Below are 113,793 nucleotides of genomic sequence, written 5' to 3'. Positions count from 1 at the left end.
CACATCCTGCACTAACCATCACCATCACACATCCTGCACTCACCATCACCATCACTCATCCTGCACTCACCATCACCATCACACATCACGCACTCACCATCACCATCACACATCCTGCACTAACCATCACCATCACACATCCTGCACTCACCATCACCATCACACATCCTGCACTCACCATCACCATCACACATCCTGCACTCACCATCACACATCCTGCACTCACCATCACCATCACACAACCTGCACTCACCATCACCATCACACATGCTGCACTCACCATCACACATCCTGCACTCACCATCACCATCACACATGCTGCACTCACCATCACCATCACACATCCTGCACTCACCATCACCATCACTCATCCTGCACTCACCATCACACATCCTGCACTCACCATCACCATCACACATCCTGCACTCACCATCACCATCACACCTCCTGCACTCACCATCACCATCACACATCCTGCTGTCACCATCACCATCACAATCCTGCTGTCACCATCACCATCACACATCCTGCACGCACCATCACCATCACACATCCTCACGTGCTCGCCCGGGTCACTGTGTAGCTGGCGCACACGTCGTGTGAATCAGTGGCTCATCCATGTTTATTTTATTGATATTTACCAGATAAAGTACCGGAATTGATTGATTTTTTTGCCATCAATGTAGGGCCCTATTTAGCATGCTTTAAAATTCGGGACCCCCCCCCAATGGAAGTGTCTGGATCCGCCTCTGTAGCGCAAGGGTTTGGCTCGATGGTACCGTGTCGTGATGGGTATGCGGCGTGTCGTGGTGAGTGCGGGGCAGTGCTGTGTCTGCTGTGGTTTTAGTGTGCGGTGAGTTGTGGTGCATTGTGGGCGCGCACGTGTGTTGCTTGATTGTGACGCAATGTTGTGTGGTAGTTTGGCAGGGAGTAGCACGTGTAGTGTGGTGTGGTGTCGTGTGATGTGAAGGCTGTGGTGTGGTGTAGTGGGATGCAGCGGGGAATAGTACCGTGTGCTGGTATGTGGTTTGGTATAGTGTTACGTCGTGGAGTGTTGAGGTATGGTGTGGTGTATTGAGTTGTGGAGTATTGGAGGTGTGGGGTAGTGTGGTGGTGGTGGTGTGGGGTGAGGTTCGATGCGGTGGTGTGCGTTGCGGTGGTGTGCAGTGTGGTGATGTGCGTTTCAGTGTGGTGTGCCGATGTGTGAGGCGGTGCGTGGTGCGTGATGTGGTGTGGTGGAGTGTGGTTCGGTGTGTAGTGTGGTGGTGTGCGGTGTGTAGTGTGGTGGTGTGTGGTGTGTAGTGTGGTGCGGTGTAGTGGTGTGTAGTATGGCGGTGTGGTGGTGTGTGGTTCGGTGTGTGGTGTGGTGCGTGGTGTGGTGGTGTGTGGTGTATAGTGTGGTGTATAGTGTAGTGGTGTGTGGTGTGATGGTGTGTAGTGTGGTGGTGTGTGATGGTGTGTGGTGAGTGTGTAGTGTGGTGTTTGGTGCGGTGGTGTGGGGCGTGGTGTGGTGATGTGTGGAGCGGTGTGTAGTATGGTGGTGTGTGGTGTGGTGGTGTGTGGTGTGTAGTGTGGTGGTGTGGTGTGTGGTGTGGTGTGGTGGTGAGTGGTGTGGTGGTGCGTGGTGCGGTGTGTAGTGTGGTGGTGTGTGGCGTGGTGGTGTAGTGTGGTGGTGTGTAGTGTGGTACGTGGTGTGTGGGGTGTGATGCGTGACGTGGTGGTGTGTGGTGCGGTGTGTAGTGTGGTGGTGTGTAGTGTGGTGGTGTGTGGTGCGTGATGTGGTGGTGTGGTGGTGCGTGATGTGGTGGGGTGGTGGGGAGTGGTTGCGCTTGCAGGGAAGGGGCTGCATGTTCTTTGAGTCTCGAGGCAGGAAGAGGGAGCGCGACACAGGACGTGGGGTTAATTTGGTCGCGCCTAAAACAGCCGCCCGTAGAGTAACAAAAATACCGTGAGAGGAGAGCGTTCATTTCATCAAGATTTAAAAATAATGCAATGTGCAGAGATTAAACATGTCTATTGCTGGGCTATAGTTTCTAACCTCAGCGATCATCAGCAATACATTGGATAATTTTGCAATTAATTAGATGATGCATTTTCACTTAAAAACTTTCGTGACTGCAGGAATTCATATTCTTTGGTTGCTTCCGTAAAGTCACGTAGATAGAAAAAATAATTTAACAAAAACTTTTATGAACAGTTTGCCTTTAGAGGCTAACCCCTTTTCCTGATGACGACCGCTTGTGTTGCGGTCGAAACGTCGTTATAGTTTTATTCACTTTACTTTTCTATCTACATGACTTTACCGAAAGAACCAAAGAATATAGATGACGAATTCACAATCTCAGAAATGTAATCCATGTTTGATGATGATGATGATAATGGTGATGATGATGCTGGTGAAGATGATGATGATGGATTCACAATCTCACAACTGCAAGCCCTGCTCGATGCTGATGGAGCTCATGCAGCTGCTGTTGATTGTTATGATGGTGACGAGAATCGCGACGGACTGTGATGATTCATTCACAATCGAAGGAACTAATGATGATCGTGATGATAGCTGATCATGATGATTTTACAATCTCGCAAATCGAAGCCCTGTTGTACGCTTTTGCGGCTGCTGATGATGATGATGACGCCAATCATTATGGCGATGATAATGAATTCACAACCGGGCACACCGCTTCATGATGATGGTGATGACGGTTACGATGATGATGACTTCCCAAATCTCACAATCGCAGGCCCTGCTGCTGCAGTGGCCGAGCCGTCCCCCCCAGGGTGAGCCTGAGACTTGTACAAAGGAAGGAAAAGCTTCTGCACATGTATAATGGGCCCGATTCTGGAGCTAACAAAGCGGCAGGATATTTATTTAACAAACGTAACTCGGGGCACTGCTCGGGAGATTAAATCCACAGATTATCTTTTCAACATCGCCGCAAATTTCTTATTTTCACAGCGGTACCTGCAGACAAGAATTGCCAGCAGCAGAAAAAACCTAAGAATATGAATCCTTGCAGTCACGAAAGCTTCAAATCTAGAAGCAGCACGGATCCCAAGCAGGCAACGCCCAGTCTTGGGTGGGCCTGAGATGTGTCGTGGTCAGCGTCTGGGGCTGTGGCACAGTCAGCCTGAGTTAGATTCCTGCCGACGTCAATTAATAGGTAGAGGTACAACCCCTGCAATTATTGGGTTACATTACTGCTGACAGAAAAGTACCCGCAAGAGAGATTCCTCTGCAGAGAATGTTGGCCTACTCTTCCATGCCGGCGAAAACGCTTGGAAGAAGTGGGAGTACCCACGCTTTACCCTACCAGCTGATCGCCCAACTGTTTTCAATTCATATTTCGACGTTTTTTTTATACGTCCGTATACATGTCTTTTAAAAAAAAATAACTAAAGACCCACAACGCTGGTTAATATGTGTGCAGTGTCTCGTGATGATTCCAGTGGAGTTGAACTTATTTATGACCCTTGGGCTACACCCATTTCAAACCTTTTAAAACAGTCTGCCTCAGCAGCAGACCATGCTTTCACACCTGATGACGGACGCTTGTGTTGCGCCCGAAACGCCGTGATTTATTTGATTTTATACCTACGTGACTTTACCGAAAGAACCAAAGAGTATGGATTCCTACAGTCACGAAAGCTTCAAATCCAGATTGAACTTGACACTTCAAGTAAGGGACGGTGGGACTGCATTGGCAGTTGTGAATCAGCACAATGTAAAACAAAAACACAAAACTCACTGCACTGAAAGGGTTTGTTTGTGACTCAACATCTGTCCGTGGAAATCCTCTTCATACATCATCAATTCAAAGCCTGTGATCAAATCACAAAGAATGCACTCGATCTCAGCAAATCTCAGAAGCTCAGAAGGGCTGAATCCTGGATAACGACCGCAGCCGTACACAACTGATTGTTACAGTCTGCGGGGCTCCAAAGCTGGCAACAGGAGGCAGTGTTGTAAATTAGATGCAAGCACCGTACTTCTATGCTCCCACGTCTATTGCTCAATGCCTTTACCAGCCCGCACTGATCAACGTGAAGAAGTTAGGAGGCCCTCATCCAGCAGTGGAATTGACAATTCAAAAGCATCATGGGACTTCCTTAGCAAGTACCAAAATATGAGAATAGGTTTTCCCCTTTTTTTTTAATGCAGACATGATTCCTTGTAAAAGGTTTCAGTTTGGTGTTTTAACATCTTAACACCTGTTTTGTTGCCAGAAAAAAGGAAAAAACCCATTCTCAATTCAAAAGCAGTTCACGTTTTCGCGGCATCACGGTGAAAAGTGCCACCTAGAATTATGTCAGTAGACCTTAATGCTCTCTCTTTCTCTCTGCACCCTAAAGAAAGGGCACTATCCACAAACACACGAGCCTGGTATATTTTATGTATACATTGTAGTTATATAAGACAGTATCAATTACATTAAAATGACACGCAAGACACATTCACCTAATGGGAATCTTTAGGCAGTAAGACATTCACTTAAACTAATGGGTATTCTGCACGAGCCCAGCAGGTCACCTCGAGCAAATAAATAGACAAAGACCATCACACGAAGAGGCGTCTAATTAGACAAAAGTGAATCAGCCACCGGCGTGCGAGCAACGTAAATCCACACTTTGAGAAATTGTCCGTAAACCCCCCACCGGCTTCAGCTCAACAAAAACAATTTAATTGTCACGGGAATTTGAATTCACGTCCCACCGTAGACCAAAACCAGGATATATTTCTTCGGCAGCGCTGGCGTCCGTTATCAAAACTGTGCGGTCGACTGGGATAAAGTTCAACACAATGCCTGGAGCGAGATCTCGATACAAACCAGAAACCCTGCCACAGATGCCAGCTCCAGGACTTGTCCCGGGTTTAATGCGAACGGGTGGCTACCCTCATCCCAAGGGGAGCTCTAAACCCGACAGGGTACCGACGACTCAGTGGGGCTTTACCTAGAGGGAAACTCTTGCATACTCGACTGAGATTTACCGTGAAACTAACATTACTCCCATACTGAGGTTTACCGTGATTATAATTCGTACTGCGATATTAAGGTACATCGTGATTACCAAGATTTGCTGATGTACATTTTTCCCAAGTTATATTGCGCTATTGTGAAAAGCCACATCATCATCGTCGTCGTCATCATCATCAGCAGCAGCCATGATCAAGCCACTGCTGGATGGAAAACCTCCCCAATCCCGTGGCCATCGCTCACGGTTCTGCCGTGAGCGATGTTCCGCCCAGCACGTGCTCACAAGCTGGAGCTCATCGCTCCATCTCCAGGGTGGATGTTCCACTCCTGTGGCAGCACTTTCAGCCGTGATTATCGCCCAAGCCGTCCAGCAACCTGTCCTGAACAATCCCGCTTTTACTTTTCTTCAAAGTCCACGCGATGTCTTCAACATGCGTGTTCTCGAATCCACGTGCTCCCCTCTCAGTCCCTCAATTTAATTCCAACCACGAATAAAGTTTATTTTGTGCCATTGTTCAGCTTTCATTCCATGTTTTTTCTGTTGTCGATGTCCATTTCCCTGATCCGTACGTCACAGCGGGCAGTACACAATGACGAAAGGCGTTCCTCTGCAGACATTTTGCTCTATGTTGATTTTCGTTATCGACACAGCATAACAAGTACACCTCGGGCAACCTCCTGAAGGTGGACCGAGATCAAAAGGGTGAAATCAAGAGGAGGATGAGAGCAGGCCGGAGCGCTTTTGCCAATGCCATATCTAGTGAAAATGTACACACACAAGTGCCAATGTGCACGGCGAACTCATCGCACTGTATATTCAGTAATCGGCTTGTGGCCCCAGGATACATCGCTCTCGCTGTCTCTCTAAATTTAACTCTGCCGTTTAATTTCGCCGTGGCTCGCTGCCTATTCTTCGTGGTAAATGGAACGAGGGCCTCTGTTCTCGGAGACTGGAGAGCAGCCAGGACGCTTCCCGTGTCACGCACATGACCCCGTGTGAAACCCCCCCCCTCCACCTCCCGTTCTCCCTCCCCCATACCCCCCCCCCTCCTCTCGCCAGCCCCCAGTTGAGTCTGCACCGCCTTTTGCTCTCCCTGCTGCCCGCACGGTTGACCCGACCCTGCTCCACACGACCCCTGACCTCTCTGTAAAGCAGCAGTGGGGGGATCGTATGGCCTGTATGTACTGTACGTTGAACTTCGTGCACACCGTACGTAGCCAACCGTGCTCATCAGAGGTGCGGGGTGAGTTTGTCTATCGAGATTTGAACGTGCACAGCTCCAGTGCCTTCGCAATATCGGTGTGAAGAGCGTTCCAGACGGCCGCAGAAGCGCATCTGAAAGCGCGGAATGCAGTGGCCGTCTTTGTTCGATGGCTAGCCAACAGCCGCAGCGTGGATGACAGGAGTTTACCTTTCAGGTAAACAAAAAACCCAGGATAGGTTCTGATAAGACGAATATCTCACACTTCCAGAAGAAGAGAGAGCACGCACATGCATTGTTTGGAGTAGTGCACTAAGGTTGTAGTATTATTATTACGCAACTAGCAAAACCTGGGAGGTTTTAATATTCCGGGAAGAATTACAGATTTCCCAGTTGAGTTACCTCAAACATAGGACGATCTTGAGGTAAGCAAGACAGGTGGCAACCCCTACTTAATTTAACACAGCCCGCAGCCACACGAGGCCTACCAACTTTTAAATGGCCCGCAAAAAAACACAATTTACCCGTCACTACAAGCATCTTAGCCGCATTAATCGGGTACTCGAGTGGAATGTGTTCAACCAGGCAACAATGCGTTTCTAATTTTAGCGCGGCTCAGTCAGTCTTGTCACTGCAAGGGCCTCTTGCAGGGACATAAGTGACCGAGTGTGTGGTTGTCCGCTAAAGGTATTTGAAAGTCCTGTTCGGCCATGAATAATGAAAATGTTTCCCAGCTTTGCTTAAAAGCCACTGTTGAGGCCTCGTTGGTACCGGTCACACAATTTACACAAGACCACGATTTTAAATGTTTCAACTTTTTTCGAGTATAACTGCGTGTGTGACTTCATCACCAGTCGTTCCTTAAGTCGTCCACGATCCACCCGGTCTCCGTAGACCATAAAGGCAAACGGCGAATTACACTGGTCAACAACAACAAAAAACAGCTGGTCAACAACAACAAAAACATTTTTTTTCTGGCCTGGACTTTTGCGGCTGTTTTAGACTAATTTCAGGGTGCTGATTCCAAATCTGATCTCAGATTTGCTATATCACATCTCATTTTTATGCTATCGGCATACCCCATTTTCATTTATTTTACCCGAAATTAACTCTGTCACTTATGATTGCAAGTTGTTGCGAGTCAGTGACTGCTTTATTGTTAAAATATGGCGCTGTATTTTTAGGATAGTGTGTTTATAATATCATTTTATGTAGATATCCACATTTATTTAATATTTTTCTTCTGCAGTTTTTATTGAAATGCAATATTTGATATCTCAAAAACCTGATGTGATGGACAAAAACCGATGCCAGTGTTGACCAGTGTTATGAGTGGGACTTTTGCTGTACAGTATATGGTAATTTAATGCAATTTGAAGTTTCAAATGTTTTCTATATTTAAATGTTGGTGATAAGTGCCTGGTCAACCTAACGTTTGCTGTAACCATTGTATTGGAGGGCCAAGTGGGGCATGTGATTGTTTTCGCCGTTCCAAATGATCCAGGTCAGAGCCTCTATTTTCCCTGCGGAAGAGGCTCTTGATCAGCGAGTCACGATCGTGGAGCACTACAGCGGCGTGCACTGGTGACATTCACCATCGTGTTACATGCCCACTCCCAAGTCGTTGGTTGCCGTTGTGGTCTGCGAGAATCGGTGGAAGGGAGGCTGACTCGAGCAGCAACTGCGCGACCAAGTCGCACACGTCGCCACAGCCGAATAAAAGATGAACAATCAATTTTAATCAAGACATAGCGGCATCAACCCCGTTGGTCATGGTGACCTCTTAACTTCTTGACCCAGGGTCTCATGAAACATTCCGACAGGCACGGGCTCGCTTGTTGCTTCCCGACCAAACTATGGTTTTCATCTTTCTTGACATGCAAAAGGACGCTTTACACGAAAAATACACAGCTTTTGACATTTTATTGCATTTATTTTTCTGACAGTTCTAAGTCTGTGCCTGGTGGATGTTTTATTTCATCAAGCTCTGCCTTGACCCGCGTTGAGTCGGTGACATCTGAGCGAGAGTGGCGTAGTGGACTGATCCCCCAATCCCAGTGCTGCCCCCTCCCTCCCTCCCCCAAACACATCTTGGCCACTTTCACGGAGCGGAAAGGGCGAGGCTCACGGAAGCCCCCGGCCCCGAGCCACGCGGCTCCGCGTAGACACCTCCACACTGCCGCACCAGCCAGCGAGCAGTGGATGGGAGGTTTAACAAAAATATGAATGTAGTTTTTAAAATATAAATATATGATTCAGGAATGTATCACGGAGTCTAAAGGCATTTTTTTCTGGAGGGTCCTTCGTCATTGATGTGTCTGGGAAAATGTGTTTCCGTGTTTGGTTTTGTGTGAAGGGGCATTGTGATAGTGGGTTGACACTTGAAGCTCAGATGCACAGACTCAATGCAAAAATTATAATTTAATAATCAGAATTTATAATGCGCATTCCATCCTAGGATCCAGACAGACCCAATCCAGTGAACCATGTGTGGACTGAACCCATTGCGGTAGTGTCTACTGGTCAACATCCGGCGTGTACTGGTGGGCCATCCATCCAAGTACTGACCCAGGAATTCATTTTTCGTCTTTGCCATCGAAGGCGACCCAGCGTTGGTTTGGTCAGATGGCCAAAGACTGCCCCCTACCGCTGTGCACAGCGACTCGATGCAACTCCAGTCGCAGGGCCCAAACGTGCGATACGTAGCGATGATGTGCTTCTCCATGCCAGACGTACGCGGCTCGTCTTTATTATAATTTACTGCAATGTAAATCCCTTAATCAATCCACTCCTTTGTTAATCTTCCATCTAAATCACGGTTTCTGCCAAGTTGTAGATTCCCTACAATATATATACTCGCGCAATAATCACCATCAATTGTTGTCATCACTATGTAGATTATGTATAACGGTCTATCAGGAAAAACGATATAGTATTACTTCTTATCAGACCCAATGGTATATAAAGTGCTGCCTGCAACCTCTATCCACCATCTGGCCTGCGCTTTCAATATGGGCCATTGCCAGCAGTCGCCAAATGTTATACTTTTTATTTTTCAGGCTCGTGTTAGTGTTGTTATTCTGTGCTTGTGCATCACTGCCAATGCAGTATCACAATTTAATGTCAACACCTATTTTGGGGTTTCTGCAACCTAAATTTACTTTATTAGAAATCATTTCTTAAAGTAATACGTCAGTTAACTTTTGTGACTGGACATTTATTTTAGACTTCCTGTGCTCAGTCTCGATTGCTTTTGCCACGTGGTTGCTTTCGCGCGGATTTCTAGTCGCTCCACGGTTGTACTTTTAAAAAAAAATTGTACTTTTTGGCATTTTTGTAAGCCACGTCACGCTTGCAAACGAGACTCGTCTCAAGTTCTCACACTGTTAAACAAAATAAACTTAAAAATACTTGTGCTTTCAAGCCACCCTCTGCGGTGTAAATAATAATTACCACCCTTGTGTCGCGGCTTTTCATTAAGTAAAATCTCAAATTTCTGTACAGGCACAGTAGCAGCACTCGGTATATAAGTAATTACATTATACATAACATTTTAATAATCCATTGACTAAATGAACTAAAAATATAATAAGCGGAAGCGTATAAGTAGGTTCTAGATTTGAAGTTTTCGTGACTGCAAGGATCCATACTCTTTGGTTCTTTCGGTAAAGTCACGTAGGTGAAAATAATAAAAATTAAATCACGACGTTTCGGGCGCAACACAAGCGTCCGTCATCAGGTGGGACAACCACAGCAGTATTACTGAAATCCCTGTCTCCCTGCACATGCTTACTTCTCGATTACCTACATTATTCTATGTAGAACGCAGCGAGTAAAATGTACCCAATTCGTGCATTCAATTTCATTGGATTGCTTATGAACATTGCTGCTGCAGTATTAACTGAAATAATTATGAACATGGTTTGAGTTTGTCAACAAAAAAAGGTTCACATATACAATTCATATGCGTACAAATGAACACAAAAACACTTGAAGTTTTCGATTTTAATTCACTAAATGTACACATACCGTTTCAGTAATGCATCCACGTCTATTCACATCTCCGTATAACTTTGGTCTGCTGAACAATGAGCCTTAAAGCAAGAGACGTATTTTGTACTGCAATGCATGACTTACAAACACAACGCTACGGTAAACTAACGAGAAGATAAAACGTAAAAATAAAGTAAATAACACGATTAATTTTACAATACTTAGGTTCCGACTGAATTAGGTCAAACAAATCTACTTCAAAACATTGTATACAAATTGCAAACATATAAAATAGCTTCATATAGAGTTCAGTGTTGCTATGTACAGTATTTGATGGGCATACGGAAGGTCACGGAGGAAGACTTGGAATCCACAGTTCTGTTCATTGGGCTCCACTCTTCCGAGATTATTTTTCTTACCTCAATGATCATTCTCATCAGCATCAACAAGGTATACATTTACACAAGTCCCCCCCTCCCATCCCCTCGCCAAAAAAGTAAAAATGACTGTGCAAAAATGGTGGAATGTGGATATGGTGATGAGTCTATGAAGAACGCGCATGACAAAACGCACCCGCAATTTTTTCGATTACATTTGCTTTTGTTCATGCTTGCAAAATGACAGCACGCGGTGGTAAATGTGACAAAATGGACATGATCAAATCTACAGAATGCGGCACGATTTTTTTTTTTTACTCTAAATGGAAGACCCGATTTCTCACGCTAACAAAACAAAACGAATCGCTCAGCGAGCTTATTAAATTAATTAGCAGCAACGAACATGAAACACTGGCTGAATGAGGAAAAATTTACCGAGTAACTTGAAAAAAAATCACAAAATAACGATTTTTTTTTCTTTGCTTCAACTTAAACCGTGGCTTCGTCACTTATAAAACCAGACGATCGACCCAAATCGGCCACTCCCCTCCACGGTGATGTTTCAGAGGCGGAGCATTTTACGCACAACACGCGAATGCCACATAACCGCATTGCTCATGGGCTATTTTTACACCCGGGGTTGAGCCTTAACAGCCGCAGTTAAATGAAATAGCTTGGAGCCGTAGCTGCTTCCTCCCTTGCCGATGATACACGCACCCTTTCAACTTTGCGCATCTGCCAATTCCATCCATTTACCTGCAAAATTCAGGACTCATTCATATTTTGAATGGCGAGGGAAAAAACGATTTCCACACATTATTAGTGAAAACGGCAGAGGCTGTTATCATGCTGCTTCAGTGATTTTTTTGTTTCCCTGCCACGAATAAACAGAAACATAAATGTGATCTCAACCTGTCAACTGATTCGGCAAATTCGATAAATGTGCATTGCACCCACTGTCTGGTAAATGTTCTGACGCGCCAAGCAGAGCTGTGGATGAGGAACTGGAAGGGAGGTGTGCGAGCCATTGCTACCCATCCCCACTTTGTTGTATATAAAAACTAAAATAAAAACGAAAACGCACACACGAACTCTCCGTGAAGACGAACACCGGCTGTCGTCGTCGAGTAAACCTGCCCATAACTTATCTGTTTCTCCTCACGCGAGCTATCTTCACCGAAACACAGCGCGGACCCACTAGCAATAGTGTAACTGCGTGTAGTGACTCCACATTTAACAATGTAATACATTACATCTGTCATCAGGTACCATGAGATAAGAACGAAATAATAAGCTTGCATAGGAACAACATTCAAACACTGCAATTTAACAGTCTACCAGCCAACGGTCAACTGAATGAACTGCATAGACATTGAGCACATGACTACACAGCTGATCCGACTTCCTGTCTGCGACTACCTTGTTTAAGAAAAACATTCGCCCCGGAACCTGAATTCTGCTGACCGGACGCACGCTGAAAAATACTTCACGTTACACAATTTGTCCCTTGCAACTGCCGGTTTAGTTCAATGTCGACGGGAAAACTGACGCCAGCGACCCGACTTAAGGCTCCACACCGATGAATTTGTGGCTTGCTTCACTCACTGGGCAGCATTTCAATTCATCTGCCGCTTGTGGTAGATGGCCGCATGAAACACAGCTTGGCTTTTGAATGTGCAAGCCGCACGTGGCGCTCATCTCACACCCGCTCAACTCCTCGAATACAGCTTCTGTGGGACGTTTTCACAGACTCTGAAAATGTCTCCTCACGCAGATACAGTTCTGCAAAAGCTGTTGCAGATTACTATAAAATATTAATGGGCAAAATAGTACAGAAATAAAAAAAAGATTACGTATAGCGTTAAACATTCAGCCGAGTTTCTCAAACAGAAACGCAAAGGCACTGCAAGTTTGTCTTGTGGAAGTTCACCAACCAGGACAGTTTTATAATCACAGTACTCTGACTTTTGAACAGAATGCATTACTCCAGACGGCTAAGAACTTCATTTGTGGAACACTGAATGGGCCAGTTTTGCCAGCCAATGCTATGCATACGAGTTGCAAAAGGACGAGAGAGGCACTGTGTAACTGGGGGGAGGGAACAGCAGACAGATGAGGCGACTCCGAAACGGTTTCTCTCCGCAGGGAGAGGGGGGGAAAGAAAAAAAAGCATTCTTTCACCAACCCCGTCTCCCCTGTGGCGTCGTCATGTTCCCTGAATATTCAGAATGATCGTCTGGAAAGCTGTGCAGAATCCCAGCGCTCCTGAACCCGACAGGGCCCAAGATTTAGGTCTTGGGCAACGGTGGTGCGGCGAGACGCGGGTCGGTCTACACGTCCAGTATTCGGTCGTCGGTGCCGCTGGTGCCACCCACACGCAGCAACTGCCAGGCTTCGAGATCGGTTCCAGTGACTCGCGCGTGATGGGTTGCGCTGCCCAGAGGGGGCTTGGAAAGAGAGGGCAAGAAGGCGCCCATCGCCAGTTTCACCCCCTGTGTCATCGACTCATCCTCTGCTCCACTGCTACGTAGTAAAATTATTAACAAAAGTATATGCGCATAAAACACGAATATTGAAGTAGATTATTTATATAACTCAACGGGAATACTTAATGAAATTCAAACCATGTAGAATTTCCTGTAGGGTGCCACGACGGTTAAAATGTACGAAGAAAGATGCATGATATTTTTTATATTGTACAAAAATTGTTTTCACCCATTGGTAGTGGTCGATAGCTACCAATATAGAAAGGTTAACAACTTCCCACGCCACAATGATGGATTTGTGCAAGTGAGCAACCCTTGTTTAATCATGTTCGACCAGTCTACTCGTCACTCTAAAGTTGTCACCTTTGTGCCACTTAAAGCCCCTAACACGTGACCACTTTCTGTTTCTCCCTGCGCATGCTGCCAGACCATATAAACATGTACCTCATAAGTAAGCATTAATCCAATTATCGTTAATGTAGCAAGCTGAGACTGAATTAAGCAACTATTTTTTGCTAAAGGCAGAGGTGATAATACAAGGGGAGGCTACTATTAATTTCACCTATTGTGGATAAACTTTCACATTTGGGATATAGGCTATATATAACTGGTATAAAATCGGCTACCCTCAGGGTTGCCACTGGGTCTATGAAATGCACTTTACAGCAGGCTGATTAGTTTATAATTTGATGACACATTGATGAGGAAATAGCAGGTGGCTGCGTGATCTGGACCGCTGCGTTGATTTATACACGAGCAGCATGTAAATGAGTCTCTGCTGCAGCAGATACAAACCCAGGACATTAGCGCGCACAGGAAATAAAAAAAAATCTTGGGCCTAACACTGAGAACAGGTGGCAATCGGAGACCAAAGTTGTATTAAAACATGATAAAGTGATGATAACAAAAAAACATGTCCATATTGCTATCTTGAGTCTTCTCCAATACGTTGCAGCACGGCGATTTTTGCAGTTCCGAATGTTTTAAATATCATTCATGTCGATTTACAGTGTCTTCAAATGAGTTACAAAAGCCATCGGGTACAAAAACTAAGACGCTCTTGCCGATGCAATACAGGCTGCTTATACTCCAAACAGGAGAAACGTAATCCCCCCCCCCCAGTTAATAAGGCAAGAAAATGCACATCTGTGAGCTCCCCATCAGTGGCATACGGTAAACCCACAGGTGTAGTGTGAACCAGCAAAATAGACCGGCTAAAGTAATAAAAACTGCTTTGAGTGTTAAGGCATCAAAGTGTCGACTTCAAATTCTGAACGCACGACCAGATTGGGCATGTCTCGTGCCATGTGGCGAGGTCGCAAGGAACCAGCAGGTTGAAGCGGCTTGCGCTAGAACGGGATGGTGGGGCTCGCAGGTTTGGTTTTGCGACCAAACGTCTGTTTGCTCGACTGCACTGCTGAGAACGGCGATGGCAGCACGTGCTCCAGGTCTTCCAGCCCGTACCCAGAGGTCTCGTCTCCCTTCTTATCGCCACTCGGCTCAAGGAACTCGTGCGCGAGGGTGGTGAGGTCGCGCGCCGACTCGGCGAACGTGAACCCCTGCCCTACGCCCATGCCGTACGGCTGCAGCTTGGCGGCGGGCACCGTGTGATAGGACGGTTCGCCCGATAGCGTGGAGCCAAAGTTGTGGTGGTGGTGGTGATGATGGACGTGGTGCGACATGAAGGGCTCATGCGGCGCACTGAAGTACACCGGGGTGGCACTCACGTCCCCGTGTGCGTGCCGCCCCGTCGACACGAGCTGCCCAAACGGGATGCCCACGCCGACCCCAACCCCGACGCCGGAACTCAACGCGGTGGCCGTCGTTGCCGCCTGATGGTCGCTCTTACTGCTGCGGTCCAGAGCCTGCTGCAGGTACTTGTAATACTCCTGCAGCATCGCGGCCTTGTCCGGTGACGCCGACTGCGACGTGACGTCGGCCGCGTCGCGGTGCGCCGACTCGTGGAGACCGTCGCCCATGCCGAAGTCATCCTTGGCCGAGTAGTGGTCGAGGATTGTCTGCAGCACCTCGTCTGGGATACCCGAGCCGACCTTGTCCGGGTCCGCCTTGATGTCCAAGATCAGGCTGGGTACCTCCATCGAGGCCACCTGCAAGTGGCCGTCGTCCATCATGGACTGGTTCGACACCACCATGATGGGCTCGGGGGCGACGCGCGGGGAAGTGCTGATGCTAACGACGCTCACTGCCGCTCGCGCCGCCACCGCAGTTTCCGTTGCTCGCCGCCTGCAGGTAACGCCGCTTCTTGAGGAATTGCATCGCGTCGCCATAGGTGTTTCCGCTCGTCTCGTGCTGCTGCTGTTGCTGAGCATGTGCTTGCAGCTTGTTCGCCGGCTCGGACGACGACTTGTCACCATCGGCATCGGTGGCGACAATGGCACCGGGGTCTCCGAGCAGCTTATCCTCAGTCGTGCAGCGCGCCCTTGTGCTGCTCGTGGTGCATCACCGCGAGCGCGTCAATGGGCACGGTGCGGCTGAGCTCAGGAGAGGCCCGGCGCCGGCGCCCGCGATTCGCCTTCTTCGGCGCCAGCTTTGGCGTCAGCGCATCCTCGCTAATGTCGACGAGGTTCAGCGAGCCATCCTCCAGCTGTCCGCCCATCTCGATGATGCACTCCACGTTCACGAGCCGCTTCTCGCCCGTGTACCTACCGCCGGGAAGACCCGCGGTGTTCTTCTTCTTCTTGCTGCCACGGCCCGAAGCCGGTGGCCCGGCGGAACCATCCGCCGCGACGGTGCCCGACGCCCTCTTCTTCCAGCGCCGGGGGCCCTGGGTGGTCCCCTGCAATGCGTCCATGCCGCCGTTGATGCCGGCAGTGAAGTCTCCCGCATTCATGTCATGCTTGCCAGCGAGTGGCCCCTCGTGGCACATGCGCTTGTGCTTGGCGAGCTGGTCTGTGCGAGAGTAATACTGCGCAAGAGCAGTGACAGAAAAACGACAGCCATCATGATCGTCTCCATCTGATACCTATGTAATCATAATGTAGTTAACTTGATTTTTTTTAAATCTGGTGTGAGACAGTGCAGGGTGATAACACAATTAAATACCAGCCAATGTAGGTCCTGATCTGAAATTTTGAAGATCTTTGGTCCCTCACCAATTCAGATAGTCCCCTTAATTATCTGTAACATATCACCCAATTCTCAGCTTTCTGCATCGATTCATTTGGCCTATTCCTGAATAAATTTTTTAACCTATTTGTTAATCAATTGCTGAATGAAGGCCTCCCCACATCTTTCTGTCGGGGGTTGTAATTTCAACATTTTGCTATGCTGGTCAGTGAGGACTGGTGCCAGGGCGGACAGGTGAAGAGTGGTTCAGACACAACTCGCCACGGATGCTAGCGATGGCTAGAAATCCAACTCAGGCCAGTGACTCGGCAACGGAGCCTAGCGGCAGCGGATTCCCCTCTTGTTGCGGAGGTTAACGATTTGAATCCAGCGTGCCGTCCTAATTAACACTGCGGGTGTATTAACAATGAAAATACAAGTCGTCTGCTTTACGGTGGCCTGTAAATGTTCTGCAACGTCACTCACAATGGTAACCCATTGTTTGCCGGTGTCACGGTCCAAATTTGAAAATTACCTGCAAATTGACTCAATTGGAATATGCAATCATCTCCAACTATTGCGAAATATTGGTAGGATTCTCCTGAAAAAGAGTCACGAAACTCAGTGGAGTTCTCCCGGGTAAATAGGCATAATAGGTAACCAGGTTTTTATTGCAATGTCACCGCTTCACCCTGGCCAATTCCTTTGTATTCTGACGTACGAAAGGAAACTGGAAAAAATGCAAACAGATAAACATTTAAATGTCCCGTACGAACAGGTAAGCAACGTACCTATCCACTACCAACCCATCTCCTCTGCCCCATACCACCCCACGAGTGTTTTTTGCGTACCTGGTGGCAGTAGTCGCACTCGTAGGGCTTCTCTCCGCTGTGCGTCCGCTTGTGCCTCTCCAGGTGGTACTTCTGGATGAAGCGCATCCCGCACTGCTCGCACGTGAACGGCTTCTCTCCTGCACGCGACGGACGGGGGCCAAAACTAAGGGACCCATCTCCTTCGTGCTACATTCACTTGCATTGAATTTCCGCTTCAGTTTAGCCGTTGCTTTGTTTTGGTGCACTCGACTCTAGGGTTTAAGTTAGATAATAAATAAACAAACAGCCCTTTGATCAATCCCGCAAGTTGAAGGCGTTGCCACACAAGAGTTGGTCAATGGAGGTTGTTTGACCATACTTCACCATGCTGGTCGGCGTGGGTTGGAAGGCACGGGGCCAGGACCAATTCAGATATCATTTGTGACTGATGTAAGCCATGAGCGGTAATCAAACTCGGCTCCTTGAGTTCACAGTGCAATGCGCCAATCACTGCATAAATGCTCCAATCAGTTTAAAATGTCTTAAAATTGAACTATAACCTCACAAAATATACTGAGGCAGGGTTATCGAATGTACAGACCTTCAGTGACCTTTATGGATGCTCATGGGATGGTGCTGCCCAATGCCTAACATTTAAAGCTACGACGACACAGGCATGCACTGCAAAAAAATGTTGTACCCACATGCAATCTCCCTTCTTCCCGCTCAAGTCTGTCACCACCCCCTGGTTGTTTGGCTTCAAAGAGCAATAGGGTCGTAAACTCATTCCACTACCTCCGTATTTACGACACCGCTACTATAACACCGAGTTGTAGGTGCGGCTCCTCTCTGGGTTTGCAGAGCTGGCCGAAGCGGCTCGGAGGCCAGGATGTTTTTTGATGCCGCAACACAAAGGGCACGGGCTAAAGGCAAATGCTCGGAGTAACAATGGGGGTACGTGTTGCAGGGCTTACCACTGTGAATCTTCTCGTGTCTCTGCAGAAGGTACTTTTGAATGAAGCGCATGGTGCACTGGCTGCACTGGTACGCTTTTTCACCTGGACATGTGCAACAGGAGACGGATGGTGTTTAACAAAAGAAAGTGAATGAAAGTCGAACGAGTTGTCCGCGAGGAGTTTAAAAAGAACGCCGAGAGATGCGGTAAACATACCATAAACAAAGATACGTTCTATACGCACGTTTGGCAAGAAATAATACATTTATTTAAATTAATTGTTACAACACCACATTGAAATGTGCGTTTGTCATTCATTAAATCTATATGCAACTGATATGCTGTTACATGTAGGCGAATGGCACGAACTAACCGTACACAAGGTACAGAAATTTTGAACCATAAACATGATTGTAAAAAGAGACAAACAAGGACCGATTCTTCAAACAAATCCCGACTCTGAATCGTGACAATTCACTGGAAGGTGACAATTCATCGCCTCCAACTCCCTCCCACATGGCCCGACACTCGCTAACGATGCGTCAAGAGTAGCGGCGTCATTTGTGAGCACTGGGCCACATGAAGAGAAAACTGGAGGCACACTGTAGGGACGTAGGGAGTGAAGGCGGAGATGGGTACAACACAGGAAATGCGTGGAGTATTGGAAAGAGAAATCACATGAAATGTATGCAGTAAGAGAAAGCAGACGCACAGAGACATATGGAGTGAAATGGATAAGAGAAAGATATGGCACAGAAATGTATGAAGAGAAGCAGAGAGAGATATGGCACAAAGACATATGGAGTGATTTGGGATTTGAAGTTTTCGTGACTGCAGGGATCCATACTCTTTGGTTCTTTCGGAAAAAGTAACGTAGGTAGAAAATAAATAAATTACGACGTTTCGGGAGCAACACAAGCATCCATCATCAGGTGAGACAACCACATCAATTGAAAGAACCAAAAAGTACAGCAAGAAACAATTGCTGAATTGTTTCTGTGGTTATCCCACCTGATGAAGGATGCTTGTGTCGCGCCCGAAACGTTTATACCTACGTGACTTTACCAAAAGAATCAAAGAGTACATATGGATTGACAAGCTGACACTGCAATGGAGGTATGGAGTGAGGAGAGAAGCTTTGAAGAGAGAATTATGGGAGAGCCAATGAGTGAGAAAAAGAAGCAGAGCCAGACAAAATGACAGCATGGATTTTATGGCAGGAAATGGCATTCCTGGACTCAAATGTTTTTTTTCCAGTGCCCTGAATGTTAGATCAAGGTTGCACAGTAATTCATCACATCGCTCTGTGGGGAGGCATTAATCTTTGCATACATAATGTACATCACGTGACAATAAAAACAAAGTCAAATGTAAATGCAATTAGAAATGAGGATAATTATTACGACAGCAAAATGTATTATGTACCACTCGTACCTAAAAGCAGCACCAATCAAGACCCGAGTGAAGCACTTAGCAGAGTACAGCCGCATCGTCTGCAGCACCGAGTCACTTGGGTCATGTCCAAATATGGTATTGTTTACATACGAGCATTAAAAATACTTCACTCCTAGGGGCGGCATATTTGATACCACACCGCAAACTTGTTACATTTAGAATCATGTATTTTATTTATCCAAAAAATCTTGAGCGTGAAGATTTTTTTCAGGATGTTTAAAAAAATATATATGATCAATTCCATTTAAGGAGTGTTTTGTTTTGTTTTACATAGGAAAACAGAGCGCCCAAATTACCACTCAAGGCGAGTGTGCATCCAAAAACGACCAGTGTGGGGTATAATGGTATTCTTGTAAAAAGTTTTCTTTGCAGAGGGCCCAAGAATGAATTCAAATGCTTATTGCAGGCCACACATGAACACACACCTCAGTTACTTTCCCCACTGCCAGAGGCTCTTGCAGTGACAGTGGTGACTGATTGAGCACACCAACACTGAAACAATGTTGTTGCCAAGTACAAAGGATATTCCCCTCTAGTATTCGATTAATGTAGCTAAGTTGCTTGCAGCGATGCTTTTATAAATATTGTTTTTGGGGCGTTTCAAAGTTGAAGGACAGAATGTGTCCCCCCAAGCTGTATGAAATAAAGCTACAGACCTGGTTTCATCAAGACTGCACGTTTGCAAGCTCCCAAACCCCGAGATAGGGTGTCCAGGTCAGCCTGAAAGTTTTATTTGAGTCCGATAGCTTACCCGTGTGAATGAGAACATGACGCTGCAGGTGGTAGTTGGTGCGAAAGGCGGCACAACAGCGCTCACACACAAACTTCTTGGTGCCCTTTGGGACTCCAATCTCATCCTCCCCTCCTTCTCCGGCCAAACCCTGAAAACAAAGAGTTGTTGACCATCAATTACCGTGAGCGCAAAAAAAACACATGGACCAATAATGATGGGAGTGGTGAGATCTTCAAAAATGTGTTCCCTGTGATTCACGGTCAAAATCCATAACTATGTTATCCAGGTAAGCCTCAGCAAGTCAATGAACTGAATCATTCGGAAATGTTAAATTTGTACAAAGTAGTTCTTACAACCCTTTTCAATCCAGTATCGGATGGATCTTTCATGCACCACGCCAGTCGTGACTGTATTTTTGACCATACATCAATCACACTGGTTATCGCAGGATGGTGTGGGAAATGGGGCCCAGGACTTGTTTAGAGATCACTCATTCACCAAGGTTGGCCATGCCTGGCAATCAAACTCAGGTCGTCGGGTTCGTAACACGGTGTGCTATCCACTCCGCTACCACCGCGCTCCAATGAAACAGTAAATATTTAATTTAAAACAAGCACCTTCGGCGCTCGTGGCTTCCGTTTGGCCTTCTTCTTGGGAACCTGCCTTTTCCTCTCCTCCTTCACCCTTGTGTCGCTGTACATGTTCAAGTCACCTATGGAGTGCTGTGCCTAGACACAAATGGGATTATAAGAAAACTTCAGTTTTACATCCATAATCGTTTTACTCATCACATGTAAACTACTCAAGAATGCCTCACATATCAGAAAAAAATATATTTTTCTAACCTTCTGCTAATTTCTGCTTTGAATACTTCTGTGCGAGATAAAAGTATAGTGCTGAGAAAATATATACAAGAAAATAATCTAAATCCACACAAGTTGGAAACTATATGGGGTCATGATAACCATTATCTAAGCAAGCCTCATTGAGTCTTTAAACCATTCTCCAGTTGAGTACTGTATGAGATATTACATAAATTCTCGTCATGTGAATTGGAATAAACGATGAAAAACTGCAGTAGCCAATTTAAAGAAAAAAACCCCAAAAAGGTAAAAACACTCCAAGGTGTACACAAATGGGTTCAGCAACCGAAATACTGTTTTGCCATCTTCTGCCTAACTTGTAGAATAGTGGGTTGGGAATTTCACCAATATGCATGATCTACCAACCCTTGCATCAATCACCATGTTATGCTGAAATCTACTTCCTGTGCCCTCTCCTACAGGCAACACCTTGTTGCTCTGCAGGTGGACGTGTCATTCAATGTATCCACCTCTACATGATCCACCACCACCATTAATAAGGCTACCAGAAGACCCTGTAGGCCCCATGCCCCACTTCGCACCATGTCATCTGGAACCATGAGCTCGTGCTGTAGAATGAGGCATCCCTCTGTTAGGTCCTCTGTCGGATTATGGTCATCCTCCTCGGTGCCATCAAATGCAAAGGGTCCGCCACCACCAATCCGGCCGAACCTGCAAGTCAAAGAAAATCGCAAGCATTGTGGGTGGTGAAAACCCTACATCACAGTTCAAACGTATACCTTGCAGCACACAAGCCTACAACTCCTCCTATTACCAGTCACTATCTCATCAAAGTACTTACTTAAAGATCTGACCATTCAGAGAAATGTGGTCATCCGGTAATCTTTGACTCTGCTAATCCCACTAAGCTTCTGATATTCAAACAGATCAAGCACATATAGGGTGATCCATTTATATTCAGTCGTATTGAATGTCAACTCGTTCATATTTTTCAAGGACCATGATTTAACTTACGGTCACTCCAGACGGTTCAGCACTCACCTGTGACGAGGGGTGAGCGACATGTGCATGCGCTCCCCACCCGGAACCTGCATCCCAGGTCCTGCACAGGCATCCGCACCGCCCAGACCATGCATGTGCATGTGCGCCGCTGTAGTCGCACCACCACTGCCATCGCCCGCCTTGTACAGCACGTGCACGTAGCGATCTTGGCCTGGACTGCTCATCATCATGCTTGCTGGCGGCCCGGTCTCGTAACGCGGGAAGAAAAGAGGTAGGTATGTAGTAGGTAGGTAGCGGAGGGCGCAGGTTCATTCAGCTTTGCGTAGGACTGGCGGCGGTGGTTGCAACGGCGGTGGTGAGGGCGGCCATCATCGGTGTCGCCTGCAAGAGCACAGGTTCGTTAGTCACGTTTGTCGTCTGCCATGGCTGGGGAGATAAGTGTGGAGGAATACAGGTAGTCCGAGTGACGATGGTCCGACTTAGGATATTTCGATCTTACGATGGCGATACGACAAAATTGCCATCAACAACCTAACATCGTTCAAGTATGCAGACGGACAGATTCTTGGTGCGTACAGTACAATATGATACGTTACGATACTTTCAATGCATGTATGATACGTTATTTTAAGGTTACCACAATACGATACGTTCAATGCATTTTAAAAGTTAATTTTTTTATAGCAGATAGGATTGTTTCCTGAAAAAACTTTCTATTAAATTGCAGTTCATATAGGTAGGCTAAGAATTGACCTTGGTTTTTTTTCTTTACATTTCACTGTGCAATACAGTATTGTAATTAATAAATACATACAGTATATAGTTTATACAGTACGGTATTGTAAATTGCTCTGTTTTGCTAAATTATCACCATTCTTTAAGACTCCTGGGTAGGCTAGGCCATCTTCGACTTACGATATTTCCTACTTACGATGGGGTCGTCGTAAGGCATCTCCATTGTAAGTAGAAGACTACCTGTATAGCGATGTAAGTACTTAACCCTTTTCCGTTCAGAGACGTCTGCAAGTTGCAGGGTGGGTCCGTTCATCATTGCTGAATCTCGGAATGTGCAAGCGGTTTGAGTTAATTTTATTTAGAGGCATAGCGCCGTTGTTTTTAAAGACATTGTCCTCACCGCAGAGAACTGTAGCGACACGACCGTACTTTATGCGAGCTGGCGCCAATCTGTGCCACACTTCCTCCCGCATTGGCCTTGTGGAAGCCTCACTACCGAAAAAAGTTATTAATTTTAGTTTACCTCTGGTTTTCTTCTGGTTCTGTGTAGATCATCGGAACGGGAAAAGATTTCGAAGCCACGTATTTGTTTGGATAAGTACTATTTGATTGCAAATGGTTTGGAAATTTTATAGAGTGCATAAACATTGTTCTAAAAACCTTTCTTATTTATTAATTGGATACAAATATATGCGTTCTTTATATTTTCACAAATAAATTAATTTAATATGCAGTGACTAGGTTCAAGTGACACGGTGGATTCCGTACGATTATGTTTATAAAAAAGCTACCTAAATAAAAAATAATCAGCTACGACACGTAAAGAGATCAATACCATTTTGGAAATCAATGTTACCCACTTTAAACGAAATCAACGGATACATATAACCATGTTGCATCTACTGCCCAATGGATGTTGCAGAAAGTGTACACGACTGCGCGAGTCTGCGTTTTAAACATCCTATTTACTTATAACGAACGCAACCACACAAATAGTAGCTACATCACACACACAACACGCTCAAGTTGCACATCACTACCACGAACTACCATCAAACAGCACAAATGAATAACTTTAGCGGTGTCCTTGCAAGAATATTACTAAAACAATGGTAAGGTTTTAATAAAAAAAAACACAATTAATGTAATTGTAAATACTACATACAAAGGACTTATTCTATCACGAGCATCGATCCACGCTAGGTCGCCATTGTTACCGCATCTCCAATTAAGCGACATCGCTCAACGTGCTCGCCACTGGGACGGACTCGTGGGAGACCAAAGCCAGGTTCAGGGACGAGAACTTGGGGAAAGGCAACTTTGGGGCGAACCGTATCGTGGCAGTGCGCGAATCAATCGAATAAATCTTTATTTAGAGTGGAGAAAGGACGAGAAACACCGCTGCCAGCGATTGTGCGGGAGGGGAGGTGGTAAACAAACGCGAGCACACAACGCACCACGCGTGTTGATGTACAGTACAAATAGCGTGGTCGATAGTAGTGTGTGTGGTGGATAGTAAGTAGCGTGGTTGATAGTAAGTAGTGGAGTTGATAGTAAGTAGTGGAGTTGATAGTAAGTAGTATAGTTGATAGTAAGTACACGAGGTCGTCTCAGTCGACGGCTTGAAAGTTCGGCGAGTTTTAACGCAAATTGTAAATATCACTGCGAAGTTTTAGTGTTTTTTAAAATAGGTACGTATAATAAGGTATACACATTTCTGTGATCTGTAACAATCAGCTGAATTATAATTGTTCAATCAACACAAAATTTCCTCGACTTTCATATCGATTGTACACAGAATATCATAGACCGTGTTTTCCTATATTAGACGTTAAAACCCTTACGCTTGCTCAGGCCCTGGGTTTTTGCACGGTAAACAATACGGAGACCATCGTTACTACAGTCCCACACATTTCTCCTGCTCCCACTCGAACAAATACCCCAAGAAGCAGGACCCTTCGTGGCCAACAACCCCTAACGATTCATCCAGGACTTTGCATGCATCACACCACGATGTACCACAATTAGCCATTGTTCCTCTACTGCTGGATGGTGGCTTGCCCACGCCATTGCGATTAATCCGCTCTCACTTAACACGAATCATTTGCAGATGTCCCTTCGTGTTCAACAACAATTTAGGTTAAACTAAATTTATGCCGTACTGTGTTGTTTTATATACTGGGGTGTTTTTTTTGTGTTGTACTGCGGTATTGAAGCGTGGTAATACGGCGTTAATATGTTCGGGTTTAGTAACGTGATATTTTCGATTGATAGTTCTTGCTTTGTGATGTAGTCTTGCACTGTGGCATCATCCCATTGCGATGTTATTGTGCCGTGGTGCTGGTTTCCAACTGGAGCATGTTCGACTAATGCTACATTATTCTATTGCGGTACAACACCGTGGTATTGCAGTGTACTGTTTGACCACGCATTGTGTGCAGCGGTGGTACCGTCTGCTGCTAATTAAGGGAAGGCGCACGCTTCAACAGCGCTCTATTGTGCCTCATCTCCCACGTCCAAGGCTCCTTCCACACGCTCCACCTCCACCCGAGGCAGTCTGCCCATCTCCCCCAGCGCTTACCGAGGCCGCACAGAGCTCGCAAGCGGCACGCACACGCCGCACGGCCTCAAATCTGCCGCGGGGCGAACATCGTTCGAGGAACCTTGACGCGGCCTAGTCAGACCACGGCCTCGGCTAGTTCCCCCTGCCGGACGAGAGGCCACGAGCCCCGGGCCAGGACGAAGCCCTCAAAGCCCCCCCCCCCACCACCACCCCCTCCTCCCCCCCCCCTACAACTACGATGGGATTCGGCCAATCGACCCCCAACTGAATCGGCGCGCGTCTGCCGCTATTCTGGGAGGTTGAAGGTTGACGAGAGGCGAGAGAAGATACCACGCGGCGGAGTCGTCTTTTTTTTGTTACCTTTTTTTTTACCTTTCCCGCGACATGGAGAGCGACGATCGCAGCAGCAGGAGGAGGAGGCGGTGGTGGTTGGTGGTGGTGGTTGTTGGTGGTGGGGGGGGGTTGGTGGGGGTGTTGGAGGGGGGGGCGGTGGTGGCAATGGCGGAGCGGCCGCGCGCGCCGCTTCAACAACTTCCCCACAGCGGACGCGAAAGCGCCGGCGGCCGCCGATTGGTCAAGTCCGGGGAGGGCGCCCGCCAATCAGGAGGGAGGAGCCTCCCCCCCCGCCCCGCAGGCGTCGCGCGGACTCCGCCTTCCGCAGCGGCGGCTGCGCCTCCGGGCCTCCCCCCCCCCCTGCGCCCCCCTCCCCCTCGGCGTGGGCCAATAGGAGCGCGCGGCGCCGCCTCCGGCCCCGGCGTGGGCCAATGGGAGCGCGCGGCGCCGCCTCCGGCCCCGGCGTGGGCCAATGGGAGCGCGCGGCGCCGCTGATGCGCAGTGGGAAGTGCGGGCGCGTGGTGGTGGTGGTGCTGCTTGCTGCTGCCCGCCCGTCTGTCCGCGTGTTGTTGTTGTTGTTTGCTTGTCCCGTTATGAACGCACTTCGTTATTTATTTTTTGAGCAGAGGGTTATTTTGTTTTTGGTTTAACACGTAAGGATGCTTTCGCGACCAATATCCATGATACAGGCTTTTTTGTGGTTAAATCGCGTAAATGTGTCGTTAAACCCGCCACCACCCGACACAGCCAATTAGTAAAGTTTGTCACGTAAACAGAACGTGAACATTCGTTACAAGTACAGCACACCAGTGTGTATTTTATTGAATACCTCGCTGGACTTTGCCTGCGAAGGAAGAGGGTGGTTTTAGTTTCATTGGTATCTTTTTTTTGGGGGGGGTGATTTGGTTTTATTTCCCGTACTTTGCACTCTCCCCTATCGTGTTTTTGTTTCGTTGTTACCTTCCTAAATCACAACTACTGGACCATCTGTGAAAATTACCGTTACATCTCATCAGATTCCTCCAGGAGAAATCAATATTGTGATTTTATTAATTTATATATTGCCATTTTGAGTTTGTTAATATATTGAATTGTAACCCGTTTTGATGGCTTTTGTGGTGGGGGGGGGGTCCCACGGGATGAGTGAAGCTCGCTGATTTTGGCAATCGACGCCACACGGAGCCAGGGGCGGGCACCTCGCAATCAAAGCGAGGAGGAAGGTTGCGAGATTCATATCCTGATTCGGGGGTTGACTCAGCACATCATCCCGACGGGGTCGACTAAATAAGTACCACTTTGCGGAGGAGTCAACAGTGGGTGTCCTATCGATGTATTCGCCCCCGCCATCGGAATGCGGAATTTACCCAACTGGCTCAGCGCTGTAAAGATGAGATTATCACCGCCTCGATTCTTGTTTGAACGGGAAATCACTCTTTTTGTTTGGGGCAATAAACCTTATGTATGCTCTGAACACGAGACGTCTGCGATAAAGAGGGGTCGTTGCCCTAAACGTCAAGAGCTTACACTTAAAATAAACGCATTGCTCATTTTCATTGGTCATAAATAGATCATAAATTAATTTTAGATCATAGATCATAAATTATTTTTTTCTTTTAATTTCATTTTTTACCTACGTGACTTAACCGAAAAAACTAAGAGTATGAAACCTTGCAGTCACAAAAGCTTCAAATCTAGAATAAATAGATCAGTTTCTCCGCATAAAAAATGAAATACATGAACCGAAAAGTTGCATTGCTGAAATAGATGCACACTTTTTAAAAATTGTATTCTTATGCATTTAAACGACACATTACTGTAATCAAAATTAAGCATTTATTAAAATGTCAGCATGGCAACACAAATAAATTATTGATAAAACTATTGCCAACCAATGGAATTACCGTAACGTTACACTCCTATCTTGGTAAACGTTTGGGGAACACTTTTGAGTACATCAACCTGTGCAGAGCAAAATATATCAATAGTTTTTGGGTCGCTGATAGACGAGTAGACACATGAGTAGTAGCATTAGCCTTCGATTATAAAAGCCCGGCATTCCGTTTGTTCGTCAACTAAATTATAAGAGCCTTTCAGAATCAAAAAGTTATAGAAAGTGGCCCCCCCAGATGTCGGGGTAAAACATTTATCCAACAGGTTTCTAAAAACTTTCGGCCCCCCCAAAATGTTTTCACCCCCCCCCCCAAAAAGACATTTATTTTGTAAGCATATATGCCTTACACGCCCTACATGCAATAGTCAGTAGTATCTGCACACATGGGGGGCAGAGGGGGAAGAAGAGAACATCAGTGGGGGCAAAGCACGGAGAAGCCCTCCGCAGGACGGCCGCACGCCGCCGAAATTCTAGTCGTATACTAAATGTGGTGTGCCGAGTGCGAAAATTAACCTTGTAGCGGTTTTGGACACGCAGCTGAAAAGCCTTGGACATGCGTAATCTGGAACACGTAGCAGGATTTTCTTCAGCGAACTTGTCAGTCAGGCCTGTTAGATGCATATCTTTTACCCCAGGATTTTCAATAGACAATGCACAGTACTATTATATTTTCAAGATGACTGTAAAACAAATCAAATTAAACTTTATAGCTTTGAAACTCCAACTGAATGCCAACATTCAAAATCGTGACTTTTATAATCCCAACTCTGCTACAGCTCCAAGCCATTGCACTTTGTCTATGACCTCTCCGCTGCTCAACATTTGAAAATGTTTCCCCATTGAAATTTGTAATAAAAAATAAGAATGAAGTTGGGAACTTTGTTTTGAAATAAATCCTGTTCTCATCTGTATGGACAGATATGATAGCTCCAACCTTTACGCTTATCCGAGACTATACTGACAACCTCAAAAACTAATTTGGATTCATTAAATATTATCTTACATTCCACCAGGTGCTTTATCTTCCAAACTATTCCATTCATCACTAATCTTTACTTCAATACGGTTTATTACCCTCTCAACTATGCGGGAGACTCACGAGGCCAAGTTTATCTTACATGCATACACATAACTCAGTCCATTACCCATTCAAAGTGTTCATTTAGGACCAAAACTTTCGATATTTTAGATTCCCTACAATATTTTAGTGCATTGCACATCGGACACATACAATCGCATTCCATTGCTTCAAACATCTTGGTTACTCCTCCGCAGCTACGCTGTAAATTCTGTATGACAACTTCACTTGTTATTTAATTTGATATATCCCTGTCTGTTTCCGTACTAGTGCAATAATAATCGTAAATACATGTTGATGTCTGTATAACGTAATTCTAATATGAATGGTTTTTGAAATAATTTATCTGAGCCAACTTTTGTTAGACGTCGCTTATTTGGTTGAATATTTATTTGTGCACTTTTCGACATTTGATCTCATTTCTATTTTGTTGTTGATGTACTGTGCTTGCTTTTACGTTATTGCTTTGGTCGTTTTGGTGACCCAGGTCACTGGGTGATGATGATTGCTTGTGTTGCAGTCGAAACGTCGTGAGAATTTTTATTGTTTTATATTTTTATTTTTGTATTACTTCCCTTCTACGTGACTTTACCGAAAGAACCAAGTATATGAATCCCTGCAGTCACGAAAGCTTTAAATAAGAAAATAATTACGTTGCTATGTTACCAAATGTTAGAAGTAGGAGTACTACAGGTATGCTGAAGGACTCATTAATCACAAAAGTATAGTATTGTTAAATTAAATGCACCTTAAAAGCAAATGGTCACCATTCAAATGTTACACTTGAGCTCATGGGGCAAGTGAAACAGAATAAATGAGAATACAAACACGAGTAATAACACAAAAAGTGCGGATTCTTCTATCGAAGTTATCCAACATAGACAATTCATCAACTCGTTACATACCTGTGCTACACGTAGGAGTGAAATGGTAAAGCACGCACCGTGTAGGCTTCATACAATTGGAGTCTGTCCGTGATTGATTCGTCCCCCGGAGAGATGGAGCGATGAGATGAGCTCACAGGCAGGCGCGGTGTGGATCGGCCACACCACGAAGCTTTTTTTTATATCATGAATGTGTCCTATGAAGAATAAAAATCGCTCGAAACGGCGCCTATTACTGTATACATTATCCTTTGGAGGCAGCATTTATTGAGGAATGTGTTTAGTTTGTTTTTATTGTGCTCCTGTACCACTGCCAACGCAGCAGCAGCACCAAATAATGCATGCTGGTGATCATTGTATGCGGGCTTAAATGTTTCGTGGTATAGCCATCCTAGTGGAAGTAGTGATGGTGCTGCTAGTGGAGGTCTATATGCTTAATTGGTGATAGTGGATGCAATGGTCGTGGTGGAGGTGGTGGTGATGGTAATGTTGGTAGTTGTGATGGTAATTCTGGTAGTAGGGTGATCACGGTGACGAGATGTGAACTCCCTCGTATGGTATGCAGGAGAGATCGATTCCGACGCCTGTATAGTTGGAGTTTGCATGTTCTCCCCGTGGTCGCGTGTCTTCCGGTTTTCCCCTTAACATTTATCAACATGCACTTAGAGTATTTAGCTGCTATACATTTCCACATGATAAGCCGCTTAGTTGAGCTATCATTTGTGGCCAGATCGCTTCTGAAAAAAAACAGCTATTATAGCTCAGTTGGCCTTACCTCGTAAAATAAAACATTGTTTAGTTGTATAGTTTAGTCCCTCCATTCTCCTCCCCTCCACCACCCCTACAACAGGGAGGAAGGCAGGGTTGGGTGTTTTCCGGAGCTCAACTCCGGCCAGCTGCTGCTGCTGCAACGAATCTTTGATTGTAACCACCGCATCAAGCAGCAGCACGTGCTCGCACTGCCGCGCAGGCGTCACGTGACCCTCGCCGATGCCCCCCCCCCCCACCATCTCCCCCACCATCTCCCCCCCCCCTCTTGCACCCACCCCGCCCACGCCATCCCGCCACCTTGAACTCTCGCAAGACTTCTCCGCGAGCTCTCGCGAGACTTGCCGGTGGAGCGGAACCGGAAGAGGAGGAGCCTCGCCCGCCATGCCAGTGGCCGTGATGGCTGAGAGCAACTCGGGCGGCTTCCACAAACTCCTGGAGCAGTGCGAGAGCCAGGAGCTCGAGGTGAGCGATGCACTCCTCCTCGCCGCCGTCGTCGTCGTCGAAGGGCAGCGGCGGACGGAGCCTGACGCTCGGCGCCGACCCGGGCTTGGTGGAGTTGACGGCTAGGCCCGATGAGGCCTCAGGCGGCGAGGTTGCCGGTCTCGCCTAGTCGACTGGCCGGGGTGGAGTGGCGCCGGAACTCCGCCGGGGGATCTAGCCGAGGGGCCCGGGTCTGAGCCGCGACCCCGGGCGTTGCCTTTGCAGCACGCGGATTGTTCTGCGAGCATCGCGGGCAGACGTCGATAGTTTCTTAGCGGATGGAGGAGAGACGGGGGTTGATGTGTTGGCGTGACGTGCGGTCGAACGCGCCGCGGGTGATTGAATGGGAGAAGGGGCATGGGGAGGAGCAAGTCATTCTCACGGGCTCGCTCGCGGCGTGTCGGGTGGAGTGTGGCGGTGAGTGTGCAATGCGTGTTGGTATGTCGACGGTGGGGGAGGGGTGGGGGTGTCGTGGATTGCACGACCAAACTGGCCGTCCAAGTTCGATTCCCGCACACGACCAACATCAAAGACGGACCCGGGCCTCTCCCCATGTGTCTAGCGTGTGCTGAAATGAGTTAACTGGTGTGGTGTATAAACATACGCCCCCCCCCCCTCGTGCGCCGTGTCGGCCTTAATATGTGCAAGCTTCAGTGTCAACGTTGCATGATAGATGCGGCGATAATACACCAAGCCCACCGGTGCTACTATTTTCACCAAACTCAAACCGTGGACCACAGTACATCACCGCCTGCTTAAATCATTCGCCGGCAACATTTCATGAATTCACCAGACTACTCTTGCATCCGTCCACGGGCTCCCTAACATCGACACGAACATGTATAATTAACCCCAACTCCAACATACAAAAGAAGACGTGTGTGTGTTTGTGTGAACCTGCGTGTGTGTTTGTACCAGATATTCAGTTAAGACTGACTCGGCAAAAGGGAGGCACATGACGAATTCTGATATCACTCATCACGGATGTTAGCAGCGGTTTAGCGTGGTTGTTGGTGGTTCTTTGGCGCCGTTCAGATCTTAATGTCCTCACTCTTCCGAAAGTCTGTTGTTAAAGGTTATCGGGAGCATATTTGCTCCCCGTGTGTATTTATGGACATGCAAACCATTCGTGGAAAGTTATATTTACACTTGCCAAGGCGTCCTCCATAGGTTGACTCGGACGTAAATTGGTTTCTGGTGCTATGTGTAAACTAAGGAGATAAAGATCATCTGGGCGTGGTGCTCGCCCCACTACCCCAAAGTGGTCCTTGCAGGTCTTGAAAGGTTCTAGATTTGAAGCTTTCGTGACTGCAAGGATTCATACTCTTAGTTCTTTCAGTAAAGTCACCATGTAGGTAAAAAATGAAATTAAAATTAATAAAAATAAAAACAATAAAATCACGACGTTTCGGAGGCAACACAAGCCTCCGTCTTCAGGTGAAACTGTTACAGCAAAAAAATCTGTATCACTTGATACAGATTTTTTGCTGTGACACCTGACACTTGAAAGGTGTTTAAGTCTCTTTAACAGTCTGCGCGAGCTGAGTGTTCAGCCTTTGACTGTGTGCGTGGTGGTGGTGTTGTTGTCTGGCTTCGTCAGTCTCCAGGTGGCGTGGCCTCTCCTCAGGTGTATGGACAGCTGCTCGCACTATATCTCTTAAACAACGACGTGTAAGTGCTTTGACAGTTCTTGCATGTCTTGCCAAAGTATTTGTTTTATAAATCACCAAATGAATTCATGATGGACGGAAATGTTTTGAATCGTTTGAAGTTTTGACCTACAATTAGTCCCGCTCACTTGGCTGTCCACTCCAGCATGTGACAAAGTTAGTAAATAAACAAAAATACATAAGACATCGGTCACTTGCTTAAAGTTACTGTGACCATAACTGTGTAGCCTCTAAGCATGAAATGCCGTCCCATTCTGATGTGCAGTGTTGTACAATGTGCAAGACGGTTATTTTATTTCCGAATTATCGTTTGTTTTTTCAGGAACAATGCAAGGTATCTGTGGAAAAGAATCCCTCAGGCAATTAAAACTGTAAGTACAATCAACAATTGTAATATATGTTTTGTTTATCATGACAGGAGTGCACAAAGTTAAACAAAGTTACTATCAGTATACAGTACTAGCAATTACTTGTATTGACTTAGAATTGTGTGTGTTAGCAGCGCATGCAACTTTAGAATGATTATTTTGACTGTCCACTGCTTTAAGCATATGCCTGGTTTGTCTTTCCCCTTGTGATTGCACCATTTGGATGCACAGTTTTATTCCAAGTTGAAGCTTGTGCAATACATTTCCAAAGTCTGTGTCTTCCATTGCATGCGATTTGAGCTCTAATTAAGCTGGTATCTCTTGCCACGTTAACGCCACTTTATATTTATATAGCCTCTAAATGCAACCGCAAGATGCTTTAAGTGAGGCATAACGTTAAGAATGGTGGTGAAATAGGAAGACGAGTGAGGCTCGGGACACATGGGAGAGAGGAGGAAGCAAGATCATAGCAATGAACAGCCTTTTTGTCAATCCACTGCTGGATGAAGGCCTACCTACACCGTGCACATTATAGAAATTTGACCACTTCCCCTTGCTCGTCACTGTGGGTTTATGAAGGCAGGAAACGTAGACTTCGGAGCATAGTACAGCACAACAACGGATTTTTCTGCATTGCCCTCTGCCGACAACATGTAACATGAATAAAAGTTTGAATTTTTGATTGCAGATTGGCACTCACAAGTGTAACATCCGGTATTCCGTAGTTTGTAAGGAAGTGATGCAGACTGCACGCAACGTGATGTGAGCAGGCGAACCCAGAGCTGGGGGCCGTGTGGTGCGTGGGGCAGCGGATGTGGCAGCGCGATTTCCCAGGCGTCTACAGCTCCATCGGGGCACAGACCTGGTCGGAGGCTCTCCAGCCAATCCTGCACGCACTCAGGGGTGAGCAGCGGTGATCTCCTGTCGCGTTTGCAGGAATCCCAAATGCGTCTGTGGACGCGTGCGTGGCTATCTTTTTGCTTACTGTTACACAATGGCAAAGCCAGTCCTTGTGTTATTTCAGCTGGCAATTGATGCGGCTTTGTTTTTGACTTTGGTTCTGATTAATTTTATTGTTTGAATTTGCAACATCCAACTGTTTTGTTGGTAAATATATAACTGTCATTACATTGGTATGTGTAATATATCAACTATTTTTAGTAATCAACTATTTGTTGGAGATATCTATTGGAGGGATGCAACTGAGAATATGTATACCTAGGATCTGGATGAAAATAATTAACAAGGCAGATAAGGGTAGGTTGGAATGCTTTTGGAGAGCTTTACTTTATAAAGGAAAGAAACATAACAGTGTGCTTAAAAATAAAGTTTTAAATGAGCACAATGTACCAGATGTGACGGTTGTAGTACATCATAAAAAAATGAACCTAAGTAAGCACTTTAATAGCTTTAAAAAAAATATTTTAATCAAATTTAAAGTCTTATTTGGGTTTTTTTAGTTTAGTTTTATTTCCTGAAGTTACTAATGTCAAAATGCTACACTTTGATTATTTAAATTTACATTTACAAGCAAGGCATTCATTTGTATGGAAGTATAACATTTATTTTTTATTTTTTGTGAAGTGCTTTTGACTAATTCACGCGGAATGCACCCGATCTTGTCAGGTATTGGAAGCTACGCAGGCTTGGACCTGGGTAATTCTGGAATTGGTGAACACGCATATCAGGTTTTATAGTATGCATGGCTACGCCATTGTTTTTGTTTACGAAACCCGATTTAAGAGCTTATTGGCTCACAGGGTAATTCAAAATAAACTGAACTGTTGTACTCTACTCCACTGCTCTCAAGTCGACCTTCCTCACCTTTTGTTAACCCTCACTTATTAGCGTGGTGATATATGGTCAAATCGCTCCCATGACCGGCATGGCATGGGTAGGCCCTCATCTGGCAGTGGATTGACAGAGGGCTGTAAATCTAAACATAATTTTGTATAAAGGCATAGATAGCCTCCTCAGTCGGTAACTTTCAGATGGCTTGTTCTTATTCTTTGGGTCTTTCGGTTTAGTTACGTAGATAGGTTCAAAGAAAATAACAAGAAACTACGACGTTTCGATCGCAACAAAAGTGTTCGTCATCCTGATGACTAACATCCTGATGTTAGTTGCTTGTGTTGTGATCGAAACGTCGTAGTTTTTTGTTATTTTCTTTGAACCTATCTACGTGACTTTACCGAAAGATTTTCTATTGGTCTTGCGGTAAAGCCACGTAGATAGAATTTTTTTTTTTAAATCACGACGTTTTGGTCGCAACATAAGCAATCATCTTCTCACCTGAAGACGATTGCTTGTGTTGCGATCGAAACGTCGTGATTTTTTTTTTATCTACGTGGCTTTACCGAAAGAACCATAGAATATGCATTCCTGCAGTCACGAAAGCTTTAAGTCAGGATTTATGGCTTATTATGTTTGAGTCACAGATTTTCACAATGCATGGGTTTATTTGTTGGTCTCACTGGGCATTTAAATGAGCAAGCAAAGGATGACTCATGCCACTGTACATTGTGACACTGGAAGCACTTCAATCATAATGAGTCACTGGCAATACGCTGCGGTGTTTGTATATAAACTGATCAATAAAAATCGTCCAACAATGATTTCTATTTAAATACGCTAACTATTAAATGTAATATGTATATGTTTAAGTATGTGTTTGTATGATAATTGCCTTTTTGTGGATGTAAACTTTCACAGCTTGGGGCTGGTGTATTCCTATGAGCATTTTACAAGGGTGACATTCATGTCTTCTCTTTAAATACAACTATTGACTCAAAGCTACTCATAACATCCACATTCAGCACGATTGTTTCAAATGTGTCCAGGTTTAAACTCATCAGCTGATGTTGAATGACCAGCTATTCAAATGAACATGAACTTATTTAAGCATTGTATGTTGACTTTTGAATGTAGCAATTGTGAATGAAGCCAACCACTTTTTAATAGATTTTTTTTTTATTGTTGTAGTAAATAGACGGGCACAGGTTGATTAAAATAAATAGTTCTGCTAACAGTACTTACATTAACTTGCTAGTGTAATAATATTTTACTTTCATTTACTATTTCTATTACTCCAGTCGAATAATCAAAACATAAAAAGATGGAACTTATTTGTGAGACAAGGAAACAAGAAATGAAAGTAGATTCTCGTTTTTAAAAGGTTACCCCGAATCGTGAAAATCACAAGGAGAGGGAAGGGATGAATTGTTACCTATTTGTACATTTGTAATACCGCTGGTGGCAAGTCAGTTGGTTTTGTGATGGACCCTGCTGTCCGCATGCATTCTTGGAATGCTCGCACTCAATTGTTTTTATTAATTTTTTCCTCCCCAGGAAAGCTTCACTGACTCATGATTCTCTTTAAGGAAGGTCCTGCCAAGGTTTTGCAGGAGAAATGGGGCGATGATTTCTAAGCGTAATCCAACTGGAGTATTATTCTAGTAATTTTTCTAATTTGGATTATAAACCCCCGGCACACAGTGGCCAACTTTTTCGAATGACGTAGCGTGATCTTTAATGTCCACTCTGAAGCAGACACCCGCTTATTATTATGCCAGTCATCAGATCAGGCCGCTAGATTCAAAACATAAACGTCTAGAAACGCGCTACCGCCGAGCAACATCTATAACCGCCCCCCCCCCTAAACTCTCGTTCACAGAAGAGACAAGGAAGAGGGCATTCTCGCTGGTCGCGCAGGCGTACACGTCCATCAGTGCTGACGACCTGGCGGCATTCGTGGGGCTTGCGGTGCCCGACGCCGTGAAAGGTACACGTGTTCCGAATGCTGCTACCCTGTGGTGCCTTCCCTGCCCATCATCTATGGTGGGGGTGGGGAGGGCACAATAATTATTGTAAGGATAAACCAAAATGGATAGAAACGTATATATTGTCTCATTGTGTGGCTTGCAATGTATTGTTATCGCTATTTAAATACTTCGGAGCATGCATGCTTGTAGGAAAGTGTTTCGTATTCGTTTGCCTTTTTCTACAATTCCATTCGCGCTGTTGCCGCCACATTGTTACGAGACAAACGTTGCCAATCAGAACTCTTAGCAGTGAATCGCCCTATGTTACGGGATGGCCCCTGAAGATATCACCGAATTATTAGTCCCTTCAGTCAGCCTTTTGATCCACACTCAGAACGTAATTTTTCGTATTTCCTGCAAAGAGTGTTTATCGCATATCAGTAATCCTCAGATTTTTATTAAGTAAAACAAGTACAATAAGATGTGTTTTTGCTTCGTCAAAGTCATTGGAGACCAGGCTGAGAGACCATCAACTCACCTCGCATGGCTGATGATGGATGATTGTGATGATTGTGATGATTGTGATGATTGTGATGATTGTGATAATTGTGATGAACCAAAGTCGCTACCCAGATTCAAACCCAGGATCCTGGCAGTGTTGGTTCAGTGCTCTAAATGGTATTATCCCACTGATCCAACCAGCAGCCTCTCCTGCCCGCATAGTCATGAGGTGCACACTCGGATGTGCCATCTGCACATTTTGTGTGCTGGAATATGTTTATTCAATTATTGTATTGCTTTAAGAAGGCTTTGCATAAAGTTAGCAAATTAATCATTTCGTACATGGATACAGCTCTATTCAATCTTGATTTGAAGCTTTAGAGTCAGGGTTTTCTCGCCCCAGAATCAGTTAGCTGCTGTATCCTCGGTTTGGTAGCCTACTTTTGTAGTTGATTTGAAGCTTTCGTGACTGCAGGAATTCATACTCTTTGGTTCTTTCGGTAAAGTCACGTAGGTAGAGAAATAATAGATCACGACGTTTCGATGGCAACACAAGCAATCGGCATCAGGTGGGACAACCAAAGCAAAAAAAAAACTGCTGCAAACTTTAGCAGTTTTTTCTGTGGCTGCAAACTTTAGCAGTTTTTTCTCGCTGTGGTTGTCCCACCTGATGACGATTGCTTGTGTTGCGATCTAAACGTCGTGATCTATTATTTTTCTACCTACGTGACATTTTACCAAAAGAACCAAAGAAGTATACTTTTGTTGTCTTCCGTACCTATCGATAATGAACCACTCGCCAGACCTGGGGTTATTTATAATAATAAATACAGCACATGGTTAGCTGACATTGCAATTATGTTGACGTTGCAATTCAGTTCGAATAACATTTGCAATTTAATTTGACCTCTGGTCTGCAGGATACAGTCGCCAACATGAATCAGGGATCTGCTTAGTAGTTGCTCGTTGTCGTTTGTGTTTTGACGCTGCTGCTTGGTGTTAACCTCTTTATGAGTTTGTTATTGTCGCCCTCTCCAGCGGTAGCGGAAGAAGGCTGGAATGCAGACTCCATCACCAGGATGATAGTGCCCAAGAAACCAGGTGGGGGCGGCCTTTCTCCACTTTGCCCGCCCGCTGCCGCTGCAGCGTTTTCCCTTGGGGTGTGGGAAGCGATTGAGCGAAAGTCTGCGGTTATTAAACAGCGCTGCACTCTTTAACAACATGTGATGACGTTTATGGTCACCTTGACTGCTGCAGCAGGGCCTGCCGTTGCCAATACCTAATTGGGCTTTTGTAAAAAAAAAATGGTTATCTTGTGTGATGCTTTGTCTAAAATATAATTTCTATTACCTCTTGGGTGAAAAGGTTTCCTCATTGCTTGGGCTTGCTCATTTTATGATTTGTCATTGCTCCATAGGAAATTGGCTCAATGTGATTTCGGGCAGTCATCTGCATGCATTCTGCTCAAGGGTGCAGCACAATTACCTCGGCGATTGGTCATAAAATCTTGAATTGCCCCAAGCACCGTCCGTTGCAGACGCCTCTGCTGCAGTCAGTCGTTTCGCATCCATTTCAGCCGACACGTGCAAGGAGTGAGGTTATGACAACGTAGTGTTGCCGTTGAGTCTTAAATTTATCCCGCAGCTGTTTCAAGACCTGCAGGTACACTGCCTTTCAGTGTGAATTCATTTTATAGTGTGCCAGAGCATGTAAATACAGATGGCAGTTAAAAAGAATCCATGCCCGCAGGAATTGGCCTTCAGAAATATATGGAAATGCATAATTTCTGTAACCTTCACGTCCAGTGAAATGACTTTGAAAATTGTGTCCATCGTTGTTACTAAAAGAAATGTAATATTTAAAATAAGCATAATACAGGGTGATTGCTCCCCAGGAAGGAGAAGTGGCTGTGTCCTTGCCCCAGAGCGGGCAAGACCGAGTGCCGTGGCGATTTATCTCAATGCAGCAGCTCTCCGCTGTCTTGTTACAATTGTTGTCGGCTACGCAAACAAACATACTCCCATGATGTACAGTCATTTTTTTCCTAAAGAAAGGCAAATCGCTCGGAGGCGGTGAGTGACTTTTCCAACTGGACTGGTGGATGCCACACCCTGGAGTGTAAAAGCGATGTAAAACAAAACAACGGAACGAGCAGTGATGCTGCTCTCAGATGTTCCCCGTGGTGCCAAAGTGCTTCTATGGTAGTTTCCTCCATTGTCGGACTTTGCCGCTGAATTTAAGCTTGAAGCTCCGGATTTCTCCCTCGATGGCCATCCCTGACCAGCTCATTTACAGTGGCTGCATTGTCCGTGACGTTGCCTGGAACAAGTTTAGAGTTACCCTTGTGGGACACTGATACTGAAAAGGGTGAATTTGTGATTAAAAGTACATAAATGGTTAATTTTGCACTTATGCGGCAATCGTTTATTTGGAGAAAGGTGGATAAAAGCTAACCGTTTAATGCTTGGCGCGTGCTTCCCTCTGATAGAGCCCCCGCCGGCCCCGTCAGTGCCCAGCGACCAACAGCTGGGGAGGCTAACGGACTACGTCTCCTTTCTGGAGAACTGAGCGACAAACGACGCGAAAACGGGGCGGTGACGCTCAGCGATGCAGTTGCCTACCGGGGTCGGGGGAACGCCGGGGCCTGCCTGCCCCTAGCCCCTCACCACCCGCACCCCCCCTCCCCACCCCCCGCCCGCCCGTCTGCCCGCCAGCCATCCCGCCCATCCGCACGCACGCACGTCTGCAAGAGGGCTTTTTGGGGGGGAAAGGGAAGCAGAGTCCACCTCGTGCTGGCGACTGACCAGGAGGGAACTCTCTCCATCCCGCCCTCCTGCCCCTGCACCTCCCAACACCGAGCTCCTCGCTAGCCTTCGTGCTGCCCGCAATGGCAGTCCCCCCCCCCCCCTGCCTTCACCTCTCCCTCTCCCCACCCTTCCTGCCAGCTTTCTCCACAATTCTTGGCTGCCGATGCAGATGTCGGCTTGGACTAACGTTTAGAGCGGGTGGGGTGATGTTTAACCACATATTACAAAATAAGCAGAAAAATTGGACTCCCGTTTGAGTGCATTGCGTTTGATTGAGTTGGGATGGTGACTCGGATGTTTCAGCAGCTCCTCCAAGGTTGCCCTAACACGCTGTGTCATTGATTGATTTTGTCTGACCCTGTCTTTAAGTTTATTAAATATCATTAAGTCACATTTGTTAAAATATATATAATTAACCCTAAAAGTGTGCTTGGTCCTACAGGGGCGAAGAAAAAAAATATGGGGAAAAACAAATTACTGCCCTTTTTTTTTTCACTGTCCCAGGATTGTTTTGAAATTTCAAATGCACCAAAAACAGCAAAGCAAAGGAGCGTTGGTTCATATGACTGGATTGTTATGTACTGTACATGCAAACGTATTGTTTTGTTTTATTAAAGCTGTAACCCCAATTTATTTTTACCCGACTGGTTGCTGTACTTTTATGCAACCTGCGTGTGAGAGACCCGCGGCGTACGAAAGCAAAAATAATTGCGGGACGGCACGAGAGACGCGAGAGTGCCCGTACGTTGATGAAGCGCGAGTTCGGGGCCCCGCTGGATGCGCGACACTGCAATAAGAGAGGCTGTGATTGCTCGAAGTTGGGCTATTTTCGCGTTCTGAAATTGTTGCACGTCACTTTCGGTTCGACAACTTTGACGGGTTTTACGAGACCCTGTTTAACGAAAACCTTGGCACTGACAGCAAGTTTAATGGAACGATAAAACACCACAGTTGTTTTTTTTTTACAAATGAATTTATTCACGTATTTATGTGTTTCTTTGTTCAAATATGGTGCTTGGTTATGATGGCTTTGGATGATTGCCAGACACAAAAGTGGACATTAAAGTGCCACCTCTGTCTCATTCCTTTGTCGACCTTTCCGTAAAATATTAGTCACCATTCTTCACCAGAAGTGCTTACAACAGACGCTTAACATGCAGTGCAGGCTATGAGAAGTGTAAAGATATTCCAGGTACAATGTTGGATATAAGACTTCACAAGAGTGTAATCGTCAGTGCAATTTGTCTTGAGACTTGTAGCCTAGTCCAAAATTGTTCATCTGTCTTTGTCAGATGATACCTCTTGCGTTCTTTCTCATCTGTTAATCTCGGACACATCTGGCTTATCTGCGTGTTAATTAATTTAGCCGGGCATACATTTTTTTCCACAACATGAGCAGCCAGGCGTTGTGAATGTGGTGGTTTGTATAAGGAAAAACTTACGAGTGGATTTGGCTTGCAGATGGGATGAAGTCATGTGAGTGGCGGGGGTTGCACAATTAATTATACTCGCAAAGTTATTATTTTATGCCATATAATCTTTCCTCAATTGAATGTATTAATTGTAACTGGAAGAGCAAAAAAATAAGCCTTAGCACAACTTGAAGTCAAAATGAAGTAGTTTTTTTTTTTTTAAACAAAAAAACCAACCCACTGGCGTCTATTTAAAGCTACGATTCAGAGAGCGGGCGCGGGTGGCGTTGGACACTGGAGTGTTGCCACCTTTTGTGTCTGCGCGCGAGTTTGAAAGCCAAAGGGAGGAGGAGGAGGGGGAGGGCCTTTTGTGAGCTCAGCCCGAGCGAGTGCTCAAGAGGGTTGATTGGAGGCGCGCCTTTCACCGGCGGTGCTGCTTTGCACATTAAAAAATCGTGCTTCCGCGCGGTAATGGCTCTTGTGCGCTGGAAGCAGGAGTGTTCTCGTCGCTTTGTCACCCATCGAGTCGACGTGCGAGGCATTGGAACTTTGCAATTCGACGCTTGCTGCGTCCTTTGTTTAAAGCGGCGACAGGAAGGTGCTCGTGAAATGTCCCGGGCGTCGATAATCACGAAGCGTGAGCTTGGCTGTGGTGAACAGGAACACTTAATGATGCACCCGAGATGGTTAGCGGTTCATTCTTCCGCAGCTTACCTTTATTCTTAACCCTTGAGATGTGTCACCTGCTTCAGGGAGTCGGTGAGGATGAATACCACGGTGCCATGTGCGCTGGATGCTGGAGGTAGTTACCAGCGAAACGTCGGACTACTCAAATTGTAAATGTGTGGATGTATTCTCCAGCACACCGGTGGGCTGAAGTAGTAACTAATTGGCGTTTTGTTTACGTGACAAATCTCTTACTAATTGTGTCTGGTGGTGGAGGGTTACGACACATTTATACTTACGCGATGTAACCCTAAAACCTTGATTATGAATAATATTGGTCGCGAAAGCCTACGTGTTAAACTGGAGCTAGCAGTGAATTGATTACGCTATGTAACACAGTTTTTGTCCCTGGGTAGTAAGTGTTATTTTTTTTTTATTGCATATTCCTAAAAAATATACAAAGTGGCTATTATTCCCCACAAACTTTGCTTTTGTGACCAGGACTTTACGTGAAGGAATGACACAAAATGCACACCACGTTTTCTCATTGAACATAGCTCAATTTAAAAAATATCACTGTCCTGGTCATAAAAGCAAAGTTTGTGGGGAATAATAGCCATTTTCTGTACTTTTGAGGCATAAGCAATTAGGAAATAACACTACCCAGGAACAAAAAATAAATAAATTTGTTACACAGTGATATTAATGGAGTGGATTATCAACTTTCCTTTTGTGTCCTCGTCACGAAAGCAAAGTTTGTGGGGAATAACAGCCATTTTCTGTACTTTGGAGGCATAAGCAATTAGGAAATAACACTTACTACCCAGGAACACTTTTTTTGTCTTACACTGTTATGGTGGCCACCTAAGTGTCGTACCTCCTCCTGGTGTAGACAGTGTAGCGAGTAGGTCTCCGACCTACATTATTTGTACAGAATGTACAGCATGGGCTCGTGCGCAGATTTGTTTTTTTTAACAGATACCGCTGGGTCCATCCCGCACCCAAAATATACCCGGAAACAACAAGTGGCCGGACATCGCGAGCACGAAGGACCCTCGTGAAATTCGCGTCTTGAGACTCGGCGCGTTGTACACAAATATCTCTTGTATATAGTTGCAGTATATTTGTACCGTGTCGTATGTGCATGGCTGGCATTGCTCGCTGTTTAAAACGTTAATACATCGTTAACACTGATCCAAAGCTTGGAAAGCTGTCGTGCATTAAACTCCCGAGGGACAGCTGTCACGCCGGCCTTGATATGAATAACGTGACGTTCTAGAACAAAGGCCCCAAAACAACAACGTTCGTTACACACGCCACTGCATGTACAGGACCCCCCCCCCGCTCCCTCTCGTCTAAAATCATTGCGTACAAAAATACCGCAGGAGATGGGACAGTCTAGGTGACAGTTTAACTTACTCCAATCGTTGCGACTCACCGCGGCCCTCCTGTGTATGTTATATTCACCTTCTGTAAAGACACATTTAGCCGAGGTGTTCGTGCGGCTCAGAGGGTTGAGCTGCCGCTGTTCAGATCCCGTGCTAGAAATCCAGGCAGCCGCATGCTATTAAACGGGGTTTGCAAGTGTAGTGAGATCATTGTCCCAGCCTCGTCACCAATGACTGCACAATAAACGTTCACACTAAACGTGGCTTCGCTCTTCATTTGGATACGTTCCGGTTCTGAGTATTAAACATGTCAGTTTGACTGCCATGTGACGAACATCGCTCTGTCTCTCTCTTTCGGGTATCGTCGGTGGCGAATTACTGCTGCCCCTGAGTGTGTGGATCAATGCCCACTGAAATGTGAGGTGATGGACTCAATGGGATGTGATGCCGTGTCGAACAATCGCAGTCCATTAATACATTACAATGTGGATTTATGGTGCGTTTAAAGGCAACTGCATCTCAAGACGCTGTACAGAAACAGTGATAATATTTATTGTATAGAAGGATGCAATCATAGGTAGAGAGGGGAAATGGAAGGTCTCGTGCCTGGACTTGAACGGGGGCAGGAAGTCAAAGGGCCGGTTTGCATTGACAGCCCTCGTTTTAAAAATCGCATTGGGCCAACAGTTAAACCCCTTAAAATGGCTTCTAGATTTGAAGCTTTCGTGACTGCAAGGATTCATATTCTTAGGTTTTTTCGGTAAAGTCACGTAGGTAAAACATCAAAATTAATGAAAATAAAATTAAATAAAACAAAAATCACGAAACGAATAAAACAAAAATCACGAAAACCTCCGAAACGTCGTGATTTTTGTTTTATTTTATTTTATTTTCATTAATTTTGATGTTTTACCTACGTGACTTTACCGAAAAAACCTAAGAATATGAATCCTTAAAATGGCTTTTAACACAATTAATACTTTGGTTATTTTAAAATCACGACGTTTCGATTGCAACACAAGCAATCATCATCAATCGCTCCTGCATCAATCATCAATGATGATTGCTTGTGTTGCAATCGAACCGTCGTGATTTAATTTATTTTATTTTCTACCTACGTGACTTTACCGAAATAACCAAAGAGTATGGATCCCTACAGTCACGAAAACTTCAAATCTACAATGAATCAACTCATTATAATTCAGTTACACGATCCACATAACTCCTAAAGGCCAGTCAGTTGACCGTTGAAAACAAATGCTGTTATCATTTTAATTAACCGGTTACTCTACGTGAACGTTCACCGAAGCAGCAACTTGATAACTCAACAGAAGAGTGGGAAGCCAAGGAACATGAATGTGCTTTGCACTTGGAAGTGTGTTTCGCTCCTGCACGCTGGCTCTCTGTTCCTGGAAGCAAGGCCCCAGGCAGGGATGTTGATGCAAGTGAGACTTGGCGTTTACGTCAGAGGCGACATTAATTCGCAATGATTTGTCAAAGTCTTCATCCCTTTCCAAAATTAAACAATGTGCATTTATTTTAGCCATTTCATTTTTTGTATTCGTCCGAAATGTTAAACGCGTATCGTAAAAACCAGTGCGTGACACGCGCGTGTCAAATATTTCTGAGAATACTTTTCGTGCAATTCACAGTTGCCTCCTTTTATTTTAGGTTACGAATACATACAGTAATAACACTCGTAGTATTACAAGGGAATAACTGTTTTGTAAACCACTGTTAGACGTAAAGCACAATCTTTACATTTATACAACCAAAGCAGTGTCTGCATTTCCAATTACACTCAGCAGAAGCCAATAACACAACGATTGCATGGAACTCAGGGTTTGATATATTTCATACAGTTCGGACGAGCTTGACTGAGTGACTTGTACATTCCAATTATCTTTTATATATGCTCGAGAGATGAATATTTGCACACAAAAAAATCTACTTATAATTTGAGAAATATGTAAACCTAATAAATTTTTATTTGGCCCAAAAGAAATCACAGCCCAGAGATTGATTTTGTATCACTCATTGGGCAGGCTCAGCCTTAAGTTCTACATCGCTTTAAGGTTCACACTAAACACAAATCCTGTATACGAGCTCTGAACCGTGTTAAAATTGCAAACCTCCAAACTTTGGTTAAAACCAGGCCAATAATGGGTTTCGGCTGGCAGAACATTTTATTTTACTGTTATCTGTTAGTGCATTATAAAGCATTAGCAATGCATTACAAACCATTAACAAAACATGAACAGACAACAGTTATCAGAAATAATACTCATGGGGTGATCGTGTTTGTTAAAGAAGTACCGCACGAGCTTGCGACCCAGTAATGATGATCGGGTAGGTAAGTACATTAGCCCGAGGTTGAATAATAATCAATAACAAACAAAAAATGTTTAAATCACAGTCATGAGCACTCCAGTGGTGTGCTCATTACAGAGACTAAAGTAAAACTCAGACCAAGTATGTATGAATGTTGAACTTCGTTTGCACCGTACGAAGCCAACCGTGCTTATCGGAGGGGACTACGGTGATGACGCGGCAGCGATCCCAACTGTATTGTGTCAATTTCTTTTTTAGTAGCAAAGCTTAGAACTTGTGTAAGACAGTCCAGGTTCGTTGTGGGTTCTTTTTTTAGTAATGTCCTCATTTATAACGCAAAGCAACAAACCCGAGCAGAGACTTCATGGCGCGTGCGTGGCCGATTGCGATGTACAATGGAGGGGTTCCCAGAGTCCGACCGTCACGACCCTTGTCACGTTTAACCCGTCATCTTCGCCGAGCGTGATGATTGTCAAACGCTCCTCACGTGTCGTAGAGAGAGCACACATTTACGTGAAGATAGAAGCGCGCCCCTCTACGTTAGGTAGAACCCACGCGTACAAAGACAAAGAGCCCTCGTATAGCCTTAACAGCCTGTTGGGGCAAGTGCTGTTAGCGAGTAGCACCTATGAAGGCCGGCACGGCACACCGCTACACTACCGCTCCCCACGTGTACACACACGCGCACATCCACCTACAATATCTGTAACGTCAAATCGGAACGATTGTTGATATTGTGTGTGTGTGTGTATGCAGATGTTCGTGCCATGCGGCTTGGGCAGAGCTTTTTCAAATTAATCTGTAAATACTGTACGTGTGAGCATCAGGCGTGTGCAGCGTGTGACGACTTTATGTGTGTGCCTAAACGAAGAACACGTGTAAAGGCGGGTTGCGGTTGGTCACGGGGAATTGATTAGAGAAGGAATCGGCTCTGTGCACAGATCCAGCTTCGTGACGATTGGCCGCGGTTAATTCCATATTCGGATGGGCTGTCCGCTCCGAGCTTGGGAAACCCCGATATAGCTTCACGCTCGCAACCACAGCCGTGGAGGTGTTGTAAATGTGACCACACATTGCCACAAATAAGCCACGAAGGCGACATATATAATGCATATGTGAAGACCAATACTGAGCGCAAGTGAGGCACCATTAAAAAAAACTACTATTTTACAATCCACAGCGCCGCACGTGGATGTATTATTGTTGTTAATTACCCACCGGGATGCGGTGTCACGCACGTGGATGTATTATTGTTGTTAGTTACCCACCGGGATGCGGTGTCACGCACGTGGATGAACGCTCACGCAAAGTCACGTGCAGGGGCCATGCCAGATACCGCTTGATTGGTGCAATACAAGTGTGCACACACACACAAAGCAGGCACACAACGCCGTTCACAAATTAATTTCACAAGTGGCTCGTTATTAATTATCTGCTTAAGTGGCATTTACATTTGCAACACATTTTTTAAAATTTGATATATATTAAACGCGTCCCAGGTCTCCCTTGCAACATATACTTAATGGGATCTTACACGGTTCAATAGACGGCTGTCTCAATGCATTACTTCCTGTGGAACTCCGATAAGTATTCATAAATACACTATCATAATAACTCACTATTGATCTTAGCCATGGCTGGGAATCGAACTCAGATTCTGCCGCGTAAAACCAGGATAAGTACATCATCTAGACCGATGAATTAAATATGAAGTACCGTCCGTTCATGTATGCACTTTACAGAACTTCCAAAGGTAGGTCAGCACCACACCTGAATACTGAACAAAAGAGTGAAAAAGCACGCTGGCAAATCACTGGCAGTGGTGTTAAGTATTCTTAGGTTTTTTCGGTAAAGTCACATAGGTAAAAAATTAAAATAAAAAAAGTAAAATAAAAATAAAATAAAAATCACGACGTTTCGGAGGCAACACAAGCTTCCGTCTTCAGGTGGAACCGTCACAGCACGATAGCTGTATCACTTGATATCACTTGTGCCAGGTTGTGCACTTTAAGGCCACGTGAAGTGTGGAACGCCCGCTGGCACGAGGTCACAGGACAGACCCAGGTGCCATGGGTTGACTGACTGAGATGAATAACAGATGCTCCATCTGTGCCCCCTACTGTGCCAACTTGCTGCGTTTTACCCGCCTGGCGCTCCGCTCGTTGTTGTGAGCGTCGCTCCACTGCCCTTCGCTGTTGTTGGAGGGCGACTGCCTCCCACTGCCCAGTGGCGTCCTTCACCAACCTCCTCCACAGAGGTCGATCTTGACACCGATGGTACCAGTCGTTAGGAAATCGACGTAAAGACCAAACGCCCCCACAACTCACGCGCCAGCACGTCACGCACATTCACCCAACTCACATTCTGACACCAGCGTGTGCACAGTGTTTCCCACGTAATGCTCGATGCCCCACGCGTAACGTGCTTAGCGATCAGTAGCTGCTGAGTTTCCCATGGAGTGTTTTCCTGGTCGCACGTGACGAGTCGTAGCTACAGCCATAGCGCGAGGAATAGGGGATGCGGTGTGCTGGTGGAGAAGTATCTATCACATTGCTCGCACAAGTGATATTAAGCCGTGACTTGAGTATGTTATTGAACTGATTACATTGGCAAACAAGAATACCGGAGTCAGACCAGAGTGTGGTAAAAAAAAAACGGGAGTTTTGGGGAATGCTGCTGCTGTCGACTTTTGGACGATGGCCCCTTACTGTGGCAGAGATATTACATCTGGCATGAAGAAGGGCCATTGGCAAAATGTTGCCTATTATGTATTTGTGTTCCTTGTAGCGCAGTGTTATTGACAAATGTGTTGCATGTTTGTTATTTGTGCAAACGCACCACTGCCAACGCAATTTCACATTTTCTTAAATACAATTTTGTAGGCGAAATGGTGCGATGCTGCCCGGCCTTGCTGGTTGACACCCGCGCGGCCACGCAGCCCTGACGAGGTCACGACCCGTAGAATCGGGGCTCTCGCGGCCAGGACGGGCGACGAGGGCCCACTCGGGGGACCCGGACTCCGGGACCCGGCAAGAAGACGCTTCCCGTAGCGGCCGATGGGCCGGACACCTCGATCCACATACCAGTTCGGGTCGATGATCTTGGAGCCTGCACCCCACACACACACGGCTCGTGGTCACCACTTGCTACCCATGGACATCATGCCATCTCTCCATTGTCAAATCTCCTATATCCTCTCTCCCATGCCCTCTGTTCCCATGAACCCTGCAATTTTCCTCTGCGCCGTGCCCTCTGTAACATATCCTCTGTCCGAGGCCCTTTGACTCATGTCCTCAGTATCATGCCCTCTGTCTTATATCCACGGCACCGTGTTCTTCCTCCCATGCCATCTGTTCCATGCCCTCTGTCCCATACGTCCTCTCTCTAATGTCTCGTGCCCTCTCTCCCGTGCCCTCCTCTCTCTCCTATGTCCTCTGTCCCATGTTATCCACCCTATGCCCTCTGACCTTGCACGTAGGAGCAGCAGGCCACGTGTGCAGTGGTGTGTGAATCTCCGTGCGCCGTGGGCTGGCGCAGGGGCTGTGCCCAGGTGCCTGTCAGTCCACCCGCCCACAGCAGCAGCAGGAGCAGCAGGCCCAGGGCGAAGCGCCACGTGCCGATCCGGCTTGGGCCCTCGAGAGCCGGGCCCCCACTGTGGACATGGTGCAGCACCCGTGCATTTGTCATCGTCGTCATGGTCATAATCATCATGGTCATCATCATCATTATGAGAACGAGAAGAAGCACTGCTACTCGTACCACCACCATCATGACCATTGAATTTCGATGTAAAGCTTTCGTGACTGCAGGGATTCATCTTCTTGGTTATTTCGGTAAAGTCACGTAGAATGGAAATAATAAAATAATAAAAATAAAACATAATAAAATAATTTTCACATATTATTATTTTATTATGTTAAATTTTTATTATTTATTATTTCCATTCTACGTGACTTTACCGAAAGAACCAAGAAGATCATGACCATTGTAATTACATAATGATAATACTAGTATTAATCATAATGGCCTTCACCATCTTTTTTGATTGAAGCAGCAGCAGCAGCAGCATCGTTACAAACATGATCGTCATCTTTTGCAGCATATTTACCGCCACTAACACACGTGCAGCATCACGGTCACCATCGTTAGTTAAAATATTAACACAGTACGTGATTTTATTCTATAATGATATTGTATTACACGTAAATGTCTATCAATGTAATCCGAATACATATACATGTAATGCAATGCTCACGCTATATGAGCATTACAGACGTGCAAGTTACGTTTGATTAATTACTGGTGTGTTTGTGGGACCTGTGATCAAGTGCCTTAGAGGCTAGGAAGGGTTGGAGAATCACGTGGCCACTTGGGATATTCCCAACGCTGATGTCCTGCTAAGAGCTCGGAGTAGAGCGAGCAATGTACGGATGCACAATAGAGGTGTTTGGGGTTAGATCGCGTAAATATGTGTGTCGTTAAACCCGCCACCACCCGACACAGCCAATTAGTAATTACTGCTGGATGAAGCTGGTTGTAATTATTGGCGAAACGTCGTACTCAGATTGTAAATGTTGTGGCTTGGCTCTCCAACACACCGGTGTGCTGTACTAGTGACGAATTGGCATTTTGTGTTTATGTGACAACCCTTACTAGTTGGCTGTGTCGGGTGGTGGCGGGTTTTAACGACACATTTAGATATTTACGCGATCTAACCCAAAAAACCACCTGTATTATGGATGATATAGGTCGCGACAGCCTCCTACGTGTTAACCTCACTGCACAGGTATCGAACCTATCCCTGCGGACCTGCTTGGTGTGTTTTTCTCCGGGGACTCGGTCTCCTCACACAATGCAATGGAATAATTTAATTTAAATTAATCTTAAATTAAACTTTACCAAACAATCCCCTATGCAGGACTTGCTTGAAAAAGAAATTCGACCCAGGTGTTTTTGTGGTAAATAATTAGCATATTTTTTTAAAATTCAAATATCTGGTCACTCATTCTATACCCTGATTCACTTGACTATTTTCTGGATAAATCAATTGCATTCTTATTGATAAGGCACATTACACTGGATTACAATATCTTTCCGAGCCGGCCACTGGAACTTTATAATATCTCTGTATTGTTACTGCATCATCAGCATTTACTGCAGGATTATTAAAGTCGCCAGCTTCCTGAGATGCGATCGCATTCAGATGCTAAAATATATACTGTACAGGCTGGTGCAGATGTCTAGTGACCCGCAATTAATTGATCACTAACATTTTTTGTCCCTTTGCATATTAATTTATCTTTTAAATAAACCTTACTTTAAACTAAAGACATTTGGGCCACGCTGTACATGCACGTGGCATTGGACGCTGCGTCTCACCTGTTGGCCGTGAACTTCATGCTGGATCCCACACGCGTTGGTGTCGACTTCCACCACAGCCACGGCACCCTTATCTGTACCCCCAGTGTTGCTGCTTCGCGTGGATGACAGATACGATGTGTGTGTGAGAACGTACCTCGCTCTCCGCCACTGCACTACTACACGCTCCGAGTGGACGAGCTGCCCGCATCTCGGCTTTATAGAGACACGCAAGTGGCCCCTTAACACAACGCGTCTCCCTTTTAGCAGGAAGCGACACCTTTTTGAGATCCCCAGCCCCTTTGCTTGTTGTCAATTTGAGCATCCCTTTTGTGGGCAACGAGAGAGAAACGAGCCCAGCCCCTTTGCCTTGTCCGTGTTGATCACGTCGGCGTCTCAGTCAAGTCCGTGGGCTTCCTAATGGCACTTGAAGGCGCCTCTTGAGCCACTAGAAAGCACTCATCGACATCTCCTCTCTCCTCGCGTCCCGCCACGAGTCACTCGCTGCAGCCCGAAAGCGCCGGCATCCTTTCATGGAGGACAAATGATGTCTCCACGTTTCTACACAGCGTTCCCATCGTGATCATGTCCGTCACCACCATCATCATCATCACCTGCCATGATCTATCAACTGCTCGATGGAGGCCTCCCCAAGTTGTTGTCGCGATCTCCCCACATGGACCATCGATGTATGGTGACCTGTATAGGCATGCAGTTAAACAATGTATTATTCTGATGGTGCGCTGTCTTTGAGTTGTGCGCCTTTTGGCGTCATCTGGTCCAACCCATGTGAGACTAGGCTCAAGGAAAGCTGTCCCGGGTGTGGACCAATCAACTTCAAGGACAGTGCATACATTATCAGAGCTATGTTTTTTTGATTGCATTATGGCTGCAGGTATTGTGGTCTATGCAAACATGACTCCTTGTAAAAAAAAGGTGTCAGTTTTGTTGCCAGATAGAAGGGTAAAAAACCAATTATCAATGTATTACTTGATAATTCGTTTCCAAGCAGCATTAAGCATGTAGCTATCAGAGCGCTTACGTTATTTTATTTATTTCTATCGACGTCAATTTCAATAGATTATCTAATTAGATTTGGCCAATAGTAACTCGTTTTGCACAGAACGTCCAACATTATCAAAATCAATTGCGTGTCCTTGTTGGCACGCGTGTTCTGCCACTGCCGACCGTTGTATCTGGGAGTATTTAATATTTATTTGGTGTTCTTTTAGAATCATGCTAATCATTGGTCCTATCTGACCAACATAGCATTTGCCAGAAGAGCAATTCATCTGGTACACACCGTCTCTTGATAGCTTCGGCAATCCATCATTAATACCAGATGCTAGTTTTGTATTTTATGTACCGTGCCAAATCTCACTCGGGTGTTTTGTTTTTAAAAATGAACTGTCGAGTTTATCAGTTACTCCCGCAATGTACGGTGTACGTACACCTACGACGGGTTACACTCAAAGCTCATTCGATCCGCACACAAACATAAGCCACTGAATCCATCTGTCGACTCAATCCAAGGCTGTGCTGCTATCTTCTGGCCACCCTACAGCCCCACGCCTACAGCACTCGCTGTGTACTGGGGTCACCCGTCAAAGTACGAACCATGTTCAAACATGCTTGGCTTGTGAAATTTTACACGATTTTATGCAATTATGGTGATGTCATAAAAGGCTTCATTATAGCAGAGATCTTATTATGAGCAGTGGTGGTGGATTGTGGGTAGGAAATCAACAGGACCGGGTATTTATTACCATGTAGACATTGAAATAAAGTAACGTTTTAGTCAAGCATATGGGCCACCTTGGCCAATACTTTCTAGCAGCATTTGTTTACGCAAGACACCTGTGGACCATGCAGCTCTGAATCTATGAGCATCGTCAGCACTCAGCAAGGTCGGGCCCTTTATTTTATAATAATGATGTAGTTGTTTACAGAACCCCCCCCCCCCCAAATATTTTATTGGGGCTCTCTGAAGCTCTATCGAGGGGAGACCCTTCCGCCAGCAGTGTCGTGAACAGGACATTGCAGGGCTGCTCCTTTACATTGTCCAGGGGAATCGCCCCCCTGCGCGCAGCCGCTGCCCACTGATTTACGGCTGAGCGGATGGACACCACTTGCCACTCCACAGAATGTCCCCCATCAGAAGCCGTGGGCCAAACACCTGGCCTCGCTGGGAAGCCCAGCGCCTGTGCCCGTGATCCTCTTCGTGCACGCGCGGAGGCCAGCACGGCAGCCCCGATTGTCCAGTGGCAGTGGTGCTTTTAATTACCAGATGTGGGATTATCAGGAGCGATGTGTGTGTGTGTGTGCGTGCCCCGTCAACCGCACCATTGGGCTTGCGTCCCTTAAGCATCTGCTGCACATTTCTACAAAATAAAAATGTTTTTTCTAGTCTTATTGGCGACGAAATAAGAAATAAATTGTAGCTAAATTAAAGTTGTGGAACCCCAATCCAGTGTTGAGGTCAGCATTGTGTAAGTAAAGTGAGTCAGCTGGTCGAATGGATTTGATGCATGTTGTCTCTGCTCCAACATCCGGTTTAGTGAATTTTCTTCGAGTCATCATCAGCCATGGTCATTCCACTGCTGGAGGAAGACCTCCCCGAAATGACTCAGCCTCTCACGATGCTGCGATGTAATAATCCACAACCATGGCACTTGAACACAGGCTGGTTTCAGTTCACGTGCCGAATGACATTTAACGTGATGATGATTTTTATATTCATTTTGATGTTATTTTTTATTTTTTGCTATTTTCTTTGAACCTATCTACGTGACTTTACCGAAAACCCCATAGAATATTCATATAGAACAATATGAATTCCTGCAGTCACGAAAGCTTTAAGTCAAGATTTTGGTGGAGTCTTCGGTGAATGGGCTGATACCATCAACTCCCTGTGCTTGAGATAAATTCTAATTCACAGGCCGCTGCTTGGATTCGTGCCCAAAATCTCAGCAGTGCCAGATCAGCACTCTGACTTCTGAGTCGCCACCCTGCCACCTCAGGGAAAAGGACACAACTAAACTTAACAATGCGTTTGTTCGTTGTAGTCACTGCTGACTGCCTTAGACCACAATTAACTTCGCTTCAGAGGCCAGTTTAATTGTAGATGGCTGTAATCCATATTTGAACCCAGTATCTATTAGGGGTGCTGTGCTGTTAATGATACAAACCCGTAATTTTATTTCCTGAAGGACCAAGCAATAAGATGGCACGGAGAGAGACCAGGCTCAAGTGACTAAATAACAACACAGGCAAAGATGGGCAGTAGCTACATTGCAAATTACATATTTAAAGTATGCAATTAAAATATGTAACTGCATTACATATGTAATGTATGTAATCCTAACTGCACACCTCAGAGTACATTTCCTCCTGTAATTTGCCTGTATTTTCGCAGGTTAGAGTGTAACAAAGTGGAATTCAACATCACCATACAATAAACGTCACGTTCAATTCTTTATCATCATCGCCAGCCGTGATCAATCCACTGCTGGACGAAGGCCTCCCCAACCCGTCCCCATCTCTCACAGTCCCACGATAATCCATCTCGAAGGTGCGCACGCGATGATTTCATCGCTCCATCTCCCATCCGGAGGACGCGGTCTCTGTCTCGGGCACGTTCCCTCCTTTGGCCGATGTGTCGGTTTTGTTGACGTGACGCAAAACGTTTCCACGGCTCGCGATTGTTCCCGCTCGTGCCCCGCGTGACCTTGGGCCGCTGTGGGGGCCCTTTCGAGCTCAATTAGCCACGCTGCGTCTGTTCGCGAAGCGTTCGATAATGAGAGCACTGGCGAAACAGCTCGCACCCCAGCCATGTTCCATGGACTGTCCGTCCGTGCCTCTTTGCGGCTTCAAATATCCCGCGGGAAAGTTACCGCGAAGGGCACATCGATTAAAACATCAACAACAACAAATTATGTGTTTTGCGAACTTTATTTTCTTTGAGTGACAGATTCAGCCAGAGATCGGTAGGGAACCTTTGCCGAACTGTATTCAAGCATAAGTTTAAAGAGGCGTCTCACCAATTGGCTGTCGTGAGGTTACTTTTCACGCTGTCTCACGCTCCCTGTGGAGTTGTAAGCATCGTGTTTGCTCTGAGCTATGTGCGCATGTAACTCTTTCTGCTCTGCACTCATACCATCTCCATTGTAATAATTTATAACCCTCGTTTACCCAGCAATGCCTGGGTTAAAGGAAAGCCTGTGAAAGCTTCACATCAGTCTCATGAATCATTTTCAGGAGCGTCTTGCCAAGTTTTCGCAGGAGGGTGGAGATTGTTGCTTGAGAGAATATCTGTATCATCACAATTTAATAATTTTTCCGTTTTTTTTATGTGCCCTTCTAAATGTCTTCCTTGTCTCTTCCCAACACAAACCATGTATTTATCAGTTTACACGTGGGCTTTCGCGACCAATATCATCCCTAATAGAGGTTTTTCTAGGCTAGATCGCGTAAATATAGAATTGTGTCGAAGTGTGGTCACAAGCATCTACGCCTCTATATAAGGAACAAAACAGGTGGACTTCTCCACAAATCTGGCTGTCGCCTGATGAAGCTGGTTGTAATTACTGGCGAAACGTCATAGTCAGATTGTAAATGTTGTGGCTTGGCTCTCCAACACGTCGATGTGCTGTACTCGTGACGAATTGGCACGTTCTGTTTACGTGACAACCCTTACGAGTTGGCTGTGTCGGGTGGTGGCGGGTATTAGCGACACATTTATATATTTACGCGATCTAACCCAGAAAACCTCTTTTAAGCATGTAATTATCGCATCGATTACCTTCTCTAGAATATTAATAACCCTCGCCAAAGCTCTCATTTATTAATTCTGCTTCATTTCACCTCGAGACGTGGGTGTGGGGGACGTAAGGGGGTAGGGGACAGTGACCCTCCCCAAAGATGTGGTACACAAACGGCAAGCGGCGTGTTGCTGCGTCTCAATAAGCATCCTTCACCGGCTTTCCTTCTTGGCTTCAACATCTCTTCCAGAACGCTGATACAGGGCAGACCCAGTCACTGGGAATGGAGTGGTGATTGCCTTCTTTAGCCGAGGTCACAGGAGGACACAAAGACCCGGCCATCATTGACGGAGCGGTGCTGGGTCATTGACAGGAGTTTGTGGGATAGCCAAAGTGTTAAGGGTCCCCACTCTGTGTTCTCGCCGTCCCATCCCATTCACCCCTTGTCGTTGACAAAGATCCCCCGTATAGCCTTAACAGACTGTAGGGGCAAGTGCTGTTAGCGAGCACCTATGAAGGCCGGAACGGTACACGAGGGGGTGGGTGGCCAGCACTACGCCCGACCGCCTTTGTCTCCCCAGTGGCGATGTTTACACACCACACTAGGAACGCATTTCAGGCTGAGTCTACCTAGGGGAGGCCCAGGACCGGTTCAGATAATCGTCACTGGTGTTGGCCGTGAGCGGGAATCGAACCCGGGTCGCCGGGTTCATAGCGCAGCGCGCTAACCGCTACACACACGCACACAGACACATTCGTTTTTGAAATCAGATTTTCGATCAATTACGCTGGCTATACATACCGAGGCAGCCGAACCTTGCCCGCGGGTAAAGCAGCTTTGGAGCATCTATATAACCCATGTGCAGTGTTGCCCGGGCCCGTGTGCCCTCCGTGCCCCAAAGTGTAACAACCGCGCCAGCCCTTCGTGTCTGCACCGAAGAGCTTGGAGAGGAATCGTGACCCGCGACGCGTCGCTCTCCCATCTTTAGCCACAGGTGAGTGTCTCTGCCCGGCATTCCTCGTCACTGCTAAACTAAAACGAAACTTGACGGCCGATTTTTGGGTTAGATCGCGTAAGTATAAATGTGTCGTAACCCTCCACCACCAGACACAGAAAATTAGTAAGGGATTTGTCACGTAAACTGTTTGAGAGTAAATATTGTGTGGATTTACTCTCCAACACACCGGTGGGCTGAAGTAGTCACTAATTGGTGTGTTTTGTTTACGCGACAAATCCCTTACTGAATGGCTGTGTCGGGTGGTGCAGGGTTACGACACATTTATACTTACACGATCTAACCCAAAAACATTTATTATGAATAAAACGAAACTACATATTTCTTCATTTCGCCATGTAAGGCCCACTGAGGTGTATAGCTCGTTTTTAGAAGCGATCTGGCCACAAATGGTAGCTCACGTGGAAATCTATAGTAGCCGAATACTCTAAAGGCATGTTGATTCTAAATGTGGAGGTGAAAACAGGAGGACCCGGAAAAAAATCCATGCGACCACGGAGATGACATGCAAACTCCAAATATACAGCAGGCGTCAGGGTCGGGACCGAACCCATGGCCTCCTGTATACCAGGCGAGGTAGTTAACATCTCATAGCCACCATGATGATGATGAGAGAGACACAAACTCCAAATACACAACAGGCGTCAGGGTCGGGATCGAACCCTCGGCCTCCTGTATACCAGGCGAGGTAGTTAACATCTCATAGCCACCGTGATGGTGATGAGAGAGACGCAAACTCCAAATACACAACAGGCGTCAGGGTCGGGATCGAACCCACAGCCTCCTGTAGACCAGGCGAGGTAGTTAACATCTCATAGCCACCGTGATGATGAAAAAGACACAAACTCAAAATATACAGCAGCAGGCGTCAGGGTCGAAATCGAACCCACGGCCTCCTGTATACCAGGCGAGGTAGTTAACATATCATAGCCACCGTGATGGTGATGAGAGAGAGAGACGCAAACTCCAAATACACAACAGGCGTCAGGGTCGGGATCGAACCCACAGCTTCCTGTAGACCAGGCGAGGTAGTTAACATCTCATAGCCACCGTGATGATGATGATGATGACAGAGACACAAACTCCAAATATACAGCAGCAGGCGTCAGGGTCGGGATCGAGCCCTCGGCCTCCTGTATACCAGGCGAGGTAGTTAACATCTCATAGCCATCGTGATGGTGATGAGAGAGAGAGACGCAAACTCCAAATATACAGCAGGCGTCATGGTCGACATCGAACCCACGGCCTCCTGTAGACCAGGCGAGGTAGTTAACATCTCATAGCCACCGTGATGATGATGAGAGAGACACAAACTCCAAATATACAGCAGCAGGCGTCAGGGTCGGGATCGAACCCACGGCCTCCCGTATACCAGGCGAGGTAGTTAACATCTCATAGCCAACGTGGCGCCCCTCTTCCCCACACCGTCGCCATCCCTCGCGGTCCCGCTGCGATGCCGCTGCTCCTCCCTCATCCAGCTGACATCGCCGCTCCATCTCCGCAGGTGGTCGTTCTCAAGGGCGTGCATGTTCCCATCCTTCTGCCGTCATTCCATCACCAGTCTTGTCCATCAGCCACGCATTGGGTGACGCCGGGGGGAAGAGCTGATCGCGCGTGTGGGCTTCGTGGTTCGGGGCCATCCATTGAGTCCGTACGTATGGAGGGGGAGGGGGGGTAACCTAAATGCGTTCGCTTGCGTATGGGGGGTCCACTGACAATGTTCGTACGCATAGGAAACGGGGGGGGGGGGGTGAAGCCTCGATAATAATTTGTCTACATTGTCCTTCAAATGAGTTAGATAGTCCAGCGGTGGACTATCTGTTTGCTTAAACACGTTAAGATTATTAATCCTTGATCGTTTCTGCGTGGATTAAATGTCGGCCGTTCTATAGGATTCGGGGGGGGGGGGTGTAAAAGTCCGCGTGCGTACAGGGACGGGGGGGGGGGCTCAAGATTTGACAGATTGCTGCGTGCCGACTCAAAGGATGGCCCCTTAGGATCGCGGCAGCCGGCAAGATGCAGCAAGCGATTCCAGGGCGTACGGCCCTTGCCGTCTTGAGTTGCTCCGTTCATTGTTGTTCAATAGATTGAGATTGGTGAAGTAATGTATTTTGGATGCATAGTTATCGATGTGACGGGCGAACGCTGGGGAGACTTGCCAATGTTCGGTAAAGTAAATCATGAAAGGAACGGCGAGACGAAAGGAGCGTTTAGCTGTGTCAGCAAAGCCCCATCATCATCGCCAGGGCCATAGATGCTGAGGAATGAGCAGAACGAGAAAGAGAGAGATAGACTAATAGGGGTTTTCCACTTTTTTCTGGCAACAAAACTGACACCTTTTGCAAGGAATCATGCTTACATTAACCACAATACTTGCGGTCAAATGCAAACAAAAAACAATACTCTGAAAATTTATGCATTGTCTTTGAAACGCCTTTTGGCGTCATCTGGTCGAACACCATATGAGACTAGGCTCCAAAGAAAACTGTCTCCGGTGTGGACCAATCAGTTTCAAAGACAATGCATACATTATCAGAGTATTGTTTTTTGTTTGCATTTGACTGCAAGTATTGTGGTTAATGTAAGCATGATTCCTTGCAAAAGGTGTCAGTTTTGTTGCCAGAAAAAAGGGGAAACCCCCTATTAGTCTATTTTGGTACTGGCAAAGGAGGTCCCATGAAAGAGAGATGGATTATTCACGACTGTACTTACAGTGGAGAGGGCTCGAGCCCAGCCACGCTTTCCTGGAACCTTTCTGGGGCAAGATTTACATCTTGGCGAAATGTTCCAACAACAGGCACCATTTTGGTAATTGACTCCATTCTTGGCGATGAAAACATTGGCACGGTTATATTTCTGTGTGTGTTTTAATTGGATGAAAAGGAGACTTCGACAAAACGTGAATCAGACGTCTTTGTCTCTCGTGTGGCCACGCATCCGTGGGCAGATTCGGCTGGTGCATGCACGACCCACAGAGACGGCTGCCTCTGTGTCGTGCTAAGGCCCCTGATAATTTGGTGGCAAATCGCAATAGCGTGATTTTTTTGTATATATGTAATGTACACACGTACACCCGGCGAAAAAAAAAACCACTCGATTTGAGAGAAAAAAATCAAGTCGTCTGGGAGCACCGCCTCACTGCCGTCTGCGAGTCGCCATCGCGATTCGATGTTGAGCAAATGCAGAGAGTGCTGCAACAGCGCGGCGTGTCTGGACAAGGTGAAGAGAGAGCGCGGTTTGTAATCCACCTTCAGTCGTCACTTGCGGTAAGCAGAGGACACCTGCAAGTCGTTGGCACAGGAGTAAAACAACAGCAAGTGCAGTGCTCCACATACAGTCGACAACGCCGTTGAGATGGCGGCACAGCCGTTGGCACACTGCTCTAAGAACCCGGCTACCTGAGTTGGATTCCGGGCCAGGGTTAGCATTAGCGGTGAGTGAAATCCGAACCGGTCCTAGGCCCCCCCCCCACCCCCGGTCTCCCCACGTCACCAACTCGCACTGATGGTGAAGTGTGGTCAAAATCACCCGGACGGCATGGCGGAGACCCTCATCCAGCAATGGATTGACGAAGGGCTATAAGTGACATAAATTATTTTATTTTTTATAGTGGTAGATGTTGATGTGGTGGGAGTGTTTGCTGTGCGTGCAGTGTGTGCCGTGGGGGGGGGGGCGTGCTGGGTGGACGTGGGACGCGGAGTGGAATTGCCACGGGGAGTCACTCCGCTCCGCGGGGAGCAGCTCGCGAGGGGGTTTACTCAGAGGCGAACATCTCTCTCGCTGATTATTCTTCTCCGGGTCGCTGGTAGACTTCAGCGAGGTGGCACGCGACGAAGTATCCGCAGCAAGGGGCGGCATACTGGATGGATGCTTTGTGTGCATGCCGGACTCAATTTCTCGCCGGATCTTTTCCATCTCGCTGGTAGATAACAATCTGAATATTGATGTATTTATACTGGAGGGATCTGGTGAGTTATCACGGTCATTTTCACAATGCCCAACAAGGAGCAGGCACAAGGCTTGCAAGGCAACAAGGAGCAGGCACAAGGCTTGTTGTCCGCTGGGTGTGGAAATATTATCCAGGTCGCCGGTAGACCGGAGCCAAATAGCCCGTGACTAAGTAGCCACAGCCATAGCGAGGGGGTGTATACTGGATGTGGTGTACCGGGTGTGGATTATGATCAACGTATTCATATTTTCTGGGACATACCCGGCCGAAATGAAGCGCAGCTGTTCCTCTTCTCCCCGCGACTGTCTCCTCTCCCGTCCCCCTCCTCCTCCTCTCCCGTCCCCATCCTCCTCCTCTCCCGTCCCCATCCCCCTCCTCCTCTCCCGTCCCCATCCTCCTCCTCTCTCGTCCCCATCCTCCTCCTCTCCCGTCCCCATCCTCCTCCTCCTCTCCCGTCCTCCCCCTCCTCTCCCCGCCCGGGGTGAGGACCGCGGGAGGCGGCAGCTGCCCGCGCGTTGGCGTCTCTCGGCCGTCCGCGCTCGCCACTGCCCCGCGCCGACGCGAGCGAGACGCGGACGAGCGGGAGACGCCTCGGTGGAGGTTACCCCCCCCCCCATTCCCTGGCCAGGGCTGTGCGGTGGGCTAAGGTGTTTTTACTCCGTGCGGGGAGATCAAACCGGCAATCTCTGCATTGCAAGTCCAGTGTGCCAACCAGTACATCACGACAGCGTCCTCTTGAGCTCCGGGGCAAGGTGGCTTGGACCACACTCTCCACTCTCGGTCGCCCGGTGCCTGGTCCACTCTGGGCAATTGCACCGCCTGCACACTCGATAGTGACATCACGGAGATGTCGGGGCATCCGTTTGGGGGGGGGGGCAGAGTGGCGAGTGGGTGTCTGATGGGCTACGTGTGCGTTGACATTTGAAGCGTCCCCTTTGCACGTGCGGGTCTTCGTCAGGCATTCTAGTCCCCTTCTCACTGGCGAGAAAAAATAACAGACCACAAAATGCCAAACATGTCAAGGCAGGATTCTTCTAAATATGAGACTTGAGACTCGCCGGACTTCGCTTTTATGAAACAAAAGACCTTGTTAATGTTTTATTCCGTTTGGCCATTTCAGTTTATTTATTTATTAATTACGGTTCTCATTTACGATTACACACTAATGAAACATCTCAAAGCCGGTGTTTGATAATAATAATAATAACAGTCTAAACGTTTCAGGGGGGCGTCTATTAAGGGTTGCGAAGCACAGACCCAAAGGTCCAGAATGGCACGCGACCGGCAACACACAACGCCATTGAGGGTGCAATCGATGAGCATGAATACATTTCTTGATTTGTCGCGAGAGAACATGGCAAAGTAGACAACGGGAGGGAATGTGAAAGTCAAGCAGTGCGATTAAAAATAAGTGTTTTGACTGCCGAGCAGCAGTAGTACACGAGATTCAGCCTCCATGATGACGAGGGTGATGCTGGTGATGTTGTTGCGGTGTCACGATGGCTGGACGCACGTGACGAACACCGTGGGGACGTGAATGTCCGTGATCGTTTAGCCTCCCGATCGTGAGACGAGCCACCCCTGGTGGCTTGTTAAATGCAGAATTTAGAGTTTGGGTGTGGGTCAGTGAAGCGATGAAAACGTTACCACAAATTGGTTTCAGGATTGTGTTGAATAAACTCACATTTGTATTTGTTTTCATTGTAACGACTTATAATACCCCTGCAGACGTATGGATATTTCGAATTGCATTTCTCCAGTAATTCTGATGTTAAATAAAGCGAAATAGTGATGTTATACATGACCAGATATCGAACGCGATAAAGCCAACGCCTGCATCTTATTCTTAAACCATTTTACACTGCGCACAAAACCGGGGTCGGGACACAGATTTCGCGACTTCTCGATCGCCGATTTGTCGGAACAAAATCCGTGAAGGGCGCTCTCTGTGAGCTCAAATTGGAGCTGATTTTGTACAAGTTAAAATTATTTTCGCCGTAAACGATCGTACGGATGCCAGCGAAAGTTCGCATAGCATGGCGGCGGAGCATGTGGTACAGCTGTGACATCTCCACGAGCAAATCAAAGGGACAAACTGCAAAAGTAAAAATCACGAGCCGCGCCAGCAAGGATTGAGAGCTATGGGATGCAAATCAATGAATTGTCGCAACTCTGGTTCATATCGCGCACCATTCACACTCGATAAATATGCTTTGTCCAGGCGAGTTGTCGAGTCTGCTTAACTCCCTCGGCAGTCAGCTGTGTCCTGGGATCAGTGTTGAGCCAACTTGACTTCACCACGACAGGCAAGTCCCTCCGCCTTCCCTGGGCACCCGACCAATCGCCGTTCACTTCGCCCCGGTGTGTTTGACCTGCGATCGGACCAGTTTCGTTTCTCGAGGGGTGAAGCTTATGGGTCAAATTTCGATTTAAAGCTTTCGTGACTGCAGGGATTCATCTTCTTGGTTCTTTCGGTAAAGTCACGTAGAAGGGAAGTAATAAAATAATAAAAATAAAACATAATAAAATAATTCTCACGACGTTACTGGCCACAACGCAATCAGCCGTCCTTAGGTGAAGACCAGGTCTGTCGGGGAGACAGCGTCTGCTTGCGTTGTAGCCGAAACGTCGTGAGAATTATTTTATTATGTTTCATTTTTATTCTTTTATTACTTCCCTTCTACGTGACTTTACCGAAAGAACCAAGAAGACTTATGGGTCAAGTTGGGCTCTGCCTGAACGACAAATTGTGGAGATGCCCCGGTGAAGTCCGGCGTCTTCTGACTAAACACGGGTTAATCAGTGTCCTGCTGCGCGGACCTGTTATTGTGTGTCCGCTGACAGCTTATTTTGACTGCGGTGTCTTTGTTTGTCTGGCCTCCTTCTACCTACTGGGGAGACAAATGCAGCTGGGCGTTGTGATACGGGCTATGCCACCATCATTGTGCACTTTTTCCGACGTTAATAGGTGCTCGCGAACAGGACCTGCCCTCTCAGACTATGTTAGTCTACGTGGGAAATTTTTGTTGTCTTTGTGTAAATTTTGTACAGTACTGCAAGTATTGTGGGTAATGCAGACATGAATCCTTGTAAAAAAAAGGTTTCAGTTTTGTTGCCAGAAAAAAGGGGAAACTTCCTATTATTATATTTTGGTACTGACAAAGGAGGTCCAATGATGAAGCATTGTGTGTATTTGGTTAGCGCACTGGACTTGCAAGCCAGAGGTAGTTGTTTCATCTCCTAGTGTGTCTGTGTGCCCCAATGTGTGCACGCGCGTGTGTACAGCCAGATTATTGCGCATGGCTACCACTTAGCCGATGTTTTAATTGTAATAACCCATATTTAATGTAAAAAATAGCTTGATGATTATCCACCCAAAAATGGTTATTAATGCGATAAATTATAATGTATTATATATTTGGGATTTGTTTTCATAAACACCATTTGCTTAATGCATTAACCACTGCTTGGTGTGCATTAATGCAGTATAGGATAACGTCGTTTTAAAACTACTCATATCTTTTATTTCATAGTTTTATTTTTATTATTTTATTATTTCCCTTCTACGTGACTTTACCGAAAGAACCAAGAAGATACTCTTATATCTCCAAAAGAATGTTCATCTATCCATGTATTTCAGAGGTATAGATACACTCCGGATTTTCCGCTGTCATGGGGAGCAGTTAGTTTGCTTATCGCTGCAATGTTCGTGACAATCGCACAGCTCGTTAATGAAATGCATCCCAGCCACGCGGCGCGAGTCGGTGCGAGTGCGTGCGTGAGCGCCTCCCAGTTCAGCTTGCGGGAGGTTCCTTGCGACTTCGTTGCGAACCACCTTCTGATGGGTTGACGCGTGGGCTGCCACACTGAGCACGTGTCGGGCAGCTCCTGTGGGCCGCTAAGCATCGCAGGGGGGGTGGGGGTGAAGACTAAGAGCGAGCAGCGTTGTGTTCCTGCGAGCGGTGGTCGGAATGGATCGCGAACCCCGCCGAGTCAACGATCCGGTCCGACCGCCGTTCTCTCCCCCCCCACCTCGCTCGAAACGATTAAATACGATCCCAAGGGACTGCCGTACTCCCATAGGATTCCGCGAGAGGGGTTAACCAGTCTCAGATCTGTTGAGTGTCCTTCATTTAACCGGGGCATTAAATAATGCGACGGCGACCTGGGCTACATCAAATCCTTCAGGAACATTTTTGTATTAAAAAACATGTATAGATACCCCACTAATCTTTCGGAAGAAATGTGGTATACCTATTTATTTGCAAATATTATACACATCTCCCACCAAATCAATGAACGTATTAAATCTTCTAAACTCTCGCCTCTGTGAGATATAGAGCCATTGTTGTCACAATATTCAATCAGCTGTTGAAAATATAGCAGAAGGGTCTCTAGAAGAATACATATACTGTAATTGAGTATCTATAAATTGATCACCCTGTGTATACATTTAGTGTTTAATTTTTATGTTAGAAATTGCCATCGCATTTTTGTCATACTACTTGAAAGCAAAATTGTCTACTTTATAAATTAGGAATGTATGATCAATTGATTAATCGATTCAAATAATATCTAACACTCACAAAACATGTGTGCAATTGTCCATCGAAGAATCAATTCCGTATGATTTTAGAAATAGGGTATGCAAGTTCGAATAGGTGAATGGAGTGAATCGGAGTGTAAAAACGAGAAAGAAAGCAAACATAACAATACAACAGAAACGGTAAAAGTTCAACAACAAATTAATAAAATCTTGAATAAAATAACAACCCCAGATTTGTCACATTTCAGTGTTGGGGAAAGTGCTTTTGTAAAATTACAGAGGAAATAAAAAGCTCAAGAAATTAATTGCCCAAAATCGGGAAGCAGGCCGTCTCAAAAACGAGCTCCAAGACTCAGTGAGGCTTTTCTGGTAAAAAAAATATATTTTAAATGTGTACATGCTCACATACAACGTGTACATCGTGTACACCATGTACACACAAATCCCATTTCTATTTGTTAAATGAAGCAGTCCGCATGCCGTCCTGGCTAGTGCACGGGCAAGAGGGTGGGTGGCTGCTTGCCTTGGGTTCCGGCAGGCTCCTTCTCGGCTCTCCTAGGTCTGGGCTGGCTTCGAGCGCTTACTGATCACAGTAAGGGCACATCGATTGCTTGGGGAGGCATTACCCAGCAGTGGATTGACCATGGCCAAATATTATGATGATTACTAATGAAAGTGCATGGCCATACTGCCATTGCCTGTATACGATAGCGCTCTGTTTAATGTTTTATGACAATGCCAAGACGTGTCATGTAATCTGCTCTGGATTCTACTGAAAATGAAGGCTTTGGTTGTGGAGAAATGATTTATTCTGAATTATTCGCCTTTCGTGGAAATATCCTAGACGACATCCCTGAAGAAGAGCCATTGTAAATCGACGTAATGAATGTTTAAAACACTGTATGGAAAACTTTGTATTACATTTTTAAAATTCACATTTCATTCGACCACGTTGGATATTTTTTACAACTTTACATGAGCGCGTGCGAATGTCTTTTTGCTCTTCTGCGCCGTGCAAGTGAATTGTGCAGGTTACACCGAGACTCTGTCGCGATAAGCCACGGGGTTTAAAGGTCCCTATCATCGTCATCGTCAGCCAAAATCAATCCCGTTGGATGAAGGCCTCCTGACATCGTCGCCATCTCTCACGGTCCTGTGATGTGACGATCCAAAGAGAATCTGCAGACGAGCTGGTTTTATCGCTCCATCTCCGTGGTGGGTGTTGAACGGTCCCTAGACACTCGCACTAATAATGTTTTCGTTCAATTTGTGCTTCATTTTTCCTCGTCCAGTTTCCCTGTTCTCCTGCTTGCCAACAAAAGCAGCAATGATTGGTTTAGTTCCGCATGAGCTCCTGCTAATGTACACAGTGCATGCGTCAGTTGATGGCATCCAGAGATGAGAAATTAGAAGAAAAAAACTCCCCCACCCAGACCCCAATATCCAAAACATCTGATCAAGGTGTCCCTTTGTTAAAGTGCCCAGTTGTCACCTTAACGTGTTCAGAGAAGCTCACGACACATGTCCACCATGTTGCCCTCTTGCCGATCAAATCAAGTGCTCATCGTTATTTATTTCAAATTCACCGACGGCGCTTACGAACAATTACAGAAAATATTAAAGTCACTTTGCAAAAAAAAAAAGGTGGAAAAAGCTGGATCTAAAGTAAATCGAGAGGTCGGTAGACGCGGCCTCGTCGGTAAACGGAAGGGACCCCACGATCTTTGGGTTTTTTTCACGTTGCGGCTTCTCGTCCGTTTACGGACGTGCTGGCCGGAGTTGGGGGGGCGGCGGGTTGCGGGGGGGGGGGGGCGGTGTGGAGGAGCGTGCGATGTTATGAGCTGGCGCCGCCGAGTTGCGCTCAGACCGCGCGCGATGGGACACGCGCCCTGCGTGAGCCCATGTTCAGCCCTTCCAGTCCTCTAGGCTGCCTCAACGCAGCACCCTATCTCACAGTGAGTTGCCGCCACACCATGAACCCCGCCGCCACCGCTCCGCTCGCCGCTGCCACCGTCTCGTCAAAGTTAAACTAAGAGAGAGAGAGAGCGAGAGGGAACGAGACAGAGGATAAGCCCAAACAAAGCGAAACTGACCGAGTTTTCGCGACACAGTTTACGCTCGTAGTCTTCCAGGTGATCTTTCCGGCGGACTGATTGTAAAGCCACTGCGACCGTTTTCTTTTTTTAAAAAGCTCGATACGCCTAAACGAAGTGATGGAGTGGGTACGTCTAGATAACATTAATAACGCTCATCTGTGCGAAATGTCCTGTTGTGAAAATGTGCCGAGAGCGGTGTGTTGTACGTAATGCATGGTGTGAATACCGCGTAGCTTGTTCGAAGAAAAATGTTTAAATGCTTAGTTTGCAAGCGTGCAAAACGTGATGACTGCCGATAAATGGTACCTGTGATACGTTCATGTTGGTGATGTATTGCTGAAAAATTATGGTGATATAATTTTAAAGCATTGCCTTGTAAATGATTTAGAACGAGCATTTTTTTGTTACTTAATGTGGTCGGTAATTCTTGTGTTATCCATAATTCAAAGGAAACAGGATTGTAAAGTTTGTGATTCTTATTAATCAGAATTGTACGTGTTTTTTTGTCTGTAATATAGTTTGCAAGTATATTTAATATCAAAGTAGTGGGGGATTGACGTAAACCATTTGAATTTAACAAATATTAATCCAGCTTCTTAAAAAGTGCAATTGTGGTATACAATTCTAAATATGCATCTAAATTAATGGACAATCCAGTGTAAGTGAAATATGTATAATATGAGAAAATATAGTAATTTCCTAATTTCATTGAATACTAAAAATGTTATTGCATCTCTTGGTATTTTCATAAAAACACTATTTTAAATGCCTGAGAATGTGTATATATACATAAATATATATAAACATCTCAAAACTTTGCTCTTTTTTAAAGTAATCTTTCAAATTTAGTTGGAAACATAGCTATTTTTTCAATATATATACACAGTAATAACCAGAGGATATCATAGTAATTTTAGCGAGTCATATTGAATTTAATGTTATGTTTGGCAACAATTTTTGTGACACTCAAAGACACAACTGGAAACATCTCAGTGTGCGTGACCTGCAGCAGTGCGCAACATGTCATCGTGTTGCATTATTAACCATCACCCTGGAGCCCATTTATGTCATCATTACCATCCTTGATTGGCATTCAAGCGAGTAAAACAATCGTCTTCCGCTGAGCTATAACATCCGAGATCGAGCCACGGTTTGAGAGGTCCTGTTTCGGCAACTGATATTTAAGTGCGCGGTCCCTTTATTTATAAATGTACTTATTTGTTTTGATGGGACATTAAGAGCTGCTTGTCGCACGGATTAAAAGGGTTTTTATTTAGAGCAGCCATCGCCGTAAGCTGCCTAAGCGGCTTTCAGGTTTTGATTTTCGCTTGAGGGGCCTCTCCACTGCGGCCTCCGCAGCCTCCCCACGCGACGCCGTGCCCTGCTCCCGCCGCGGTCAGTAGGCCTCCCCGTTACCATCTCCCCTGGGTGCCCCCCTTGCCACCCTCGTTGTCGGCGGGCCCCCACGTGGCTTGCCCCCTTCTCGGATTCTCGGTGGTTTCCTGCCATGCGTGTGCCCTCTCGCCGCTCGTGGGCCTTCCTGTTGCCCTCTCTGATGAGTCGATCCACCTGGCTCCCCCCCCCCCCCCCCCCGACCGACCTCTCTCTTTGCTCCACAGGCCTCTTCCCATATTTATAATCGTCTCTTTGTGAACTCTGACCCGTAGCTCTCTACCTGACCCCTCTTCTCCCCACGCCACCGCGTCGTCTTCCCAGACGTGTGGGAATCGCCCAGGTTGGCCCTCATCTGCCCGTGGCCCTCTCGCTTCGCGTGACCTTCCCCTCGCCCCGTCCGACTCGCACGGCTCTCGAGGGCTGCCGCGACACGAGGCCGCTTCTTGCCGCTCGGGTTCAGCGATTTGTGAAGGGAGCGCGACACCGCCGCTCCCCGCCGGGATCACCGCACCCCGCCGGGATCACCGCACCCTGCCGGGGTCACCGCACCCCGCCGGGCTCGGACTGACACCCACCGGGCGTCCGCTGGGGGTCGGCGTCCGTGGTAGAGAGGCCGCCGTTCATTGGGCTCTTAGAGGGGAATGTCGTCCTTGTTTTTGTGTAAGACGTCCTTCATCGTGGTGGTTGGGCCGCACGTCCGTGGGAATTAGCGAGTCGCCTGTAGTCTGGGCTGTGAGCGTTGCTGGGGGGGGGGGGGGGCTGCTTCGCAAGCGAGTGTGTACCCTGTTAAAAACAAAACGAAAAATCATCGTCGCTACTCGAGTAAAACAGACCCGCATTAGTCTTTTCCACGTACAATTTAATATAATTGAGTCTGTCAGCCTGTTGGCTTTCTAGACAAACGTAACTTTGTATAAAGGTGTCAGTTTTTGTACCAGATAAAAGGGTAAAACTATATTTTGCTACTGGTAAAGGAGGTCTCATAGTGTAAACGTCACTTTATTAAATTAGCAAAAGTGTGGAGCAGTTTTGACCGTTTCGATGTCGTCGTCGTAGTCAGCGAGGTTTGTTCAAGAATCCTTTTGAGTTGCCAGACATTAGTGGCACGATCCCTCTCCATCCCCACGACTTGGAACGCCCTGGTCGCCGTCAAGGCGACGATGTAGACCTGCTCGGCTGTGCAGAGTCAGTCCTATAGAGTGTCTAGAGTGTCTAGAGTGTCTAGAGTGTCTAGAGTGTCTAGAGTGTCTAAAGTGTCTAGAGTGTCTAAAGTGTCTAGAGTGTCTAGAGTGTCTAGAGTGTCTAAAGTGTCTTAGAGTGTCTAGAATGTCTAAAGTGTCTTAGAGTGTCTAGAGTGTCTAGAGTGTCTAGAGTGTCTAGAGTGTCTAAAGTGTCTAGAGTGTCTAAAGTGTCTAGAGTGTCTAGAGTGTCTAGAGTGTCTAAAGTGTCTTAGAGTGTCTAGAATGTCTAAAGTGTCTTAGAGTGTCTAGAGTGTCTAAAGTGTCTAGAATGTCTAGAGTGTCTAAAGTGTCTAGAGTGTCTAAAGTGTCTAGAGTGTCTAGAGTGTCTAGAGTGTCTAGAGTGTCTAAAGTGTCTTAGAGTGTCTAGAGTGTCTAGAGTGTCTAAGTGTCTAGAGTGTCTAGAGTGTCTAGAGTGTCTAAGTGTCTAGAGTGTCTAAGTGTCTAGAGTGTCTAAAGTGTCTTACAGTGTCTAGAATGTCTAAAGTGTCTTAGAGTGTCTTGCTTGTTAAGGATTCAAGCGGCAATGCACCGTGCGCTAACATGCCCATTCGTATTTCGCAAGTTAATATAATTTGAATGTACATTTGGCAGTGTGTTGTGATTGTAATATCTTGCTTCCTAAACTTAAACAAAGTGTTTAATGTATAGAATCAATTGCTATTTATGTAAACCAATATATCTCTCTCTCGATGCATATCCGATCGCTTGCCCATGTGTCCGTGGCACGTTCCATGCGCTGCAGGAATAAGTCATGTGGCAGGTAATGTCACCGCTGTTTGAGGACAGGCACAGTGTAACACTTGGGTGATAACACCTTGACCCGAGTGTCCACACCTTGACCCGCTGCGATGTCGCTTGAGACGACGGAGGTCACCGTGCGCCACGCTCGGCGAGGCGGCGCCATCTTAGTGGGCGTCAAGTCACTGGTGGTGGTGGTGGTAGTGGTGGTGGTGGTGTTGGTGGTAGTGCTGGTGGTGGTGTTGGTGGTGGTGTTGGTGGTAGTGGTGGCATTGGTGGTAGTGGTGATAATGGTGGTGGTGTGGGTGGTAGTGGTGGCGTTGGTGGTAGTGGTGGTGGTGTTGGTGGTGGCGTGGGTGGTAGTGGTGGTGTTGGTGGTAGTGGTGTTGGTGGTAGTGGTGGTGTTGGTGGTAGTGGTGGTGTTGGTGGTGGTGTTGGTGGTGGTGTTGGTGGTAGTGGTGGTGGTGTTGGTGGTGTTGGTGGTGGTGATAGTGGTGGTGTTGGTGGTAGTGGTTGGTAGTGGTGGTGGTGGTGGTGTTAGTGGTGGTGTTGGTGGTAGTGGTGGTAGTAGTGGTGGTGGTGTTGGTGGTAGTGGTGGTGGTGGTGTTGGTGGTGGTAGTGTTGGTGGTAGTGGTGGTAGTGTTGGTGGTAGTGGTGGTGGTGTTGGTGGTAGTGTTGGTGGTAGTGGTGGTAGTGTTGGTGGTAGTGGTGGTGGTGTTGGTGGTGGTGTAGGTGGTAGTGGTGGTAGTGGTGGTGGTGTTAGTGATAGTGTTGGTAGGGTGGTAGTGGTGGTGTTGGTGGGGGTGTGGTGGTAGTGGTGGTAGTGGTGGTGGTGTTGGTGGTAGTGTTGGTGGTAGTGGTGGTGGTGTGGTAGTGGTGGTGGTGTTGTGGTGTGTTGGTGGTAGTGGTGGTACTGTGTGGTGTGTTGGTGGTAGTGTTGCTGGTAGTGGGTGGTAGTGTGGTGGTAGTGTGGTGGTGGTGTTGGTGGTGGTGTTGGTAGTGCTGGTGGTAGTGTTGGTGGTAGTGTTGGTGGTGTTGTTGGTAGTGTTGGTGGTAGTGCTGGTGGTAGTGTTGGTGGTGCTGGTGGTAGTGTTGGTGGTAGTGTTGGTGGTAGTGTTGGTGGTGCTGGTGGTGGTGTTGGTGGTAGTGGTGGTAGTGGTGGTGGTGTTGGTGGTGGTGTTGGTGGTAGTGGTGGTGGTGTTGGTGGTAGTGTTGGTGGTAGTGGTGGTAGTGGTGGTGGTGGTAGTGGTGGTAGTGGTGGTGGTGTTGGTGGTAGTGGTGGTAGTGTTGGTGGTGGTGGTGGTAGTAGTGGTAGTGTTGGTGGTAGTGGTGGTGGTGTTGGTAGTAGTGGTGGTGGTGGTGTTGGTGGTGGTAGTGTTGGTGGTGTTAGTGATAATGTTGGTAGTGGTGGTAGTGGTGGTGTTGGTGGTGGTGTTGGTGGTGGTAGTGGTGGTGGTGTTGGTGGTAGTGTTGCTGGTAGTGGTGGTGGTGTTGGTGGTAGTGGTGGTGGTGTGGTGGTGGTGTTGGTGGTAGTGGTGGTAGTGGTGGTGGTGTTGGTGGTGGTGTTGGTGGTAGTGGTGGTGGTGTTGGTGGTAGTGTTGGTGGTAGTGGTGGTAGTGGTGGTGGTGGTAGTGGTGGTAGTGGTGGTGGTGTTGGTGGTAGTGGTGGTAGTGTGGTGGTGGTGGTGGTAGTAGTGGTAGTGATGGTAGTGTTGGTGGTAGTGGTGGTGGTGTTGGTAGTAGTGGTGGTAGTGGTGGCGTTGGTGGTGGTGTTGGTGGTAGTGGTGGTGTTGGTGGTGGTCATGGTTGTGGTGGTGTTGGTGGTAGTGGTGGTGTTGGTGGTGTTTATGTTGGTGGTGGTAGTGGTGACATTGGTGGTGGTCGTGTTGGTGGTGGACGTGTTGGTGGTGTTGGTGATGTTGGTGGTAGTGGTGGTGTTTGTTGGTGGTGGTCGTGTTGGTGGTGGTAGTGGTGGTGTTGGTGGTAGTGGTCGTGGTGGTGGTGCAGTGACGTCACCAGTGTTGGTATCACCCCTCGTGACCTCTGCCCGCACCAGACCCTACAGCAGCCGAACCCTGAGTCGTGTGTTTTGTACCAATGTGACTCGTACATCGTAATTCCCGTATATCACTGAATGTAATGGCAATAGTAGTGACGTCAACAACTAGCAACATTTAAATTCATTTGAAGCTTTCGTGACTGCAGGAATTACTCTTTGGTTCTTTCGGTAAAGTCACGTAGATAAATAAAATGAATAATATAATACGACGTTTCGATTGCAACACAAGCAACCGTCGTCAGGTGTGAATGAATGCAAGCTCGCAGAGAAACATATACAGAGAGACATACACAGAGAGACAAACACACAGAGAGAGATATATACAGAGAGACATACACAGAGAGACAAACACAGAGAGAGAGAGACATACACAGAGATACATACAGAGAGATAGAGACACACAGAGAGACAAATACACAGAGAGACACATACACAGAGAGACACAGAGAGAGAGAAAAACACACAGAGAGAGACACAGAGAGAACGCGTCACGAATTTGCGTGAGACAGAGAGAGACAGAGAGAGACAAACACACAGAGAGACACAGAGAGGGACACAGAGAGACATACACAGAGACACAGAGAGGGACATACACAGAGAGACATACAGAGAGAGAGACAAACACGCAGAGAGAGACACAGACACACACTCTCTCTGTCTCTCTCCGAGCTTGCATTCATTAACACCTGATGACGGTTGCTTGTGTTGCAATCGAAACGTTGTATTCTATTATTTATTTTCTTTCTCCGTGACTTTACCGAAAGAACCAAAGAGTGAAATTAAAATTACACCTTAAAATTACAACATTCCCTTTAATTACGACTTAATTCTCAGAAAAGTTATCGATATAGGTTCACAAATACTAATTACCACAATATTGTAGCTAAAACACCAGAAATCTTGACAAAATCAGCGACAATAAAAACACGAGCAGCGACGAACACAACAGCGTGCTCCTAGCACGTGCAGACGAGACCACGTGACTCGAAGCGTCACTGTCGTTGGGTAACAATGAGAGCTCTGACCGGAGCGCATTAGAATGTTAAATTAACTCCTTTTAAAAAAGTAGTTTTTTTAAAACAACGGTTTTATCAACAACTTCGTTTAACTCGCGGTCGAGAAGTGCGTCAATGGCGCCTAAGACACGAGGCGCCTGCGTTGTGTGCGAGCCGATTCCACAGTTTAGGGACTGTGGCGTTTTTGACCTTCACACAAATATATATATAAATAATAATGCGTCCATACAAAATGTAAATTGCTTTAAAGTAGCGAATTAATTGAGTAATTGATGCCGATTTTGATTCAGGCATGCATTGTCACCGGATCTGAGTCCACGTGCAAAATGTGGAATTAATTGCACAACGGGAAGTAGACGAAATTTTGATTACAAGATTTGACCACGACAAACAGAGGAATCAAGTTGAGTTAAACCGTTGAAAAAGTAAATTAGCAACGAGTTTTAGCCTTATATGTATATTGATGCAGTACATGTAAGCTGGGCTTACGAAAAAAAAATTGTTATAACCAACTACAGGGATATATTTATTATAAAAAAAAAAGAATAAATTTCTGCAGAAACACTGCACAAAAATGTTTTGGACAGTCATTTTGGTGTCACCCCTTCTGATGGTGTCACCCGGTGCGGTCTGCCCCCCCCCGCACCTCCCTAGTGACGCCACTGTGGTGGTGGTCATGGTTGTGGTGACATTGGTGGTGATGGCGGTGGTGGTGGTAGTGGTGTTGTTTGTTGGTGGTCATGGTGGTCATGGTTGTGGTGACATTGGTGGTGATCGTAGTGGTGATAGTAGTGGCGGTGGTTATAGTGGTGACAATGCTCGTGGCATTGCTGGTGATGGTGATCATGTCATATAAATGAATTGCAATATTTGACAGTAAGATGTTATAAGTTTTGATCTCCAGTCAAGAGCTTCTGGAGATGCGGAGTGAAATTGAGCGATGTTTTCGCGTACTGACAAAGACGTTCCTTTGTGCGACGTTCACCGCATTCGTACTGCGGCAGCAGGCACTTGAGTCTCCAGTGTCGGTAGTGGTGCTAGTGACAGTCGTATTGTTCACGGTAGTGGAGGTAGTGATGGTGGCAGTGGAGGTAGTGGTGGTGGTGATGGTAATGTTTGTAGTTGTGATGGTAATTATGGTAGTAGGGGCATCACGGTTGCGAGATGTTCACGACCCCGTCTGGTATTCAGGAGCTCGTGGGTTCGATCGCGATCCCGATGCCTGTTTATTTTGCGGTTTGCGAGTTCTCCACGTGGTCGCGTGGATTTTTCTCCGGGTCCTCCGATTTTCCCCTCCACATTTAGAATCGTGCTTTTAGACTATGTGGCTGCTATACATTTCCACACGATGAGCCATTTCGTTGAGCTGTCATTTGTGGCCAGATCGCTTCTAAAAAAATATCTATATAGCTCAGTGGGCCTTACCTGGTGATATAAGACGTAGTTTAGATTAGTTTATAGGTGGTCAGGGTGGTAGATATTGGATTGGCGGTGGTGGTAGTCGTGGTTATCATGGCAGTGGTAGTGGGGGTGGAGTAGCTACCCCAGCGTTTTGACCGATCAGTTTTTGGTGTCCCACCACTCTTCAGAGCAGCTGGGACCTGGATTAGAGCCATCTGTACAGCCACCACCCGGCTTAGCCATGCAAGGATTACAGAAAACCTTATCTTTTTTATTTCAAATCAACATGATTAAAAGGTTTTAGGGTTATAAGAGTCCTGCACGGATTCAGCGGAGATACTGTATGAAAGGAAGCTTTTCAGTAAAACTTGAGGAAGTACAGTACTGTGGTACGGTATAATTTTAACCTGCAAAAAAACACGTTAAGAATGCACAAAAACAAAGTCGAAAAGCGATCAGCCTTTTAGCAGACGTGATGTCTACAAGAGAGGCCACGTTATTTCACATGTTTATCCCTGTATAAGGAGGTCTGGGCACAAATTAATAATACGTTCAATAGAACAGAGTTGGTGTAAAATTGACAAAATCGTTTGTGGAGATATACTAAAGGTGGCTGTGTTAAGCGAGGCACAACTGGGACAAGGGCAATGTTCAAAGCTGGCCAGTGAAGACGACAGCTGACCCCCCCGCCTCTCCCCTTCCGACAGGATCCAGTGGCAGCATCCGCGACACTTGTTAGTGCAGTCGAACCTGACTCGAGTCACTCAGGGGACGAGACGCAGAGGTGATCAGGCAGGAAGGCGTTTGCGTTGGCGGTGGGGGGGTGTTGTGGCGTGCGGGATGCATGGGTGGAAAAAACCCGATTTTTCCAGCGGCAGGCATCGGGTTTTTTCTTTAATACAATTAAACCCGATTTCGGGGAATAAAACCTGGTTTAATGAATACGAAACTCTGATCGAAGACTTAGGCTGCTTCCTCGTCGGTGCTGCTATCGTACTCGGGGGGCCGTCGGGCACGGGGTAGTCGTAGAATGCGGCGGGCAGGTTGGTCTTGATGAACACGAGCTTCTCCTCCACAATCGTGGGCGCCAGTGAGTTCCTTCGCTTGGAATGGATGAAGCCCAGCTTTGAGAAGTTGGCGAAGTGCGGTTCTGCAATTAGAACCAATTAAACCGGATTTCTCCCAATCTCAGATGATCGGGTTTAACATAAAAAGACAATTAAACCCGATTGTAAAAAACCCGACTGTGCCACCCTTGGCGGGATGTGATGCGGTGGGGGGGGGGGGGATGTTGTAGTGTACGAGGTGCGATGCGGTGGGCGGGGGGGATCTTGTAGTGTACGGGGCGCGATGCGGTGCTCGGAGGGACGTGATGGCAGCGACGTTTCTGTGGAAGCCGCAGTGGTGCCGAGTGAGACGACATCAACAGCGGCGATCAAAATCGCCCTGAACGCACCCGAGCTCGTTGGATCTCAGAAGCCAAGCCGGTTGTGGCCTGGGTAGTACTCGGACGGGTGATCGAGAGGGCTTGGCAGGTGTTGTCGGCGTGGGGCTGGGAGGCACGCTGAGTGTCACCCCCTCGCATGCGTCGAATTTCTCCGGGTCCTCCGGTTTCCTCCCACACGAAGCTAAACACTCGAGATGGTAAATGGCCAAACATCCGAATGCAGGACCCTCCCGATAAAGAGTCTTGAGGCTCGGGCTTTCCTGGATAGAGACCATTGTTATTATTACTATAAACACTCCACGTTGAGCAGGTTACAAACTCCACCGTGGGTTTCGTAATCTCCGATGATGCGTGCTGGTGGATTCATCCATGTGGCTCCATCATTCCTTTCTCCACCAGATAGGCAGTCGCAACAATGTGTATGTGTGCTCATAATCAATTAGTGAAGATAATTGACGTGGAAACACCCTTGAGGGCGAACATCTCCTTCGCAAGGGTGTCAATTGAGCACGAGGTTAACATCGCACCTCTCCAGATCGGCAACGAAGCCACGAGCAATGGGAGTGGAGCTGCTGCTCTTCACGCACAAAGACAACGTCCACCCCCCCCCCCCCCCGGCAAGAGCCACACAGTTTGGGCGACTGCTGTTCGCGAGACCTTATTAAAGCTGCACCGGCGGCACACACGGTGGTGGTGGCGTCATCAGCACCATGCTCGGCCACCGCTGTCTCCCAGTGCTGGAGTCGCATACCCTCACTGAGTGCCCATGTGAGGCTGAATTGACCCAGAGGACCCCCAGGACCAGGTCAGTTGTCGTTCACCATTGAACCGAGATGCCTGGCCGAGTTTGCAGCTCAGTGTGCTGTCCACCATCATGCAGTCACTCATCGAGTGTACACACACACAATCATACCTAGGATCTATAAGCGGGGCTTAATTTCTCCCTGAATATTTTCCTGGTCACTGGTGGACTGGAATAGGTGGCACATGACGTGCAGCCACAGCCATAGCAGGAGAAAAACTGGACGTGGTTTGCCTTTTTACGTCATCATTTTCCGGACAGGAACTATCGGAAATTAACTCGTCGCGATTGCAAAAGAACGTACGCGCTGTCTGACGCGGCTGGGGTGCGCGTGTGTGTGTGCCCGCAGGTGTACCCGTGCCTGCCGTACCAACCCCCTAGCAATCCCCGAAAACCCTGTCCCTCCAGCACCCCCCGCCGCTACGTCCCGGGCAGGATGGAGGGAAAGATCACCGAGTCGGGACTCAACGTGACGCTCACCATCCGCCTGCTCATGCACGGCAAGGCGAGTGGCGGCACCGCACGGCACCACCCCACCACTCGCGGCCAGAGCTTAATCTCTCATCACAGAATGTTTTCCAGGCGTCCCCCCCCCCCATGTCCCACCCCCGCCCGCTTTCTCCCTAACAGCGCGGGGAGTGGGGTGGGTGGGTTAGACCCTGGACAGCTCCGGTCTGAAATAAAGCCCTGCTCACGACACACGCACGGCAGGGATTGCACCTTCACCAATGGTAGGGCCCTCCTGTCGAAACCCACAGCCGACCTGTGCTCAGTGGGAGGTCGCCCCTCTCCTCTGTGGCCCTCACAGGATGGGACTTCGTCCTCTTCCCCTCCAGCCGTCCGTGCTGGTGGCTCCCTGCCACTATTCTATTTCAGGCTCTAGTCTTTTCCTCTACTCTTCTGTCTCATTTCTCGAATGTATGTTTAAAATGTGTACTGTCTATCTTCTTGGTTCTTTCGGTAAAGTCACGTAGAAGGGAAATAATAAAATAAATGTTTTACTTGTTATTTTATTATTTCCCTTTATTATTTCCCTTCTACGTGACTTTATCGAAAGAACCAAGAAGATGAATCCCTGCAGTCACGAAAGCTTTCAATCGAAATGTACTGTCTATGTTTACCGTCTACGTGATGCGTATGTCACGCTGTTTTTGTGCGGCGTCTTGGGATGGAATTGTACTTAGACACGCTATGAATGCAAATCTGATTGTTTTGTTATGACCGTAACCTTCCCGTGTCATTACACTGGTCTAGGTGTATTTTCTTCTGTTCAGCCAAAAGTCCAATTATTTAATGGGGTTGGTTGCTTAAATGTTCTATCTTCATGCTTCTCTATTTTGCGTGTCTTCTCTGGCCACATCCACCGCCCTCATGTCTCGTTCCATCGCGTCTCCTTTACCCTGCGCCAGTGCCACCTCCACAGCTCTACTCTTTCAAAATCACAATCAGAATCTGTATTTATCCTGCAGGAGGAATCCGATGAGCTATAAAGCTCTTTTTCACAGATGTCCAGTTGGGGCGGGTCAAAACGTTACAACAACAAACAGTACAAAAACACAGTCGGAGTGCAAATTATAGGAAGGTAAACATCCGTTTTCGTCTCTTCTTGGCACGTGCCCAAGCCTCGCTGACCTCAGGAATATTAGTCACCCATGCTCAGGCTCTTAACTCTTAATTGTACCTCTAAGTTTATTTCCAAGGTATTCGCCAATTTTTTTTACAAATTTTACATTTAAACCACAGCACTTCTTAAGACAAACTTCAAGGTTCCTACACTATGTCGCAAAACTAAATACAAAATTCGTGGTTGAATTAAAATTATGTTTTATGATCTTGCAGAGCTTTGTTACATTGATTGGTGGGTGTGAAATGTTCGTGGTTGTGCCGTGCAGTTTGGTAGCCAGTCAATTGTAGGTTACAGATGAAGCGAGAAATATGCAAAAAAAGTAAAAAAAAACAAGTCTCAGTTATTTATCTCTCGTAGTTTCAGTAAGAAGGAAAGTGGAAAAATGAGCCGGAAATCATGAGAGTAGAACTTCTAGTTTTGAAGCAAAACACCTTCAACCGCATTCTCAAGTCACATTACTTTTACAAAAGGGTGGCATTCTCTTAAACGATTATGCAAAACAAACAAATAAACTAATAATACACCTGCAGTAAGACATTTCGAGACATGAGGCAGGACTTTAAAGCCCTCAGACATTTAAATTCCAATCCAAAACGGATTGTTAAGTCTGTGGAAAGCTGAGGTCCTCAATGGTCACGGGACCACCAAAATCACAAGAACAGCCAAAGTCCTGTCCCCTTGATGGTGTAGTAGGCCTTGATCAGGTTACTCGTTTCAAATGAATGTTGTTTAACTAGGTGAGAGCTCAAGAGACCAGGATAGTTTCATTTGCAAGAGGGACCCTGGGGAACTAGTCTGCAAGTAGGCGGTGATGATTGCCGCTGTGTGTATAATCCCAACGTATAACGACGCAATGCCCCATCCACAAATAGACATCGCAGGGATACACTCCGCTGCTCCTGATGCAGTTTTCTGACTTGACCACTTCAATGTGAAGTTGTCGTCGTTGCGTTGCATCTACATCAGCAGCCATACGAAAGAATATTGAATAATTTGCGGTGTAGTTTTCTAATTTGTCTACTTTGGACCTTGACGCCGACACGCGATGGCACCGCTCTAGCGAATGATGTCAGGGGATCTTTAACGTCCGTCTACCGTAAAGCAGACGGCACGTTGTAGTCGTATTGTTATGGTTGTTACGTGGCGGTAATAGTGAGGGCGGCCGCTGGATTCCGAGCCGTGAACCTCGACACAAACGCAGCGATCGTGCCGCCGCTGGGCCGGCGTCACCGCCCCTGTAACGCGCAGGTGCAGGACCATGCTCCAAACACCGCGGCGCTCCGCTTCCCGCACCTCCGATCACACCAACGTCACGGTGACTTACGCTGGGACGAACCCTTGGGCGTAACAGCGCAGCTGGCACACTGTGCCATTTTGGCAGAGTTAGGGGGATAGTGCAAGAGAGGACGCGGTCAGTCGGTCGATTGATCGGTCGATGGATCGGTCAGTTGATCGGTCGGTCGGTCGGTTGATCGATCGGTTGGTCGATGGGTCCATGCATCGGTCAGTTGGTCGATCAATGGATCGGTCAGTCGGTTGATCTATGGATCGATCGGTCGGTCGATGGGTCGGTCGGTTGGTCGGTCGGTCAATCGATGGTGATTGTGGTTGAGCCTTGTCTCACTGAGAGACGTGACAGCACTTCCACTCCCGAAGCAAAGCCCTGCCGCACCGACACCACCACAACGGCCGCCCTCGTCCGGCTCCCATTGTGCGGCTCCGCGCAGCGACCGTCGCCAGGGCTCGCTGGAAGTGTTTAACGCGGCGGGGACGCGCGGTCGCCCCCCCCCCCCCCGCGGTGAGGACATTCATCGCTGTGGCGGCGTGGTTGTCACGGTGGATGGGGAGGGAGCGCGGCGCACTCGGACACGACATGTGCGGCTCGCCGATGCGGGAGTGGAACAAGATGAACGTTTCACACGACACAGAGCAGCGCCTGCGGGTGATGGCGGGCACTTTCAATTTCAATCGTGCTGTATGTTTCTGGCTGTTTGACGTTTCGGGGCCCCTGGGTCTGTGCTTGTTCAGCGACTGTGATTTAAACAAAACACAAAAAGCCCTCTTCTGGATTTTAAAAATATTTACCCTGTTGCGGATTGTGGAATGTATTATTCATCATCCAGCAGTGGATTGATAAAGGGGTGTACATTGTTCTTATATTCTACTGTTGCGTGTGGCAATATGTTCAGGAGATAAATCCCAACGTGGAAGTCTGCTCGCCACGACCAGAGGACTTCAGCAGAGTTCGTGTCGTTTTGCTGTTCCTCCTCCGTTGAAAGAGCACAGACTACAGTGGTTTGCGATATGGTCTTTAGTTTAGATTGCACAGTCACAATCACACGATTCTGGCTTTTATTTAATTTTCCTTTAAATTAACATAGTTTTTTTTATTACAGACGATGGAATTTTATTCGTTTTGCTAGATGTGTGTCGATATGAAAGGCAAAACTTTCTTCATGTTGAAGTCACTCCAATTTGTCTCCTCTCTTGCCTTTTTTGTGTGTTTTTTAATTCATGAGTTTTTTTTATTTGGTTTCCAAAACGTCTACCCAACAAAAATATACATCTTCATGGTCTGCCATTGTGCTTTGTATGCCGCGTCGGTGTACATATAATAACTATGTACATATAATAACGATGGGACGATAAATTGTAATGCAATTTAATAAAAGGCCAAACATTTCACCCAGCATGATGCAGTTAATTTCAAACGTTGAATACTTTCGCGCAATTGAAACTAAAATACGGCACCAAACGTTGTACTGAGTGCGATTTAAAACGCACTCAGAATTCATGCAAGCGGAGGTCCCTCGCACAAAGTCAGAGACGACATGTGCACAATGGTGGAGGAGCAGCATATTTAACGAAGGATTAATTCAACACGAATTGAGCACAGCATAATTCATAAACGACAGTAAGAGTATTGACCATTTGAAGCTGCGTAAAAGCACCCCCCCCCCCCGGGAGCAAGTTCAGGTGTGCTTATATCCGAAGCAGTGTACTTGTATCAGACGTTGCCCTTTGCCTCCACCCCGACCCCACCAAGTGCAATACAAGCACGTGTTTATTTTATGAGAACGGTGCTTATATAACGTGTGCTTTTCTCCAGCTGCTGCTGTATTATGACCAGCTGAGGCATACACCGATGGCTTTTACAAGCCATTTTCCGCAGCGCACGTTTCGTGTGTGTGTACGTATGTGCGTGCTTTTGTGCATGTGTGTATTTGTGTGTGCGTGCGCGTGTGTGCGTCGGATGATTCAATCTGAATTCTCCTGCGTCACGTTTTGTCTACTTTGACCAATTGCAGCAGCGGGGAGGCAGTTTTTGTCATTTGGCAGGGCCAGCAATCTTGATCAGCATAACAGAGTAATTGTGATGAGAGTTGGGCTGAAAGGGGGGGGAGGAGGCAATTTGTGGATAGGCTTACAATTGGAGTTTGCGACTAGTGACAAAGACTTACAATTGTTTTGTGATGAAAATTAACACGTTACTTACATTTTTCACCACACAGAGCCCCAGGGAAATTGTTATATTTGCCATAATCTATAACATCTCGATATGTGCTGACAATTGTGTGTCTAGCTGTGGCATGCCGAAACATACGAAGGGGAATGAAATAATTTGCAAGACTGCTAAAATACACACATTGCCAAGCGGGATTAATATCCTTAAACGGCCATGTCTGGTGTGGGATCACTTCCCATATTTGCAGTATTCCACTTATTCCATCAGTTGCAGAATTGCAGGTGGTGGGTAGGGGAAATTCCACGTTCTCATGACGCAAAGCCATTAACTCTATTTCAGAATCAGAATCAGAATATTTATTTATACAGAAGAAAAAGAGCTATAAAGCTATTTTCAAAGATGTCCAGGAGGGGCAGGTCAGAACGTTACAACAACAAAGAATACAAAACACGATAAGAGTACAAATGATAGGAAATGTAAGCAAATCATTTAACAAAAATATCCAAATAAAACTAAACATTTTTTTTCCATCTTACCAGGTAAAGCCCACTGACCTATTCACTTATTTTTTAAAAGCGGCCTGGCTATCACAAATGAAAGCTCAACAAAGTGGCTTAGCGCACAGAAATTTACAGCAGCCATAAAAAAAAATCATCTAAAGAAGAATCTGAACGCGCGTCTGCCGAGGGAGAATCGCAGCGCGATCTGGTGTCGGTTTTCTGCGCGTCGCGCGGAGGGATTCCGTCGTTGGGTTTGTCGAGCGGTGCGGCGTGGAGCCGCCCTTGTGCCCGCGGGCGAGACAAGGCCCACGAAGCAAGAGAATTTAATGAAGCGCGGGGCGGAGTAGGGGGGGGGGGCTTGCCGCTCGCTCTGCTCATCCGTCGGAACGGATTTCACGGGCCCGTCGCTGGCTCAGGGCCCAAGCGGACGAGATTCACGTCCCTTTCAATCGCAGTGAGAGGCGGAGAGAGAAAAAAAAAATCTTGTTTTGTGTTATTAGTCGGGACTTTTTTTTTCCCCCCGCTACCACTGCCTCCCCATCTCTCTTTGTTGGGCTTACAATGTGAGGACAGTTTTTCTTTTGAAATCGGTTTTTTTAAATATTTCTCAGAAGCAGGACAAAAAGTGTCATTTTTTATTTCGGTAAACATCGAAGACCGCGTGTCTGCGATGTGCGGGTTCACGTCGGGGAACGAGCGTGCGAAGCTCAGTTTCACTGCTGTCAGCGAGCACCTAACAAGGCACACGGAAGGATCGTGACGCGAGCAGCATAGACCCAGATTATTCTGTCTCCCCAGTGCCCATGTTCATGACCATCTTTCTTTTAGGCTGAGTCAATCTACGTGAATCCCAAGCTGGGTTCATAAGCCACCTTGCTACCATTGTTGTTTTCGTTTCCCCAATTCGATGTTTCGAAAACACGTGAATAACGTCTCTTTGTGTGACTCCCGTTCTCATATGCATATTGATACTTTCTTCATCTTAATGACAGCTCATGTTGTAATCATAAAATACGTCACACAAACACACACGATGTAATTCAGTTAGGTGCAGCATCAACACACTCACGTGTGTCGCTTCAAAGCACTGGTCTTAGTGCCTTTTAATTTATCATGAGCTATTTTTAAATCCTTTATATTAAGTTCGCTTGCTTGCTTGCTTGCGTGCTTGCGTACTTGCTTGCTTGCTTACGACCGTGCAAATCTTTCGGTCGTTTTTTAACCCACTTCCCGTAATCCAATCGAGCTGACATTTTGCACATAGACTCGTTGTGCGTGACAATTAATTTTCGTGAATTTTTCCAAAATTTTACACTGTTTAGGGATTTTTTAAAAAAATATTTAATTACCAATTGCTTAATGGTGGCAGACAATCATCTGACACATAGGTGGCAGCCATCTCAAGCCAGAGGACGAGAGGACTCTAGCCGCCACGCATATAAAGGATTTATAGTGAAAAACTTTGTTTTTACGGGTTAATTTTTACAGTCATCGTACTCGCGTGTGATTTTGCAGTGTTATGTAACTCGCATTTTGAAAGCACAGATTTAATCATTTATGTATAATCGTAATGAAACTGAACATTGTGTACGTGCTGTTATGATTTTTGTGTCACTGCAGGAGGTGGGAAGCATCATTGGAAAGGTACGTCTCACAAGATATTGTTGTCACATTTTTCAAACTCTTCATTGCTTAGCTCGTCACCTGCAGTGTGGTCTGTTTTCATGAAATATTTTAGATCCTGTGATGAACTCGATTTCAAAATAAACTGTCAAAAATAGCAAACTCTATTCAGAGCACACATGCAACAATACAATGTCAATCGATTCATTATTTTTTAATGCTCAGAGGTTCTCCAAATATTGAGTTTCACATCTTGCTATTTTTTTTGGCTCGAATCACCGAATGAAAGTTTATTGGTCACAAACGACGCGTTCAGTCACGCAGAACAACAGATGCTTCATCCCACGTTGTCACACTCATCAAGTGATGCGGCAATTCGCAATTTATTTTGCAGAAAGGGGAGACGGTGAAGAAGATGCGGGAAGAGGTAAACTTCTAAGAATTGCTTTTATCTTTTCTGTCGATGAAACAGGCGTTAAGATGTTAAAACACCAAACAGAAACCCTTTGCGAGGAACCATGTCTGCATTAACCACACGGCTATCTTGAGAGCATCGTCTCGAACAGCGTTAGATCAGAGAGCGCCAAGAGGCGAACAGCACAAAGACAGTGCCACTACCAGGGCATTTATAGCTCGGGGTGAGCACCTACATCATGGGAACTCCCTTGCCAGTCTCAAAATATAAGAATTGGTTTGATCGCATCTGGCAATAAAAGTGTTAAGATGGTAAAGGTCCCATGATGAAGGTAAACATCAAAAACCAACATCACTCGCAGCACGTTTAAATACATCTGTCGCTGCTGTCACTCTCCAGTTTTGCACGTAAAGTGTAACCACGCTTTCTTGTGAGACCAAATGCTCACTTGACTGAAGGCATTTGAATAAAAATTCACCACATTCCTAAAAAAGAATGGCAATGATTTTTCGAAATTGCATCAAGCAATTCACTGTGGCCATCCACGTGCCCCCTGCCATTGGATAACTCTTTCAAATGAACAGTCACCGATGTTTTATTACGAAGCAGGAGAAATAACTCGGTTGATTCTAATCAGAATGCGTACAAAAATAGACTGGGTAACTTTGCCATTCTCCATAATGGAATTCTTCTGCAATGGCCACGACTGGCTTTGTGTGCTGCAACATGCACACTGTTTGTACAGTAGACTCCTGATTATAACTGTTTCTGATAAGATGGAACCTGCCACGTGTATCGTATTTCTCAGTAGCGTTCTGATTAAAAACCCTCTGTGATTGGATGGAATCCATCACATGCAGCTAACTCTGAGTGAAGACTTATTCGCCGCATCCAAGATGCATTTTATTTGGCAAAATATCGAGGACGTACACACAATTTCAGCCTGTTCACTGAATAGAACGTTTCCACTGATATTCACCAAATTATTTTTTCAAACAAAATATTACGAACATCAATGACAGTTATGCAAATGTTAAAGTGTGGACTGGAAACCCGTTACATTGACCTCTAACAGCCCAGCCTTGCTTACACCCCCCATGCATTAAGCACAGAGATGGGCAAAATACAGCCACCAGGGTCATTCATATACAAATTGCTGCAGTAAATGTAACTTCAAAACAAATGGGCAATTACTTTGAGGTGTGTCATTTCCATACCAATTGCAAGTGTAATGAAATTACGTAGTTTTATTACGTATGATTTTGATACTGTCCATCACTAATTATACACTACATTATACACTACATACCCTGCATTAAACACCGTGGCTCTACGGTATACGTGTCATTTGGCACGTTTAATATAATTTAGAAGTGCCCATCTCCTGAGTTGGCGAGCGAGCGAGCGATGGGTGAGCCCTGCGTGTGGGGTTGTGCCGGCGCGTGTTGCCCTCAGAGTGGCGCACGGATAAACATCTCGGAGGGATCGTGCCCCGAGCGCATCGTCACCATCACCGGACAGACGGACGCCATCTTCAAAGCCTTCTCCATGATCACCAACAAGTTTGAGGAGGTGCGACGATGGGACGCGCAGCTCGCAAGAGCTTTGGATATCCAAGTGATTGTGTAACCGATTACTCTGCCGATTATCGCTTCGATTACACAACAGTAATTGGGTAAACAAAAAAGTAGCAGATTTGTTTTACTTATGGTTATGCAAGATGGAAGGTGATAGGTGAGGATTCATGAAATCATCTGCATCATCAGTCTCGTCACGCTAAGCGTGGCTTGTAGGGGGTTTCCAGCCTTCAGGAGGCAGGATGTGGGGCAGCTTCCATTTGTATAGTCATTGACCACATAGAATAATGAATTACAATTGTTATCCAATTATCGACATAATCAACTCATAGTCCCATCTCCACTGCTCGCATTAAGCATGTGGTGCCAGTGTCTACACAGCGGGAAGGACAGGCAGGTACTGTCAGCCTCTGTATGTGCAGCGCCCTTGTCAATTCACTGCTGGATGACGGCCTCCCTATGCCGTATGAGCCATGGCATTTTTCTTACTTCACCACCCAGGTCAGTATGGGTTGGTGAAGGCAGGGAGTGGGCTACATTGTGGGCATTGCCAGCAAAATGCTGAGGTTTCTTCTGCTGGCTGACATAATCATGACGATGAGTAATATTATGTTTTTGCTCATTTTATCATTCATTTCACTGCCGTCAGAGGAATACGAACCATCCCTCAAAGGAGTGACCGTGGTTGGGTTTTGACTCGTTCAAGTCAAAACACTTCTGAAAATTGAAATTAAATTCTAACACGAGACCTCACTTAAAAAGTATTGACACTCATCGATGGTTTCCTGGATAAATAAATTAAGTAAAATAGTTACTTGACCGTCGGTGTTTTCTTGCTCATGCCCGCATTGTGGTGGCGCTCATCTCCGTTGTGGCGGCCCTGAGCCAGCGGTGGGAATTCCACGTTCCGATGGCGGGGCGCAGTCTAATCAATTGAGGATCACAATGGAATCCGTATACTTGTAAACGGCGGGATAAGCTATTTTGGGGCTCTTAAAAATGTCCCTCGAGGATTTCATTAAAACATTTTCACGATTGACGTCACCTGTAAAGCCCCTACACCCTGGTGACGAGGACGCACCCAGGCCAGCCCCCCCCAGCAGAGAAAACGCGACACTCAATGCCTGAGTCACAGAAATGGTGCTGACTATATGTACGTATGGATGTTGAACTTCTTGCGTACCGTACCAAGCCAGCCGCACTAATCGGAGGTGCAGGGAGAAGGACGACAAACTAAACGCAAATAAACAGTTGTAATTAATATCGGAAGGAAGAGCGTTCCAGATGGCCGCAGAAGCGCATCTGAAAGCGCCGTGCGATGATGCAGTGACCAGGCAGGGCCCTCACGTGCTTTTTATCCACGTCCCGCATACCCCCACTTCCCCCACCAGGACATCAACGCCTCGATGGCGAACAGCGCGGTGACAAGCAAGCCCCCCGTGACGCTCCGCCTCGTGGTGCCGGCCAGCCAGTGTGGCTCCCTCATTGGGAAGGGCGGCTCCAAGATCAAGGAGATCCGAGAGGTGACCCTGGGGGTGGAGGGGTGGGGACGATGACCAGCGTGGGTGAAGTATGGTGAAACGCCATCCGTGGCCTGCACGCCGTAGGAATTGATGAATGCCGCACGGTGCGCGCGTTGACAAAATGAGGACTGCTCTGACTTCCTCTGCGAGACCCAACGCACGAGAAGCTTGCTACCCTGCTCAATGGGAGGTTGCGCTCGTGACCTCCCACCCGAGTTCACGATCTTCCCCTTCTCCTCCTCTGTAAGGTGCTTTCGGTGGCGCTTTGTTTTTACAAAATAAATGTAAACACCGCCCTGCGTTCCCCGTGGTGCACACGTCCCGCCGTGCTGTGAGCGCCTTCAGATGCAGTTGCATGTAAATGGTCAAGGCGAAGCCCTGCAATTGCTCGCTCACGCGACTGCTGCTTGAAGGGCCTCCACTAGAGAACCCCTAGAAGCGGGCATGTGGTCTACTCTTTCACGCTCACCACACTTGTTGGAAGAGGTGGGTGCACCCACATTTTACCCAGCTGCCGGTTTACTAACTGTGGTGTACACGTTTATACTGATGGGAGGACAGATGTGGTAGGGTTCGTGAAAACTCATATTATCCACAGCCCTATTTCTTGCTATGATCCGAGATTTCACCCATAATGCATCGCGAAGCCGCTGCCTAATGTTCACCTTTTTGCAGGTGAGGGGAGCCACGTGACAGACTCATGCTAGTACTTGGAGGGTTATCCACAAGTTTTTATCCAGCGGACTAGAGGCGTACAATCGCCGATAACCCCTCGGAAAACAGGATCTACAATATTGGTCCCCATATCATCGCGGAGAAGAGGAGTTCCCCTGCAGCTCATTCAGAAATTGTGTCCACAGCACCAGCCCTGGTGCGCCTTCCACTCTCTCGTCTTTCACCCCTTTAGTCTTTTTTTCTGTGAACGTGCGGGCCTCTGATGAGTTAATCCATCCGCTAATTCGTCCATGCCTCTGTTGTCTCTGTCCGTACATCTGCCCATCCCTCTGTTCGTCCGTCCATTCGTCCTTGCTCCGCGCATCTGTCCATTCCGGTGCAATCTGTCTCCTCGAGTGAAAGCTTTGACATCAGTCTTACTCCAAAAGCGACGCTGCTATTATTGGAACACCCTTCACCAAGTAACAGCCTACTTTCCGTCGCCGCATCTTCGCTGAGCAAACCGCCAAGCAAACGGCCAGCGTGCGCTGCGATCGGACGAGTTATTAATGCAGCGTTTGTGGGGGGGCCGTGTGCGTGCCGTGGTCGGTGCGGGGGGGGGGGGGGTTCGTGCGTGTGTGCAGTCGACAGGAGCGCAGGTGCAGGTGGCGGGCGACATGCTTCCCAACTCGACAGAGAGGGCGGTGACCGTGTCAGGCGCCCCTGAGGCCATCATCCAGTGCGTCAAGCAGATCTGCGTCATCATGCTGGAGGTGAACCCCGCAGCAGAGGAGGAGGACGAGGAGGAGGAGGAGGAAACAAAGGAGAGAGGGAGTGGGGGGATTCGAGGGAAGCGAGGGAGGAGAGACGAGGAGCCTGTGCACTGTTGCCCTAGTTGCTGGAACAGCGGCTCGTGACTGCAGGGGACATCGAGGAGGGAGGGCAGAGGGGCTGACGACAGACACACCGACACACAGACAGACAGGCGGAGTGACAGACACACCGACACACAGACACTGACAGGCGGAGTGACAGACACACCGACACACAGACACTGACAGGCGGAGTGACAGATACACTGATGAACAGACAGTTCGGTGGACAGGCAGGCAGATTGACACGCACACACAGCGACAAAACATTACCCAATTCCAGGACTCTTTGTAAATGATTATATATTCACATGCAGATAATAATAATACGCACGCAAAGGTGATCTACAAACAGCAGTCGGGGTAATTGTGACGAGTGCGAGTCACATGGCATTGCCATGTTGTGTGTGCACGTAGGAGAGAGTCAACTTTCTGGCCATTGTATTTCAGATTAACAGACTGTGGGCAGACTGACAAACAGACAGCCGGGTAGAAAGACAGTCAGACATGCACACGAAGGGACAGACAATTAAAGTTTTGCACAAACGCAAAATCTGCAAAGTGAGAGTTCTGAAAATATTTTTCTAAAATGAAGTAAGAAAACAACCCATCAGAAGGATAAAAACTAAAGTTGAGACAAGCACTCAAAGAAGATGTCCTGTCACATTGCCCACGCCTTTCATCGCTTCACTATTAACCAGAGCCCGGCATTGGCACCGTTACCAATTTGTGTGGCACCATTGATGATTCAATTCACAGCAGTACTGGACTGCTGTAATTAATCCAGGTTTTTGTTTTGTTTTTCTCGTCCGAACACTTCACCGATTTATGAGTCACTTGCAATAAATAGCTACTCGGGTTAGAGCCGAGCTTCTTTGTGAGCAAGTGAATGGCGTCACGAGGTGGGAGAAATGATTAGCAAGATGGAAGAGCCTCTTTCCTGAAGAGGCTGACTGGCTTAATGGTGCAGCCTCTAAGAAGAGAAATAATACAACAGAGAAAGGGCCGCTTCGGGAATCCGCTGTGCACCACCTAATGGCTCCTCCGTCGTGTATTTGAGAACGTAATTAAAGTCGCAGCCACAGCTCGCCGCCCATCGTAAACACACTTTGTCAGTGCTATTTAAGTAAACCGAACGTTTCGCTGGAATGAGCGTTAATGGAAGAACGATTCGGTGTGGAACGAATCATTAAGATCGATTCTTACGCCCGTACATGTGTGTCGAAGCACAGTGCGCAAGGGTAGAATATTTGTAAGGCATATTCTAACGGGACAAACAACACAAAGCAGACAAGGTGACACAGATACGAGACGGGCAATACAAATGAAACACTGCAATTTAGACAATTTTTTTAATAAATGGAATTGGGACCCAAACTGAATTGTCACGATTGATTGAATAGCCAGGGTCATGAAACGTTGGAAGCCTAAAAACGACAAGTTAACAATACAGTACTGATAATATAGAAAAATATTGAAATGCTACATTTTAATCGGATAATTTTCTCTGTTTTCACTCAAAGTCTCTTGTAAAAGAGACGTTTTTGTCTTACGGGGCTCTCAGGTGGTTAACACAATCATCTATTTATTCAAGAAAGGCTCAGCTGACTCGTGATTTGGTATTTCCATTTTTTGTGTTTTGGTGGAGTAAAGGTACAAAGATGGCTGGGCAGGTGTGGTATTGGGCACACCACCCCCTCGTGTGCTATTATGGCCCTTAACAGCTGCTCTCTAACAATACTTGCCCCTATAGACTACTAAATTACGCTGAGAGTGCATAATTTCTGGAAGAATATGAACGGATGAACAGCGGGCCTGGCTGGATGTTGTGGGTATTGAGCTGCAAGGTGTGGCGAGGAGATGGCTGTGCTGAGCATCACCCGCTCGTGGAGTGTCTCGCGGTTCTCCGGATTCCTCCCACGCGAACCCAAACGTGCCCTTCATCGAATCGGCCAAACATCCCCATGCAGGACCCTCCTGATAACGTTTTGGGAGTCATTGATGCTTTTTTTTTTTCCTGGATGAATCATCTGCATTCTTACACACAAAACAGTCGGCAGCATTGTCACAATGAACAGGGCATCTCTGCGTCTGCTTGTGCCTGGGGATGAATTCTCGTGGTGTGTGTTTCTTTGTTGCCTCCGGTTCGATCGCTGGCGCCAACCCCAACAACTCACGGTGTCAGTCTCCTCCAAAGGGAGCCACCATCCCCTACCGACCCAAGCCTCCTGCTGCACCCGTCATCTTTGCCGGAGGGCAGGTAGGCTTCCCCGCTCGCGGCAACCCACGACGCAACCGAAGACGCAACCCACGACGCAACCCACGACGCAATCCACGCCGCAATCCACGACGCAACTCACGACACAACCCATTAAACCACGGTGATGGGCCTGACCGCTGTAGCCGGCCAGGTGGCCCAGTGCAGCTCGCGATTGGAAGGTTGTGAGTTCAAATCCTCGTTGGGGGGGGTGGGTTGACTCCATCCTCCCGATATAATGGGTGTCACTGTGTGGGGAAGTTAACGGCGGTTGTCCTATGGAGAGAATCAGCCATGCCATAGGAATGTGGAATTTCCGACACTGGATCAGGGCTGTCAACAGGAGATGGGTACCACCTGAGTGTCCTCGACTCAACTGCATCATCGTAACGATAACGACTCGGTAGCTCCACCCACCGGCAGCTTCCTCCGGAGCTGAAGAAGCTCCCCGTTCAATATCTATTGATCTTCTAAAAACCTGGGGCAAGAAAAACAATGAAATGTGCACAGATATAGTCAAGTCCATGCTTACGGCTACAAAAATACAAACGTCATTTTTCTTCATATGGGCTTCTAAAACATTGCCAGGGGATTGAATTGTTTCACTCGTGGGACAGAGTCATCCTGAAATTGTAAGGTGCGTTAAGTCTCATGCCAAACACTTACAAATGTACAATCCCCGTCATCCGAGAGCCAACTAATTAAGAAAGTAGGTAGAGTCCACTGCCAGTTACGATCACATCATCGTCAGCCGCGGTCCGTTCACTGCCGGACGAAGGCCTCGCCATGCAGTTGCCATCTCTGACGATCCCGCGATGTCACAAACATCACCAGGCTCATATTCTTAGGTTTTTTCGGTAAAGTCACGTAGGTAAAAAATAAAAATTACTAAAAGTAAAATTAAAATAACGATAATGACTCGGTGTGCGGCATGAGTTGCGTCGTGACTAAATAAAAATCACGACGTTTCGGAGGCAACACAAGGGGACTCGCTGCTCAGCGGCGCGTTCGGTAAAGTCACGTAGGTAAAAAATTAAAATTAATAAAAGTAAAATAAAAATAACGATAATGACTCGGTGTGCGGCGTGAGTTGCGTCGTGACTAAATAAAAATCACGACGTTTCGGAGGCAACACAAGCTTCCGTCTTCAGGGGAAGACGGAAGCTTGTGTTGCCTCCGAAACGTCGTGATTTTAATTTTAATTTTTTACCTACGTGACTTTACCGAAAAAACCTAAGAATATGAAAACTTGCAGTCACGAAAGCTTCAAATCTAGAATCACCAGGCTCACTTCATCGCTCCGTCTTCGCGGAGGACTCATGCTCAGGTGCATTCTCTCCTTTAGTTGCGACTCCTCCTTTAGTCACCGTCCCACCACCGCCGAGTAAGCCACAAGCGGCGCCGAGCTGAGTTTGCTGTTTGCGATGTTTAACGGTGTCGCTATGCCCCCCTATCCCCGTCCCGGTCGTAGGCCTACGCTCTGCAGGGGCAGTACGCCGTCCCTCACCCCGAGGTGAGACTTCAGTGGACGCCACTGACAGCGCACATCTCACCGTAGCACTTGCCAGGCTTCGCTGGCGACACACGCAGCTCAAGTGACTGCTCAGTGTTTGTCCACTGCTGGATGAGGGTCACCGCCCCATGCCGTGCGGGTTGTGGTGCGGCGAGCGTGGTTATTTGATCATACTCCACAACGATGGTCAGTGTGGCTAGGTTATGGCAGGGATCATATGTGGCAATTGTGCCCACAAAGGAACACCGTGGGAGCCTATAACACCTGTTTTATACTTGGCGGCCACCCATCCAGGCACTGTCCAGGCTCACTTTGCTTAGGTTCCTCGATCAGATTCAACCGAGTGCATTCTGGGTGATTTGGTCGTAGGGTCAAGTGACTCCTTTCAAATTTGATAAAGATGTAACCCAAACAGAAATAGTTGTTGTAGATGTGTACGTAGACTGTGTATTCTGCACTCTATGACAATCTGAAGGCTTTGTTCATGAGAAAAAATACCTTGAAGTGTGAGAGAGTGCTATAATGGCACACCTAGCACCCGAGAGATGTGTCACTGCATTGACATTGACGGTGGAGTAGCAGTGATGTCACAACAATGCTCTTGTGACATGGCTGGTGTTTTTTGTTTATTTTCTCCCACAGGAAGATACTTGAATATTTATGCAGATTATATATATCCTAATGTTCTTAGTCCATACATTAGATACAAATAAAAAAAAAACATTAAATGAGAGCTCTTGACCTTTAGTTGCAGTGTGCAAAATTTCGAATTGTGAGCACATGTAATTTTTTTCTAAAATCAAAAATTTTGTGCTGCTCTTGTATGCACGAGTTTCATCCGGGCACTCTGATTTCCTTCCACATGTCAGAGAGGAAGCACTAGGGTCACATCCTCGGCATCATTAAGGCTTGACCTTTGATAATCGGTGAGGCTTTTCTGGATAAGGATTCTAAAAACTACACTCAAATTTCGATAATGTAATGTGGGGGGCGGGGGGGGGGGTGACCCAGGTCAAACTAAAACAGGGACGATACGAAATAAATGTGAATTAGGATGAGAAACTTAGGTGTTGTTTAGCTACATAGAATGGGGCTGAAGACAAAAGGAGGTCATCATTATTATACGCAGTAATGCAGAAAGCGAGCTACATTTGAGTGAGACACTGAATAAGGTAAACACAAGCGCCATGGTAGCGAGATGTTAACTACCTCGCCTGGTACACATGAGGTTGTGGGTTTTATCCCGACATTGATGCCTGCTGTATATTTGAAGTTTGCGGTGTCTCTCTCCACGTGGTTGCGTGGATTTTTCTCCGGGTCCTCCGGTTTTTCACTCTACAATTAGAATCAACATCCCGCGTTTAGAATATTTGGCTGCTATAATTTCCACATGACAGGCCACTACATTGAGCTTTCATTCGTGGCCAGGTCGCTTCTGTCAAAGACCTATACAGCTCGTTAAGGCCTTACCTGGTGAAAGAAAAATAGTTTATCGTTTAAAAAATATTTTAAAAGCACACGAGATGCGCTGCAAAGTAACTGTTCACATTGACTCGATGACCATGCTTGCGGTCACGTGGACACTGAGTCATACACCGAGTCACTGACCGCTGATGAATGAAGACCACCTAATAGTTATGTGGATACTTGATACACAAATGGAAACATTTTTAAAATCTCCGGCATTGTGCCGAGACCGCGCTGACCCAGAATAGACTGTGGGCCGTAGAACTACTCAATGCCCCATTCACAAATACGAAGCAGGAGTCACCACCCCAGTGAATCACTCTGACACGTGGTAGGCTTTCTCGACCAATATTATTCATAGTAAAGTTTTTGTTGGGTTAGGTCGCGTATGTATAAACGTGTCGTCAACCCGCCACCACCCGACACAGCCAACCAGTAAGGTTTGTCACATAAACAACACGTGACAAGTCGTTACTGCTTCAGCCCACCCGTGTTATGGAGAGGAAATCAACAACATTTACAATTTGAGTATGACGCTTCGCTGGTAATTATATCCAGCATCATCGGACGATTCTGGTTGGCTGTGTCGGCTGGTGGCGGGTTAACGACACATTGACACTTACGCGATCTAACCCAAAAAAACCTTTGTTATAGTAAATCACCCACCCTGCTACTCCTAACGCAATTCCCTGCCTCAACCAGTCCAACGTAAAATTATAGCTGTTGCTCAACAACAGCATCAGCCGTATATGGAGAAGACGTTAAACCAGCGCACATGGATATTTTACTTATATAGGTTGATATAGCGCCTTACTCCAAGGCTCTTTACAGCAATTATTAAATAGTACGTAAGATGATAGAGGTTGAGACTAAGAGCGGAGTTCTTTCGAGGGATGGTGTAGTTATTGTGACAGTTATCGGAACAGCTGGGAGTGGTTGAGGGGTTGGGGTAGTGATAGGGGTTGTGGTAGTGATAGGGGTAGTGATAGGGGTTGGGGTAGTGATGGGGGTTGGGGTAGTGATAGGGGTTGGGGTAGTGATGGGGGTTGGGGTAGTGACAGGGGTAGGGGTAGTGATAGGGGTAGTGACAGGGGTAGTGGTGCATTGCTGCTCTTGAAATATTGAGGGTTGTTTTTCCACAGATTTCGAAACGAATGGCTGTTTTTGTTATTTCGGTTGCCTACCCCTGGGCTAGGGAGACGAGATGGGTTGTCTTAAGAGATGATGGGTTGGTTTAAGAGAGGAACAGCAGCAGGTGAGTGAAGATGATGTTGTTTTATGTGCAGTGGGAGTTTGTTCCAGTGGATGTGTGACGAGGGAGGGGGGGGGTTTGAGAAATGTGACGTCACATCAAATGCGCAACTTTAAATAAATATAGACAACACGTTCTACTTAGTTAAATAGACTTTTAAATAAATGTTTTCTCCTACAACATCAGAGTGCAGCGCCACATTAAATACGCACTACAATGACAATAGTTTAAAGCGATTTAAAGCATGTTTTATTTGGGGGGGCAGAGTTTTTGTGACGTCATATTTGAGGGAGAGGGGGTCTGACTTTTTGTGACGCCGTGTGACGAAGGGGGGGGGGGTCAAAAATCGTAAAAAATCGCGTGACGTCATTTATGGACGGCCCCTAAACTGTTCAAACAAAGTCTTGCAAGGTAGTCCGTCACCGCAGGGGACTCGCTGCTCAGCGGCGCGTTCCCAAATCTCGCAAACCTCGCACGAAGCGCATCTCCACAGGAACTTGAGCGAACTTTGGCGAATCGAAACTGTTCCATCAAAATATAATGCCGCTTACAATAAAGCGCTAACGACCAAACGCTCAGGGCTTACCAAATGACATTTATTCGGCTCGCTGAACTAATGTGGCTTTCAGCGTGTGCAGGCTTAATCAGAATATTAGGGGTAGGGGTGGTTAAACAAGGCATGCTGAGCAATTACACATCATGTGTGCATTGTTCAAATGTGTTTGTGCGCGTGGGTAGCGGTCGTGTAGTGGTCAGCGCCCTGCGCTACGAACCCGGCAACCCGAGTTCGATTCCCGCTCACAGCCAACACCGGTGACGATGATCTGAACCGGTTCTGGGCCTCCCCTAGGTAGACTCAGCCTCAAATGAGTACCTGATGCGGCGTGGTGCTGACCACTCACCCCCTCGTGTGCCGTGCTGGCCTTCATAGGTGATCGCTAACAGCACTTGCCCCAACGGTCTCTTTAAGTCTATATGGGGTGTCTTTGTCTTTGTAGATACACTGCATGCGTAGACTCTGCACAGTGAATAGCAGGTCGAATTCTAACGCAGTAGGAATTGTTTTTCCTCTTTGCACAATTCATGTTCCGTCAGTAAAATACATTTCCATTTGTTGATCTGTTGACGTAGCCCGGTTGTTACGCTAGATGACTGAATGTGAACACCATCACCATTACACACACTGCAGCATGTACACTGCAGTTACATAATACCGAGGCCAATTGTTTATCCAGGAAAGGCAGCCACACTTATTCCCCCAACAACTCTTCATTCATGAGCGGCTTCATGTGGTAGAGAATCAAGAGCACCCCTAAAAAGTCCACTACGCACGAGGTGTAACAATAGCGCCATAAACTGACTCTACACATGCAACCAACACTCAAAAAGATATTCGATTCCCGAGGAGTATACCTTTTTAGCAGTATTAAAATTATGACAAAATAATAGGTTTTACCCTTTCTGGCAATAAAACAGGTGGTGTTAAGATGTTCTTACACAAAACAGATATCTCATATTGCAAGGAATCGAGTCTGCACGTACTTGTGGCAAAAACATGCTCACAAATATGCTCTGATAATATCTGCATTGTCTTTGAAACTGAGGCAGCCTTCTCTTTGACTTTGTCTCACCGCTGTTGGACCAGAGAACGCTAAAAGGCGACACATCATGCTTGTGTGCATGTTTTGCCACAAGTACGTGTGGTTGATGCAGGCATGATGCCTTGCAATAGGAGGTGTATCTGTTTCGTGTTTGAACACTTAACACCTCCTGTGTTATTGCCAGAAATAGTCAAGCCTATTCTTGGTCGTAGCAGATTTTTCTCCGGGTCCTCCGGTTTTCCCCTCCACATTTAGAAACGTGTTTAGAGTATTTGGCTGCTATACATTTACATGCGACAAGCCACTATTTAAGACCGAGAGCAAGAGCAGAGCCTCACCATTCTGGAGAATTGCCCGATGATGCTGGATGCAATTACCAGTGAAACGTCATACTCAAAAATTGTAAATGTTGTGGATTCACGCTTCAACACACCGGTGGGCTAAAGCAGTTAACTATTTGTCTTTAGTCAACGTGACACTTTTTCTGCTGATTGGCCGTGTCGGGTGGTGAAGGGTTACGCCACATTTATAAATAGCGCGATCTAACCCAAAAACGTTGATTATGAATAATATTGGTCGCGAAAGCCTGCTACGTGTTAAAGTGACAGCTACTTTGTTGAGCTATCATTTGTGAGAGCCAGGTCGCTTCTAAAAACAATTGCTATATATCTCAGTTGTGGCCTTACCTGCTAACAAAATATAGTCGTGGTTTATTTTCTCAGTATACGAGATGCCGTATCGAAGCCACACGGGGCTAAGAGCGGCCGCGTGCGTGTGTCTCTGAAACTCCGGGCACTGGAGGCCACTGCCCTTCCCTTGCAGCGGGCGCCCTAACGCGAGCGTTGCTCTTCCCCGCGCCCTCTGACCCCCGCAGCAAGTGTGGATGCCGCTGCCGAGACAAGTGCTCATGAACTCGGCTTTCCCCATGATGTGAGTTGCTGCGGCCACCCTTGACGGCTCCTCCGTCTCCCGCGTCCCACCCCTGCCAGGCCACGAGGCAATGCCAGTGTCCTGGTATCCCGACGCGTGAACACGTTGAATAATTGTCTTGTCGCCGTGTGTGCATGCTTGTGTGGGTGTGTGCATCGGTGTATTTGTGTTGCTGTACTTTGCATTGTGCGGTGTAGTTGTTTGGTGAGCATGGAATGTTCGCACTCTCACGCCCCGCCAAGTGATTTGACGAATTGTCACAATTCATGCCCATTATCCCATTATTTTTCTCTGATGTTTGCCAACAATTTGTATTGTTTATCGTTTGCTCTGTCTCATTTTCACACTTGCTATTGCCCCAATTAGCCTCAGTGGCAGATTATTTGCAGTAATTGTAAATAACTGATTGTTACAGGTGAATTCGATGCAAGTGTTTGTCAGCTCAAGAACCGATTTTAATCAAGTTAATTGATCCGTAACATGCAGAGCACTTAGCCCAGTGGTGGCAATCAGAGGCCGCTCATTCATCGTTTACAAAACGGTGCCGTCAATTTGCGATAGCCTCTTTTTACCGAGACGACGGGTCATCTGAGGTCCTGCCTCTTAGTGAATTCAAATTCGAGGGGCACATGCAAGTTAATTTCGATTTTCAAAAATTGTGCGCAACATCTACCGTGGGGGAGCATTCTGTGAGTGGTGTGTGTGTGTGTCTGTGTGTGTGTGTGTGTCTGTGTGTGTGTGGGCTGAGCGGTGTGTGTGTGTGTCTGTGTGTGTGTGTGTCTGTGTGTGTGTGGGCTGAGCGGTGTGTGTGTGTGGGCTGAGCGGTGTGTGTGTGTCTGTGTGTGTGTGTGTCTGTGTGTGTGTGTGTGTGGGCTGAGCGGTGGGTGTGTGTGGGCTGAGCGGTGTGTGTGTGTGTGGGCTGAGCGGTGTGTGTGTGTGTTGAGCGGTGTGTGTGTGTTGAGCGATGTGTGTGTGCTGAGTGGTGTGTGTGTGTGTCTGTGTGTGTGTGTGTCTGTGTGTGTGTGTGGGCTGAGCGTTTGTGTGTGTGTGTGTCTGTGTGTGTCTGTGTGTGTGTGTCTGTGTGTGCTGAGTGGTGTGTGTGTGTCTGTGTGTGTGTGTATGACGTCTCCTGGCCAAACCCCATTTGGCGGAGCCAGGAGATTGAATTTTCACCCTCGGGGCTCCTCCAGAAACAACAAAAAACCATTGCGGATGGCCACGTGGAATGTTCGAACGCTCACTGCGGAGGAGAGGCTGCCACTCCTCTGTCGGGAGCTGGACCGGTACCGCCTGGATCTCTGTGGCATTCAGGAGGTCCGGTGGACCGGTTCTGGCTCCTGCCACCATGAGGGGTGGACAGTCCTCTACTCGGGGCAGGAGACTGCCAAACAACAGGGTGTGGCTCTTCTTCTGAACAAAAGAATGAAGGGGGCATGGGAGCGTGGCGGTGAGGTGTGGGAAGCTGTAAGCCCCAGGATACTTTGGGCTCGCCTTCCCATCAACCAGAGGCGAGGACTAGTCATCTGTAAGATGCGCCTGCCTTTCTTCCACTCTGGTGGTGGGTGTACACCCAGGATCCCATTCCAACCCAAAGTGGCCTGGTCTCAGTTAGCTGATGAAAGTTGCAAGCGAGAATTTCATCATCGCTTGCAGCTGGGGTTGGCATCGTCCCCCACTCCACCTGATGTCGAGGGGAAATGGGCGAGGTTTAAGACTGTGACTCATGCAGCTGCAATGGCTGCTTTGGGTACGCGGTCCAGACCTCCCCAGAAACCCTGGCTGACAGAGGAGGTGTTCAGGTTAATTGAGAAAAAGCGTCAGGCCCACTCTCATCGCCTACAGCATCCCACGTCAGAGAATGAGGAGGTTTACCGCAGCCTTCGCTCGGAAGTTCGGAGAGCCGTAAGGCGCTGTAAGGATGGGTGGTGGTCGCGGGTTGCTGAGGAGATGGAGTCTGCCTCAGTGGCCCGTGATCACAAATCACTATTTAACTCCATCAAAAAAGTAACCTGCAGCGCCACACCTATTACCATCATTAGAGGAAAAAACGGTGATCCAATCTCCGACCCCCAGGAACAGGTTTGCAGATTTGCTGAGCATTTCTGTGAAGTCCTGGGGGAGGGAAATTCTCTCAGCCAGGAAAACATCATGGCACAAAGTGGTGACAACCCTGGTGAGGCTGCGGTGCCTCAAATATTGGAAGAGGTCACCCCCTGTGAGTGGCTGGCTGAGGTGCCAGCTGTTGAGGAAGTACTGAGGGCGATCCGGAGTCTGAGACCAGGGAAGGCATCGGGCAGAGATGATCTCCCAAGCGAAATGCTGAGGGAGGGTGGCGTTTGTGCACAGACTGCCCTATATGACATCATAACAACAGTCTGGACCACTGGACGGGTTCCGCAGGACTGGAAGGATGCCCTGGTGGTTCCCCTCTTTAAGAAGGGGGACCGTACCGACTGTAACAACTACAGGGGCATCTCACTCCTCAGTGTGCCGGGTAAGGTCCTGGCAAGGATTATTCAACATCGCCTTGCTAGGCACGCTGAGGAGAGGCTTGCGGAGCCCCAATGCGGTTTCAGGAAAGGGCGGTCCTGCACAGATGCCATATTTTCTGTCCGTCTGCTACAGCAGAGGTGTAGGGAATTCCAAAAAGACCTACATCTCTGCTTTATTGACCTGGTCAAGGCCTATGATACCATCAGTAGGACTGGGCTCTGGGTTGTTCTTCGTGCTTTCGGAGTCCCTGACCCTCTGCTCACGATCATTAAGGACCTTCATGATGGTGAGCGGGCCCGGGTAAAACTACGTGGCCGGGAGTCGGAGCCTTTCCCTGTACACCTTGGGGTGCGACAGGGATGTCCTCTGGCTCCCACATTATTTAACATCTATTTTGACCGCGTAGTTCGTGAAGCCTTCAATAGCTGTACCGGAGGAATTTCCATTTGGTACAGATATAATGGGAGGCTGATCGACGCCCGGGTGCGATCAAGGGATGGCTCCCTATTTGTCAACCACGTTATGTATGCCGATGATTTGGTAATAGCTGCTCATTCAGAAGAGGAGTTGGAGACGCTGCTGCTGAGACTGGAGCGTGCCACCAAGAGGTGGGGCCTTACCATCAGCCCCACCAAAACTAAGCACCTGCCTGGGTATTTTGTACCATCGGACACTCCACCCCCACAACTCCCAATTGGTGATGGGGCAGTTGTGGAGAGAGTGGAGAGTTTCCCATACCTGGGCAGTGTGCTTATGACCGGCTCCAGTCTATCAGCAGAGGTCTCACTCCGAATCAGTCGAGCGGCAATATCTTTTCATCGGTTGCGTAACGCTGTGTGGAAGCTACCTGGTCTGTCGCTCCGCACGAAGCTTCAGGTCTTCTCGGCCACGGTCATTCCCTCCCTTCTCTACGCTTGCGAGACGTGGACCCCCCTGGTGGAGCATCTTCGCCGGTTGGAAACATTTAGGCTGGCCTGCCTACGATCCATCCTGGGTTTAACCAGGCTGGATTGTGTGAGGAGCTCACAAATCCTTGAAAGATCTGGGCAAAGTCCCATCAGTGAGCTCCTCCGGCAGGCAAGGCTGCGTTGGCTGGGTCATGTAGCCCGCATGCCCAGCCACCGCATGCCTAAACAGCTTTTGTTCGGCCGGATCGAGGGGGCTAGACGGGCGCGGCACGGGCTGGAGAAGAGATGGAGTGATGTGGTACAGGAGGACGTGGAGCTGAGTGGACTTGCCGATGACTGGTACCAGCGGTGTCAAGATCGGCCTCAGTGGAGGAGGCTCGTGAAGGACGCTACTGGGCAGTTGGAGGCAGTCGCCCTCCAACAACAACGGAGGGCGGAGGAGCGACGCTCACAACAACGAGCGGAGCGCCGGGTGGCTAAAGCACAGCAAGTCGGCACAGTAGGGGGCACAGGTGGTGCATCAGCCAGTCATCTCGGTCATCTCGGTCAGTCGACCCGTGGCACCTGCTGGGTCTGCCCCGTGACCTCCTGCCAGCGGGCTTTCGACACTTCACGTGGCCTCAAGGTGCACTTGGCCTGGCACAAGCATCGTGGTGACGTCACCGCCACTTAGTGGCGAATGGCGGTTGTTGTTGTGTGTCTGTGTGTGTGTGGGCTGAGCGGTGTGTGTGTTGAGCGGTGTGTGTGTGTGCTGAGTGGTGTGTGTGTGGGCTGAGCGGTGTGTGTGTGTGTGTCTGTGTCTGTGTGTGTGTGCTGAGTGGTGTGTGTGTGTCTGTGTGTGTGTCTGTGTGTGTCTGCGTGTGTGTGCTGAGTGGTGTGTGTGTGTGTGTCTGTGTGTGTGTCTGTGTGTGTGTCTGTGTGTGTGTGCTGAGTGGTGTGTGTGTGTGTCTGTGTGTCTGTGTGTGTGTCTGTGTGTGTGTGTGCTGTGTTGTGTGTGTGTCTGTGTGTGTGTGTCTGTGTGTGTGTGCTGAGTGGTGTGTGTGTGTCTGTGTGTGTCTGTGTGTGTGTGCTGAGTGGTGTGTGTGTGTGTCTGTGTGTGTGTGTGTGTCTGTGTGTGTGTGTCTGTGTGTGTGTCTGTGTGTGTGTGTGTGCTGAGTGGTGTGTGTGTGTGTGTCTGTGTGTGTCTGTGTGTGTGTGGGTGCTGAGTGGTGTGTGTCTGTGTGTGTGTGTGTGCTGAGTGGTGTGTGTGTGTGCTGAGTGGTGTGTGTGTGTGCTGAGTGGTGTGTGTGTGTCTGTGTGTGTGTGTTGAGCGGTGTGTCTGTGTGTGTGTGTCTGTGTGTGTGTGTCTGTGTGTGTGTGTCTGTGTGTGTGTGTGTGTCTGTGTGTGTGTGTGTTGAGCGGTGTGTGTGTCTGTGTGCTGAGCGCACGCCAGTGCCCTAGAGCTGACCAGTTCGCAGCGAACAGCTCCACGAAACACTTGCACAGGCTTCAAGCTCTTAGCACTCATCAGCAAGCCGCAGCGCGTCCAATCGCCAGATACGTTCTGCTCGATGCAACACTGTCACTGAGGGAACCTGTCTTTAAATACAAATACGTTACAGCGTTGGAGGGCCTAAAATTAACACATGTATGAATAATTAATGGATGTTTCTAGCTGACCTTCCCGTATTCTTTCGTCTGGTAATTTTTGCTCAAATGCGCGATAGAGAGGCAGAGAGTGAGCGGAGAGCCCACGCAATGTCCTCTGTGCACAGGCCTTTGTTGTGTGCTGCTGTTTAGCCGCGAGCGCCCATCTCTTTACTTTCCGCCACGTTGGCCGCACATCGGGAGTGATCACATGTGTCGTGCCCGCCTGCCCTCCCTTCTGGAATGATCTACAGCCTAACTCGCTCGCCCTCCCTCCCTCTCTCAGTCTCTCTGTCTCTCGCTCACCCACTCTCTCTCAATCTCTCTTGTACTCATTCTCTTGCTCTTGTCGCTCTGTCGTTCTCCATATCTCTTGCTGTGTTGTTCGCTAACTCTCTCAGTCATCCGCTCTGTCTCTCGCTCACCCACCGCTCTTCATCTCTTGCTGGCTCTTGGAGTCATTCGCCCTCTTCCATCACTTTTTCACTCTTTCATTCACCGCTCTCTCACTCTCTCATCCACCGCACGCCCAGCCTCCGTCACGTGCTCACACTCTCCATCCTCCGCTTGCGTTTCTTGCTCCCTTCCTCTCTCTCTCTCTCTCTCTTTGTCGTCCACTCTATCTCGCCATCAATTGTTTAACCCCTCAACCATTAAGCGGGCACTCACTTAGCCACACAAGGACAGCTGCTACAAAGCAAACAGGACAAATATCAGCATCATGAGCCGTGATTTATCCAGGTCAGGTGGTTGATGGGACTCATTCGAGCCCAGGCAGGTCGGTGAGTGTCTCTGTTTCCTGCGCGGGTTATTGTTCCAGGAATGACTGTATATTATTTAAAATAAATCATTTAAACACAAGGCGCAGTGCGACTGTGGCCATGAAACCCGCACTGTGGACCGCAGAACAAATCCACCGTCAAGGAAGGAGGGGGAACAGCAACACCACACGGAGTCTCTCTCCTGAAGTCGTGGCCAGCAGACCTCGACAGTGGCATGCAGCCCCCGATCGTGTTAGGTTATCAGACGCAAGAATAGAATAGAATGAAATATAAATAACTATTCATGGTCATCCGCATTGCACGAAGCTATCGTGCAACAGATACGAGTCTGTATGAAGGCATGCGTATGAAGGTAGACATTTAAGAAATTACGACCCATTAGTGCCTGTTGGGATATATAGAATAATAATTCACATTTTGCTTGTTTGGTTTCGTGTGTAAGACTAGCATTTGTTTTGAAACGTTACTGTATATTTATAAATAATCTATTTGTGGTGGTGATGATGATGATGATGACGACAAAAATCAATGAGCAACAAATAATTAGATGGGCGGTTACAAAATATATTTTGATAAAATTACTAAATCGTTAAATAAATACAACGCCGCGCGTTCCTCCAGAGCGACGGTGTGAGAAAGAGTTGCGTGTGCGGCTGGGCAGTGAAGGAGTTTCGTGTTTATGATTGCCTCTCACCCCGCATCACATTGCGTTAGCATCTCAGTCCGAACCCCGTGCTCCATTTTCCCATCTTGTTGTTTGTGCTGCTCTCTGCTCAGTCGGTGAAATGTTTTTGCGGCGTGTCTGCGCGCACATTGATTTCGGTTGACAAGAACGTTTTTACTTTTATTTCAATGAACCTTCTTCCGCCGCCGCCGCCGCCGCCGCTTGCACACAGTTTTATTTGCTGCCATCCCAGGTCTCCCTTGCAAAGAAAGGACGACGTTATCGCAATGATCTCTCACCCGGTTTAGTTCACATGACGTGCACAAAACAACCGCACAAAAGAACCCACTAAACTTTGTGACGTTGTCTTGTATGCAGCGACGACGGAGCATGCTCTTGAGCTCAGGCAGGTGCCCCATCTATAATACTTTTGAACCAAGGCACTCCCCTTTCCCTACAAAATCTTCCCCTTTTGAAATGATTCTCTGACAGCGCACTGACTGATCGCGGATTAAATAGTCCCAGCGCCGAGCGTGCTCATTCACAGCCTGTTAGCAATCAGCAGACAGCCTACAGACGACAGGGGCATGCCATCCGCGAGGTATATAACGATTAACTCCCCTCCTCCGGCTACAGTTCGATGTATTGTCACTAATCAGAGTTGCGATGTGATTATATAATTAATTTTTCTAAGTGAAATTTATTCATTTTTTTTTTACATTGCGGTGCCTTCAGGGTTCGCGTGATCTAGTTGTAAAATATCACATCAACGAATTAATTTTACAGCCCTTTGTCAATCCACTGCTGGATTAAGCCCTCTCTCTCCAAGCTGTCTGAGTGACGGGAGTTGTTTGTCAAACTTCACCACGCTGGTCAGTGCAAGTTGGTGAAGGCGGTTTCCAGGAACTGGTTCAGGTATTACTTCGCCGTTGTCGTTTGCCGTGGCTGGAAATCGATCTCGAGTCGCCGGTGTTCATAGCCCAGGGCGCCCAACGCTGCGCTGGCACTCCACGCTACACAAGTAAAACCTAATCAGTTCTTACGCACGCTCCTCAATGCATGCATCGTGTGTGTTAATCGATGAATCGACGCGTCGTTATATGCCTACGACCTTGAGTGTCATGCCGTGCCTGCTCGCACCCTGGCCACACGCCGTCACTCGGCGATCTCACATTATCAGCAAGCAACTGCGCAGGCTTTCGCAGTTGCGCTGTACAGCTCTCCGATGCGTTTTCGGGTTGTCCCGCCGTGCGTTGTTCGTTTCTGGCGAAGCCTCCAGCACGTGGAGCGAACACGTGGGGCGTCACAGCGAACAACGCAGCGGTACAACCTGACGGCACGCCGGAGAGCCACGGCAATCACCGCTACACCTGCCCCTCCTCGCACCGACCCTCCTCCCTCACTATTCCCCGCGCCGTCACTGCTGCTTGTGCATTAACATTAACGTGTGATGGAATGTGTGCTTGAAGTGCATTGTCCATAAGGCAGTTATCCTGTGCCCCTGCAGCTAACCGGGAATTTGTAATCGGCAGACAGGGCCACAGCAAGATTAATGAGCTGCGAGAGCCCGTGCCCGCTCACATGAAATTCCCACCGCCCTCGTCAGCAGCCCAGGCACCGCCGATAGCGGCGCCACCGCCGCTGCCGCCGCCGCTGCCGCCATACGAGCCGCAGGATCCCACGCTGCTCATTCCCACCGCCTCGGCCCCCTGTCATAGCCATGCGCTGGTGATCCAGAGCGACCACGCGCACGCACATCATCATCATCATCATCACCAGCACCATCAGCAGCAGCAGCACCACCACCAGCAGCACCACCAGCACCAGCAGCACCACCAGCAGCACCACCAGCAGCACCACCAGCACCACCAACAGCAGCACCAGCAGCAGCACCAGCAGCAGCAGCATGTGTCCAGCCCCACCACAGGACTGGCGCATTATCTCTCCGGCATCAGGTGGGCGGCTCCCACCCCGCCCCGGCGTACCCTCTACGTCCTGTGAGCCGTGGCAGTCGCGGGGGGTGGTTGGTTTGGTGGGGCGGTGCGGGAACTCGCAGGCAAGGGCACGAATCGGACCTCTCAAATCTTTAGGCGCTTGTGGCGATCGGTACCCCCCTCCCCCCACTCCTCCTCTAGCATGGGAGCCATTGACGCATTACAGACGAATGTTATGTAACGATCGTCCCCGTGCCATCGACGGTCAATCTCGTGCCACCCGGTAGGTGGTGGTGGTGGCGGGTTTAATCTGTATTCTTATTGTTGTTGCTGTGGGTCAAACACAGAAATTGCACCGTGATTTAAAGACAAACTGGATAGCAGCATGAACAACAAAACACTCGATGCATGTCATCATTTGCATGGTGACGCTACACGTACTCGCGGCAGTCTCACGCTGCCAGGACTCAACATCGCATCCCCCAATGTCCGCTTCTGTCCATGATTCGTCTTCTGACTTGAGAGGTCTGACACGTCACTCGGCAGGGGAGTCCACGGAGTGGAGAGTCGAGGTTTGGCAGGGGGGCGGGGGGGGTGTTTATGAATGGGGGGGGGGGCGGCAGCGATCACGACAATCATAACCCTACTGCAATAGAAATGGGAGTAGTAGTAGCCTCACAGATTGCAACGTGTATGTGTGATTTTTTTCGATATTGGTAAAACATTTTTTTTATGGAACAGTGAAGTTCCATAAAGCATCGTGTCATGTACACCCTTCGTCCCAGTCCAAATCACAAGAAGTGCTTCCTGTGATGACTATTTATTGAACCAAGGCTGGAGTTTAATGATCAGATGATGAGGTTTTGTTGCTTCTCATAACTGTGGCCAATCTTGAGAGATAATCTGTACCTGAGCAACAGGTTCCAGGAAAGTTTATCGAAATCATGATCATCATCATCATAAAACATTCCCCCAACTCCACACGTGCCCCGTTTCACCTTTGCCAGTCAACTAACTCCTTCAACAATGCGACTGCGTGATCAAAACAGTGCCCCGTATAACTGTTCACGAATAATTGTTAAAAGCATGCAATGCGGTGTTATGGATTGCCGAACAAAAAAGTGAAGAGTTCATAAGAGTTTGTGCTAAATTTCCCTTTTCCAAAATGCCAAGGTATACTTAATGTGGGGCTTTCTGGCCAGACGGCCCGTGCATTCGCCCGGTGGAGTGTGATCCAACAGTCCTGTCGAGTTGGTGGTCACACTGCCACCTGGCAGTGCGAGTCCAGGCTCCCTCTGCCGGGCTCGGCGCGCAGACGCCTGAGCCCGGACCGCGGCTCCCGGCGGCAACCCAAACAACTCGCGGCGAAGTGGCCGTGTTCTAGAGCAGTGGTTGTTCACCTTGACTGCAGCCTCGCACCCCGTCTGGTTCTCGATCGTAATTTTTAAAATAATGTTAATGAACGCAATGGGTTTGATTAAACAACAGTAGTTGTGCTGAACGTGCCCGTGCCTAATTTGTGTTTCGATGATTTGCCTTCTAAAAACATCTGGCCATGTCTCGCACCTCCAGAAAGGGCATCTCGCACGCCCAGGGGGTGCAAAGTAAAGAGCCACTGCTCCAGAGAGTTTGTTGGGAGAGCGGTCTACTTCAGTCTCTCACTCGAGACCGTTGAACAACGTGCCCATGTGTGCGGTGCATTCACCGGTCACACTTAAAGAGAAGGCTCGCAATCAACGTGTGGTCATGACAATCCCAATGGCATTTCAATTGAACGTGAATCTTATATGACCCTAAAAATTCACCTACATTTGCCAATTCTTCGAACCGCCAATTGTGCTTTCATTTCATAACATTTCCAGAGTTATTTACATTTGCTCATAAAAAAAAAACATTTTTATTGTTTATAAAGGCGATCCTCTCAAAATCGGCCCTTTCACCTCCCCACTTACATCATCATCTAAGATATTCTATAACATTCACATTTGTCGACAGCTTTAAGTATTAATTTTGTTTAGTTTTGTTGCATCGTGTATTGAACAGGGGAGACGGGGGGTGAAGTTGGTAAAGGGCATTTAAAACAAGATGCCCCACAAAACGACTCGATCTCATGAAAATAAATCACCTCACAACGAGCGTAGTCATCACACATCCCCCAGAGCTCTCGGATGTGGCTTCATGTTGCACCGCATGTTGCGTTCCATGATGTCCGACGTTTTGCTGCACCTGTTGGGAACGTATTTCAGGAACTGAATGGCTTCCAGCGTGTGGAGCGAAACGTCGGACAACGTGCCGAACGACATGCGGCACAACCCGAAAACGCATCGGAGAGCGACGCTTGCCACGTGACCATCTTATTACAAACGGCTGCTTCTCCTTCAGACAAATTTACAGAACAAATGAAAGAGATAAACTTAACCTGAACCAGAGCTTTTTAATTAGTGGGCTTAGTTCAAACATTGCAACTGGTTAATTATTAAAGTTAACTGCCATCTTAATCCTCCTATCTTGCTCCAGCATTTTTTTTATTATTATTTTGCTTTGAAAAACCCGGTGAAGAATACGATTTGATCACCAATCCGAGGCTCCGGCCAAACTGCGGTGTGGTCAAATGCGTCCGATGCACAAATGACATTGAATGTGGTACGTCAACGTATCGAAATACACGTGTTAAAGCAATACGATATCTAGTGAGCAGCTATACGTACGCGCACCGGAGGCTCTGCTATCCACAGTGGTTCGGGCGGGTGTACACGTTGTGAATTGTGCTGGGCTGCGGGTGTACGTGCGCCTGTGGGAAAAGGGGTTGGTTGTGCTTGTGCAGTGGTGTTGCACACTGCGCTCCGAGCCTGCGTTGGATTCCTGGTCATGGTTAACATCGGTGGCAACTTGTATCTGAATCTGTTGGGGCCTTCCCCGAAGTCGAGTGGGTCTCACACGCGAGCAGCTCGTGGAATATGAAAACATCCGAATTGGAGAGATGAATGCAAACTGGGCGTATCGCTGCCCGCACTGCCCCATCGTGGCTTCACGTTAACGTGCGCTCGTTAAGAAACAGCACTTGCCCTTGCGGTGCGTGAGGCTGTTCGGGGGATTTTTATGTCTGCGCATGTCACGCGATCAGATTGAGCCGCAGCATTTACGCAAAATAGCAGCGGCGATTGAGAGGGTGGTGAACTTGGGAATGCGGCTTACCCACAGTGCGGATATCAGAGTCTCCTGTAACACTGTCCCTTGTTTCTTTTTCTTGCAAATCCAATTGTCAAACAAAAAAATCCCGAGAATCTCTCCGGAGAATTTTCACAAATTAACTTTTATTACCAGTGTTTTTTTTTCTCAGTTCTAACATTGTGACTTGTCTCCCTCTCTTGCTCCCAAATCACATTTTCCCCGTACCCTGACCCTACCCTTATGTGTCAGCACTCCCCTGAACCCTTGCCAAAAACACTATCCCTTGTCAACATTTTCCACCCCACACTTTCCTTTATTGTTTCTACTACAACTTTAATTTCGTGTTATTTGTATCATTTCATCCTTTTACCTTCAATTCCATTGTTATCGTCCTCCCCCCCCCCCACTTTGTCCACTGTGCCCCCTCTGCCGTGCTCCATGTGCCCCCCTGCCCGCTGGTTCTGTCCGCAGTGTAGACATGTCTAAAGCCCCCGATCCGTCTGTGACGTTCTCGGCGGGCTTTGATTCGGCCGCCACCTCCGTTAGCTCCGCCGGACTCCCCCTAGCCGCCATGCCGCTGGCGACCGTGCCCCTGCCTCCGATGCCCTTCTCCCCGGCAGCGATGCCCCCTTACCCTCCGTACCCGTGCCACATCCCCACCCTGCACCCGCTGATCCTGCCGGGCCTCAAGCCGTTCCCCTTCGCCCCATCCTCGGCCGCTGCCGCTCACACAGTGGCGGCGGGTTTTACCGTTGAGCGTGGCGGGCCGGGGGCCGAGAGCCACCACCACCACCACGTGGCCTACAGCCCACAATTCTCCCCGGCAGCCGAAGCGGCGTCGGGAATGCCCTCCTCGTCCGCCGCCCTGTGCGCCGCTCGGAAAGTTGAGCGGCCCAAGTTTTGCCCGTACTGAGACCGGACCCCGGGGCAGCAGCCAGAGTTACTGCCTTCACGGTGGTCGATGTTGTTGTTGTTTAAAAACAAGCAAAAAAACACACCACCCAAATGCCACCTTCGATCAAGAAATATTATTCGCGATATGTTTTGAGTGAAGAAAAAAAAACCCAGCGCAATCTAAATATCCATCTGTAAAAACAGTGTTCTTCACTGATGCTGCACACATCTTGCATGTGGCCTTAATGAGGCCTGTTTGTTTTGCAAAATATATTAAGGAACAACATTTTTTAAATGTCTCACATTTCTTTGGCTACGCGTACCCATTCGATGTGGTTCGATCGAATTATAAAGAAAAACATTCCGACACAGATTTGCAATTTTAAAAACAAACGACTACCCGACGAAGACTTAGAAACTCTGGTGTCCACGTAGGTCTCGTGGTCGCGTCGCTTCTCTTGATGGTCACACTTTTCTTGGCATCAACAAACCCAGGTTGTCTGCCCACCCGCGGACATCTCATGGGCACAGCGTATTGCTCCACACTCCTCTTTTTCAGATCACGTTGACGATCTGTACTCTACCAGATCACCAGCCTATGCAAACCGAACAAATAAAAAAATCCTACAGTATTTACAGTGGTTATTGAGAATATGCAATGCGACACGTTTACTGAAAACTGTGAAAAAAAACATGCTTATGGTAATTTGGCCCGTTATCTGAGAGGGTTGTGATGATTGCAAATATTCATTGAAAGGGATTTAAACATTTAGTTTAAAACGCTACAATTAGAACGTGCTTACAAAAAAACACGTGTTATGTATGTTTAACTTCTTTCGCACCGTACGTAGCCATATGTTGCATTAATGAATCCCTTATAGTCATAGAAGCTTCATATAAAACAATATATATTGTGCTTATACATATTGGCTGATGACACACATTTTCCTCTTTCAGTTTTACACTCTTAATGTTAGTGTTGACCTCAAGAAAAGTGTCAGCATCTCTCATGAACCTCTTCCAAACCCAACTGTTCTATCGGCTGCGAATCGCCGCACCTTCGATTTCATAACCCCACATAGGACAAGATCATCGCGTAAAACTCAACACACCTCGTGTGGCAGACTGGGTCACAGCGAGGCACTTTACAAGTGACAACGACGATATGAACCATGGGGGTTGTTGATATCGGAGCAAGGTGTTGCAGCCCATGCTCGCGATGGAGGGCAAAGTGATTGGCATCACTTGGCACACTCTTTTCCCACGTGGCCAATGCCCTCGCAGTGCGCGCAATTCCAACGTGTCATGTTTCAGTCGCTGCGAAACTCAACACGCAGTGTCGATGTTCAGCGTCAGTCAGATAACCGATCTGTCTGCCGGAGATGGTGCACATTGAGACGCTTCTCTGGGCAAAATAACAAAAAAAAAACATCGCGGTCAAAAGAGCAGATGATGCAATGAGAGAGGTCCAGGTTAGTGCGTTGAATGAGCATTAAATATTCAAATTCTCCAATTACATGAATGCTAAATAAATAACAACAATTAAAATAAGTCCATAATTTGAAAAGGGAAAAAAGTATTAGGTGCATGTTTTATTGTGACGTGGGTTAAATATATCTTAAATCAGTAGGTAATAACATTGAGTGTGTTTTTCGCTTATTGTTGAAAATTCTGATCATCCACACGTTTAATTGCTTTGTTATATATTAAGGAACTGCAGCTACTGATTTCGTTTCTGTTAAGCTGGATGGTTTTAAAGCCCGAGGTTGTTAGCATAATTCAGATCACGTCAAATTGTAAACAATTATACAAGCTTACTAAAATGCTACAAAATAAAATTGTGTTTTTAAGTACATTACTTAATTATTGTTTTTTCATACCATTAATATACAATACTTTCATTGTCAAGTTTTGTAAAAGCAACTTTTAATCAATGTGACGACTTTCTCAGCTAATGAAACAGAATAATACATGTTAAATACAAACGTGTAATATTTTGGTAAATTACGTTCAGGAGATAAAATACAAATTAGATTTCATGAACGCAGTAACACGTCTGGAAAAAAATAACAACTTCAGCAAAGTTAATTTCTCAAAAATATAGGAAATAAGTAAAACAAATAATTGAGTACACTAACGATCAAAAGTAGTGCTTGTTAAGTCGCGACTTATTGAGCTATCCACTGCAGTGGTGGATAGTAAATCTGAACTACTGTAAGCGGTGATGGAAAATATTGCTGCTGCTGCTGCATGAATCCCGAGTGTCAGGCTTGTCTGCTGCCTTTAGCTAAAGCTGAGGGCGCCAATGCCCACAAATCCAGAACTAAGAGTGTGTGGGCACAAGTGACTTCTTTGCAGCCTCGCGCTACGGGTGAAAGGGGCAATGCGTGCTGCGTATTGCAAGAGCGATGATTTCAAAATCGCAGCACAAGGCTGGCAAACTCGTCCGACACCTACCCTACAAATTACGGCTCGCCACCCAAACTCGTAAGGTGCGTTCTGCCGACACTCGCGAGTATTCACCGATGCAGGGCTGTTGCAAGGTTGTTGCAAGTTTGCATCGTCCGCGTGTGACGCCGGTGCGGTTCACGTACGGCCGGCCACACGTTCGGTCGTGACTCCTCGCTGGCTTCAGTAGTTGAAACAAAGCGTTTTTTGTTGTCGCTCTCGGAATGTACGAGTCTCTTCCCACTCCCCCCCA

At 47.1% G+C, this 113,793-nt stretch overlaps 3 protein-coding genes across 3 annotated transcripts; 2 read left to right on the top strand and 1 right to left on the bottom strand.

Annotated features, from left to right (window-relative positions):
• Nucleotides 1-10,165: 10,165 nt before the first annotated feature.
• Nucleotides 10,166-25,626, bottom strand: LOC133349644 (zinc finger protein 148-like). Its single transcript, XM_061563254.1, is given in 10 exon segments — nucleotides 10,166-15,239; nucleotides 15,241-15,458; nucleotides 15,460-15,960; nucleotides 16,952-17,070; nucleotides 17,887-17,970; nucleotides 20,074-20,203; nucleotides 20,673-20,783; nucleotides 21,461-21,590; nucleotides 21,921-22,262; nucleotides 25,552-25,626. Coding segments are annotated over 9 exon segments (2,340 nt in total). The 5' UTR covers nucleotides 22,112-22,262; nucleotides 25,552-25,626; the 3' UTR covers nucleotides 10,166-14,383.
• Nucleotides 25,627-30,452: 4,826 nt separating this feature from the next.
• On the top strand, nucleotides 30,453-40,356 carry COPS8 (COP9 signalosome subunit 8). Its single transcript, XM_061563253.1, has 7 exons — nucleotides 30,453-30,598; nucleotides 32,217-32,287; nucleotides 32,609-32,657; nucleotides 33,425-33,557; nucleotides 36,328-36,435; nucleotides 37,955-38,017; nucleotides 39,405-40,356. The coding sequence occupies exons 1-7, from the start codon at nucleotides 30,518-30,520 to the stop codon at nucleotides 39,482-39,484; spliced, it is 585 nt and encodes a 194-aa protein (XP_061419237.1). The 5' UTR covers nucleotides 30,453-30,517; the 3' UTR covers nucleotides 39,485-40,356.
• Nucleotides 40,357-67,050: 26,694 nt separating this feature from the next.
• Nucleotides 67,051-107,545, top strand: LOC133349832 (poly(rC)-binding protein 3-like). The gene is made up of 11 exons (XM_061563636.1): nucleotides 67,051-67,104; nucleotides 77,693-77,848; nucleotides 84,557-84,580; nucleotides 84,954-84,986; nucleotides 86,430-86,546; nucleotides 87,943-88,074; nucleotides 89,373-89,501; nucleotides 91,786-91,860; nucleotides 93,329-93,370; nucleotides 98,565-98,620; nucleotides 106,626-107,545. Exons 1-11 carry the CDS (start codon nucleotides 67,051-67,053, stop codon nucleotides 107,092-107,094), a joined length of 1,287 nt encoding a protein of 428 aa, XP_061419620.1. The 3' UTR covers nucleotides 107,095-107,545.
• Nucleotides 107,546-113,793: the final 6,248 nt, after the last annotated feature.

This window comes from Lethenteron reissneri, chromosome 31 (assembly GCF_015708825.2).
Source record: "Lethenteron reissneri isolate LAM-NWPU_2019-01 chromosome 31, ASM1570882v1, whole genome shotgun sequence".
Taxonomy (NCBI): domain Eukaryota; kingdom Metazoa; phylum Chordata; class Hyperoartia; order Petromyzontiformes; family Petromyzontidae; genus Lethenteron; species Lethenteron reissneri.
The sequence above is the reverse complement of the archived record's forward strand: the minus strand, read 5'-3'. Positions and strand labels throughout refer to the sequence as shown.

Excerpts from the sequence above, each read along its gene's own strand:
- COPS8 (XM_061563253.1), top strand. The coding sequence starts at position 30,518 with ATGCCAGTGGCCGTGATGGCTGAGAGCAACTCGGGCGGCTTCCACAAA. Across the intron at positions 32,658-33,424 it reads TCCCTCAGGCAATTAAAACT|GCGAACCCAGAGCTGGGGGC; the intron begins GTAAGTACAATC and ends TGATGTGAGCAG. Across the intron at positions 36,436-37,954 it reads GGTGCCCGACGCCGTGAAAG|CGGTAGCGGAAGAAGGCTGG; the intron begins GTACACGTGTTC and ends CGCCCTCTCCAG.
- LOC133349832 (XM_061563636.1), top strand. The coding sequence starts at position 67,051 with ATGTTCAGCCCTTCCAGTCCTCTAGGCTGCCTCAACGCAGCACCCTAT. Across the intron at positions 67,105-77,692 it reads ACGCAGCACCCTATCTCACA|GTGTACCCGTGCCTGCCGTA; the intron begins GTGAGTTGCCGC and ends GTGTGCCCGCAG. Across the intron at positions 86,547-87,942 it reads TCACCAACAAGTTTGAGGAG|GACATCAACGCCTCGATGGC; the intron begins GTGCGACGATGG and ends TTCCCCCACCAG.